The 130,378-nt window shown below is 40.3% G+C and overlaps 3 protein-coding genes, 2 non-coding genes and 2 pseudogenes across 13 annotated transcripts; 3 read left to right on the top strand and 4 right to left on the bottom strand.

Moving 5' to 3' along the window:
• Positions 1–14,563: 14,563 nt before the first annotated feature.
• On the top strand, positions 14,564–51,228 carry ZNF793 (zinc finger protein 793). 2 transcript variants are annotated; one of them, XM_068528604.1, is made up of 7 exons: positions 14,564–14,642; positions 15,967–16,108; positions 31,421–31,542; positions 36,249–36,294; positions 42,745–42,871; positions 43,392–43,487; positions 46,701–51,228. In XM_068528604.1, the coding sequence occupies exons 4-7, from the start codon at positions 36,280–36,282 to the stop codon at positions 47,681–47,683; spliced, it is 1,221 nt and encodes a 406-aa protein (XP_068384705.1). In that variant the 5' UTR covers positions 14,564–14,642; positions 15,967–16,108; positions 31,421–31,542; positions 36,249–36,279; the 3' UTR covers positions 47,684–51,228. The 2 variants fall into 2 exon arrangements, with proteins under 2 accessions (XP_068384705.1, XP_068384703.1); XM_068528602.1 differs by having other exon boundaries at positions 42,742–42,871.
• Positions 51,229–55,557: 4,329 nt separating this feature from the next.
• TRNAW-CCA (transfer RNA tryptophan (anticodon CCA)) lies at positions 55,558–55,630 on the top strand. The gene has a single exon. It is a non-coding gene; the product is annotated as a tRNA-Trp (tRNA).
• A 6,559-nt stretch (positions 55,631–62,189) lies between these two features.
• LOC137753344 (heterogeneous nuclear ribonucleoprotein U-like protein 1 pseudogene) lies at positions 62,190–64,826 on the bottom strand (annotated as a pseudogene).
• Positions 64,827–71,084: 6,258 nt separating this feature from the next.
• On the bottom strand, positions 71,085–89,334 carry ZNF829 (zinc finger protein 829). The gene is made up of 5 exons (XM_068528601.1): positions 88,962–89,334; positions 88,340–88,413; positions 83,150–83,276; positions 82,749–82,844; positions 71,085–72,951 (listed from the first exon to the last, which is right to left on the bottom strand). Exons 2-5 carry the CDS (start codon positions 88,370–88,372, stop codon positions 71,972–71,974), a joined length of 1,236 nt encoding a protein of 411 aa, XP_068384702.1. The 5' UTR covers positions 88,373–88,413; positions 88,962–89,334; the 3' UTR covers positions 71,085–71,971.
• On the bottom strand, positions 78,470–82,692 carry LOC137753533 (cytochrome b5 type B-like; annotated as a pseudogene).
• An 85-nt stretch (positions 89,335–89,419) lies between the features above and the next one.
• On the top strand, positions 89,420–129,584 carry ZNF568 (zinc finger protein 568). Of its 8 annotated transcripts, none has more exons than XM_068528517.1 (8): positions 89,454–89,535; positions 90,799–90,869; positions 94,608–94,669; positions 94,789–94,880; positions 96,401–96,459; positions 122,333–122,459; positions 123,067–123,162; positions 126,762–129,584. In XM_068528517.1, the coding sequence occupies exons 4-8, from the start codon at positions 94,805–94,807 to the stop codon at positions 128,345–128,347; spliced, it is 1,944 nt and encodes a 647-aa protein (XP_068384618.1). In that variant the 5' UTR covers positions 89,454–89,535; positions 90,799–90,869; positions 94,608–94,669; positions 94,789–94,804; the 3' UTR covers positions 128,348–129,584. The 8 variants fall into 8 exon arrangements, with proteins under 8 accessions (XP_068384619.1, XP_068384618.1, XP_068384613.1 ...); XM_068528512.1 differs by having other exon boundaries at positions 94,601–94,669; XM_068528518.1 differs by having other exon boundaries at positions 89,420–89,467; positions 94,601–94,880.
• LOC137753968 (small nucleolar RNA SNORA25) lies at positions 99,311–99,440 on the bottom strand. Its single transcript, XR_011071650.1, has one exon. It is a non-coding gene; the product is annotated as a small nucleolar RNA SNORA25 (small nucleolar RNA).
• Positions 129,585–130,378: the final 794 nt, after the last annotated feature.

Here is a 130,378-nt window from a genome sequence, read left to right as displayed (position 1 = left end):
CTGTGGCCTGTGTCTTCCAATGGTCCAGCGGATAGATGGAAGGATAAATGATGGATAAATGGAAAGATAGATGAATCGATGGATGTGCTGGGATGTCAGTAACCTGAGAAGGCCAGCACACCTTCCCTACTTCCCACCATATCTTCCTTCGGTCCTCTCTCTCCTCCCTACTGACAACGCACCTTGCCAGAGTTGAACCCGCCCTCCAACTGCGCAAAAGGGACCAAGCGCCGCTGGCTTCACAATGACAATCGCCACTGCAATGCGCAGCTCCGATAAGCTCCGGTGGAGTGACAGCGCCGTTGGACGGTTGGCAGGGCTAGTGTTCCGTGCTCTTTTAAAGGGCCCGTGGCCTGTGTCTGCCAGTTGTCCAGTGCATAGAAGGAGGGATAAATGGATGGATCGATGAATAGAAAGATGGATTGTTGGGCTCCCGAGAGTGGAGGAAAGCCCTGCTTTCCAAGGCTTTCCAGGCTTACCAAGTAGGATTAAAGGGGGCGGGAGAGGTTGGGGCTGGGGAAGAAGAATGGCAGGGAGGAGGGGCTTTCAACAGATGCCTGGAAGGCACTGCGAGAGGCAGGGACCCTGCCCCGTGTGGCGCCAAGACGTGGGCCTTTTCTGTCCATATCTAGGACAGATGCAGCTCTTGAGGGTCAGTGAATTTTCGGGCGACAAGGACCAACACTTCAAGCGGGGACTAGGGATCCTCATCGCTGTCTGCCGCAACAGATTTGATTCGCCCCCCACCCCCGCTCCTTCCATTTGACACCATAACCGCCCACTCCAGTCCGGATCTGGGTCCACAGAGCGTCTCACCACCAAGTCCAGCCACCACCCTACCTCCCACCACCTCCCCTCTGTCCTCTCCCTGCTACCCTCTGCAAATGAGTTGTTGAAACTCAAGGGTCTTCATCTCTGCCTGCCGATGAGATTGCATCTCCCCTTCTCTTTTCATTTGACTCCATTACCACCCACTTAGATCTAGATTTGGGTCCACAGAGCCTCTCGCCACAAGGTCCAGCCGCCACCGTGGCATCGGCGTCGTGGAAGATGACGGCACAGACTCAGAGATCTGAGATGTCGGTAACCTAAGGAGAGGAAGGCTGGCACACCCTCCCTACCTCCCACCACGTCCCCTCTGTCCTCTCCCCCTTACCCTCTGACAAACCAGCTTGCCAGTGTTGAAGCCCGTTCTCCCACTGCGTATGCGCGGGACATGAGCGTGGCTGGCTTCACATTGACAAGCAGTTGCTGTTGGACTGGTCCACTAGGCTCTGGGGGAGCGTGAGCGCCTTTTGGTTGTTGGCAGGTGCAGGGGAAGGTTGTGTCCGTGCTCTGTTAAGAGCCTGTGGCCTGTGACTTCTAGTGGTCCAGCGGATAGATGGAAGGATAAATGGATGGATGGATAAATGGAAAGATGGATGGATGAATAGATGGATGGATTGTTGAGACTCCCGGCCAGGCCAGGCTTACCAAGCAGGATGAAAGGGGGTGGGGGAGAGATGTTGAGGGGTGGGGGAGGAAGAACGGCTGGGAGGAGGGGCTTTCAACAGATTCCTGGAAGGTACTTGGAAAGGCAGGGACTCCTGCCCCGTGTGGCACAAGGGCATAGGCCTCCTCTGCCCATGTCTAGGGGAGGTACCGCTCTCGGGGTCAATAGATTTTTGGGCGACAGGGGCCATCACTTTGAGTGGGGACAAGGGGATTTCTTTTTTTTAAATTAATTAATTAATTATTTATTTATTATTTTTGGCTGTGTTGGGTCTGCGTTTCTGTGCGAGGGCTTTCTCTAGTTGTGGCGAGTGGGGGCCACTCTTCATCGCGGTGCGCGGGCCTCTCACTGTTGTGGCCTCTCTTGTTGTGGAGCACAGGCTACAGACGCGCAGGCTCAGTAGTTGTGGCTCACGGGCTTAGTTGCTCCGTGGCATGTGGGATCTTCCCAGACCAGGGGTCGAACCCGTGTCCCCTGCATTGGCAGGCAGATTCTCAACCACGGCGCCACCAGGGAAGCCCGGGGATCTTTTTTGGCCGTCCTCAGTACTAGATATCATGACAACGCCCCATCCCCACCCCTTCCACCCATCTGACAGCATTCCCACCAACCTGCATCTGGATTTGGGTCTACACAGCATCTGGCCACCAGGTGCAGCTGCCATTGTGGCGGTGGCGGTGCCAGCGCAGGCAGCGTCAAAGATGGCGACATAGATACAGAGATCTGGGATGTCGGTAACGTGGGAAGGAAGGCTGGCATACATTCCCTACCTCCCACCAACTCCCCTCCTTTCTCCTGTCTCCTCTCGCCTCAGACTACCCAGATTGCTAGAGTTGAAGACCGCCTTCCAACCGCTGGTGCCGGGGACAGAAACACAACAAGGCCGTTTGCTATGCGACAGGTTGGCTAGGCTCTGGGAGAGCGCCACCGTGGCGTCGTGGAACAGACTCAGAGATCTCGGCAGTTGGCAGGCCTCGGCGAAGGCTGTGTCTGGTGCTCTATGAAGGGCCTGTGGCCTATGTCTTCCAGTGGTCCAGGGCACGGATGGATGGATAAATGGAAAGGTGGATGGATCGATGGATGGATGAATAGATGGATGGATTGTTGGGCCTCCTGAGAGTGGAGGAAAGCCAGGTCAGGCTTATCAAGCAGGATTAAGAGTGGGGGACTGAAGTTGGGGGGCTGGGGAGGAAGAATGGTGGGGAGAAGGGGCTTTCAACAGATTCCTAGAAGGCACTGGGAGAGGCACGAGCCCCGCTCTCCATTTGGCGCTAGGGCATGGGCATCCTCTGCCCACGTCTAGTGGAGGGAACCACTCTAGGGGTCAACGGGTTTTCAGGTGACACGACCATAATTTTGAGCGAGGACTTGGGGATCTTTATCGCTGCCCGCCACACCAGATTTCATCCTCCCTCTCCCCAACCCCAATTGACTCCATTATCATTCATCTAGATCCGGAATTGGGTAGACTCTGTGTCTCACCACCAGGTCCAGCGGCTACGTCGGTGGCGGCGTTGTCAAAGATGGCAGCACATACTCAGAGATCCGGGATATTGGTAACCCAAGGAGAGAAAGGCTGGTACACCCTCCCTACCTCCTATCATTTCCCTTATGTCCTCTCCCTCTTACTCTCTGACAACCCGGCTTGCCAGGGTTGAAGCCCGCCCTCCCACTGCGCATGCGTGGGACACAACGGCAGCTAGCTTCGGAAAGACAGGCACGTTGTCATTGGAAGGGTAAGCTAGGCTGTCGGGAAGCCGGCGCACCGTTAGGCTGTTGGCAGGGGCAGGTGAAGGCTGTGGCCTGTGCTTTCTTAAGGGCCTGTGGCCTGTGCTTCTAGTGGTCCAGCGGATAGATGGAAGGATATGGATGGATAGAAAAATGGATGGATAAATGGAAAGTTGGATGGATGAATAGATTTGATGGATTGTTGGGGCCCCGGAGAGTGGAGGAAAGCCCGGCCAGGCTAGGCTTACCAAGCAGGATTAAAGGGGGTGGGAGAGAGAGGTTGGGGGAAGGGGCTGGGGAGGAAGAATGGCAGGGAGAAGGGGCTTTTAACAGATTCCTGGAAGGCACTGCGAAAGGCAGGACATAGGCCTCCTCTGCCCATGGGGATGTGCTGCCTTCGAGGTCGAAGGATTTTCGCCTTACAGGACCATCAAGCAGGACTTGGGGATCTTCATGAGCCCCTCCGCAACCAGATTTCATTGCGCCCCCTTCCCCCATTTCCACCCGCTGGAATACAGGTTTGGGTTCACGGTGGTGCAAAGCATGTCTGCGTCTTGCCACCAAGTCCAGCTGTCACTGTGGCAGCGCCGGTGGCTGCGCCCACGGTGGCAGCAGAAACCCAGAGATCTGGGATCTCGCGGACCTGAGGAGATCTCCCCCTATCCAACACCCCACCCCCGCCCGCCCCATCCCCCGCAAGAGTCCAGCTTTCCATTGTTGAAGACCGCCCTCGAACAGCGCAGGCACTGGCCAAGGAGCGCTGGTGGCTTCAGTGACCAAGATGGTTGCTAAAGATGGGTCCTCCAAGATCAGGGGGAGCGAGAGCTCCCTCTGGTGGTGGGCAGGTGCAGGCTGTGGCCCGTGCTCCATTTTAGGGCCTGTGGCCTCAGTCTTCCAGTGATCCAGTAGATGGATGGAATGAAGGATGAAGGATGATGGACAGATGGATGGATGGACTGTTGGGGCTACAGAGAATGGAGGAATGCGGTCTGGGCCAGTCTGACCAAGCAGGATCAGAAGCCTACCAGTGGAATCCCTTCCTCCCGCCATGCTTCAGAGAGTGCCTGGGGCTATCCTGGAAGAGGACTGCCTTGTAACCCCCGAGATGGGACTGCCTGTGTATTTCTGGGTGGCTTTGCTCCCTTATAGGTTTCAAAGCAGGGAGTCAGAAGGAATTCCCGTGCGGTCCAGTGGTTAGGACTCCTCGCTTTCACTGCCAAGGGCCTGGTTCAATCCCTGGTTGGGGAACTAAGATCCCAAAGCCAGGGCAGGGCGAAAAAAAAAAAAAAATCATGGAGCCAGAGCCAGAGCCTGAGGAGATGCCCCTGTGGGTGGATGAATGGGGCTTGCCCAATGGGCCTGGGACTCCCTGCAGTCCCTATTCTTCCTGATGACCTTGTGGCTGTATTGCTGTGTTTGGTTGTGACTGAATATGACTTCTTTTCCCTCGTTTTTGTCAGGTTTTCTTAAGGTGTGCCTGACTTTTTGATGGCTTTGGACTGGCAGTGTAGGAAGCCCCTCTCCATCCTGAAAGGCACCATTTCAAACACAAAAACACAAGAAGACCTTATCAGGAACTCATTTTCGACTTCCAGGAAAGGTGCCCAAAGAGGTCAAAGAAGGTGCTCGTGACTCTAATGCCCCCATACCTCCAGTCTTCTTCCCCCAGTGCTAAACTCTTACCTAATCATACTGCCATGATCCAGAAGAGGAAAGTCACTCTGGGACAATATAATTGACTCCTCTGTAGACTTTATGGTAAATTTATCACTTATCCACTTTCAGTTTAGCTGTTATTTTGGCCTACCAGCCCTTCATCTTCTTGCTTTGACTCTTTTTACTGGGAAGTCAGTCCTGGTGGGGGGGTGTGAGTGTTCCAGCCAAGGAACACTCCTTGGAAAGTGTCCCATCTGTCTCTCTGGCTTTTGTTTTTTGCCTTGTCCAGATATATGAAGGGAACAGTGTGCGGATGGAGGGTGCAGGAGACGGGAGAAGCAGTGTTTCCAGGAAGGTACTCTAAGAGGCATGGCTCTCCTTGGGTAGAGGTTTTGGAATTGCCCCTGTGGAACTAGGAAGTTGCTAGCCCACCAATGTGCCCAGCTCAGGAGATATCACTCTCCTTGACCAGGCCCTCTGTAGCCCAGCCCTCCTTGGTAGCCCCAGGTAAAGGTGGTAAGGTGGGATGCTTTTGCCATGTCTAGGAATGCACTCTAGAAGTCAGGGCCCCCTGGGGTTGAGACCCATATTGGGTCCCTTTTTGCTATGTCTGAGAGAGCCACTGGTCTCACAGTAAATGAATTTTCAGTTAACACCATCACTTTGGGACTCAGGGACCTTCATCTCCCTGTCCCCTCATCAGCCACATTCTCTCCTCACAAGGCTGAAGAGGTGGCAAATGGAAACTAGGATCCATTTGTGCTGTGGGATCCCTGTCTCAGGGCTTTGTTGACTGTGTCAGTGTGACTATCCCTGCAGGAGTCCACCAGAAACAAAACAACAGGGCTTCCCTGGTGGCGCAGTGGTTAAGAATCCACCTGCCAATGCAGGGGACACGGGTTCGAGTCCTGGTCTGGGAAGACCCCACATGCTGCGGAGCAACTAAGTCCGTGCACCACAACTACTGAGCCTGCGCTCTACAGCCCGCGAGCCACAACTACTGAGCCCACACACCACAACTACTGAAGCCCACATGCCTAGAGCCCATGCTCTGCAACAGGAGAGGCCACCACAGTGAGAAGCCCACACACCGCAGCAAACAGTAGCCCCCACTCGCTGCAACTAGAGAAAGCCTGCACACAGCAACGAATACCTAGGGCAGCCAAAAATAAATAAATAAAATAAATGTATTAAAAACAAAACAAAACAAACAACAAACCTAATAACACAATCCTAACAAGAAACTTCATTATCAACTCATTTTAGCCTTATAGAAAAGGTGCAATGACAGTTCAAGTAGAGTCCTTACAACATCTCACCACCCCTCTTACTCTAAAGGTAACCACATAACTAACCACTGTAGATATTTTGAGAACCAGAAATTCACAGAGGGACAATGTTATAAACTGAGCTACAGATCTTATTGGAAATTCTGCCATTTTTGCACTAACGTCTTTTTTAATTTTTGATCCAGGATCCACTTTGCATTCAGCTGCTATTTCTCCTTAGCCTTTTGCCATCTTCCACATTTCCTCAATCTCTCCTTATCTTTCATGACCTTTATGCATGTTTATTTTGTGTAAGTCGTAGAAAAAATAAAATGAAATTATAATAGAATTCTTTATTGTCATTTAAATCATTTTTTCTCACCAACATATATTTGTTTCTTCTGGGACATGCTATTGTCATATACGTCTCTGTTGGCATGCTGTCTTTGTACAGAATTACTTTTTGTTTCGATGCAAAATCCTATTTCAGGTTGCTTCACGTATCAATACAATGGGATGAAGCCATGAATTCATGGTTCTTCTTGGCCTTTTTATTCCTGTTGTCCAGTGACTTCATCTGCAATACGACCATTTTTCTTTCATTCTTAGATATATCCAATTGTGTTTAACTCTTTGCTTTTTCTTATTAGCACTTTATCTCATGGCTTCTACCATTTTTCATTAAGCCCATCCTAGGGAATTCCCTGGCAGTCCAGTGGTTAAGACTGGGTGCTTTCACTGCCGGGTTCAATACCTGGTAGGGGAACTAAGACGTGGCAAGGAAAAAAAAAAAGTCCAATGCAATGGACTTGGTGCAATGTTTGCTCCTTTGAAGGCCATTCTTATTTTTCTGGAAGCTTCTAAGATCTTGTTTTTTGCCTTCAGCAAATTTCCTTTTTACGATCCTAGTTAGGATTTTTTGTTGTTGTTAGTCCTCTTGGGGTTCTAAGTGCATCTTAAAATTGTGCCTTGGTGTCATCTGTCAATTTTGGAATCTCCAAAAGTCAGAACTTTCTCTGTCTTGTTACCTTCTAGTATCCCCATTTCACAAATGTGAGACTTTTACAAGGTACTGTATACCTTGTGCTTGTATTAGGTCTTAATTCTCTATCATTTTCTCCTCATACTCTATTCTGGAATTCATGTCATCTCTTCCACTTGGCTAACATTTTCTTCCCCCATGTCTATCTCTGTTCAACCTATCTGTTGAGTCCTTTCTTTCAGTTATTTGAATGTCATGAAAATCCCCATTTGGATAATTTTTCTTCTATAACAGCTTCCTTTGCCAAAACTCAAATCATCTATATCTTTTTATATACTAGGTGTAGTTATTTTTGTATCCAGGCTGTATGTTTTAAATTAGCTTTATTGTGGTATGACTTGCATAAAATAAAAAAAAAATAAGTGCACTCATTTTAAGTATGAAGTGTGATGATTTTGGACAAACATAACTGGAAGTGGGGTATGGCCATAATAAAAACCTAAAATGTGGGAGTGGGCAGCCTTTAAGGATCTTTCTTTTTCATTTTGTTAACATACTTAATAACTATGTCAATTTCATTACTATAACCATTTTAAAGATGCCGAAAGTATGGCACAGAAAATTTAAGACGATTCCCATGTGCTCAAATAGTTTGGTTTTTTAAAAATATTTATTTATTTATTTTGGCTGCGCCGGCTTTTAGTTGCGGCATGCGGGGTCTTCGTGCAGCACGTGGGATCTTTAGTTACAGCACGTGGGATCTTTATTTGCAGCACACAGACTTCTTAGTTGCGGCATGAACGCGGGATCTAGTTCCCTAACCAGGGATCGAACCCACGCCCCCTGCATTGGGAGCACAGAGTCTTACCCACTAGACCACGAGGGAAGTCCCTCAAATAGTTTCTTATTTACTGTTTCCTGGGCCCTTGGCCATATGGATGGAACCTGAGAGTGGCCTCTAGTTGCTGAGAGTGGCTCCTGGCTGACAGCCAGCAAGGAAACAGAGATCTCTGTCCTGCAAACATAAGGACTAAATTCTGTCTACAACAAGAATGAGTTTGGAAGTGGATTTTTCCTCAGACTCTTCAAAATGGGAACTTAGCCTGGCCACCGCCTTGAATTCAGCCTTTTGATACCCAGAACAGAGAACCAAGCATGCCATGCCAGACTTCTGACCTACAGAATTGTGAGCTAATATATGGATATGCTCTTGAGCTGTTAAGTTTGTGGTCTGTTATGCAGCAATAAAAAACGAATACAGCTTTTGGTGGTGGCTTGCCTTCCAGTTAATTAATTATGCCTTGGCTCCCATTTGATCAAAGAAATGCCATTTTTCATTGGTTTGGTCCAATCAGTTATCATCTAATTGTTCCCTAAGATAATTTTGTTTCAGAATCATGTAAGTAATTTCATTTTTAAAGTTTTTATTTTTTTATTTAAGTATAGTTGGTTTACAATGTATTAGTTTCAGGTGTACATCAAAGTAATTCAGTTTTTCATATATATATATATATATACACATACACATATATATATACACTCATACATATAGATAGATGTTCTTTTTCAGATTCCTTTCCCATATAGGTTATTACAAGATATTGAATATATTTCCCTGTGCTATACAGTAGATCCTTGTTGTTTATCTATTTTATATATAGTAGTGTATATCTGTTAACCCCAAACTTCTAATTTATCCCTCCCCCCCTTCCCCTTTGGTAACCATAAGATTGTTTTCTATGTCTGTGAGTTGTTTCTGTTTTATAAATACGTTTATTTGTATCATTTTTTAGATTCCCCATATAAGTGATATCATATGATATTTGTCTTTATCTGACTTACTTCATTTAGCATTGTAATAGGGGCAGGGCGGGCACACAGCCTAGAGTAGATGGAACTGCTTATACTGACTACTGTTTCTGCAGGGTCTCACTCATGTGGTTCTGTTCCCTTGCATGACTGATTATCTGTGACAGCTTGCTGGTCACTGTCCCTGAAAAAATTATGTGTGGAGGAATAGGCATAATATAGGTATGCCCTCCTTCAGAGTGTATTCTCATTTGCCCTGCAAGGTACTACCCGTCAAGACCACCTCAAACCAAGTTCATAGTGTGAAGTTCCTTAATTGACTGATTCAGGTTTTGAGTCCGTAATGTCCCATATCTGATAAACTTTACAAAGGAAAAAAAAAGAAAAAAGAAAAAAAAAGAAACTTACCCCAGGAAAAGCACGCCAGAATTGCCGAGAGTGGATCCCAATCATTAGAATTTTTAAAATCTGGGTGAATTTAAGATGTAACTAGAATTGACAGCCCCTGGACTTGAGAGATGGGCAGGGTAAAGGAACCAAGTCATAAAAGAGAAACATATTTAAAATTAAATATTATGTCTAAATGTGAGCTTTAGCTGTGGTCACTGGTACATGGCACTGACCATAAGCAAAAGACCAGAATCTACTGTTTTTTTCTTTTTATCTTTTAATATAGAAAAGAAAAGAAAAAAAAAAAAAAGCAAACATACACAAAAATAGAGAGAAAAGATTAATTAGTCACCATGTATTCATTACCCAGATCCAACAATTATCAACATTTCCCCAATTTTGTGTTAAGAAAAATTATCAAAAACTAGGAAATAAGGAAACTATACTGTGTCATCCTGTGTGCCTTTTCAAAGTCATGCTAGAGCATGGTCTAACAAACCCACCCAAAATCTAACAAATCATTTTAGAGAAAGGTTCCCTAAACTCAGCACTGTTCACATTTTGGGCCAGATAACTCTTTGTTGTGCAAGGTTGTCCTCTATATGGTGGAAAGCATCCCCGGCCTCTATCCACCACATGCCAGTAGCACCTCCCCTCCCCCTAAGTCATCTCCAGAGATTGCCTAATGTGCCCTGGGGATTAAAACTGCACCAGTTTGAGAACCCACTTCTCTAGCAGAATATAACTTTGTTTGATGGGCTTTTTACTACTAATGAGGATGCAGACTATATAGATAAATGTTAACTTGGAGACAATTGGTACATTTCATATATTTGTCTGTTATAGATGCAAACTGATTCTGTGAAGAAAAGATAACCTTAAAGGTTATGGTTTTACTGCCGTGTAGGACATTAAATAGTTTTGTATCTAACATTGCAGTCTTATTCCAAGATTCTTTATTCCACTGACTAAATACCTGTTTACTTTGAACCAAATTTCCAATCATGCTAGTTCCCTCATTAATAAGTTAAGCGAATCTCTGAATATCTGTAAGAACTCTAATTTTCAACTTTTTGAAAATTATACTTTGAGACTTGTATCGCCAGTTACCACCAGCACCATCATCCCTGGCTCCAGACAGGACAGGATGGGATGCAGCCTCAGCTCATGCCAGGCTACTCTCAAGATCCATCTTGATCCAGGGGACAGTCACATCCATCACATCCTATCTAGATCTGGAACAGTCTTCACTCATGCAAGGGCAAAGCCCTATTTCTACTCAGGCCAGGGCACAGTCCTTTCTGCTACAGAGCAGGGAAGAGCTATGCCTCCTTTTTAGGCCACATTTGTGGCCCAGTATCCCTTTAAATGATGACAGTGTAGAGGGTCACCACACCTGGTCCAACAGGCTGAGACCTATCAGCCGAGGGAATAAATAAGAGCTGATGGTCAGTGCAGGCTGGGTTAGCCCAGAGCCTTTAATTTGCCAAACCACAAACCCTTGGAGGCTCCTTTCTCTAATTCCTCTGCCTAGAGGGGGCACTGCCATAAGCCATAAGTGTTCATGATGGTCTTGCCAGGGTCTCATCTTTCCACAGACTATAGTAAAGTGCTGTCAGTTCTTCTTCCATGCCTCTCTCTTTTCCCTAGACTACACGATCACTCAATACCCTGAACACTCTTTTTCTTCAAAAATTTAAGGTACAATTTACATATAATAGATGCACAAATCGTAGTGTTTACTTTGATGAGTCTTGACAACTCTTGAAACCACCACCCAAAACAACATATAGAACATTTTCATCACCCCAGGAAATTCTCTTCAGAGAATTCAACAGTCACTAGAGTCAACTGCGTTCTGAGTTATAACTCAACAGATTTGTTTTGCCTGTTCTTGAGCTTCACATAAATTGAATCCTACAGTGTATACTCTTTTGTAAACACTCTTCTTTTACCCATTTTCTCTTTCCTTGTGTACTCCGCCCCCCACCAGACCTCAACATCTTGAGTATCCTTTATTTTTATTGGAGACCTCAGTCTTCTCTTTGTTCCCTAATTCAGTGCCTTAAATATACTGAAGTAAAAAATTTAACAATAATGGTAATGATCCTTTACCTTCGTATAAAATAGACATACCTGGCTCAGAGTCCTTCTTTTTTACTTACTAGCTGGGTGATTATGGGTTGGTCATCTCATCTCTATAGTGCATTTTCTTTAGGATGGTGATGATAACATTGTTCTCATAGTGTTTGTGGACGTCTTTAAGGTTGTTCCTTAAATATTTCTAGCTCTCCCCATTCCAAGCTTATGGTAAGATTGTATTTCTATCATGTGGTTGGGTGACTACTCAGTGAGCAGTGAGAGGAAATGATATGTGTCATTTCTGAAGCAGAGCATTTAATTCCCAGCATAAGACACTCCAAGGCTCTCTTTCCTTCTGCCTTTACAACTGGTGCTAGAATGAGGGTAGTCCTTGAAGTGAGAAGGCCAGCAACAGGCCAGGCATGTAACGGGGACTCTCTAAATGGTTATTTTTGTTAATTACTATAATCATTTCAAAGCACTGTCACATAAACCACTTGTATTAATTCAAGTGAAGCAAGACTCTTAAACTTCGCTAAATTTTAAATATCTAGCAGAGCCATGGGCCTTTAATTTCTCTATCATGCAGGAGAGGAGGAAATTGCTAATAATCCCCTCTGATTTGATAGAACAATCTCACAAGTTTAGGAACTTGTTTAAGGAATCCAGAGATGTCAATTATAGCATTTTTACCACAGCATCCAAGTTATTGATTGCTGCATAACAAGTTACTCCCAAACTCAGCAGCTAAAAACAAATATTTAATAGCTTACACATTATATGAAGGTCAAGGATCTGGGACCTGCTAGCTGGGTGGTTCTGAGTCCCTCATGTGGTTGCAGTCATCTCAAGGTTTAACTAGGGTACAGGATCTGCTTTCAAGATGACCCCTTGATACAAGAATGCATCAGTTCCTCCCTGGCTGTTGGCAGGAGATCTCAGTTCCTTGCTACATGGGCCTCTTCATAGGCTATCTCAGTGTCCTCAATGACATGGCAACTAACTTCTCCAGAGTAAGTTATTTGAGAGAAAGAGCAAGAGCACCTCCAAGACAGAAGCTGAGGTGTCATTTACAACTTAATCTCAGCAGTGACAAGCCATCACTTCTACTATATACTATTAGTCTCACAAATCTGCCTTGGTACAACGTGGAAGGGGACTACACAAGGGTGTGACTACCAGGAGGTAGGAATTGTTGGGAGTTATTTTAGAGGTCAGCTGTTACAACACTTGGTAAGACCACCAAATAGAATTTTTTAATTTTTTTAAAGCTATTTTCATAGGACAACGCAATCATTTCTAGAGATGTTCCAAAACAATGCCTGTGATGTGCAGAACACTGCTTTGGATGCATTAAAAACAGGACTCTGGTGAATGCTATCTCTACTCCACCACTTTGCCTGGGCACTCACCATGCCCATATGCTGATGGCTGGCTTCTTCCCAAGTACAGACTCTACTTCAGATCTGCCCACGAGGCAGGCTGAAAATGCTACAGCTTTAAGGTCCTTACAATAGCCCTCAACAATGAGGAACCAGAGATGACATATAACTATCTCAGCTTCATCAGCCCTTGAGTGGGACAGTTTGGAGGTGATTTCTACACAATCTCCCAGAGTTCCCCACAGGACTGAGCCCCCATTGCTCACAGGGGTACTCTGGCTCATGGATGCACTCTGTGTTGGTTTCCATTCCTCCCCTGTCTCACTTACCCATCGTCTACCTGTCAAATAAACTGCTTGCACTCACACCAGTGTTTCAGGTCGTCTTCTGGAGCATGAAAATAAAGGAAAACCTCACTCAAATGGAGTAGGGTGGCCTGAAAGGGGAGCTCTCAGGCAGTACCACTCCATGTCAATTACAGGAAGAACTGATCCCCAACAGAAGAATCAACAGGAAAGAATCATCAATCACAGGCCTCAACAAGAAGAGATGAACATTTCATCTCCTACAAGAAATCCACTACCTCAGCAACTCAGCCAATGAGAAACTCTCATCACTCTGCATTTTCACTTTTCTCCAAAGGACTTTTCTTCAAAACAACCCCTCCCAACTACCTCCTTTTTCTCGATAAAATAACAGTTCCTCTCCTTTGTTTGGTGGACTTGCCTATGATTTTTGCTGTAGCTTGCTCGTCCGGAATTGCAATTCTCTGCTATTCCAGAATAAACCCATTTTCTGGTATTTCATTTTTTTTTTTTAAGTTTCATTTTATTTATTCTATTTATGGCTGTGTTGGGTCTTCGTTTCTGTGCGAGGGCTTTCTCTAGTTGTGGCAAGCGGGGGCCACTCTTCATCGCGGTGCGCGGGCCTCTCACAATCGCGGCCTCCCTTGTTGCGGAGCACAGGCTCCAGACGCGCAGGCTCAGTAATTGTGGCTCACGGGCCCAGCTGCTCCGTGGCATGTGGGATCTTCCCAGACCAGGGCTCGAACCCGTGTGCCCTGCATTGGCAAGCGGATTCTCAACCACTGCGCCACCAGGGAAGCCCTGGTATTTCATTTTTAATATCAAAAAGCGTCAAGCCACCTAGATAAAGACTCGGCTTTCAACGTATTCTTTCAATAGCCGGCTAAGAACCTCCTACTTGCCCTCTCTTGCAGCTCCGCCCCCTCCGTAAAGTATCGCTGGGGCCTCAGCCTCCGCAAGAGAAGAGCCTCTCTTCTTCGCTATTCTCCAAATACTAGAGCTGGCCCAGAAAAAGTTTCACCTTGCTTTACAGACGTTCCTCCTGAGAGATGGCCGCGCCCATTTCACGTGAAAAGCGGTATAAACGGACGCGGCCATCTTACCTCACTGCCTGCGCCGCAGGAGACAAAGAAAGCTCAATTTCCAGGTCAGGTAGCCTCTATATTGGTCTCAAGAGGTTTGGGCTTCTGAGACGCTAAAAGCAGCAGTGACGTCTGTGTTTAGGGACCCCGGAACACTTGCTTCTCCCCGCCCTAAAATAGCCTAATCGTCTAACAAAGGGCCTAGTCATTTGCCGTACGGCACAGATTTAAACATGGCCGCCCCCGGCGAGAGGTTGTCAAGCAGGCGCGGCCATCATACCTACCGTTAAAATTCAGAAACCCAGAATCCTGCTCTCTGGAAGGTTGCCAGGTGGCGGCCGACAGCCTCAAAGATGCGACTGAGTCTGCGCACGGGCACTCCGGATGGGAAATGCTCATTCCGTGGAGAGGCGGCGTGGTGCGGCAGTTTCAGGTTACGGGCGCGGATGCGGGGAAAATGGGAAAGGTCAGTGTGAGAAACAGTCCAAATTCAGGACCTGTGTAGGAGGGCGACCAGACGGCTACGGTGGCCCACCTGGGTCACTCATGGGAACCCATAAGGCTCAGAGACTGAGGGTACTGAAGGGTTAAGTGATTGGGCGTCTGAGCCTCTTGGGGGAGAGAGTCTGTGGTGGCGGGTTTGTGTGAGTCGGTGTCAGTGTCTGTGAAGAAGATGGATTGGGAGTATATGGGAATCAATAAACGAGGATTCTTGATTGAGAGAGTGCGTGGGGGTCAGTTTATGGTAGTCTTCAAGGGTCTGAGGCCACGGGGGTTTCTTCGAAGACACTGATTTGAACGGCGTTAGGGCTCAGTGATCAGAAGCCTGAGGGGTCAGGGATTGGAGGTTCTAAGTTCTGTTTGGGTACCTGGAACTGGTGATTGTGGAAACTTCGAGGTTCAGTTCTGAGGGTGCTCAGTGAGGATCAGTGTTTGGAGAAATCTTTAGGCCATCAGTGATGAAGACTTCCTTTAGATCATCGATGGGGGTATCTGAGGGCATCAGTGACTGGACTTTTGTATATCAGGGAATGGGGAATAGAGGGATCAATGGGGGGTAGGTGTCAGTGATTGGGACTGTTAGTAATTGTGCGGGGAGGTAGGACAGTGGGAGTCAGCGATTGATCCCCAGTCTTTGGGATAGCATTGGAAATCAGTGTGGGTTCGCCATCAGGGATCTGTGTAATTCACTGTTTCACTGTTCGGCAATCAGAATGGATCAGTGAGTTTTGTAGTCACTGACTAAGTGGTCCTTGATGGTCAAATTTGGCATTCCGGGATATCTGTGACTACAAGGACCTCTGGGAGTTATAGATTGGAGACACCGCGTGTGTCTGTGATTAGGAGGCTTAATGGGGGGTTGGTGTTGAGGCTTGCAAAATGCAGACGTTGGGGATGGGAGAGTCAAGGATTTGAGGCTGCATCCCTGCACAGTGGGAACACACTTCACCCATGTGACATGCCCCAGCTGATGAGCAGCCAGTTCCCTTCAGTTCGTTAGGGCCAAAGCCCACCTCAAAACTCTTTTTGAAACCTCCCTCTCTGGGAATTGCCTGGCGGTCCAGTGGTTAGGACTGCGTGCTTTCACTACTGAGGGCCCAGGTTCAATCCCTGGTGGGGGAACTAAGATCCTGCAAGCCACGGGGAGCAACCAAAAAAAAAAGAAACCTTCGTCTCCCTTTTTTACCGTTCCCCACATTAATGAAAGTGCTTTGAAAGGATCAAGTGTTAGAATTCTCTAAAGTAACATCTTGTTAAAAATGCATATTTCTCCTAATATTTCCTTTAAGGTTCTTTCTGGAAAATGTAATGACATGTCCATCTGTGACAGCATCCGAAGAGTCAGCCTGGTTTCTGGAAATCTATTCTGATTCCATGGCAGCTAGGATGGATGTAACTTTGCCTATGGTTAGAAAACAAAGGGTTTACTGAGTAAGTATCTAAACTGATGTAAAAGATTTTGCTGAAGGAGCAAACCTTGAGAGCATTCGGAAAATACTTTTATCTAGGCTTAACTTAAAAATAATGTTCTCACCAAACACACACACACACACACAAAGAAAGAAAAAAAAGGTAATTATGTGAGGTGATGGAGATGTTAACTAACCCTGTCGTGGTAATCATTTTGCAATGCATACATGTATCACATCAGGGCATTGTACACCTTAAACTTACACAGTGTTATATGTCAATTATATCTCTATAAGGATGGGGGAAAAAAAGATGAATTATGGAAGGAAAAGAAACTGGATCTAGAAGTTACTGTGTTCTAAGAATTTTTTTGCTTCGTTCTGTGTTTTTTAGGCATGGCACGTTTGACCTCCTTGAATCTGTGCCGTATAAAATCCTGGTAGAACAATTCAATAAACGTAAAACCACAATAACAACCGCAAAAACAAAAGTTAAAGCTACTTTTAGAAACTGTTCTTCACTGAAATTAAAGTCAAACTAATGGTGATTAAGATGGACTGAGACAAAATTAAAAATGAAATGCAAATAAGATTTTGACCATTAGCTTAATAAAAGGGTGAAATGCTGAAACAGTATTTTAATTGTTTTTATAAATATTACATTCAATCCTTATGTAGTCTTTAGAAAAAACGCAATGAGTATATCACCTTAAGGAGCAAAGGAAGTTGAGAGGTAAGGCAGGTAACATCTTTCAGAAGCCATACATGTCAAGCTTCCATTTTTAGAGCAGACAGTTCCTGATTTCTACCTGCACAGAATCAAAGATACAGAACACATATGCATGGGTAAGGAGTTAGGGCATTTTCTTTTTCTTGTAGCTCTTTTCCTTCATCACCTACACTGTGCTCGATGCCAGGTTTGGGAGCAAATACTTTTTCTTTTTTAAGTTTTTGACATAAATCTTTTATTGAGATATAAAATGCATAGAAAAATATACATACAGCTCAATGAATTGTCACAAAGAGAACACCCCTGGGTGTTCAGATCAGAAGACAACGTTCTAGCACCCTGAAATTCTCATGATACCCCCTCCCAGTTACTACCCTGCCATGGGGAACCATTCTCCCAATTCTAACATTACAGATTAATTTTGTCTGTTCTTGAACTCTAATTAAATGGAATATCTATACCTGATGGGGTGGCAGTATGTGGCTCTATGTGATAAAATTTTTTAAGTTTGAATACAGATTGTTTCATTTTATTTATGCAAGAAACATTTTCCAGATAGTTTCCAGATCTGGACACAGATACACAGACAGTCAAGTATTCTTATGTTAAGGCTACAGCTCAGTGAATTTTTATATTGCAGAGAACTGTGTAAACACAACGTAGATCACGATATACATCATTTCTAGCATGCCGAAGCCTTCCTTATCAGTCAATACCCACTGCCGCCCCTGGGTCTAATTCAATGGATTAATTTTGCCTGTTTTTGAACTTGAATTAAATGGAATCATAGAAATAATCTGAAGCCAAAACATTCATACAATGTGGAAGTTTTGTCTGAAATTCTGAAACCAGACACACACCAGGACAAAATTCTGTTCTATAGCCCTGGCTTGGCCATTTGAGATTGCCTGTTTTCTGTTATTCCCTCTGGAATCCAAAATCATAAACATTTAAGTGAACCCTGCAGTTTGGGGTGAATTTGGAGTCAGGATCCTGTTAATGAAGTTAACAAGTTAAGGCTGGTTCTTCTTTGTAGGTAATTTGGAGGGGGACCTCAGAGACCCCTGGTCATAATCTCTTAGCCTTTGGAGACTGACCATTGGCTGTAGAGACTGAATAAGGCAGCTTGAAAAAGAGCCTGCAGGGAATTCCCTGGCTGTCCAGTGGATAGGACTCGGCACTTTCACTGCCGTGGCCCGGGTTTGATCCCTGGTCAGGAAACTAAGATACTGCAAGCAGCGGGGCATGGCCAAAAAACAAAAAAGCCTCCATGTGGTTGCCTGCCTCCATTTGACAGTAAGTTGTAGACATGATAGCCCTTTTTACCCCTAATGTGAATTTCCTGAGTACAAGAACATTTTCTTATATGACCACAATATAATTATCAAAAGCAGGAAAGTTAACATTGAAACACTATTATTATTTAAAAAAATTTTTTTCACATCTTTATTGGAGTATAAATGCTTTACAATGTTGTGTTAGTTTCTGCTGTACAACAGAGTGAATCAGGTATATGTATACATATATCCCCATATCCCCTCCCTCTCAAGCCTCCCTCCCACCCTCCCTATCCCACCCCTCTAGGTGGTCACAAAGCACTGAGCTGATCTCCCTGTGCTATGCGGCTGCTTCCCACTAGCCATCCATTTTATATTTGATTGTGTATATACATCAATGCTACTCTCTTACTTCATCCCAGCTTCCCCTTCCCCCTCCATGCCCTCAAGTCTGTTCTCTACGTCTGTGTCTTTATTCCTGCCCTGCCACTAGGTTCATCAGTCCTGCTTTTTAAAATTCCATATATATGCGTTAGCATACAGTATTTGTTTCTCTCTTTCTGACTTACTTCACTCTGTATGACAGATTCTAGGTCCATCCACCTCACTCCAAATAACTCAATTTCGTTCCTTTTTATGGCTGAGTAATACTCCATTGTATATATGTGCCACATCTTCTTTATCCAGTCATCTGTTGATGGACATGTAGGTTGCTCCCATGTCCTGGCTATTATAAATAGTGCTGCAGTGAACATTGTGGTACATGTCTCTTTTTGAATTATGGTTTTCTCGGGGCATATGCCCAGTAGTGGCATTGCTGGGTCATATGGTAGTTCTGTTTTTAGTTTTCTAAGGAACCTCCATACTGTCCTCCATAGTGGCTGTATCAATTTACATTCCCACCAACAATGCAAGAGGGTTCCCTTTTCTCCACACCCTCTCCAGCATTTATTGTTTGTAGAATTTTTGCTGATGGCCATTCTGATACCTCATTGTGGTTTTGATTTGCATTTCTCTAATGATTAGTGATATTGAACATCTTTTCATACATTTGTTGGCCATCTGTATGTCTTCTTTGGAGAAATGTCTATTTAGGTCTTAACGCCCATTTTTGGACTGGGTTGTTTGTTTTTGTGATATTGAGCTGCATGAGCTGCTTGTACATTTTGGAGATTAATCCTTTGTCAGTTGCTTCATTTGCAAATATTTTCTCCCTTTCTGAGGGTTGTCTTTTCTTCTTGTTTATGGTTTCCCTTGCTGTGCAAAAGCTTTTAAGTTTCATTAGGTCCCATTTGAAACAGTATTATTATTGAAACAGTATTATTATTGTTATCATAGTAGCATCAAGTGAAAAAAAAAATCAAAAACAAAACACACAACATAAGAGCTGTGAGCTGAGTTTTATTCAGTTCTCAGTTTTATTACTGAGAACTATAGCCCAGGAGACAACCTGTCAGCTCTGAGGAATTGCTACGAAGAGGTAGGGGAGAAGCCAGTATGTATATGATTTTTTTTGACAGGGAAGTACATGTAGTCAAGCATATAAAGATTATTGCTAGTCACAAAGAACAGACATCTCAAGTTAATGATTTTAGTGCTTTTCTGTGTATGGAAGAATTAGGGGTCATTGAAATTCTTCCTTAGATATGCATCTTAACTATCTAGGTGCCCTTCTAACCAAAGCACAGAGTGCCTCCTGTCTTTTCCATTCTCAATTTCCCTCAGGGCACACTGTCAGTAGGCACCCACAGTGGCTAATGACTTGATACTTGTAGAACTGGAATGGTGAGCAACATTTTTTGTTTACAGCTGTCTCATCCACAGACCTTATTTAGATTTCTTTAACTGTCCCAATAATGTCCTTTATAACAATTATGTTTTTCTGGTCCAGGAATCTAATCCAGGATTACATGTTGCATTTAGTTGTCATGTCTCTTTAGAGTCCTTTAATTTGGAATATTTTCTCAGTCACTTTTTGCCTCTTTTGACCTTGATGTTTTGAGGAGTACAAGCTAGTTATTTTTATAGGATGTCCTTCATTCGAGTTTTTCTGATTTTCCTTATGAAATATGTACATTTCTGATTGCTACTGGAGTTATGGTGTGTCCTCAATGTCACATATCAGGAGATGCATGATGTTGGTTTGTCATATTGCTGGTAATGTTAACTTTGATCATTTGGTTAAGGTTATCCACTGTAACCTTAATAGTGGGTTGTTCACTATAAAGTTATGTTAATAAGTATCTTATGGGGGCATTTTTTGAGACCATGTAAATAACCTCAAGCTTTCATTCACTAGTGTTAATATTATCCTTTAATGATTGTTGCCTGAGTCAATTACTACTGTTATGGTTGCCAAATGATGATTTTCTAATTGTATCATTCCCTTATATTGATTAGTTGGAGCTTTCCCTTATCACCCATGTATTTATCAGTATAAATATGATAGTGCGTCCTAGTTACATATAAAACAGGAGCTACACATTAGAAACTTACAAGCTGTTTACAGTGTTGCGTTAGATCATGAGCCAGAGCTCAAACCTTCTAAATCTCAAAGAAAACATCTTGGGAGATTGACTAGTTTACAGAGAAAGAGTTGTCAGATCATGTGACAAATAACCCACATAGACAGGAAACCTCTAGGGTCCCACTCTGGCCAGATAGATTTCTAAAGTGCTGTCACAATGAGGGATTTGGGAGCTAGAGAAGGAAAAGAAACGGACTGTCAGAAATGTAGTAGAACAGTCAAAACCTGATGAAATGATCCATACATATTGTAAAACCCAAGTCATGGTTTTATTGATTCTGTGACAGTGTATCATATTGTATTTTTAAAAAATCTTGGTGGAAAAGGTCAGATGAGATTATGTGGGATAGTTTCTTCAGTTGAGTTATACCAAACTGTGGGTAGTTTTCTGTGGTTTTATTTTCTGTCTTGATTAAATGTTTAATCAAAGAAGTTAGAAGATATATATGAAAAGTGGAAGGAATCAATAGATACAAACGGAGAAATTAATGAGTTAAAAAAGAAGAAAGGGAAAACTGATAAATCTGATTTTTTTAAAAATCAAAAATATAGATTAAACCACTAGCAAACCTTATCAAGTCAAGAGGAAATTAACAGATATACAAATACTGCAAAAAAGGAGAATAACCATATCATCAAGAAATATCTTTGTAAAACTTTACATTAATATATTTTCAAGGCTGATGCAAAGAATGATTTTCTAGGAATATATGGATATACGAAAATTCCATACAAAGAGAAGGAAAACTAAAAGCTGTGCAAATTTGAAATACTCAGAAAGGTACCTGTACACCACCTCCTGCCATTCCCTATTTCTCTTCTCAAAAAAGAAAGACAAGGCTTAGATAGTTCAGTTGGTGTTTGAGATTTGAAGTAGTTTCCAAATAACTTACAGTTCTTCAAATAGTTAAATTCTCCAAGGGAATTTATAAAGGAGGAGAATGCTACCACCTGTTTTTATAAAGTCATCATTGTTGCTGTCAACAAAAAATTAGTCAGTTGTTCTAAGAAAGAAACGGAAAACTTTATTCAAGCCAAATTTGAGGACTATAACCCGGGGGGAGCATCTCAGAAAGCTCTGAGAACTGTTCTACCTGTTAGAAGTCAAGGCACAGTTATATAAATGTTTTGAGACAGAGTTTTGTACAGTAAATGATATATTATTGACAGTTTACACAATCTAGATCTAAGCATCATCGTGGCCCCTTACAAGATCAAGAAGGAATGTTATCTTTTAAGGAGTTGTCTTGTTGATGCTAGGAGAACGTTGCTCTTTATGGTTGAGCAGGTGTTTCTGCCCATGGGGGAGGTTTGGTTGATGCATAATGCAGATGCACAATGCACAACAGCAGAGAGAGGAAGCCAGAGGTCAGAGAAAATTTTTTATGTTTGAATTTTTCCTTGACAGAAAATATGGATTTTATTTCACATTGCACTGATTGCAAAACTAGAAAAGGTGGGATTGCATAAGAAAACTATAGACCAACTTTGTGAATATATATGCAAAATCTTTTTTAAAAAATTAACAGTATATTCAAATAATAATGCATTCTGACTGAGAGGAAATTCATTCTAAAGATTTAAGGAAAGTTCAATTTTTTTTTTGAATTTTATTTTATTTTTTATACAGCAGGTTCTTATTAGTTATCTATTTTATACATATTAGTGTATACATGTCAATCCCAATCTGCCAATTCATCACACCACCACCACTCCCCACCCCCCCCCGCCACTTTCCCCCCTTGGTGTCCATACATTTGTTCTCTATATCTGTGTCTCTATTTCTGCCCTGCAAACCAGTTCATCTGTACCATTTTTCTAGGCTCCACATATATGCGTTAATATACAATATTTGTTTTTCTCTTTCTGACTTACTTCACTCTGTATAACAGTCTCTAGATCCATCCACGTCTCTACAAATGACCCAATTTTGTTCCTTTTTATGGCTGACTAATATTCCATTGTATATATGTATCACACATGAGCCAATTTCGTTCCTTTTTATGGCTGAGTAATATTCCATTGTATACATGTACCACATCTTTTTTATCCATTTGTCTGTCAGTGGGCATTTAGGTTGCTTCCATGACCTGGCTATTGTAAATAGTGCTGCAGTGAACATTGGGGTGCATGTGTCTTTTTGAATTATGGTTTTCTCTGGGTATATGCCCAGTAGTGGGATTGCTGGGTCATATGGTAATTCTGTTTTTAGTTTTTTAAGGAACCTCCATACTGTTCTCCATAGTGGCTGTATCAATTTATATTCCCACCAACAGTGCAAGAGGGTTCCCTTTTCTTCACACCCTCTCCAGCATTTGTTGTTTGTAGATTTTCTGATGATGCCCATTCTAACTGTGTGAGGTGATACCTCACTGTAGTTTTGATTTGCATTTCTCTAATAATTAGTGATGTTAAGCAGCTTTTCATGTGCTTCTTGCCCATCTGTATGTCTTCTTTGGAGAAATGTCTATTTAGGTCTTCTGCCCAGTTTTGGATTGGGTTGTTTGTTTTTTTAATATTGAGCTGCATGAGCTGTTTATGTATTTTGGAGATTAATCCTTTGTCTGTTGATTCGTTTGCAAATATTTTCTCCCATTCTAAGGGTTGTCTTTTCGTCTTGTTTGTAGTTTCCTTTGCTTTGCAAAAGCTTTGAAGTTTCATTAGGTCCCATTTGTTTATTTTTGTTTTTATTTCCATTACTCTAGGAGGTGGATCAAAAACGATCTTGCTGTGATTTATGTCAAAGAGTGTTCTTCCTATGTTTTCCTCTAAGAGTTTTATAGTGTCTGGTCTTACATTTAGGTCTCTACTCCATTTTGAGTTTATTTTTGTGTATGGTGTTAGGGAGTGTTCTAATTTCATTCTTTTACATGTAACTGTCCAGTTTTCCCAGCACCACTTATTGAAGAGGCTGTCTTTTCTCCATTGTATATCCTTGCCTCCTTCATCATAGATTAGTTGACCATAGGTGCGTGAGTTTATCTCTGGGCTTTCTATCCTGTTCCTTGATCTATATTTCTGTTTTTGTGCCAGTACTATATTGTCTTGATTACTGTAGCTTTGTAATATAGTCTGAAGCCAGGGAGTCTGATTCCTGCAGCTCCGTTTTTTTCCCTCAAAACTGCTTTGGCTAATCAGGGTCTTTTTTGTCTCCATACAAATTTTAAGATTTTTTGTTCTAGTTCTGCAAAAAATGCCACTGGTAATTTGATAGGGATTGCATTGAATCTGTAGAATGCCTTGGGTAGTATAGTCATTTTCACAATATTCATTCTTCCAATCCAAGAACATGGTATATCTCTCCATCTGTTTGTGTTAACTTTGATTTCTTTCATCAGTGTCTTATAGTTTTCTGAGTACAGGTCTTTTACCTCCTTAGGTAGGTTTATTTCTAGGTATTTTATTCTTTTAGTTGCAATGGTGAATGGGATTGTTTCCTTAATTTCTCTTTCCAATCTTTCGTTATTAGTGTATAGGAATGCAAGAGGTTTCTGTGCATTAATTTTTTTTTTTTTTTTTTAAACTTTGGGTTTATTTATTTATTTATTTATTTATTTATTTATTTTGGCTGTGTTGGGTCTTCGTTTCTGTGCGAGGGCTTTCTCTAGTTGCGGCAAGCGGGGGCCACTCTTCATCGCGGTGCACGGGCCTCTCACTATCGTGGCGTTTCTTGTTGCGGAGCACAGGCTCCAGACGTGCAGGCTCAGTAGTTGTGGCGCACGGGCTTAGTTGCTCCGCGGCATGTGGGATCTTCCCAGACCAGGGCTCGAACCCGTGTCCCCTGCATTGGCAGGCAGACTCTCAACCACTGCGCCATCAGGGAAGCCCTGTGCATTAATTTTGTATCCTGCAACTTTACCAAATTCATTGCTTAGCTCTAGTTGTTTTCTGGTGGCATCTTTAGGATTCTCTATTTATAGTATCATGTCATCTGCAAACAGTGACAGTTTTACTTCTTCTTTTCCAATTTGTATTCCTTTTATTTCTTTTTCTTCTCTGATTGCTGTGGCTAAAACTTCCAAAACTATGTTGAATAATAGCGGCAAGAGTGGACATCCTTGTCTTTTTCCTGATCTTAGAGGAAATGCTTTCAGTTTTTCACCATTGAGAATGATGTTTGCTGTGGGTTTGTCGTCTATGGCCTTTATTATGTTGAGGTAGGTTCCCTCTATCCCCACTTTCTGGAGAGTTTTTATCATAAATGGGTGTTGAATTTTGTCAAAAGCTTTTTCTGCATCTATTGAGGTGATCATATGGTTTTTATTCTTCAATTTGTTAATATGGTGTATCACATTGATTGATTTGCATATATTGAAGAATTCTTGCATTCCTGGCATAAATCCCACTTGATCATGGTGTATGATCCTTTTAATGTGTTGTTGGATTCTGTTTGCTAGTTTTTTGTTCAGGAGTTTTGCATCTATATTCATCAGTGATATTGGTGTGTCATTTTCTTTTTTTTGTAGTATCTTTGTCTGGTTTTGGTATCAGGGTGATGGTGGCCTCATAGAATGAGTTTGGGAGTGTTCCTTCCTCTGCAATTTTTTGGAAGAGTTTTGGAAGGATGGGTGTTAGCTCTTCTCTAAATGTTTGATAGAATTCACCTTTGAAGCCTGGACTTTTGGTCCTGGACTTTTGTTTGTTGGAAGATTTTTAATCACAGTTTCAATTTCAGTGCTTTTGATTGGTCTGTTTATATTTTCCATTTCTTCCTGATTCAGTCTTGGAAGGTTATACCTTTCTAAGAATTTGTCCATTTCTTCCAGCTTGTCCATTTTATTGGCATAGAGTTGCTTGTAGTAGTCTCTTAGGATGCTTTGTATTTCTGCAGTGTCTGTTGTAACTTCTCCTTTTTCATTTCTAATTTTATTGATTTCAGTCCTCTCCCTCTTTTTCTTGATGAGTCTGGCTAAAGGTTTATCAATTTTGTTTATCTTCTCAAAGAACCAGCTTTTAGTTTTATTGATCTTTGCCATTGTTTCCTTCATTTCTTTTTCATTTATTTCTGATCTGATATTTATGATTTCTTTCCTTCTGCTAACTTTGGGGTTTTTTGTTCATCTTTCTCTAATTGCTTAAAGTGTAAGGTTAGATTGTTTGTTTGAGATTTTTCTTGTTTCTTGAGGTAGCCTTGTATAGCTATAAACTTCCCTCTTAGAACTGCTTTTGCTGCATCCCATAGGTTTTGGGTCGTTGTGTTTTTCATTGTCATTTTTTTCTAGGTATTTTTTGATTTCCTCTTTGATTTCTTCAGTAATCTCTTAGTTATTTAGTAACGTATTGTTTAGCCTCCATGTGTTTGTGTTTTTTTATATTTTTTTTCCCTGTAATTGATTTCTAATCTCATAGCGTTGTGGTCAGAAAAGATGCTTGATATGATTTCAATTTTCTTAAATTTATTGAGGCTTGATTTGTGACCCAAGATGTGATCTATCCTGGAGAATGTTCCATATGCACTTGAGAAGAAAGTGTAATCTGCTGATTTTGGATGGAATGTCCTATAAATATCAATTAAATCTATCTGGTCTATTGTGTCATTTAAAGCTTGTGTTTCCTTATTCATGTTCTGTCTGGATGATCTGTCCATTGGTGTAAGTGAGGTGTTAAAGTCCCCCGCTATTATCGTGTTACTGTCAATATCCTCTTTTAGAGCTGTTAGCAGTTGCCTTATGTTTTGAGGTGCTCCTATGTTGGGTGCATATATATTTATAATTGTTATATCTTCTTCTTGGATTGACCCCTTGATCATTATGTAGTGTCCTTCCTTGTCTCTTGTAACATTCTTTATTTTAAAGTCTATTTTATCTGATATGAGTATTGCTACTCTAGCTTTCTTTTGATTTCCATTTGCATGGAATATCTTTTTCCATCCCCTCACTTTCAGTCAGTATGTGTCCCTAGGTCTGAAGTGGGTCTCTTGTACACAGCATAAGTATGGGTCTTGTTTTTGTATCCATTCAGCCAGTCTATATCTTTTGGTTGGAGCATTTAATCCATTTACATTTAAGGTAATTATCAATATGTATGTTCCTATTACCATTTTCTTAATTGTTTTGGGTTTGTTATTGTAGGTCTCTTCCTTCTCTTGTGTTTCCTGCCTACAGAAGTTCCTTTAGCATTTGCTGTAAACCTGGTTTGGTGGTGCTGAATTCTCTTAACTTTTGCTTGTCTGTAAAGGTTTTAATTTCTCCTTAAAATCTGAATGAGATCCTTGCCGGGTAGAGTAATCTTGGCTGTAGGTTCTTCCCTTTCATCACTTTAAATATATCGTGCCACTCCCTTCTGGCTTGTAGAGTTTCTGCTGAGAAATCAGCTGTTAACCTTATGGGAGTTCCATTGTATGTTATTTGTCGTTTTTCCCTTGTTGATTTCAATAATTTTTCTTTGTCTTAAAGTTTTGTCAACTTGATTACTATGTGTCTCGGCGTGTTTCTCCTTGGGTTTATCCTGCCTGGGACTCTGCACTTCCTGGACTTGGGTGGCTATTTCCTTTCCCATGTTAGGGAAGTTTTCGACTATAGTCTCTGCAAATATTTTCTCAGGTCCTTTCTCTTTCTCTTCTCCTTCTGGGACTCCTATAATGCGAATGTTGTTGCATTTAATGTCGTCCCAGAGGTCTCTTAGGCTGTCTTCATTTCTTTTCATTCTTTTTTCTTTATTCTGTTCCACTGCAGTGAATTCCACCATTCTGTCTTCCAGGTCACTTATCCGTTCTTCTGCCTCAGTTATTCTGCTATTCCTTCTAGTGTACTTTTCATTTCAGTTATTGTATTGTTCATCTCTGTTTGTTTGTTCTTTAAGTCTTCTAGGTCTTTGTTAAACACTTCTTGCATCTTCTCCATCTTTGCCTCCATTCTTTTTCCAAGGTCCTGTATCATCTTCACTATCATTATTCTGAACTCTTTTTCTGGAAGGTTGCCTATCTCCACTTCTTTTATGTTTTTTGGGGGGTTTTATCTTGTTCCTTCATCTGGTACATAGTCCTCTGCCTTTTCATTCTGTCTATCTTTCTTTGAATGTGGTTTTCCTTCCACAGGCTGCAGAATTGTAGTTCTTCTAGCTTCTGCTGTCTGCCCTCTGGTGGATGAGGCTATCTAAGAGGCTTGTGCAAGCTTCCTGATGGGAGGGACTGTTGGTGGGTAGAGCTGCATGTTGCTCTGGTGGGCAGAGCTCAGTAAAACTTTAATCCGCTTGTCTGCTGATGGGTGGGGCTGGGTTCCCTCCCTGTTGGTTGTTTGGCCTGAGGCCACCCAGCACTGGAGCCTACCTGGCTTTTTGGTGGGGCTAATGGCATACTCTGGGAGGGCTCACACCAAGGAGTACTTCCCAGAACTTCTGCTGCCAGTGTCCTTGTCCCCATAGTGAGCCACAGCCACCCCCTGCCTCTGCAGGAGACCCTCCAACACTAGCAGGTAGGTCTGGTTCAGTCTCCTATGGGGTCACTGCTCCTTCCCCTGGGTCCTGATGCGCATACTACTTTGTGTGTGCCCTCCACGAATGGAGTCTCTGTTTCTCCCAGTCCTGTCAAAGTCCTGCAGTCAAATCCCGCTAGCCTTCAAAGTCTAATTCTCTAGGAATTCCTCCTCCCATTTCCGTACCCCCAGGTTGGGAAGCCTGACGTGGGGCTCAGAACCTTCACTCCGGTGGGTGGACTTCTGTGGTATAAGTGTTCTCCAGTTTGTGAGTCACCCACCCAGCAGTTATGGGATTTGATTTTATTGTGATTACGCCCCTCCTACCGTCTCATTGCTGCTTCTCCTTTGTCTTTGGATGTGGGGTATCTTTTTTCGTGAGTTCCAGTGTCTTCCTGTTGATGACTGTTCAGCAGTTAGTTGTGATTCTGGTGCTCTCGCAAGAGGGAGTGAGTGCACGTCCTTCTACTCTGCCATCTTGAACCAATCTTCAAGGAAAGTTCAATGTTATTTAAAGAACTTATTAATGAATTTCACCATGTTAGTAAGTCAGAGAAGAAATACCCTACAGTCATCTCATAGATGATAAAAAATAAAAAAGCTTTTAATAAAGTTCAACATCTCTTCTGGATTTTCTAAAAAATAGTAAGACTATTTGAATACTTTCTCTTTTTTTGGTTCTCTGACCAGGGATCAAACCCATGCCCTCTGCAGTGGAAGTGCAGAGTCCTAACCACTGGACTGCCAGGGAATTCCCCAGTTGAATATTTTCTTAACATGATTAAGATCTTCTTTATCTCAAATTGAAAGTCAGTATCAGATTTCTTGGCAGAACACTAAGCATTCCCATTCAAGTTTGCAGCCTCTCCCAATTGTGTTTTCTTCTTTTTCTAGAGTGCTAGTGTTACCAAACCAAACTTGGGTCTGCTCGCCCACTGCACACCAAAGTCAATCTACTGACACTGGGTTGTGGTGAAGGAAAGTACAGCATTTACTGCAGGCACCAAGCAAGGAGAACAAGCAGCTCATGCTCAACAGACCCAAACTCCCTGATGGCTTTTAGGAAATGTTTTTTAAATGCAGCATTTGGGGTTAGGGCTGCAGCTCATGGGCTTTCTTCTGATTGGTTGGTGGTGAGGTAAGAGGGTGATGTTTCGGGAATCTTAATCATCAACCTTCTGTTCCAGCCAGTCTGGGGTCTAGGGGCTTGTGGTCAGCACTTAGTCACCATCCTGCACCTGGGTGAGGGGGGTCTTAGTTTCTGCTGAACAACTCAGAAGTATGCATCCAATTGGTATGTATATCCCTTGGGGAGTAACTAGGATTGCTTAACTGCTTTTCCTTTGTTTCTGCATTCTATCACTTCTCTAATTAGTTCCTGCTTGAGTCTGTCTTTGGAACTCAGGGAAGGCCTTGGAGACTAAAGCCTTTTTCTACAAATAGAAACAGGTAACGCAGAGGGCCTTTTGTACCAGGGAGGGCCCCGCAGGGTCCTGCTCAGTTTCAACCCCAACTTTTCTTTGATACTCCTCAATCTTGAGGGGAACAGGGGCGGGACAAGAAGGGAATAAAATTTTGGATAGAGAGGTTAATCGTAAACTCAGCAGGGGAACTTAGTTTTTGGGGGACTTGGTTTCACTAGTGGGTGCAGTTCATCAGGGAATGAGATAAGAGGTATAAAATACTGGAAGAAGAGAAGAGAAAACTAAGTTTTCGTGGATGATATAATTATATACACCGCCGCCCCCCCCCCCCAAGCTGAAGAGGATTAACTCTAAAACCATTACAGACATTAAGAAAGCTCAGTAAAGTGTCTGGTTTAAAATGAATATAGGAAAATAGATTGATGACTTTTCCATTTCAGTCAGTAATTCAGTGGGTGAAAATATGCCATTTAGAATAGCAACCAAAAACACAATTAACTACCTAGTGATAAATATAAAGAGAGTTAGAGTACCTTTATGCTGCAAAGTATAAAACTGTTTTGAGATGTAAGGGCAGTTTTGAATAAATGGAGAAGTCTTGATCTTGGATTGGAAGGCTCATTTTTCAAAATTGTCATCATTTTCTTATATGGACAAATTCAATGTAGTGTCAAGCAAACTCTAAGAAATGTTGGTTGTTTTTTTTTTAACTATTACAGAATAATTCTACATTTCGTACCAAAAATGAAACATTCGAGAATAGCCGGGATATTTCTGAAAAATAAGTAATGAGAGGCACCCTGCCAGGCAAAGCTTTCAAACATGTTATACAGCTTTGGGAGATAAAGACTGTGACCCAAGAGGAAGAGTAAGTTGAGGGAAGAGATACTGAGTTCACTTTTGTGAGTGGCGAGGAGAGATCCATGATCTATCTGGTTTTAAATTTGTGCCTGAGAGCATCCAGGTGTTGGTATCTATATAGTAACATATGGCTTTTGAGTTCAAATGTTAGGGTCTGGTGATAAGGATGTGCAAGTCACAGTCGTGTAGGGAAGGAGGAGATGGCATCCCTTCAGGTGACTGCCATGCTGCTGTTGGGGACTGACTGCATGGTGGTACCACTTACCAAGATTGGCTCTTTACCAAGAAATATAATGATTGGCTTCATCTTCCACCACACTATCTGGTGGAATTATCCAGATTTTCTTCCCACCCACCCACCCCCAAATAATCTGCTTTTTAATGAAAACAGAAAAATTTACCTTGTTGCTGAAGGAAATTGAAAAAGAAAATCTCCATAGTTTCACCATATGCACCCAATTACTGTTTCCTATCCTTTTTATTTTAGTCTGTGTGACATTGTGATTTATAATAAGAAATATGTATTTGGTCTCTTCAGTGTCATTTTTGGTACAGAACTCCTAAAACCCTTGGGATTTCCTAAGTGATAAGAGGGATAAAGGTGTCTTTTGTTATTTGGAACTCAGCCCCTTTCAATCACTTCTGGGTTTTGTTTTGTTTTTTTTTCTCAGTTCCCTGACCAGGGATTGAATCCGGGCCCTCAGCTGTGAAAGCCCGGAATCCTAACCACTAGGCCACCAGGGAACTCCCATGGGTTTTGTTAAAGGAGGTAACTTTTGGAAAGCCCCTAAGGATGGGCTTTTTTAAATTATCATTTATCATTCCTGTTTTCACAGATGAGGAAAATGAGGCCCAGTGAAGTGAATTGTCTGGACTAAATCCCTTCAGTCAGTTAAAGGAATCACTGGCTTCAGACTTCTGTCTGAGTAACTCTCAGGCTCAAGGTCTTTCCAGAAGTTCCCCCTGCCCCAAACCCGGAGCACAGCCATCATTCAGATATGTCTACTGCCCAGTCTTCTGCAGGCTTCTTCCTCTTAGGCCTCAGAGAGTATTTGGGGAGGGACCATTTGATGACTCTCACCATGGGGTCTGCTTATCTTCAGGTTTCCTGAGTGCCCTGTACACCTTTGGGTCCCACCACCTCGCTGGACAGCAGGGCTCTCCTTGGGGCCCACAGGACCTTGGACACGTCTACAGAAGGCCCTGTCAGCAACTGCAGCTGAGGGTGAGTTACTGTTTTTTTTTAAATATTTATTTATTTATTATTTGCCACGCCACAAGACATGCAGGAACTTAGTTCCCCGACCAGGGATCGAACCCTTGCCCCTTGCATTGGAAGTGTGGAGTCTTAACCACTGGAACCCCAGGGAAGTCCCAGAGGATGAGTTGAGAAATAGAGCTGTGAGAGCCTAGGATACCAGGTAAAAGACCCTCTGGTCCAGGAGAGGGGAATTTGGGACAAAAATCCCCTTCTGAAGGAGTCACCTAGGGTCCAGACCTCTTGCCAGAGCAAAGATTCCTACATAACAGGAAATAGCATCATCCCTGAGCCAGAAGTTTAGCAAGACTCAAACTGTTGTCTCTCCTTCCAGGGACCCTCCATGGCTACATGGTGGGAGAAGGGTTGGCGCTAAGATTCAGAGAGACAGACAGAAGTGAAGAGGGAGGCAGGGAAGGCCATGTTCTCTCATGTGATAGGCATGTTCTCTCAGGGGAAGGTGACATTGGTCCAGCCCAGTGCATTCTGCCATCTTGTAGTGTGGCATGTGGCCAACCCACTCCCTTATTTTTTCTGGCCCTGTCTGGACTCTTAGCTGCATAGCCACGGAGACCAGGCTGAGGCTGAGTAGCCAAGTCCAGGAAGGTGAGGGAGGGTGTGTACTCTCTTAGAGTCCAGGAAGGTGAGGGAGGGAGTGTAGTGGCCCAAAGCTGGATTAACTGCCCCAGGCCTTTCCTGCCAGCTCAATTCCTAATGGACAGTTCAGTTCTCTCAGAGAACCCCGTCCCCTTTTCGAACCCTCCTGTGACTTCCCTCATAATGAAACAAGGCAGTGGGAAAATGAATGAAATATGTAAACAATGAAATGCATATGTGTTACAGTTACAGATTAGAGTAAGAAACATCTGCCACCCAAATCGAGCCACTAATAATATTTTATTGTATTTCATAACAAAAGTTTTTCTACATATATATTTCTTAAATAATGGGATTGTGGTTTTTTTTGTTTTTTAAAACTTGAGATGTAACTTACATAGAAAATAGCGTGTAGCTTTATGAATTTTTCCATATATGCACCCTCATGTACCCACAGCCCAGATCATGATAGAGAATATTTCTAGCTCCTCAAAGGCTTCCCCACTTCTCCCAAGCAGTGTCTGCCCAAAGCCATCACTTAGGTCAGGGCTGCCTGTTTCTGAACTTCATATAAATGAAATTGAAACAAGTAGATCATACCTTGTTTTTTAACTGCTTTTTTGACTTACAGGTATAACTTGATTAATATATTATTTAAGCAAAGAAGTATCTGTATTTAACATTCAAGAAAATCACTTTTTATTTCTTCTGTAGAAGAGACAGGAATCTAAGTAGTTCATCTTAATACCATTGAGGCAAATTTGTTATATCTTGTGAACAGGATGTTCCTTAACAAAAGACATAAGGGAGCTTTCTGGGTGATGGAAATGTTCCATATCCTGATTGTGTGGTGATTACATGGGTGAATAATTTGTCAAAACTTATCGAACTGTACAGTTAGAATGGGTTCATTTATTATGTGTAAATTATACCTCAGTAAAGAAAAAACATTTTTTTAAGACACAGTAAGCTCATTGCTCAGTCTCTTCCGCTGCTGATTCGATAGTTAAATGCCACTTTCACACTAACCATGCTTTATGACTTATGCTTTATGACCTGTACAGTATTTCAGTGCATTTAATGGATATTTATTGTCCACTAAGAGAAAAGTAAAACATTAACTCACTTAGCACTGTAGTGTTAGGAATTTTTCCATATATGTACCCTCACGTACCCACCACCCAGATCATGATAGAGAATATTTCCTGCACTTCAGAATTATTCTCTTTTTCAAAAGATGATATGTCAGTAGGTTCATGAGAAAGAACTTCTGTAAAACAAAGCAAGGAAAATGTATTCATTTGGAAACAATTTTTTCCCTTAAAACTAGTGTCTTCTGCCAATCACTAAACTAATTGGAAGCTGTTCACTTTCCTTAAAAGGAGAAACTCATAAATTTATTCACATTCTTTCAGAGGTTCAGAAGGGCTTCTAGAATTTCCTCCTCTCAGAGAATCTTTATTTTTTCTTAGTAACAACTTGAACAGTTCTTCATCTACACTATTGGAATATATAAGTAAAGCAAACAACAATTTTTACCACCATTATTAAGATGTTGTATAAAATTCTTCCTAGCTTTTGAATAATTTAGTAGGTCTGGGCCTTGGGTGACCTTGAGGCCTCAGTCTTCATCCTGAGGTAGTCTGACCCAATGAACCCTCTGTATTGTTAACATTTGGCATGCCTAGGCTATTTTACCAAGAAAGTTTACCTCCACTTGTCCAATTAGGACAAGTATTATCTCAGTTCGAGGATGATAATATTATAGGGATTTCACCTTCAGTGCTAAGCTCACCATGCGGGCAAGCTTAATATTTAGGGACACTGAAGTCCTGTTATACTTATGTGACATTTGGAATAAGTCATTTTTAAATTCTCAGGCTTACTTGACACATAAAAGTATAAAATTAAATAAAGTCTGTTCTTCCAGCCGTGGCCATTTCTTCTCAGTCTCCTCTGGTTAATTTTCTTTGATCTCAGAATTGACCAACTGAAAGAATAGGGCAGTCACTGATTAGTGTTGGAGGGATTATTCATGATTATGTAAACAAACCTCAGGACAGTAATTTGCTAGACCTGTTTTTACAGGAGAGAAATCAGGATAGTCAAATGGTGTGAATGTCACTATACTCAGGAAAAGCTCTTCTCTGTCTTGTAGGAGAATTATAGTCTCTTCTTTTTGCAAAGGAGAGATATTAGTTGCTCTGTTTTAAAGGTTGTCCTCCTAGACTGTTTCTCAGTGGGCAAAGCCTGGATCTGGGGGGAGTCAGCTGTGGGGTTGACAAAGTTGGAGTTGTCAGCCATCAGGGCCACAACTCAAGAATGCCAATCAGGAGACAAACTCTTGTAGCCCCACAGTGGTGGGATGGTTTTCCTGCCCTCAAAGGCGTGAATCAGTTCTGGTGGATGTTAAGACTTATTTTGTCTGAGCCTTGCCTTTTGCTTTTTGCCTTTCTTTTCCTTTTCTCTTTTACTGAGGTATAAAATACATAGAGCGAAATGTACAAATCATAAATATACAACTTGATGAATTTTTAAAATACATATACACACTCATGTAACCACCACTTAGATCAACATTTCCATCACCTTAGAGCTGGGGTTGGCAAACTCTAGCCCACTAGCCAAATATGGCCTGCCATCTGCGTTTGTAATTAGTTTTATTGGAATACAGCCACACTCATTCGTTTACATATTATTGTCTACGGCTGCTTTCGTGCTACAACAGCAGAATTGAGTAGTTGTGGAAAACTCCATATGACCCCCAAAGCCTAAAATATTTACTGTCTGGTCCTTTAAATGAAAAGTTTGCTGACCTACCTTAGGAGGCTCCTTTCTGCCCCATCTCAGTGATTCATCCTCTTCCCCCATTCTGACTCTGTCTCCATATTATTCGTTTTACCCATTCTGGAACTTTCTAGAAATGGAATTATACAGTATATTCTCTCCTAAGTTTGACTTCTTTCATTTGGCATAATGTCTGTGAGATTTATCCATGTTGTTGCATGGATGTCAGCAGTTCATTCCTTTTTATTATTGAATAGTATTTCATTGTATGGATGCATCACAATTTATCTAGTTCTCCTGGGCAGTTTCTAGTTTTGACTCACTATGATCAAAGCTGCTATGAACATTCTTACATTAATACAAGTCTTAGTTGAACAATATGCATGTATTTCTCTAGTATTTCTCTAGTATATATCCAGGAATGGAACTACGTTCAGCTTTAGTAGATATGACCAAATGGTTTTCTAAAATGGTTGAACCAAATTACAGTCCCCTCAGTCATGTGTGAGAGCTCTTGTTGCTTCTGGATGTGGATTTTCAATCCCAGGCTGTAAATTATTGGCAAAGTATATTCAGACCTATTTGTAAGGTTTCTCACTACTGTAAGTGAAAAACTTAAAACATTCTTAACCAATGTTTGGTACAAATTTAGTTCCATATTTTGTAATATGGTAGATGTTTGCTCTCATCTGTTAAAAATTATTTTTTAGGGAATTCCCTGGGGTCCAGTGGTTAGGACTCAGCGCTTTCACTGCAGTGGCCCAGGTTCAATCCCTGGTCAGAGAACTAAGGTCCGGCAAGCTGTGCAATGTGGCCGAAAAAAAATTATTTTTTAATGACAATACTTAATAAACTGCTGGGTGAATAACAAGGTTTAGCCTTTCAGTAATTATTTGTACCATACTTTAAGTAACCATTAGTTTTATTAATGTTACACAGTTATTTTACTTTTCTTTGAGTTTTTTTGATAATATTTTTATTACAGATATAGAAGCCCCTTTTCCAGAATATACTTGGGGACAGTTATTTAAGTTTTAAGGATTTTGTTTTTTAATAACTTTCAATTCTTACTTGGTAGCAACTTTTGTTTCCTGATAAGTCTCTTCTGTGCATCCACATTCTGAATTGAATGGCAACACTTTTTTCTTCTACCCCAGTGATCTAAAGCATGGGTTTTTGTCCAAGATTTACAGGGAATTTGCAAGTTCTAAAACAAGCCCGGTCCCTCACAGCTCTGTTCTCTTTCCCCATCCTCCTCCCCACCCCTCCCCCCATCTCTATCTTCACAGGCCGCAGATCTTTTTCCAAGAACAACAGAAAATGATCGAGTACCAGGTAAGTGTGACATTAACGAGCCTACTTTTGGGACTTCCTTGGCGGCCCAGTGGTTAAGACTCTGTGCGTCCAATGCAGGGGGTGCGGGTTCGATCCCTGGTCGGGGAAGTAAGATCCCACATGCCGCACGGCGCGGCCAAAAAACAAACAAAATGAGCCTAGTTTCCCTTCTTGGGGAAACTATTCTAGAAAAAAATATATGCATTTCAACCACATATGCTTTGTCATAGGCTGGGTTCTCAGGAAAACAAACTTGGGGATGGAAATTTGCACACAGAAGGTTTACTAGGGAGGCTCTTGGAACACCTGTAAGTCAGTGAAGGAAGCAAGGTGGGCAGAGGGAGTTGTTGAACAGAGGCATCAGCTGATCTTATAAGATGCTCTGGAGCTGGGATGGTCCTCAGTGTTGTCCTGAATGGAGGCAAGGAGGCCTTTGTATTCTGAAATCAACCAGTCATTGGTTGTAGGCTGCCCCAGGGAGGGGACATAACCTTGGGTGGGGTCGCTCCCTTTGGCCAAGGGAAATTCTCTAAAGGTTTCACGCCGGCAACAGCCAGCCATCTCCTAGCAGCTGGGAGAAGTACCTTGGTACTGCAGGGAGATTTGGGTGGAATACCACAGCCTCTCTATACACATAGACACAATGGCCAGATACTTATTATACATACTACTCTACCCTTTTTTCCCAATTAAAATATCCTAGAGATTGTACCATATTAGTACTAAGAACCATGCTTTTTTTTTTTTTTAAATAACATACATAATGCTCAATCATATGCATGGAATACTTAACCCATCCCCCATATTATGGACATTTCGGTAATTTCCAAATTTGATATTTTAAGCAATGATGCAAGGAACATTCTTTGTTGGAATACAGATGTACAAGGAGAGAGTCCAGTGAGAGTCAACTGTGGACTTCCTGGTAGCCCAGCAAAAAGGCAAACACAGCCCATGACTTGCATTGGCCATAAGGGAGAAGCGTATTGTTATTTCCAAGAGAAAACTAGCTTTTCAGGGCACTTTTTTAAGAAGTGTCTTAGACATTGATGTTCCTGTGGGTTTGAACCTTCTCTGGGGCCTCTGGGGGTGGTTTCATCCACTCTTAGGTTGATGCTGGTGCGTCTGCAAGTGACTCCCACATCCATACCTAAGTTGAGGCCTCCTCTGAGAGCTTCAGACCCCTTTGCCCAACATCTGCACCTGGCTGCCCCAGAGCACTTCATATTTAATGTGTACAAAGTTGAACTCTTGATTTCTGTCTCCTCTTCCCTGTTTCTCATCTCAGGAGATGGTACCATCCCACGAGGCAAGCCAAGACCCTGAGATTTACCCTTGACTTCTGCCCGCCTTCCACCTCTCACACTCAGTCACCAAGTATTGCTGATTTTACAGCCTCAGTGTTTCTTCCATCTCCCTCTTCTTCATCCCTGTGTTCGGTGGAAATGACATGGCCTTTTAGGTGCAGGATTACGTCTTTTCTGCTTTGCTCTGTTCTATTCCCTCCTATTCTGTTTCATCCTGTCCTGTCCCACTCCACCCCATCCCATTCCAGTTAGCTCTTTTTGGGAAATACTGCCCAGAACCTGTCACTGAGCCAGGTCCTGTGCTCTGTGATGAAGCCTGACTGCTGCTCACCCACTACCACAGTATGTTGTTCTGGCATCAGAGAGGGAGTCTAGTTGGTACCTCCTTTGTGTGGGTCTTAGGGTCTCACATGCCAGCTTCCATGGCCTCCACCCTGGTTTTGGTCCTGCCTTCAGATGCATCTGCCTGGGCCACTACTCAAGTGCTACTGTTGCAGGAAAAAGAGTGGGGTGCGAGAGGGTGGTCACATCCCAGGTCTCAGGTGAGTCCCTGGGACGGCCGCCAAGTGTGGGTTCTTGGCTTCGTGCAGGAAAGAATTCAAGAGCAAGCCACAGTAAAGTGAAAGAAGGTTTATTCAGGGAGATACACACTCCACAGACAGAGTGTGGGCCATCTCAGAAGGCGAGAAGGGCCAGGGTATGTACGGGGGTTGTCAGTTTTTATAGGGGTGGGTAATCTCATAGGCTAGTAAGTGGGAGGATTATTCCAACTATTTTAGGGAAGGGGCAGAGATTACCAGGAATTGGGCCACCACCCACTTTTTGGCCTTGTATGGTCCACCTTGGAACTGTTATGGCACCTATGGGTGTGTCATTTAGCTTGCTGATGTATTACAATAAGCGTATACTGAGGTATACTGAGGCTCAAGGTCTAGTGGAAGTCAGTCGTCCACCATCTTGGACCTAGTTGGTTCTAACCAGTTTATGTCGTGTCCTCAATGGCTGTCATTCTTTTAAAGGTTGTGCCCTGCCCCCTTCCTGTCTCACCACCATAGGACCCAGCATTCTTCAAGGAGACCTACAGCCTCCTGAGAGTGGAGAGTGGCTGCTCTCAGCCCTTTCACCTCTGTGGGGCCCTATCAATGCTTCTTCCCTCTGGCCACTCCCAGAGGTAGTGGGCCAGTGCCACTGGCACTGTGTGGTGCACTAGGGCTCTCCACCCCACTGACACCCAGGCACAGGTCCTGGGTGCACCCCCCCCACCTTTTTTTCTGTCCTTTAGAATTGTTTTCCCTTTCTTAACAGATTTTTAAATATTGATTTACAATCTTTTTCTACTTAAAATAGGTACTTTTATATTGTGCTGTCATATGCCAGGCACAGTTTATAAAGGCTTTACACATGTTAACTCATTTAAACCTCATAATATAATAACTAAGAGACACACACTATTATTATCTCCATTTAACAGATGAGAAAACTGAGGCACAGAGAGGTTAAAGAGCTTTCCCAGGGTAGCTCATTTAGTGGCTGAGCCTGTATTTGAACTCGAGCAGTCCTGCCCCAAAGTTCATGCTTTTAACTGATCTGCTCCATTGCCTCTCACGTCTGTCAGTGACTGTAGAGCAGTGGACAGCAGTCCACAAAACCACCCTCACTTCTGACAGCAACTGTAAGTTTGGAGGTTCCCAAGACCACCCTCGGGTTTGATAATTCGCTAGGAAGACTCACAGAATGTTATATTCACAGTTAGGGTTCATTACAGCAGACGTATACAGATTAAAATCAGCCGAGAAAAGAGACACTTGGGGCAGAGTCCAGGAGAGTTCCACACACAGGACTTCCATGTGTCCTCTCCCAGTGAGTGTGGACAGTGCGAAATTCTCTCAGCAACCATGTGTGACACTACAGAGTATTACCAACCAGGGAAGCTCACCTAAGCCTTGGTGTCCAGAGTTTTCTGTGGGGGTTGGTCAAGTAGACATGACTGACTGCTGACTTCAGTTTCCAGCCCCTCTGGAGGTTGAGCTGATTGATGTCTGTGAGCCAAAGCTTCCCCCAGAAATCATGTTGTTAGACTATCTGGTGTGGCCCAAGGCCCCCAGGTAAACAGAGACACTCTTACCTAGGAGGATGTTACAGGGGTTTAGAGATTAACTTCTAGGAACTGAGGGCAAAGGTCAGACCTCTCCTTGGGCAAGGTTAAATTCTCTACTATACAGTCACTTGAAGATAATATCTTAGATACTAAAGAAAAAACTGTTTCCTGTACTCACAGGAGTAGAAGAAGTTTTTTCCCCACACCAAACAATTCTCCAATTCTATGCAGACCCTACAAGTTAGGGGGTCAGTCTTACAAGACTGCCCCCCACTTCAGATGCCTATTGGATATCCCAGGTGGTTACCTGAACTTCTGAGTAGCCAGCTATAAGTTGGGGGTTCCCATGACCCCCCTCCTCAGTTTTGATAATTTGCTATAACTCACAGAACTCAGGGAAGCACTTTACTTACTATTACAGGTTTATTATAAAGGATATTATAGAGGATACAAATGAACAACCAGATAAAGAGGTATGTAGGGCAAGGTACAGAGGGGTCCTGAACACAGGAGCTTCTGTCCCCATGGAGTTTGAGGTGCACACCCCCTGGCTGAGTTCACGAACCTGGAAGCTCTCCCGGGTTTTTATGGAGATTCCATTATTTAGGCATAATTGATTAAATTATTGGCCTTTGGTGATTAGCTCAATCTCAAATCCCTCTCCCCTCCCCAGAGATTGGGGGGTGTATGGCTATAGGTTCCAACCATCTAATACCTGGTTGGTTCCTCTGGCAACCAGCCCCCATCCTCAAAGAGTTACATCATTAGTATAAACTCTGAGATGATTGACACGGGCTTGTTACTACTAATAAAAGACACTCCTATTATTACTTCTGTCGCTCTGGAAGTTACAAAGGTTTAAGAAGCTCTGTGCCAGGAATCAGGCAAGAAGATCAAATATATATATATTTCTTTTTTTTTTAATTTATTTATTATTTTTGGCTAAGTTGGGTCTTCATTGCTGCGCACGGGCCTTTCTCTAGTTGCGGCAAGCGAGGGCTACTCTTCGTTGCAGTGCGCGGACTACTCTTCGTTGCGGTGCGCGGACTTCTCATTGCGGTGGCTTCTCTTGTGGAGCACGGGCTCTAGAGTGCGGGGGCTTCAGTAGATGCGGCACGTAGGCTCAGTAGTTGTGGCTCATGGGCTCTAGAGCATAGGTGCAGTAGTTGTGGCGCACAGGCTTAGTTGCTCCGCGGCATGTGGAATCTTCCCGGACCAGGGCTCAAACCTGTGTCCCCTGCATTGGCAGGCAGATTCTTAACTACTGCGTCACCAGGGAAGCCCTATATTTCTTAATATATCACAATATCACAGATGCCTTCTTAGGTTAGTACCTGTGGGTCTTTCAGCAGCTATCTGGTTCCGGAGCACTGGGCTCTTTGGAGAATTTGTTCTCTGCCCTAAACCAGAGGACTGACTGCCCGGACAGTGTAATCTGAGGCTTGCCAGGCTGTGGAGCCTCCTTTCCAAACTTCCTCCTCTGGGTCTCCAGCTGGACTCTTCTGCCATTGGCCTCTTGTGTTCTAGTGTCCCTTGGGGCTCTGGCCTGAGTACTCTGCTCATCCTGTCTCCTTGCTGAGAGAGACCACACTGTGTGACAACTTTAGCTACCACTTCTGTGCTGATGGTTCACACAGCTTTAGCTCCGTTCCTGTTCTTGCTCCTGACATGACTCATGTCCATCCTGCTGCCTGCCGAGTGTCTCCCCCTTTGTGTCCCCCAACACACCACGTCCTCTTTGCTTTTGCAGTTTTTCTCAGCTGCAATTGAGATTGGTGACCAGTGTCACCCAGCTGCCTTTGAGATACCACAAAGGTAAGGGTGTTACCCTTACACCTTCTTCACACCCCACGACCAGTTAAGGTACAGGTTCTGCTCTTCTTTACATTGGTCCTTCTCTGTCTCACTGTTTCCATCCTACTTGTGAGCATCATCTTCCACCTAGATTAGTACAGAGTCTTTCCTTTCTTCTCCCTCCAGGTCACCCACCACATTTCTCTTTCCATCCATTCACTTTCAAACTATCTGCGAGTTCTTTATCTCTTGTAGGCAGTATTACTTTTTTTCTCCAGTCTAACAATCTCTGCCTTTTTGGAGTGTTTAATCATGTATTAAATAACCTTATAATTTAATATAGTTTAATATAATTATTGGTAGGATTGGATCTATATCTTTTTAGCATTTAGTTTTCTATTTGTCCCATCTGCTTTTGCTTTATTTCTTTTCTCTTGTGTGTGTGTTTTTGTGCGGATTAACTGAATATTTTTTAGAATTTTATTTACTTCAATACACCTCTTTGCACTGAGTTTAGTGATTACTCTAGGAAACAATGTACATCCTTAACTTTTCACAGTCTGCTTAGAGTTACCATTGTACAGCTTGACACAGAATGCAAGAAACTCACCACATGCCTTCTAGAATGTGCTTTCTACACACCCCACTCCCTTGATAGATTTCTCATTGTCTTAAAGTCCATCATTTCATCACTCACAGGCCTCTGTACTCTCTCCTGTAACTGAGTGACTTGCCATCCTTAAAATCACTGTTTGGCCCCCGTGCCTTTGTTCACGCTGCTCCCTCTGCAAGGAAGGCAGTATTTCCATCTCTGCAGAGAAGATTCAGCTGCACATATCCCTTAGCTCTGAAGCCTAACTAGACCCTGATAGTTTTAGTGGACCATTCACTTCTCTGCATGCCATAGCCCAGATCTCCTGCTATCACAGCTCTTACCCTTTCACCCTGAGGGCCTTACATATTGCTCTCCCTGCCAGGCTGTGAGCTCCTTGAGGTCAGGTGCCACCCATGACTGTGTCCCCAGCAACCAGGACTGGGTCAGACACAGTCTTCAGTCAATATGTGTTGACCCAAATATAAATGACAGTGGCTTCCAATCCCATCATATATAGTCCAAAGCCAGGAATATAAAAAGCATCCTAGATAAATGATCATAATAAGCTCTGACCTATGAACATTATAAAAAATCAGAACCATCCACCTCTGCCTACACTTTCCCCACATGACTCAATGTCATTTCATCTTCAGCAGAGACCTGTGTCATTCAAGGATGTGGTAGTGGGCTTCACTCAAGAGGAGTGGCACAGGCTGAATCCTGCTCAGAGGGCCCTATACCGGGATGTGATGCTGGAGACCTACAGCAACCTCCTCTCAGTGGGTAAGAACAGCTCTGCCACACAATCTAGATTATGCTTGAATGACCACCTTTCCTTTTTCAGTTGCTAAAAGTAACTGAAGTACCTAGAACCTCTGAAGTACCAAATACTTTCTATGTGCCAGATACTGTTTTAGCCACTTTTAAAATATTAACTCATGTAATCCTCATAAGAGCCTTATGAGGTAGGTACTGTTAGTACCACTATTTTACACATTTGGGAACTGAGGCAGAGAAGGTGAAGTAACTTGCCCAGTGTCACCCATGCAGTACATAGCAGAGCCAGAGCGGGATTTGAACCCCAGCAGTATGGCTGCACAGTATGTATTCCTAACCTTTATACTGTGTGCTTCAGTGAGCTTGGCTTGAGTTTCAGTGGTCCTGGATTACTAGTTCCTTTTGAGTTCTGGACAAAGTGTGTGTACAGTCTCCTCCCAAGTACAGTGTCTGTTGTGTAGCCTTTAATGCTGCCTGAGAAGACCAAGGAGCTCAGTCCAAGGCCTGGATCATTTCCCTGGAACAGGTTATGAAGGCACCAAACCATATGTGATCCTCAGGCTGGAGCAGGAAGAAGCACCATGGATTTGTGAGGCGTCATGCTCAGGCTGCCACTGTTGGGGTAAGTATGATAAATTCAGCAAAAGACGTACTAAGGGAGGCTGGCACCTTTGGGATTTTGTTCAGTGTCCAGCTTTTAAAAGCCTTAGAGCTTTGAAAGCCGCTGGACACATTTCTCTGAGAGCTTCAGCCTTCTTGGTGACCCTTCAGCCTCCATGCATCCCACCTCCCTGTGTGCTTGCTCCATCTCCTTTTCTCCAGAATCCTTGGTCTCTCTCTTGAGGTTATCAGTACACTTTCTCTTTCACATTCAGGCATTCTTACAAATAAGCTTCTGTGATTCTCTTGTTCTTGCTGATTCCTTCCTATTCTCTATTCTAACAGTTTTTGGGTAAAATGCCCCAGACCTGCCTGCCATACTCAGAGTCTCACTTCCTATCCTTTCTTTAATCCCTTATGTTATCCCTGAGTCCCTTAATTTCCTAAGTCACAGAGGAGGAAGCAGTGAATTCCAGGAAGTGAACAGGGACAGTTGGGTAGTGAAGGAGATGCCTGAGTTTGGCCTGTCTTAACCACTTCTATTTAATTTTCAGAATAACTGCCCCTCTCCCATCAGCTCTATAAAATATCTCAACAATAATCCCTGGTATCCTGAGTGTTGGTAACCTACTCTTTAGAATGCCTCTGGACTTCTGCTTCTCCAATAGAGTCATGAGTTTAGCAAGAAGAGTCAGTGCCATCTGTTTCTGGATCTCTTTATGCCATTTGTACTTGGTGTTATAATCACATAATTGAATTAAATATTATATAAACCCCAAAAACATTCAAGTCATTTCATGCTTCTCCCCAAAATAATGTCTTTGAGATTACAACCATCCAGCTTTCACTGGTTGTAGTAGTAGCAGCAATAGCATTAGCATTTCTGGCCAACACTCAGTGTGTGCTCACTTTGTGCCAGGTCTGTTCTCAGTCCTTTACATATATCAACTCATTCAACACTTACAATACCTGTGAGGTGTTTATTACCAGCCTTTATTCCCCCATTTACAAATGAGCAAACAATCACAGAAAGGTTAAGAAACTTGTCTAAGAACATATAACAAAGTAAGGGACCAAATGGGGATTTGAACCCAGGTGGTCAGGCTCTAGAACCAGCATTCTTTTTTTGTAATTTTTTGGCCATGCCGCGCGGTATGTGGGATCTTAGTTCCCTGACCAGGGATCGAACCCGCTCCCCCTGCAGTGGAAGTGCAGAGTCTTAACCACTGGACTGCCAGGGAAGTCCCTAGAACCAGTATTCTTAACCATCACACTCTGGTGCCCTCTGAGGTGTATTTTGCTTCATGAAACTGCTCATCAACCTTCCTGAAACCATTGTAACCTGGCTATCAGCTGCTTTTCTTTTCCCTCTTTCAAGAATTTTATATAATAACTGCCAAAAAAAAGTATCTAGTCAGCCCTCCTTTCTAAGTTCTCTGTATCCTCTATTTCCCTGCCTGCAGCCCAGCCTTTTCCTTCCAAGGGACTACTGCATTTTCTGTTTTCCAAACTTGATTCTCTTCTCAATGATGTAACTCCCTAAAGAAGTCGTCCGTTCTGAGACCATATGATGCTCACAACCGTCCTCTTTGCCATTTTGCCACCTTTTGTCCGCCTTGTACCACCTAGGCTCCCCTACCCCCCATTTTACCAGTCTGGATCATCTCCACAGTTATGTCCACTTATCCCTGTTTTTTGTCGAGCAAGAACTGAAGTCATCCTCTTTTCTACTTGCTACCTCCCCTCCACCCAACACGCACACAAGTGCACGCATATATATACCTCACCTTACTTCTCATTCCAGAGTTTTGCTACCATGAGCTCATTTTGAATCTTCTGTCTCTGTAACCCTAATTGTTCTATGCATATGTGCTAGTTTTGTTGGTTTTCCTTTGAGAAATGACTTTAAATCTTCCTGTCTACTTTTCATTTTCCACTGACGTCTCCTAAAGTTGGACCCAAATTACCTCATGCCTGAATGTCTTTAAGTTAGGGGTTCTTAATCATTTTTGTGCCATGGAGCTCTTAACCATTCTGGTGAAGGCTAATAGACCCCTTTTTTACATATTAAAAAAAAATAAAACCCATAAGATTACATGAGAAACAAATTACTAAAGTACAGTAATTACTGAAATAAAGTTAGAAAATACAGTATCAAAATATTAATGATGTTAATGATATTAGTGATAGTAGTAGATATACTTCCTTATTTATACATTAAATTATGAGATCTCCCATCAGGTCAAATGAATTGTCATGATCTCAAAGTAGAGATGATTGTAAACATATTTTGAGAAATCTGTAACAACTATAGTGTGACATGAAAATACCTTATTCACAAACTAGGACAGTTACAGGAGCTAATACTACTGTGTTTTGTTGTTCACATTCATAATCAAAGGAAATGCTCAACTGTAGTTAGAACAGATTTCTATATACCAAGTTAAGAGCTCCTGCTTTAAATTCTAGTTAGCTTCATTGATTCCTTCTTTTATCTAGTTCATCTTAGAGCCCTTGCCATTTATATTATTACTAACTAGCTCAACATAAGCTCTCTGACTGCTATAACAGTGCTTGTCAAACTCTTAATATGATAACGAAGCATCTGGGCAACTTGTTAAAATACAGATCCTGATTCTGTAGGTTTGGGGGTAGGGCCCAAGATTCTGCATATCTGCCTACATATCAGTTCCCAGATGAGGCTGATGCTGACCATTGAGAACCATGCATTGGGTAACAAGGTGCTTTATGACATTTAAACCCCTTTCCTCTGTAACAGGGATTGGCAAACTTTGGCCTGTAGGTCAGCCACCTAATTTTGTGCATAAAGGTTTATTGGAACACAGCTGCACCCTCCTTACATTTACATACTGGCTGTGTTCTCACCATACAATGGGAGAGTTAAGTAATTGTGACCGAGACCATATGGCCCACAAAGCCTAAACTAGTCACTGGTCCTTTAAGAACATGTTTGCCAACCACTGCTCTATAATATCTTCTCATCTTCAAAATTATTTCTCTCTATCATCTATGACATGTTCCATTACATTTGTGCCGGTTTCTGAATCTTCTATACTCGTATAATACTTTTCCCTGTATTGGTGCCTTTAGTTACGATTCATGCTCTCTATTCATATACTGTGCACCCTTTAAATTTTTAGGGCATTTCTCAAATAGTTTTATTCCAGGTCATAATAACAGATTCATAAGGAAAGATTTGCTGTACCTTCTCCAGAAAACATTTGGCAAGGTAACGTCCAGAAGAAGAGACAGCAAGACATGCTTTTGAGGCAAGGTACATTCATCAGCAAGAAAACGTTGCCCAAGGAAAGAAGCCATGAATGTAATAAGTTTGGGAAAATATCACATCTGAGCACTGATCTTTTTCCTTCAATTCAAAACCCTAATAACTGGGACTCTTGTGGAAAGAGTGTGAACCATAATTTAGACTTGAATGGTTTTAAGAGAAACTATTCAAAAAAGCAAGATGAGTGCTATGGATGTGGGAAATTATTACAACATACAAAGCATGATAGAAGACCTAATGGAGAAAAATTCTGGGAATGCAGTCACTGTGAGAAAGCTTTCAGCCATAACCCAGCACTTACGTATAAACCAGCAATAACCAATTCTCTTGTGTATAAACGGAAGAGGGTTCCACCTACAGAGAAACCCCATGTCTGTACTGAGTGTGGGAAAGCCTTCTGCTACAAGTCTGAATTCATTAGGCATCAAAGAAGTCACACTGGGGAGAAGCCATATGGATGCACTGACTGTGGAAAAGCCTTTTCACATAAGTCAACCCTCATTAAACACCAGAGAATACACACTGGGATAAGACCCTTTGAGTGTTTTTTTTGTGGGAAAGCCTTCACCCAGAAGTCACACCGCAGAGAACATCAGAGGACACATACAGGAGAGAGACCCTTTGTGTGCAATGAATGTGGGAAGTCATTTGGTGAGAAGTCATACCTCAATGTACATCGAAAAATACACACAGGAGAAAGACCCTATCGTTGCAGAGAATGTGGAAAATCCTTCAGTCAAAAGTCATGCCTCAATAAACATTGGAGAACTCATACCGGAGAAAAACCCTATGGATGCGACGAATGTGGCAAAGCTTTCTACCAGAAGCCAAACCTCAGCAGACATCAGAAAGTTCATGCTAGGAAGAATGCTTACAGGAATGAAAACCTAAAAATTGTAGGAAAGCCTTGAACAAGATATCCTGTTTCATTATATGTGGAGGAATTCATCCTTAGGAGAAATCTCATTGATCTAATGACCAAGTGTTTTATCATAAGGCAAGTCATGTTCCAATTGTGACAGAAAGTTTTATACTAAAGATTATAGAAAATATTTTATAAAACATAAACCTGTTCATTCTGGCTTATGAAAGTTTAAATGATAACAGAATACAAAATATATGTGAAGAAAATTAGAGGTATATTATGGTGTGTCCCACAGTGAGCCACATAATAAGCACTACTTATATTTTAGAATTATAAATGTGAATTTAATAAATTATGAATGTCAAGCACATATGTAGAATGCCATTCACCAAACTTTTTCACTCTAAATATCACCATTGTCTTTTGGTGTCTAACAATACAAAAAACAACAACAACAATAATAATAATAATATGGCCAGCTATTTTTTTAAAAAGCTTTAACATATTAAACCAGCACATTTTCTCCACCTTTTCTAGCACAACTGGCTTTTTAATCAGGAAGAAAGTAAAGTTGAACCAACAGCACAAACCATACGAAAAAAAAAACTGCAGGCAGACTTAAGATTTAAAATTTTAAAATAACAGTAAAATTCTTGAAATAAAATGAAAGGAGACTACATGTACAATCTAGGAATTGGGGGAGATTAACTTTACCAACCCAGGACACTCAAAAGCTGTTAAAAAATAAATATTTGACTACATAAAAAGTGCAATCAGACTTCCCTGGTGGTGTAGTGGTTGGGAGTCCTTCTGCCAGTGCAGGGGACACGGGTTCGAGCACTGGTCTGGGAAGATCCCACATGCTGCGGAGCAGCTAGGCCCGTGTGCCACGACTGCTGAGCCTGCGCTCTAGAGCCCGCGAGCCACAACTATTGAGCCCACGTGCCTAGAGCTTGTGCTCCACAACGAGGAGAAGCCACCGCAATGAGAAACCCACGAACCGCAATGGAGAGTAGCCACCGCTCGCCGCAACTAGAGAAAGCCCCTGCACAGCAATGAAGATCCGATGCAGCCAATAAATAAATAAATAAATATATTTTTTTAAAAAAAGTGCAATCTTTTGCACGGCAAAAGATGCCATCAACAGTCAATAAACAGTGATTTGGGGGAAAATATTTGCAGAGCCAATCAGAGAAAGAGTGGTCTTCGTATTGACAGGAAAGAAAATAACCCAATAGCAAAACATGGCAAAGAATGGACAGTTGAGAGAAGAGCAAATCCAAGTGGCTGATGGGCTTATCAAAAAAATGGTTAGGGCTTCCCTGGTGGCGCAGTGGTTAGGAATCCGCCTGCCAATGCAGGGGACACGGGTTCGTGCCCCGGTCCGGGAAGATCCCACATGCCGCGGAGCGGCTAGGCCCGTGAGCCACAACTACTGAGCCTGCGCATCTGGAGCCTGTGCTCCGCAACGGGAGAGGCCGCGACAGTGAGAGGCCCGCGCACCGCGATGAAGAGTGGCCTCCGCTAGCCGCAACTGGAGAAAGCCCTCGCACAGAAACGAAGACCCAACGCAGCCAAAAATAAATAAATAAATAAATAAATTTATTTTAAAAAAAAAAAAGGTTAGCCTCAGTAGTTGTTGGAGAATGCAGATTTAAGTTATAATGACAGTATGCAATCAAGCTGACGAAAAAGAGCAGGAGTGCTTTTTGCTCTCAGGACAAAGGGTGTTCTTAAGACACTGCTGGTAGAAACATGAATTGTTACAGCTCTTTTGAAAAGCAATCTGACATCTATTATAACTTAAAATACTTATGCCACTTTGGGGAATCTTCTCTTAGAAGTAAAACCCCAATACATAAGGGACACGTACATTTATTGTGAATTGTTCCTAGTGGCAAAAAACACTAGAATCAAAATAAATGCCCATCAGCAGGGAAACTTGAAGAGGGAAGGAACTATAGTATATCCATTCCATAGGATGTTTATATAGCCATTAAGGTGGACAAGTTAAAGCTATGCTAGTGGACTTGAATGGAATTCCACAATGTTTTCTTGAGAGAAAAAAGCAAGGGAGAAGTGTGTAAAATGACTCTGTTTTTGTAAATCAGTTACAAAATGCTTCTAGGTGCTTATGAGTGATAAACATGTATCATATATGTTTGTGTAAGATTTTATATGCATGGAGAAAAGTATAGAAGAGTATACATTGGGTTCGGGGAAGGTGGGTGATGCAGGTGGATAATGGGGTAGTCAGAGAAGGAAAATGAAAGCCCCAAAGAAAAATTATGTAAATAACTGAACCAAGTATGATATGTCAAATATGTGATTAAGAAATTTGAGGGGGAAGCTAGAACTCTACTAATTTGTGGAGATATTTGTGGTATATTGTTAAGTGAAAAGAGAAAATTTCAGAATAATGTATATGAATCTATTTTTTTAAATTAAAACACGTATATGTGTATTTATGCATGTATGTGTTTATATGAACAAAGAGAAAAGTGTGGAGGGATAGATATAAAGCAAGGTATTAACATTGGTTACCCTGGTGGGGAATGGAAATGTAAGTAGTTGTTTAATTTATATATCTTTGTATTGTTTTACTTGTTACAAACATATGTTACTTTTGTAATTTGAAAAACAAAATAAAGGGGGGAAGAGTGTTTTGAAATACATGAGGCCTTGCAAATGTTTTTATTTTCTGACAAGATGGCACTCTGGCCTGGTCTATTGCCTCTCCCCTAGCTCAGTCCTTGAGATATCACCAGAGTAAAAGAAAATATGTAGATCTAAAGAGCAAAAGGCAATACTTTGAGAACCCCTCAAGTAGAGATTTTTTTGATTTTATTTTGAAATAATTTTTGACTTATAAAAATGTTGCAAAACAGTTCCCAAATATTCTTCACACAGCTTCCCCTAATGTTAACATCTAATATAACCATAATACAATTATCAAAACCAGGAAATTAACATTGATATAATACTAGTAATTAAACTATAGCCCTTCCTACTGATGTCTTCGTCTAGCCCAAGATCCAGTCCAGATCCCACATTGCATTTACCTGTTATTTCTCTTTAGTCTCCTCCAGACTATGATAGTTCCCCAGTCTTTTCTTGTGTTTCATGACTTAGACACTTTTGAACAATACTGGCCAGTTATTTTGTAGAATATCTCTCAATTTGGATTTGATTAACTGGGTTATGCATTAATATTACAAAAGTGATGCATCTTCAGTGCATCATATCAGAGGGTACATGATGGTGATAAATCTTATTGGTGATGTCAACCTTGATCATTTGGTCAAGGTGCTCAATGTCAGACTTCCCCACTCTAAATCTGCCATTTCTGCCTTTGTAGTTAATAAATATCTTGGGCAAGATACTTTGCAGAGAATTAAAAAAAAAAAAAAAAACATATTGGCCCCAGAGATTCTGTTTGATTAGTTCTGGCAGAGGGTTCAAGCATCCTCAGTAATTCTGATGGTCAGACAAGGGTGGAGCTGTGGTATGGATCACACACCTAATCATTAGCCCTGAAACAAAGCATCCTCCTCACAGAACAGATAGTAATGAGAAAAAATTATGACATTTGTTAACACTGGTCTCTAGCTTTGGTAACCTAAGTGTGTTAACCTTAACCTAAGCTTAAGCCAACCCACATTTGTTATCTCACAGTTTCTGTCAGTCCAGACACAGCTTAGCTGGGTCCTCTGGTTCAAGTCTCACAAGGCTATAGTCATGGTGTTGTCAAGAACAGTGGTTTCATCTGATCCTTAACAAGAGAAGGAGCTGCTTCCAAGATCACATGGTTGTTAGCAGAATTCAATTCCTTGTGAATTGTTGGACTGAGGGCCTCCATTTCATTCTGGCTGTGGGCCAGAGGCTACCCTCAGTACCTTGTCACATGGGCATCTCCAAAGTCCAGCTCACAACACAGCAGCTTGCTTCAAATAAGGAGTCTGCTACCAATACAGAAGTTACACTCTTATGTAATATTATCATGCAAGTGACATCCTGTCACGTTTGCTGTATTCTGTTGGTTAGATGCAAGTCACAGTTCCCAGCCACATTCAAGGGGGAGAAATTACACAAGGGGGATTTCTCTTTCCAGACTTCCAGGAGGTAGAAGTCATTGCAGGCCATCTTAGAACCTACTCACCTCACCAGGGAAATAGATTTGAAAAGTAGGAAGGAGTCAGGAAGGCGATTGTGCTGGAGCAGAGATCTGAGTGAGTCACAGATTCTGGATGTGCTTGTTGGGAGTTCTTGAACTCTAAATAGAAGTAATATATCCATTTACCCACAAGTGCATTCTGAGTGCTTACCATGAACCAGGCACTGTTCTTGGCATTGGGGATACATCAGCAAACAGAAAGGGAAACTGATAATTGTCAGTGAGCAAAAAGTAAATAGGGAAAGGGTATATAAAATAGTAGGAGTATCGGGACTTCCCTGGTGGCCGAGTGGTTAAGACTCCGCACTTCCACTGCAGGGGGTGCAGGTTTGATCCCTGGTCAGGGAACTAAGATTCCACACGCCATGCGGCGCAGCCAGAAAACCCAAAAACTAAATAACTAAATAAATTAATTAAATAGTAGGAGTGTTACAGAGCCCAAGCTCACTCTGCTCACTGTAGGACAGGCCAGTAAATCGGGAGACGAATTGTTCTGGCAAGGAATAACGACTTTAATTGGAAAGCTAGCAGACCAAGAAGATGGCAGACTAGAGTCTCAAAAAACCATCCTCCCTCAGTCCGAATTCGGTCTCCTTTTATACAGAGGAGGGGGAGGGGAGAGGCCCACTGTTGTGCTGACCAATGGCTGAGCGGGACTGCTATAGGTCGTGCCTGCGCCTCCCCTATTACAGGAGGGGAGTGAAATTTTAGATACAGTAGCCAAGAAAGGCCTCCAAAGTGACCTCTGCATAAAGACCTGAAAGAAATGAGGGACCTAATAATGCACCTGTCCCCCAAAAAAAACTATTCCAGGCAGAGGGAACAGCAAATGCAAAGACCCTAAAATAGGGAGTGTGCCTGGAATGTTGGAGACCAGCAAGGAAGGTGTACTATCTATTGCCGAAAAACAAACTACCCCAAAAATTTACTGACTTAAACCAACAATAAACACTGTCTCACATAGTGACTATGGGTCAGGTTGGAAGCGCCATTGGAGCTGCACTCCCCCTTACTGCGGCTTCTTTCCCCTTGCCCTGCCCTTTCCCAAATCTTTGTCCACCCAGGGCCTCTTTCCCAACCCCATCAAGCCAGAGCCCAAGTGCCTTTTGCACTTATTGGAAGGTACCCCCTTGCCATGGCCTCTTTGGTTTCCCTACCCAGAAGCAGAATGTAAGATGCCTGGCACCTCCTCCAAAATGGTGGCGCCCAGGATGCCCTACCTTAACGCTAATAAAAACTGGTTGCAGGGCACTGCTATTTTTCTTATGACCCACAACAGGTGATTAAGAGGAGACGCTGGCTGTTGTATTGCTGCAGAAGTGGCAGCGCCAGAGCTGGAGTCCCTGAAGAAAGGATGGGAGCAGGTCGGTATCAGTCGCCTATCCTACCTACAAGCAAAAACTGGGCCAGAAAAAGATTGGGGAATTGCCAGAAATATCCTTGATAATGGTTGCCCCCAGGGGGCCAATGGGCGCAGCTACCTGCTTCACCACCATAGACTCACCTGCAAAGACTGTACACAAATGTCTATAGCAGCTTTATTTGTTATAGCCCAAAACAGGAAATAATCCAGTGTCCATCAATAGATGAATGAATAAACAAAGTATGGTATACAGTGGAATGCTACTCAGCAATAAAAAGGAATAACTATTCATACATACAACAATATGGATGTCTCAAACTAATTATGCTGAGTGAAAGAAGCCAGATTTTTTTTTTTTTCCTCCGCAGGGCGCAACTTGCAGGATCTTAGTTCCCTGACCAGGGATCGAACCTGTGCCCCCGGCAGTGGAAGCGCTGAGTCTTAACCACTGGACGGCCAGGGAAGTCCCCAAAAGCGTACATTCTGTATGATTCCGTTTATATGAAACTCTATATAGAAAGCAGATCAGTGGTTGTTTGGGGGATGGAGTTTTGCCCGGTGTGGGAGGGAGAGTTACAAAGTAGCACAAGTAACCTTTTGGAGTGATGGGTATGATCAAATATTGGTTGTGATGGTTTTACGTGTGTAGGTATATGTTGAAACTTATTACACTGTACACTTTAAATATGTGCAGTTTATTGTATGTCAATAACATCTCAATAAGTAACTAACAGGGCAAGAAATAAATCTTTAAAACAATTTTTTGCAATGAAATAAACAATTGTTATTTTAATATTTTATTTTAATTGTTAATATCTATATATTGAATATTCGAAAGTATTCATGTATTTTACATACCTTAATTTGTGTAATAAACCTGATCTTCCAAAAAAGTCCTATCACACATGTGAAGCATTAATGTGAAAATCGTCCCCCTGAATTTATTTAAAAACCATGCCTGCTTTCAAACTCTAAGTATAATCTATTACTGGCATATTTTAATGGTCTGAGAGGCTTTTTCATCAGGAGCCATCCTGATGTGGGACTTCAGATGCACTGTTTTTTTCAGATATGTCTGGTAGGTCGGAAGGAGAGAGTTGGGGCAGGACCAGTTACATAATTTGTGGACCTAGGGCAAAATGAAAACGTGGGGCTTCTTGTTCAAAAATTACCACAAACTTCAAGACAGCAACAGCAGAGCGTTAAACCAAGTGTGGGACCTTCTGAGTGTGGGGCTGTCTGCAGCTATACAGGTTGCATGCCCATGAAGCCAGCCCTGGGTAGAGGGGAGTGTCCTGGGTAGTCTGTTAACACCTGAGTGAGTTGCCTTGCCATGGCAGTCACTGTGTGTGTTGATGCTTAAAATTCCCTGGGTCTCTTAGTGCAGGAGCAATGGAAGCGGAGGTCCTCCCTTGGAAGTCAGTAAAAATGCCCTACACAAGAGTCAGTTCCTCAGAAGTTACCCCAAGATCAGCCCGTTTGTAACCTTCTTCACGTTCTCTTCCCCTGTTACCCCTCTAACTTTGTATTATGAAAACTTTCAAATATACAGAAAAGTTGGAAGAATTGTCGAGTGAATACTCATATACCACCATTAACATTTTACCCTATTTGCTTTTTTATCTTTCCATCTATCCATTCATCAGTCCATCTCAATTTTTCATTCATTTCCAAGTAAGCTGAAGAAATCGGAATATTTTATAAGTGTACATTTGCTGAATTTAAACAAATGCATGCACTTGTATAACCCAAACCCTTCTGCAAAGCCCTTTTAATCTCAAGAAACTTTTACCTCCCAGTTCTTTATTCACTTTCTCTGTCCTTTCTCCTCAAAACCTTGTTTCCTCTTCTTTCTAATAGACTTTGCAAATCTGTTAAACCCAGAACCAGAAGTAACTCAACAGCTAATCCCCCTTTCTCCCTAGGAAGTGTTAATCACCTCTGAAACAGCAGATTTAGTGCTTTAGAGCTTGGTGAAGAGCCAGACAGTATTTTCAGCTTTGCAGGCCTGGCCCTACAGTCTGTCACAGCTACTCAACTCTGCCCTTGTAGTGTAAAACCAACCACAGACATTACATAAACAAATGAGCATGGCTGTGTTCTAATAACCTTATTTACAGACACTGAAATTTGTGTTTCACGTAATATTCACATATCACAAAATATTTATTCTTTTTGACTTTATCTTAACTACTTAAAATTATGAAATCTTGGACTTCTCTGGCCATGCAGTGGTTAAGACTCTGCATTTCCACTGCAGGTGGCACGGGTTCAGTCCCTGGTCAGGGAACTAAGATCCCACATGCCACCAGTGCGGCCAAAAAAGTAAATAAATAAAATAAAATTATGAAATCTATTTTTAGCCATACAAAACGAAGGGACTTCCCTGGTGGTCCAGTGGTTAAGACTCCATGCTCCCAATGCAGGGGGCCCAGGTTCGATCCCTGGTCAGGGAACTAGATCCTGCTTGCCACAACTAAAGATCCTGCATGCCACAACTAAAGATCCTGTGTGCCACAACTAAAGATCCTGTGTGCTGCAACTAAAGATCCCACGTGCCACAACTAATACCCGGCACAGCGAGATAAATAAATAATATTAAAACAAAACAAAACCAAGCAGCAGGCTGATTTAGTCTGTGGGCTGTAATTTATTAATTCCTGCTTTAGAACCTCACTGCTCCTAAAGTGTCCTCAGACTAGCCCTATGGCAGCTTATTTGAAAGAGATTCTCTGGTCCCACCCCAGACCTCCTGAATCAGAACCTGTATTTTCACTGATTCCTGGATGATTCTTGTTCACATGAAAGTTTGAGAAGCACTACCCCATAGCTTGGGTTTGGAGACCAGAATGCCAGAGGTTGAATTCATCCACTCTTACTGGATGAGTGACTGATGGTAAGTTACCATAATTGCAGGTTTAAAAATAGAATTCTACTTATTAGTAATTATGAGACAAATTAACAATTACTGATACAGATTGTGTAAAAAATTCTGAAGGAAAAAACACAATATGGGAAAATGAAAGAGTTGTGAAATGAATGTTATATCTGATTGTTCACTTTATATGTGGAATAAACTCTTAGAAGATATATACTGGCAAAAACTCCTAAATATTTATGTACTTTAAAAAAACAAACAAACCTGATCTTACTAACAATTTAAAATATTATAGTGGTACAATTTTTTTTTTAATGTGATATTGAATAGAGATAAAGTATAGTGAATACTGAGGTGTGCCACCCATCTCTCTCCCTTTCAGGGCCAAAGCACTCATCCCCCTAGCTGCTGGGATTGTTGGCTGCTGACAACTCACAGCTGAGTCCCTCTTCAGCAATTGCAAAGGTACAAACACCCAACCTCCTTGCCATTATTCGGGAAATCACTAAGAGACATCTTAGTTTTAAACCACACCTGAATATCCATTTGGTGTCAAGGAACCCAGGATCTGACACAAATCAACAGGATATAGAAAGGACATCAGCAAAAGCAATACTACTGCGGTAGTAAAGATGCTCTTGTCTGAAAGCTAAAGAAACCAACTCTGGCTACCTTCAGCAGAAAAGGCAATTAACCAGAATACTAGGGTAAGGAGTGGGTTGAAGAAAACCCTGGACAACCAAGAATTATCTAATAATCAGCTAGGGCTGTTTTGGGAATGCTTGAACCTTCTATATTGCGGCAGCTCCCAGGCTAGGCATGTCTCCCTTCCAGATTTCAGACTGCCAGGAGAGGGAAGGTGACTGGCTGAGCTTGGGGTGAGGGCAGCTCTGACAGGGTCGGGAGGTAGGGGAAAGGGGAGGTGATGGACAAGACGTAGTCAAGACTACTTATAGGGTGACCAACTGTCCTGGTTTTCCCAGGACTACCCCGGTTTTAGCACTGAAACACCTGCTTCCCGGGAAACTCCTCCTCAGGACATGCAAAGTCCCAGTTTTTACAATGGGTGCAAAGGTTGTGGGTAAAGTAGAAAACTGATATGGTGGCCCCCAAAATAGGAACTGCTGAAAGCAACAGATTTTAGTGTCAAATGGATACAGCAGAGATTTTCTGCCTTCCATACTGCCTCTGACTGCTGCTGTTGATAACCATGATTGGTAGTTCACAATAAGGAATCATTCATTGATGCATCACTCTGAGTAACGCAACTTAGGTGTGTTGTAATTAGGAGCCGTAACTGTCTTTGCCTGTGCCTGTGGATTAACTCGTGCTTTGTATCAAGTAGTGCTAGTTTTAACTTCTGACATTGTGAATACTGTGATAATGCTTTCTAAGATTTTAGATAATGAAAAGAATGGTTACAATACCAACACCAGCATAACCCAGACCAAAAAAAGGCTAAGTGAATGTGTTCTTTTAATGACAAATGGAAGGACACATGGATTAGGGAGATAAAAAACCAAACCAGAGAGTACTGAACAATATGGAGAAAGAATTTAGGATTGAGTATTCGGGAGAAAGGTATGTAAAAGTACACACGGTGACAATCTCACAAGTCTGGGACAAGACAGGTAAGTACTTTTAACTTCGTCAAGGTTTTTCAGCTCCCCCAAAGACACCAATAAAAATAGTGGTGGTGAACTGGCTTAGGTATACCAAACACACATCATCATCATTCCTTTGACTGCTCTGTGAAACCAGGTACAGTTCAAGTACAGTTAATTTTCCGAACTCAGAGCTTGCAGCTAAAACGTCCCCGTGGGCAAGCTAAAGGGGAAATTTTGACAAGATATGTTGGTCCCTTACAGTCTAAAGCCTATTTTGTCAGATCTTGCCAGCCATCATTATAAGCTTTCTACAGTTTATCAAGTGGTATGTGGAGTCATTGTAACAAAAAATTTCCCCCTAGTTCTTAGGTACTCGAAAAATGGAGTTTCAAATCATCTTCTTGATTTCTATGAAGATTTTAATGAAACCACACCCACACAAACATAAAACGAAAGGGTGTTGATATCTTGTTCAATTAATAACTAGATTTTTTCATCTATCTGCACATTTGGCAGACAATGTAGATGTAATTTTGGTGAATTCCATTCAGTCCCTAAACTTTTCACCAAAGAAAATTAAAAGATATTAGGGACTTCCTTGGCGGTCCAGTGATTAAGACTTCGCCTTCTAATGCAGGTGGTGTGGGTTCGATCCCTGGTCGGGGAGCTAAGATCCCACATGCCTCGTGGCCAAAAAACCAAAACGGAAAATAGAAGCAATATTGTAACAAATTCAATAAAGTCTTTAAAAATGGTCCACATCAAAAAAATCTTTATAAAAAAAGAAAATTAAAAGATTTTATCTGCAACACTGCAAAAAAAAGGGGATGTGATTTGCTTATCTGAATACTGAGGCTTTCACAATGAAAGGTTTTGGTTATTTCTTGATTTCTTCAAAACATGCAGAAGCACTTGGTAAGATTTTAAGCTTTAAAGAAATGGACGGAGATGGCCTCCTTAGACATATGCCTACCAGACTGCTATCAATGCTAGCCATAGAAAAGATGTTAAAATGTCTTACTGTACAATTATATTTTCCAAGTGTGGAACAAGCATGTCCTTCTCTAATTTGGAGAATGAGGATGAGAATGGAGAAAATGATTATAGTAAAACAAAAGTTATATGCTGTTTCTCCAGAACTGTTTGATGATCTGGTTAAATAGAACTTTCTCAATTTCTTGACTGAAGCTTAAACTGTTAACTTCAATTTCACAAGTTCAAATTACCTTTCTCATTTTCCCTGAGAGAGGTTAACTTACAGTTACATTCAAACATTGAAGTGCTTAAAAAGTGTGGACATTTTAGACATGGAAAGCCTCTGTTGAATTTATAGACCCAAGATCCAGCAAACAGCTGCTTTACTAACATAAGCCTGTTAGATACAAAGTGGATAGACATTTTTAGAGAGCTGGAAATGAATTCATCCAAATCTAAAAACCTGCTGTTGCTAGTAGGTAAAATCATTAAGTATCCCATGCTCATATGCTTTTGTTTAGAAGATATTTGGCTTGCTGTCATCAAATTGGGGTGACACCAGGAATTAGCATAACGTGGGCTTGATAGGAGCAGAGCTCCAAGTCAAAGTGAATTTTGTATGTAGTCAGTTTTACCACTACTGTTCATACAAGAAAAGAAGTATGTCTTGAAGGCCACAGGCAGTTCAGAGAAATATTATTGACAAAGGCAACAGAGTGAAAACATCCCACTATATCATGAGACAGAAATATTTCATTTTTAAAATTAAATATAGGTATTATCTTTTTCATTAGCCCTATTGCATTTATGTTCTCCTTTTAAAGTCTTAAACTTATATACTGTAGACTATAAATTAACATAGCCCACAGATTTTAAATATCCAATGGAGAGTTTTTAAAAAGTTAAACTGATGTATCAGAGGAAAAGAAACATAAAATACTGGGGTTTCTTCCTTGCATAAAGTATGTTTAATTTGTTCTACTATTAATTACTACTAATTATCACAATTAACTGATTCTATTGTTTTACTCAGACCATTGCATGATTTGCCTCTGCACCCCTCACCCTATCTCTCTCCATCCCTTTATACTGTCTTTTCATTAGAGCACTCACCTGTGTTTTAAAAGTTTAATGTTGTCTATTGCTCAACTAGAACATAAGCTATTGAGACCCATCTGTCCTGTTCACTGCTGTGTGCCCCACTTCTAGAAGTGTCCAGCACTCAGCAGGAACTCAGGCAGTATTTCCTGAATGAATTAAGTGACGTGATTTGCACAAGGCCACGTTCTGAGCCACAGGAGAAGCCAAGAGTTAACAAGCTCAAGCTCTAGTCCTTTTTCTTGGTATAAACAGGTGTCATGAATCATGCATTCATTTTGTACTCAGAGGAGGTAAGATTTAGTTGTAAAGGGTAGAGTAAAATGAGATATAGTTGGGATTTAAAAAGAGCTGCTTACAAGCTCTGGGATCCCAGGGCAGGCCTCAGTTTTATGGCATGTAAAATGGGGACAATAGACGCCTCCAGAATTGGAGCCCCAGGATGTAACATCGAAGCATCAACCCGTCTTATTTATTTATTTATTTATTTTTATTTTTTATTTTTTGGCTGCGTTGGGTCTTCGTTGCTGCACGTGGGCTTTCTCTAGTTGCCGCGAGCGGGGACTACTCTTCATTGCGGTGCATGGGCTTCTCATTGTGGTGGCTTCTCTTGTTGCAGAGCACAGGCTTTAGGCGCACGGGCCTCAGCAGTTGTGGCATGTGGGCTCAGTAGTTGTGGCTCGCGGGCTCCCGGGCTTAGTTGCTCTGTGGCATGTGGGATCTTCCTGGACCAGGGCTTGAACCAGTGTCCCCTGAATTGGCAGGTGGATTCTTAGCCACTGTGCCACCAAGGAAGCCCTCTTCTTTTCTAATATATATATTCAATGCTATAAATTTCCTTCTAAGATCTGCTTTCACTGTATCCCACAAATTTTGATAAGCTGTATTTTCAGTTTTATTTATTTTAAGATATTTTAATATTTCTGAGATTTCTTTGACTTGTGTGACATTTAAAAGTGTGTTGTTTAATCTCCAGGTATTTTGGGGTTTTTCAGCTATCTTTCTGTTGTTAATTTCTTGTTCAGTTCCACTGTGGTGCGAGAGCATACATTTTATGATTTCTGTTTTTTTAAGTTTGTTAAGGTATGTTTTAAGGCCACAGATGCTTGCTGTGTTTATCTTGGTGAGTGTTCCTTGTAAAATTGAGAAGAATGTGTATTCTACTGTTGTTGGAAGCAGTAGTCTATAGATATCGATTATATCCAGTTGATTGATGGGGCTAGAAGTCAACTGTGTCCTCACCGATTTTCCATTATTAAAAAAAGGGTGTTGAAGGAATCCAATTATAATAGTGGATTTATTTATTTCTCCTTGTAGTTCTAAAAGTTTTTGCCTCACATATTTGGATGGTCCATTGTTAGGTACATATAAAGATTACTACTGCTTTGTTACACCTGTATCATTATGTAATGGCCCTCTTTATCCCTGATAATTTTCCCTGATCTGAAGTCAGCTTCCTCTAAAATTAATATAGCTGCTCCAGCTTTCTTTTGATTAGTGTTAGCATGCTATACTTTTCTCTATTTTTTTTTTTTAAATCAGGGTTGAAACCTTGCTTCCTTCCTGCTAGGAGGTGCCATGTCATTTATTGAAACAAAACAAAACAGGGCAAACACATTTCTTAATAAGCACAGTTTGTTAAAGTCCTGTTAAAACATATGGGTCAAGGGGAAGTAAAAATAATCAGAGGATCACTGTAGGAAAAACCTTTAGGTCTGGCACCTGGGAGAGCTCTGGAGAGGAGGCAGTGAGAAACTTCATGTTCTGAAAGGAAGGAGCCCCCCAACTCCCTTCTTCCCTCTCACCCGATTAATCCCACCAGAAACTACCAAGACGCCCAGAATAAAAGGTTTCAAGTTCAATAGTCACACTCTCTCCAAATACAAAAGGCAGGTACAATTCAACTCAACACAGAAGCTTGTGTGCAAAGTTACGGGAAACTGAGACATTGTATAAAAAGTTAGGTTAAAGATGATTCTGTGGTTTTGTTTTGTGTGTGTTTTGTTTTGAGGGTGTGGCTCTTCCTCGGTCACCTGAACTCAGCAAAGAAATGGTTATCCTGATGAAATATCAACAGCCGACCCACAGTAAAAAGGGATAAATTCTAAAAATTAAAAAAAAAAGAAGCATAATTACCAAAAAAATATCTGTTGCTTCTTCCTCCCACTGCATTTTGCTTTTTTAAACTTGTGTGTGTGTTTAAGTTTTTGATTTTTTTTTTTTAAATCCTGAAAAGTAGACAGTAAAACAGCTCCTGGAAGAATTTACAACCAACTGCATGAGAATCTGGGAAGCTGAGGGGCTGGAGCAGGGCTGGGACCAGAGTACAGGAAGGGGCCCTCCCCACAGCCCTGTAGCCTCACTGTACGACCAGGGGAGGAGGGTCTTTAGTCAAAAAGGAGGAAGGGAGGAAGAGGAAGAGGAGGGGGGTGGGGGGACAAACAAAATAAAAGGTCATTGTTGCCTGTTTGAATCCAGAGGAAAATGCCCGGCCCTGTGTGGGGGAAGAGCCCCTTGGAAGGGAGGCAGCCCTGGGAGGACCCGTCCCCCAGCACCACGTGACCCAGTGGCGGTGGACAAGGGGGGCCAAGGTGGGCGCTGGTGGAGGAAGCCGGCAGGGGCCTCCAGGACACACTGGCTACTGTGTGCTTGTGCCCCCCTGTGTGTTCCCGGAGTAGCTCCCGTAGTCGTAGTTCCCATAGTACGGCAGCCACTGGCCCTGGTTCTGATAGTACTGGTTCCACTGCTGGGCATACTGTTGGTACTGGTTATAGCTGGGCTGAGGGTAGGTCTGTGCGGTGGGGGGGGGCGGAGGGGTGTAAGGGGCTGGGTTGTAGCCGCCGTAGCTGCCATAGTTGTAGGCAGGTGGTGGCGGAGGTGGAGGTGGTGGAGCTGTGTAGCCCTGGCTGTAACCTCCGTGGTTGTAGGGAGGTGGCTGGCTGTAACTCGGCTGTGGAGGGCTGTAGCTGTTGACAGGAGGGGTGCTGGTATTGGCGCTCGAGCCAGGGATGTTGCTGCTCTTCGTGTAGCTGCCGGCCCCCGGGGGGTTCCGAGCAGGGCTGTAGCTGGGTGGCGGTGGAGGCTGCTGCGGCGGCGGCTGCGGTGGCGGTGGCTGCTGTGGCGGCGGCTGTTGCTGGGGAGCCCGGTTGTAGCTGCCTCGGGTGTTGGAGTTGTTGTTATCCCGGCTGTCGCTACCCCAGCTGTTCTGGTTGTCGCCACCACCTCCACTGTGGTTGAAACCTCCTCGGTAGCTGCCTCCTCCACTGCCTCCTCCCTGATTCTGGAAGCCTCCTCTGTTTCCCCCGGGGGGACCTCGGTTGTCATAGCGCTGGAAACCGCCGCCACCCCCAAGGCCCCAGAAGCTGCCACCGCCTCGGTTGTCAAAGCGCTTTTCAGGGGATGGCCCAGCCTTGCGGCCTTCCTCATTGTATTGCCTCACCAGCTTGTCTGCTTCCTCTCACTGCAGCTCAATGAACAGCACCCCGTCCAGGAAGTCCCCAACATCTGGCAACGTGAAGTTGGCTTTCATTTCTAAGACCGTGTGATCTGGGACATCCTTCGCTTCTTCGTTGGTTTGCTTTATTGTTCGGTCTTTTAGGTCCTCATCAATGGGACAAATTACAATAGCTTTGTGCTGGAAGCCTTCAAATGGTCTCATTTTTCGTCTCTGGGCTGACCCATAAACATTTGTCTGATCTAGGATATAGTTGCGTTTCTTTCGGGCAGCGATCTGGATGAGGCGGTTGAGGCACTGGGTGGCCTGCTGGATCAGGAGGTCCCAGCAGCCAGCGTAGTTCCTCTGACTGCGTAGGCCCATCATCCGCATCTTATCCATGATGGCATTGGTACCCAGGATGTTGTACTTCTTGGAGGGGTTGGAGGCTGCATGTTTCATGGCCCATGTGGTCTCACCGGTGGCAGGCAGGCCCACCGTCATAAGAATCTCACACTCTGCCTTGCTCTTTGGTCCAACAGTGCCCTGGATTCGCTCACTCAGGGGAAGGTGCTGGATGAAGGTGTAGCCTGGGAGGGCAGAACAGTAGGGCTCTGCCCTCTGCCCGAAGTTGAACTCCACTGCACAATTCTTCACCAGGACATGAGGGTAGAGGGCCTGACCCCCTAAGGCTCCCTTCTGGATTCGGAAGGCAATGCCCATCCACTTCCCATTTTTGGTGAAGGAAAGTTCCACGTCATTTCCACATTCAAAGTCCGCAAAGCAGCCAATCACATCATTCTCTGCAAATTTGTCTCCGTAGTTTTCAAAGCAGCTATTGGTGGACTTCTTCCCAGTGCCTCCATAGCCATAGGAGAAAGGCTCTTCGCCTAGCTGAGTGCTGCAGGAGTCCAGAGACCAACCAATATGGACAACGTGTGGGTCGGGCTCTGTAGATGGAAGGTGCTTCACAGAGATTTCCTCATTGATCTTCATCTCAAAGCACACACGGCCCCTTCCGACCCCATAGCTGGCACGGGCTCCTGACCACAGGTATGCAAAACCTTCAGTTGTGAGTGGGTAGCCACTACTCCGGTCTCAGGCCACCTTGAAGTGGAGGTCGCAGTTATATGTGTCGATGGCAACAAGGTGTCGTCAAAGTCATCTTCATCCTCTTCAGCGGGAGGCTGAGGAGAGCGGCCCCTCTTATCCTCTCGGTGCTCGCAATACCCCCATCCCCGGTTTTCTTCATAAGGCCTCTTGCGACTCTGGAACTGCTGTCTGTCTGGTTTGAGTTGAGATGCTTCGGGCAGGAGGAAGCTGGTGGGTGCCTCTTGCTTCATCTCTCTCTTCACTTCTACTGGGCGATAGGTCCATTTCCAGCGTTCTCCTCTCGTAGCCTGACTCGTTCTCTTTCTTGATGACCTGCATCTCATAGAATTGGTTCTGCATGGTAATATTGTCCATGACATCTCCTCATTGTTGTGCCCCGGTCGCCCCGGTTCGTCATCGGCCTCAAGCTCCCGCTCGTCGATGGGCTCCTCGGCCTCCAGCGCCTCCTGCAGCCGCTCAGTAAGCTCAGCCTTGAGGCCACGAGTGTCCAGGCCACGGCGCTGCAGCTCCTCGTGAAGTTCGTTCACCTTCAGTCGGCGTACATCCATGGCCCGGGCCCCCAGGGCGGCCCCTGAGCCCGGCCCGGCCTCCCAGGGCCCAGTCCCCCTTAAACCTTTCCTGTCAGGAGGCAAAGGGGGAAAGGGGGGGCCCACTCCAATCTCTATTTTTTTTTAATTTATTTTTTATTTTTATTTTTGGCTGTGTTGGATCTTTGTTGCTGTGCGTGGGCTTTCTCTGGCTGTGGCGAGCGGGGGCTACTCTTTGTTGCGGTGCGCGGGCTTCTCATTGCAGTGGCTTCTCTTGTTGCGGAGCATGGGCTCTAGGCGCCTGGGCTTCAGTAGTTGTGGCATGCGGGCTCAGTAGTTGTGGCATGTGAGCTCTAGAGCACAGGCTCAGTAGTTGTGGCGCACGGGCTTAGTTGCTCCGTGGCATGTGGGATCTTCCCAGGCCAGGGCTCGAACCTGTGTCCCCTGCATTGGCAGGCGGATTCTTAACCACTGCGCCACCAGGGAAGCCCCACTTTCCTCTATTTTTGATTTTATCTTTGATATGTAAAGTGGTTATTGATATAATTGGATTAATACCTATCATATTTGTTACTGTTTTCTATTAATTGTCTCTGTTGTTTTGTTTGTTTTTGTTTAAACCTAGACTTCATGTGCTGGGTAAAAGGAACACTGGTAAGACCTTTAGTGATGTGGTGATAAGGTGTAGGGGGAGGGGTTATGTTCTATAGTCCTGTGATTAAGATTCAGTCTTGGTGAAACTGCCACTGGACTGTGAACTTTGCCAGTGTCTCTCAGTCTACCTCCCTCCCTCAGGTGGGACAGGATGACTAGAGTGGGCTGGAGCTGAGCATTTCTTTTCCCTCAGGTTGGTGAGACACTAATGAAACCTCAGTAGGTTATAGGCTCTGGTACAATAGTTTCTCTTTGTGGCATGCCTTATTAAGAACAGAATGCTTTGAGAATATTTCAAAATAGCGACTTTCCCCCTCTCTCTGCCAGAAACACAATGGGGAGTTTTCTCCAGTCCTCACTATGAGGACTTGATTGGGCTCCTGGAGGTAAAGCTCATAAAAATGCAGGGGCTTCTTAAAGACTCAGACCCCCTTGGAGCATTTAACTCTCAGATTTGTCCACACTGAGCCTCCTGCAATTTGTCCATTACAGTTTAGGTTTTCCATCTTCTGTACTGGTTCCCACAGACGTTTCTGCTAATGTGCCTATGCTCTGGTAAGTTGTGATTCTCTGTATCCACGTGTCTGTGGGCAGCAGTTTACCCTGTGACCTTAATTCTCTGATGGATCTACGCAAGAGTTGATTTTCAGTTCATTCTGCTTTTTACTTGTTGTTATAACGGATTGATGACTTCCAAGCTTGTTATGGACTAGAAACTGGAAGTCTTATCTCTAGTTGATTTTTTGTAGTGACACGTTTCAAGTCCCTCCTCATTTCCTTTTTTGTGTATTCTATAAATATTTTCTTTGTGGTTACCAGAGGAATTACATATAACATCCTAAAGTTACAACAATCCATTTTAAATTGATACCAACTTCAATTGCATACTAAAGCTCTATTCCTTTACAGTTGGCTCCTTCTCTTTATGTTATTGATATCACAAACTGAATCTTTATATATTGTGTATACTTTAACCTAGATTTACAATTATTTTTATGCATTTGTTTTTAAATCTTGTTTAAAAAAACCCCAAATTTTGCAAATCAAAATTACATTAATACTGTTTTTATATTTATCCATGTATTTACCTTTATCAGCGATCTTAATATTTTTGATGGCTTACAGTTGTGTCCGGCATCCTGTAGTGCCTGATATTAGGGAGATAGAAAATACTCCATCCCCAAATTCCTAGCTTACCTGTAATGATTTCTTTAATTTCATTCTTTGATTCATGATTTTAGCCAAAAAACAAAATAAAAACCCAAACAGTTCCCAAACATATACACTTCCCAAAAATGTTACCAGTAATTAGGAGCAAATAGGACTTCATGTTCAAATTAGTTTGGATCACACTTGGATAAACCAGTTAAGTGGGAGTTCTGTCTCTTTTTTTTAACTGCACAGTTAATATGCTGCTGTGCATTATAGGATGTGGGATTATAAGGCTATTGCTAAGACGCAGACATAGTATTTGGAGGTAACTCCTAAAGTCACTCATTATATCCACATTCATTTTATTATAGAATGTAACATACTGTTTTGTTTTTAACAAAATATTTTGCAAAGTGCGTGGCAATGGTGAGATGCATTAAACTATAGGTGACTGGTGTTTTCTGGATCGCTAAATATTTGGAATGTGGACAGAATGGTAGTGATGATAGCAGTGACATCACAGCAGATGGGGTAACAACACATTTTGAGATCAGGTTGCATGTATGTTGACATATGTAAAATGGTGAATATATGTTATAAGAATATATTAAAAATCCAATTCTAGGGACTTCTCTGGTGGTGTAGTGGTTAAGAATCCGCCTGCCAATGCAGGGGACACGGGTTCCATCCCTGGTCCAGGAAGATCCCACATGCCATGGAGCAACTAATCCCGTGTGCCACAACTACCGAGCCCTCGTGCCATAACTACTGAAGCCCATGTGCCTAGAGCCTGTGCTCTGCAACAAAGAGAAGCCACAGCAATGAGAAGCCCGCACACCTCAATGAGGAGTAGCCCCCGCTCGCCGCAACTAGAGAAAGCCCTCGCACAGCAATGAAGACCCAATGCAGACAAAAAGAAATAAATTTTAAAAAATCCAATTCTAATAATGCTTAGAAAAATAAAGCTCAAGGAAACATCGAAGATATTGGGGCTTGGTCAAACAAATTCTCAATCTTATGGAGTTTAGATATATAAACTCCAGATTTCCCATAGGAATTATCTTTTGTTGCATTTCAAGAATCCCTCACTATGGATCTATTTGTTTTCTGAGTTTGGATAGCACAGAATACTGTGTTAACCTAATCTATTTGACGTCTGTGTTTCAGAAAGTGACTCCAGGCATACCTCAGAGATATTGTGGGTTCGGTTACAGACCACCGCAGTAAAGCGAATATTGCAATAAATTTTTTGGTTTCCCAGTGCATATGAAAGTTATGTTTATACTATACTGAAGTCTATGTTTACCCTACACTGTGTAATCTATTAAGTGTGCAGTAGTGTCATGTCTAAACAATGTACATACCTTTAAAAAATACCTTATTGCTCAAAAATGCTAACCATCTTTGGAGCCATCAGTGAGTTATAGTAGTAACATCAAAGATCACTGATCACAGATCACCATAACAAATATAATAATGAAAAGGTTTGAAATATTGCGAGAATTACCAAAATGTGACAGACACAAAGTGAACAAATGCTGTTGGAAAAATTGTGTTGATAGACTTGCTCAATGCAGGGTTGCCACAAACATCCAATTTGTAAAAAACGCAATACCTGAGAAATGTAATAAAGCGAAGTGCAATAAAATGAGGTATGCCTGTATCTAGAGCAAGGATTGATGAACTTTTTCTGTAACAGGCCAGATGATAAATATTATAGGCTTTGCAAACCACTTAGTCTGTCACAGGTACTCAACTCTGTTTTAGTGTGAATGCAGCCAAAGACAATATGTAAGTGAATACATGTGGCTCTGTATTAAAAACTTTACTTATGAACAATGAAATGAATTTCATATAATTTTCCAATATATTATTTTTCTTTTCATTTTATTTCAACCACTTAAAAATGTACAAACCATTCTTAGCTTGCAGGCCATACAAAAACAGGCAATGATCTGAATTAGTTTACTGACCCCTGACTTAGAGTTTGATGGTAAGTTTTATCGAAAGTATTTGATTTCTGAGTTTAGGTAATGGATTCAGATTATGATGAATATCTGTATTCTTTTAATAGACTGCTAGAATAAATTTTCATGTTTGCAGACTTAGTACTATATGACACTCAAATTATTATATTTTTGACATCAGGATTATGTAAAACTCACAGAACAAGATGGCAAGCTTTTTCTCTCATTTGATTTGTAAATTCCTTGAATATTTGATAGATTTTGCCCATAAAATGATCTGGCTTGGTGATCTCTTTAAGTAGAGATTACATCAAAATATTATTTCTGCATTGTTTGGGTCTATTAAGGGTTTACATCTTTTGGAGTTAATTCTGTCATTACATTTTCCTACAAATATCACATATTTCACTTGATTTCCAGATATTAGTAAATACATTAATCTCTCTAAACATAATCATGTCCATATATAATTTATGTATTCATCTGTCTTCTATTTTTTCCATCAGAGTTACCAATGCTTGTATCTATATGTATTTTTTTCGGACAAAGAAATAATTTTACTTTTTCCTTGAAGTATTTTTGCCTTTTATTTTTACTGATACCTTTTATTCTATATTTGGATTTAGTTTGCTTTTATTTTTCTAGCATTTTGGCTTGTACATTTAGTTCACTTATTAATAATTTCTTTTTTCCTTTTGGCCGTGACATGCAACTTTTGGGATCTTAGTTCCCTGACCAAGGATTGAACCCCGGCCCTCAGCAGTGAGAGCGCAGACTCCTAACCACTGGACTGCCAGAGAATTCCCTGTTAATAATTTCTTCATGTTTTAATATCCACATGCCTGTTAGGCTATACATTTTAATCTAAATACAGATCTGGCTGCCTGTCAACCCTCAACGTTTTTCTACATAATGTGCTTATTTTCATATATTCATAATTCAGGGATTGATTTCCTTCTTAACTAATATTTGGAGGGGTGTTATCAATATTCAGATATTGTTGGCTATCATATTTTTTTCCCATTCTGGAAAAGAATGTGACCTACATGTGTTCTGCTTTGAGGGGGAAGTGATTATTAATATTTCATGTTTTGCTCTTTTTTGACAAATGTGTTTTCAACTACTATAAATAGGTTTTTTGATGGGTATGAAATTGTGCAGCATGAAATAGGTGTGAATGTAGGCTTATTCACCCATTCTTTGTCTTTTTCTTAGGATTTTAATTTTCTTTTTAAACTTCATGCTGAATAAGGAGTAAGTGTTGGTGAGATGCTTTTCTAAAAACATTATACCCACTGGTCTTTTTTCATTACAAATTCTTTGATATAAATTAAGGTGTGAACATGATGAAACATGGTAAAAGTCCTTTCCACAAATAATAACAGTGAAAATATTACTGCTAACGTTGGATAACTATCAGCTAGTTACTGTATACTGGTAAGAGTCCCAACCATTTTACACTTAACTCATTTATCCTTACAGCAATCCAAGACACACATCATCAGTATATATTTATACAAAAAAAATTATAAAGCAGCACTTTTTCTACAAGCATTTGCTTATTTGGTTGTGTGTGCATGCACGTAAAAAAGTTTTTTTAAAAGGTCTCAAAGGATAGGGCTTCCCTGGTGGCGCAGTGGTTAAGAATCCACCTGCCAATGCAGGGGACATGGGTTTGAGCCCTGCTCCAGGAAGATCCCACATGCCATGGAGCAACTAAGACCGTGCGCCACAACTACTGAGCCTGCGCTCTACGGCCTGTGAGCCACAACTACTGAGCCCACCTGCCACAACTACTGAAGCCCGTGCACCTGGAGCCCATGCTCCGCAATGAGAAGCCACTGCAATAAGAAGCCCACATACCGCAATGAAGAGTAGGCCCCGCTCACTGCAAACAGAGAAAAAGCCCGCATGCAGCAAAAAAGATCCAACACAGCCAAAAATAAAATAAATTTTTAAAAAATGTCTCAAAGGATAAAAACAAATTTGTAATAGTGATTATGAGGGAATTGGGAGTTATTGGCAATTTCTTATAGGAAGAAAATGTTCATCAGTTATTTCAGCACTGATATTTAATGTTTTTTTTAAGTTTCAAACAAAAAAGGTACTAAAGTTGCATTTAGAAGGCAACTTTTCTAACTGCAAAGTTTAAACAGGCACCAAAATGTTTATCGGTAGTTATTTAGCAAAATGATAGTCGACCACAGAAAAGATTATTATGATACCATTAAAAAGAATGATACATAAACATCTATACTTGCTGAAATAGTAGCATGATAAAAGCAGGTTATGGTACAGCATGCATGTCACGATTACACTAAATAAAGCCTGGAAGGATATGTTGCGATAATTTGAAGTAGTCATCTCTGTTTGGTAGGCTTACAAATAATCTTTATTTTTTTCTTGGTGTCCTTTTTTTTTTTTTTTACAATAAGAAAATATTAATTTTACAAAGGAAAAAAGAATACAGCTGCCTTCAAAAACAAAGTTATAATTCCACCATGAATTCAAAGATAGCCTATGTAACACAATTTACAGTGTAGTAATTCTGTAGGCCACAGATATAGAAAAGACGGCCCTAAAACGTAAGTTAATACAAGCTATATAACCAAAACAGAGAATAAATGGGAAGGAATTATGGAATAAGTAGTTTGGGGATAGAATCTTTTTTGGGGGAAAAGGGTGTTTAATTTAGACCTTGAATTCACATTTTAAAATACATTTGATTAACTTTATGTATAAAATTACAAATACATTAGAAAACAGTGTTAATAGAGTGTAATTGGTTGAAATATGCTGAGGTCCTAACACCTGGTATCTGTGAATGTGATCTTACATGGAAATAAGGTCTTTGCACATATAATCAAGTTAAGATGAGGTCCTTAGGGTGAGCCCCAATGCAATATGACCAGTGTCCATATGAGAGAAGAGACACAGAGAGAACACAGTGTGAAGATGGAGGCAGAGATTGGAGCAATGCGTCTACAAGCCAAGGTATGTCAAAAATTGCTGTTACAAGAAGCTAGGAGATAGGCATGGAACACATTCTTCCTCGGAGCCCCAGAAGGAACCAACCTTGCCAACAACTTTGATTGTGGGTTTCAAGGCTCAAAAACCGAGAGAATAAGTTTCTGTTGTTTTAAGCCACCTAGTTTTGTGGTACTTGGTACTTTGTTATAGTAGCCCTAGAAAACTACTACAGAGAGGAACTTTGATCATGCATTATCTGGGATTTTTTGTTTATTTTTTGCATTACCTGTTTTAAAAAATATTATTATAAAGGTTATCAAAAGGGCCTATCATTTATCTAATATGAATTCCTTCATGGTGGATGAGGTCACAGCGACTACCAAAGGCCTTTCCATACTCCTTACAGTCATAAGGGCCTTTCATTTATCCAATATGAATTCCTTCATGGCGGATGAGGTCAGAGCGACTACCAAAGGCCTTTCCACATTCCTTGCAGTCATAAGGTTTCTCACCAGTGTGAATTCTTTGATGTCGAGTAAGGTTTGAGCCTTTATTAAAAGCCTTTCCACATTCATTACATTCATATGGTTTTTCATCTGTATGTATTCTCTGATGTTGAATAAGTTCTGAGCTCTGAATAAAGGCCTTTCCACATTCTTTACATTCATAGAGTTTCTTGCCAGCATGAATTCTGTGATGGTTAGTAAGTGTTGAGGCACTACTAAAGGCCTTCTCACATTCCTTACACTTATAAGGTTTCTCACCAGTATGCATCCTGTGGTGTTGAATAAGCCTTGAATGTTGAGTAAAGGCTTTCCCACATTCCTTACATTCATAAGGTTTCTCACCGGTATGAATTCTCAGATGTGGAAAAAGTTGTGAACTCTTAGTAAAGGCTTTTCCACATACTTTACATTCATAGGGTTTTTCACCAGTGTGAATTCTCTGATGATCATTAAGGTTTGAGCAATAATTAAAGGCTTTTCCACATTCCTTACATTCATAGGGTTTCTCACCAGTGTGAATCCTCTGATGTTGAGAAAAATATGAACTACAACTAAAAGCCTTGCCGCATTCTTTACACTCATAGGGTTTTTCACCAGTGTGAATCCTCTGATGTCGAGCAACAAGTGAGCCACGACTAAAGGATTTCCCACACTCCTTACATTCATAGTTTTTTTCAGCAGAATGAATTCTCTGATGTTGAACAAAGTGTAAGTTTTGATTAAAGGCTTTTCCACATATTTTACATTCACAGGGCTTCTCTTCATTAATAGTTTTTTGATGTGGAATAAGAAACGTGGGCTGAATAAAAGTGGGTATGTCTTCATGGGTAAACGTCACTTGACTAAAATGTCTCTTCTTTAGAGAGAGTAACTTGGTCTCACACATGGATTCCAGATCTGGAAGAAAATAAAAAGGCATACGCTCATTTTTCCTATGCTGGGAAAGGTTAAACTTCTGAAAAAGAAATGCAAAGATTAAGCTGAAAATATTTGGGAAAGTAAATGCTTAGACAGTTCTCAAATATGGCTAGGCAATTTGTAAAATTGGTAAGAAAAGCACAGACATTAAGGAGAAGCAACAGAGGAAGTTGAAGAGGGTAATTAGGGAAACAGATGACCTCTATAATCCTGGTGTGGATCAGAATCACCTGCAACTTCAATGAATCCACACTATTCAGGGCCATCTTCCACATTATACAGTGATTCTAATCATATATACATTTATATAAGCATATACTCACACACAGAGCGTCATACTATATGTTTTGTTATTTGTGGATAACTGTCATACCTATAGGACTACTAAGGAATAAATGTGTTGAAATGTATAAATGGGGGTGGGGGAGGGTCAGCAACTCTAAGCAAAGGGTATGTTGTTGGCAAATTCACACTGGGGGACAGCCCTCAACAAGTCTAGGGTGCTGAATGAAACTGGTGAGAATGGCAGACACATAAATTTCTTCTGTGAATAGAGCCTCATATATGTTGGGGATTCACTGAAAATAGTTTACCTTGGAATTCTGTGATGCTGATGCTGGGAAAGAGAAATGGAGTCTTCAAGTCATGGCAGTTACTAAGAAGGGAGGAAGCTTGAGTGTTAGAAAGAAGAGAATAAGAATGAAACATTCTCTGTGAGAAAATAGGAACTCCATGTCAACATTTTCTGCCACTCTGCATATGTCTGCTAATTACCACGAAAGCACTGTAAGTATTGATTTGGGGCTTACAAATAAATCTTAGTAAGTGAATTCATAAATAATCTGTGAGTAATGAGGGTCAATTGTATTTTTAATAAAAGGGGGGCATAATTTCTGTTAAAAATGGCAGACAGTATATATAAGTTTACCAATTCTTGTTCATGAATCCACAGGAAAATTCTAGTAAAAGCTTAACAAGGGGAAAGGAAAACCCCACTAGGACAAAAGATACTGGAGAAGAAACAGTAGCAATAAAACTTGGAAACTGGAAAGCCAATGGATGAGTGATAAGTGAGTGCAGACTGGTGAATATCAAATTGAGCCAACAGTGGGTAAATTCCACAGTACTGATTCATGGTGCAAATCCCTACAAATGCACAAGAATTGGAGGCATCAGGCACTTCTAACAGTGGAGTGCAGAGAACAGTAAAAGCTGAAGGATGAGTTCAAAGACTGTATCTCCTCCCCATCCCACAGGACAGGATGATTATAGTTTTTCATTCTCACAGAAAACTAGAAATCTAGAAAAATGGAACCAGAGAAAATCTGGACTCAGGAACATCCAGCATAGCTGTGGGCATGGGTACTGAACTGAGGAGAAAGAATTAACAGAAAATATACATACTTGTGATACAGAAAATACATCTGGTCTTTGTTTCCAGTTCCTGGCACAGAGCTTCAAAAACCACTGGAACTTCAAAAACCACTAGACTGTCTTTTGTTATTCACAACAAGTGTCTTTTGATCATACCTGAATTATGATAAGGAGGTGATTCACAATGGACCCTTAGTTTCAAGGGATGGCACTGGTCACCACTTCCCACATAATGACACCCCCAGTAAAAAACTTGGCAAGGATTGGGGGAAGCTTCCTGGTTGGTGAACATATCTATGTACCAGAAGAGTACAATGTCAATAACACAAAGTGTGGGTAGTGAGAAGTAAAAGTGTTTTTGTATGTGACTGAAGTTAAATTGTTATCAGCTTAAAACATACTGTTATATTTTTGAAAGCCCAATGATAACCACAAAGAAGATACCTTATAGAGATTACAGAAAAGAAAAATAAAAAGGATTCAAAGCATATCAATACAAAAAATCAAAGAAACAAAAGGAAGGCAGCAAGAGCGGAAAAGCAGGACAAAAGAACTACAAAAAGAACAGAAAACAATGAACAAAATGGCAATAGTAAATCCTTCAATAATAACTTTAAATGTAAATGGATTAAACTCTCAAATCAAAAGAGACTGGCTGAATGGAGAAAACAACAATATCCAACTATATGATGTCCTCCAGAGACCCACTTTAGATTTAAGAACACAGATAATGGCTGAAACTGAGGGATGGAAAAAGATAATCCATGCAAATGGTAACCTAAAGAGAGCAAGGGTGGCTATACTTACATCAGATAAAATAGACTTTAAGCTAAAACAGATTTTAAGCTAAAGCTGTCACAAGAAACAAACAAGGATATTATACAATGATAAAATGGTCAATTCACCAAGAAGCTGTAACAATTATAAACATACCTGCACCCAATATCAGAGCACTTAAGTATATTAAGCAAACACTGTCAAAACTGAAGGGAGACATAGACAAAAATACAACAGCAGGACACTTCCATAGCCTACTTTCAATAATAGATAGAACAATCAGACAGTAAATCAAGAAAGAAAAGTGACTTGAACAATACCACAGGGCAAATGAACCTAAATGACATATATAGAATATTCCATTCAACAGCAGCAGAATATATTCTTATCAAGCATACATGGAACATTCCCTAGGATAGATCACACGTTAGTTCACAAAATAAGTCTTAAGAAATTTAAGATGGAAATCATATCAAGTATCTTTTCTGACTACAGTGGAACAAAACTAGAAATCAACAGCAAAAGGAAAACTGGAAAACTCACAAATATGTGGAAATTAAAAACACACTTTTGAACAACCAATGGCCCAAAGAATTAGAAAATATCTTCAGACAAACAAAAACACTTATGGGATGCAGAAAAAGCAGTATGAAGAGGGAATTTTATAGTTCCTACATTGAAAAAGAAGAATCGCAAATATACAACCTAACTTTACATTTCAAGGAACAAACTAAACCCAAAGTTAGCAGAAGGAAGGAAATAATAAAGATTAGGGCAGAGATAAATGAGATAGAGAATAGAAAAACAACAGAAAAGATCAATGGAACTAATAGTTGGTTTATTGAAAAGATAAATAAAATTGACAAACTTTTAGCTAGATTAAGAAAAGAGAGGAGACTCAAATAAAATCAGAAATAAAAGAGACATTATAACTGATGTCACAGAAATAAAAACTATCATAAGAGAATACTATGAACAATTATACACCAAGAAACTGGATAAACTGGAGGAAATGGAAAAATTCCTAGAAACATACAACCTACCAAGACTGAATCATGAAGAAACAGAAAGTCATGAAGAAACAGAAAGTCTAAATAGAAAGTCTATATAACTAGTAAGGAGACTGAATTAGTAATAAAAAGCCTAGGCTCTTCTTTGTTGGGAGGTTCACTAGTGAATTCTACCACACATTATGCCAATCCTTCTCAAACTCTTCCCAAAAAACTGAAGAGCAGGGAAGACTTCCAAACTCATTTTAGGAAGCCAGCATTACCCTCAGACCAAACCCAGACAAGGAAGTCATAAAAAAGAAAATTACAGGCCAATATCCCTAATGAATATAAATGCAAAAATTCTCAACAGCACACTAAAAGGATCATACATCATGACCAACTACGATTTATCCCTAGGATGCAAAGATGGTTCAACATACAAAAATCAATGTGATATACCACATTAACAAAATAAAGGATAAAAATCACACAATCATCTCAATAGATGAGAAGCATTTCATAAAATTCAACATCCTTTCATGACTAAAAACTCTCAACAAACTTAGAAGTAAAATTGTCCCTATTTGAAAATGACATAGAAAACCCTAAAGGCTCCACATAAAAACTGTCAGAATTAAACAAATTTAGTTTTCAGTTGCAGGATACAAAACTACAGTGTTTCTATACACTAACAATAAACAATCTGAAAGGAAATCAGGAAAACAATTCCATTTATAATAGCATCAAAAGGAATTAAATACTTAGGAATAAACTTAAATAGGGAGATGAAAGACTTGTACAGTGAAAACTATAAAACACTGAAGAAATTAAAGATGACACTAAATGGAAAGCGATCGCGTGCTTGTGGACTGGAAGACTTCATATTGTTAAAATGTAATCTACAGATTCAATGCAATCCCTATAAAAATCCCAATGGCATTTTTTACAGAAATATTAATAGAAAAAAAATTGGAAGAGCTAAAAATAATCTTTAGAAAGTGTAAGAAAGCTAAGCGGTATCACACTTTCTGATTTCAAAGTATATGACAAAGCTACAACTGTTAAAACAGTATGGTACTGGCATAAAGACAATCACATAAACCAATGAAACAGAATATGCTAAGCACGTTTTAAAGATTTATTTAACTCATTAATGAGAGGGCCAGAGGAATGATCAAGCTAGTTCCAATTATCTAGGAGAGACTGAGTTCATATGGTATCCTAAAGAAAGAATGCAGGAATAACATCACTAAGTTGGATACAAAAATGAGTTACTGTGTTATAGGATAATAAAACTATACCTTTCGGCTACCTTTTCCACCAGACGAATCATTCGCAACTTATCAATCTTTTTAAATTTAACATCTAATTTTAAAAGAACCTGGTCCCTAATGAGTAGTAAATAGTAAGTGAAACAAGGATACATTTCCCCAGATAATTAAATAATCCTCGAATGGACCTGATAGATGATACACTGGTATGACATTTGAAAGACATGAAGTATTTATCCTTTTGCATTATTTTCAATTTTAGATATATACCCCAAAGTGGGGCATATGTATACCTGTTTAAGTAGTACCAGATGGCTGTAGAGAAAGGCAACACCACTGTATACTTTCACCAAAAGTGCGTAAGAATTTCTTTGTCCCCACCCACAGTTGTCATTATCCAGCTTTCTACTTTTCTAGCCTAATAAGTGAAAAGTGATATTTCATTATTGCCTTCATTTGCATTTCTAATTATTAATAAGTATGAACATCTGGTAGGCTTATTAGCATTTTAGCTTTGTTAACCTTTATTGGTATTTTTATTGGGGTCACTAACTTCTTCCTCTTAATTAGCAAGTATCTTCTAGTCTACTCTGCATTAAATTTATCTATTGTGTCCTTCATTTAGCAGAAATCCTTAATTCTGATGTATTTCCAGTTCATGTTTTTGCTGTATGGTTTGTACTTTTGGAGTTTTATTTATTTATTTATTTTTAACAATATTTACTTAAAAAGGGAAAAAGAAAAGCTTCAAAACCAGAGTGTGATGCCCTGTTAAGCATGTCTAATATGCATTCAAAGTATTGGAAAGCAATTTTACCAAAGGGCAATGTCACTAGGACATGTGGACCGTAATTACAAAAGAAACTTTGAAACATAAAGGTGCCCATGGAAAAGAATAAAGAGAGGGAACAACGGCAAGGACACAGAACAATGAGCAGGTGCTTTGAGAGTAAGACTCTAAGAAATGACTTGGACATTGGCCCAGGGCTGAGGTGGATATCTGGCCAACAGTCTGGGTTCCGAAGGGGAAGAATACAATTAGCAGGATTCGAGAAGGCACTGCTGCAGCCTCCAAACAAGTCTCTAGTTCTCATTCCCAAGTGGATATGCTTTCCAGATTTCAACAAGGTCTCCTTGGGAGGATTAGCTCTCCGCTGTGTAGTAATGATACAGAATACCTAAGAGAACATGGTCTATGATGGGGAAGATCCAACACGACCAGCAGCTTTTGCATGTGTTGCTTTTTGGAGGGTCCTTGCTACCCTTTCCATGGTTTTTTGTTCGTTTTTAAAATATTTATTTATTTTGGCTGCACTGGGTCTTAGTTGCAGCACGTGGGATCTTTAGTTATGGTATGCACGAGGGCTTCTTAGTTGCAGCACACAGACTCTTAGTTGAGGCATCCATGTGGGATCTAGTTCCCCAACCAGAGATCGGACCCAGACCCCCTGCATTGGGAGCACAGAGTCTTACCCACTGGAGCACCAGGGAAGTCCCCCACTTCCAGGTTTAAGGTCATTCAGAGGCACATCACCAATATAGTACTGCTTGAGCACTTCTCTGGCCTCAGACGAGTGGCCTACATCTTCAAAGCTTTCAGTTGCATCTCCACGAGCTTGTTCCAGCAGAACCTCTTCTCCACCAGGATGCTCGTTAAGAAAGCAGGTGACATCACAGACTTGCCCATGGATCACCAGCCATATCTCCTTCAGGGAGTTGCACTTTGCCACCTCCTCCAATCAGTAAAAGGTAACTGAGGTCTCGACTCCCTTGCCCTTTCCCATTGCTGCTGCTTGCTTCCACAGTCGCCACTGGGCCTAAGGTAGCTCTTCTCCACCGCTATCCAGGTTTCCGCTGCCAACTTCCTTGAGGTAGACTTCGTGCTCCTACTTTTGGAGTTTAAGGTAAGTTATCTTTCTTTGTCTATTTTTCACAAAGATTTTCTCTTTAAAAAGTTTAAATATTTAAAAATTTCCTTTTTAAATAATAGTTTTACCTTTCATGTTATATATTTAATACTATTTAATTAATTATTAAAAAGTGGAAAAAGAATAAACAGAGACCATGTGTAAAAGTATGGGGTCAAGGAAGGATAGAGAAGGGAGTGAGTAAGCAAGTTGGTAGGGAGGAAAAGCAATAAGAGAGACACAGGGAAATAAAAACAAAAAAAGGAAAAATACTCCAGAGGCTAAGCAAACCTTGGATCTGAAAAATAAGGTGATATTAGATATTAAAAAATACAAGCCAAAGAAATAAAGACACTCGTACTGGCATTACACCATAACAAGACAATAGAGTGCGGAGAAAGACTCATATATGCGAATTTATTACCCAATAAAGATGGCACCAGAAATCAATGAAGAAAGCTCAATTCTTTTACAGATGATAGAGAGGAAAATGATTCAATTTATGGAGGAAAAAAATTCTGGATCCCTGCTTATAAAATATTTAAGGCTAGCTGAGACCTACTGAGGGCAAGGAAGGAGATTCACAAACTCCTGCCTAGGTCCTAGAGCTTTGTTGAATCCAGAATTCTCTCTCAATGGAGGCATGGTCTATTTCTATCACTATCTCGATAGGTTACATCTACTTCCAAGGATCCAACAATTAATTTCTACTTGAATCAATACCACTTCTGTACTTTTTGACTGTTCTATAACTTTCTTCTGAGCTTCCTATTTGTTCTTCTTGTTTGCTGAATTCTACTTTGTAGAAATAATTTACAGAAATGTTCTAGCTCCCACATTAAACAATGAATTTCTTAATAAGTCTACATATTTTTTAAACTATGTAGCACCTAGCAGACTACTTGCACAAATTAAAAAATCAAACTTTTTTAGAAGACTGTTCCAAAATGTTAATTCTCCAGAAACTGATGTATAAATTTATTTTAACCTTAATCAAAATGTCAGCAGTTATTTTTATGTGTGTGTGAATATTAATAAGCTGATTCTAAAATTTATAATGAGGACTTCCCTGGTGGTGCACTGGTTAAGAATCTGCCTGCCAATGCAGGGGACACGGGTTTGAGCCGTGGTCTGGGAAGATCCCACATGCCGCGGAGATACTAAGCCCGTGTGCCACAACTACTGAGCCTGCGCTCTAGAGCCCATAAGCCACAACTACTAAAGCCCGTGTGCCTGGAGTCCATGCTCTGCAACAAGAGAAGCCACCGCAATGAGGAGCCCGTGCACAGCAACGAAGATACAATGCAGCGAAAAATAAATAAATAAATTTATGAAAAATAATTATAATAAAATAAAATAAAATTTATATGAAAATTACCAAGAAGAAGAAGCAGGAGAACTTGCTCTGCCAGATAATAAACCTTATTATAGACTACAGTACTATTATAGTGTGGTATTGGGACAAAGGTAGACAAGCCAATGGAACAGAATAAAGTTCAGAGACAGACTCACAGATATGGCAACACATGATTTATGACAAAAGTAGCATTATAGAGAGAGGGAAAAAGTCTTTTCAGTATACACTGCCTGGTCAATTGGATATTTATGTGGAAAAATAATGAAATTTGACCCCTACTTCATACTATATACAAATATCAGCTCTAGGAAACTGGAGATCTAAATGTAAAAGGTAAAACAATAAAGCTACTAGAATATAACACAGGAAGCATCTTCATGACTTTGGGGTAGGCAATGAGTCCTACACAGAACACAAAAAGCAACAACTATAAAGGAAAAGATAGATAAGCTTGACTACTTAAAATTAATAAAATTAAAAGACAGCACTAAAAGAATAAGAAAGTAAGCTATAGAGTGGTAGATGATATTTACAAAGGCTCATATACAGAATATACAAAAAACTCCTTCAAATCACTAAGAAAAATGAAGACAACCTAATAAATAGAACCAAGAAACTTAAACGGGCAAGTCACAGAACACACACACACACACACCCCCCCCCCCCCACAGAATGTCTAAAATTAAAAGGTCTAGCAATATCAAGAACTGGCAAGGGCTTCCCTGGTGGTGCAGTGGTTAAGAATCCGCCTGCCAATGCAGGGAACACAGGTTTGAGCCCTGGTCCGGAAGGATCCCACATGCCATGGAGCAACTAAGCCCGTGGGTCACAACTACTGAGCCTGCTCTCTGGAGCCTGTGAGCCACAACTGCTGAGGACCGCACGCCTAGAGCCTGTGCTCCGCAACAAGAGAAGCCACTGCATTGAGAAGCCCGCGCACTGCAACAAGGAGTAGCCCCTGCTTGCTGCAACTAGAGAAAGCCCACACGCAGCAACGAAGACTCAACGCAGCCATAAATAAATAAATAAATTTATTTTAAAAAAAGAACTGGCAAGAATGCAGAGCAATAGCAACTTTCACACTGCTAGTGGAAGTATAAATTGGTATAACCACTTTGGAAAACTGGCATTATCTTTTAAAATTGAACCAACACATATCCTATTACCCAGTAATTCCACTCCTGGGTATACACCCAAAAGAAATGTGTACATATATGCACCAAAGGAATGTTCACATAGCTAAAAACTGGAAAACAACCCAACGGTCAATAGTAGAAAAGATATTTATTTATAATAATTAGCAATATATAATACATACTATAAAATATATTCATAGAATGGAATACAGCATAGCACTGAGAATGAACTAACATCAGCTATATGCAATAACATGGATGATGTGTCCCATAAACATAAAGTTGAGAAAAAACAAAGGCAAAAGAATAAATACTGTATGATTCCACTTATATTCAGCTCAGAAAAAGGCAAAATTATTTCATGGAGTTAGAAGTCAAGAGGAGGACAAAGAGGCTAGTGATTGGAAAAGGGCAGAAACAATTCTAAGGTGCTAGTAATTTTCTATTACTTGTCTGAAGTGGTGGTTACATGGATGCATTCACTTGTAATTCTTCACACTATACAATCACTCATGTAGTTTCCATATGTATGTTATATCTGAATTTTTTTAATGTAAAAAAAAATCAAATGTTTGATAAATGAAACAATGAACTACTATCCAGGACAACCTGGTTAATGAAGTTAACAAATACTTGGAAAGTAGATAAAATGAAAACCAGTATCGGAACACATACACACAACACACACACACTTCTTAGGGTGGGAATATCTACTGTTAATACAAGTCTAAATGCAGCAGATCCTATGAAGGAATGAAATCTAAAAGGTAGGTAGAATAACTCTTGGAAATGACAAAGGAAGGTACTTGCTACTTTGGACTAGGAACAAAGTATAAGAGAAAAAAAGCAAGATACCTTTTTTATGGAAGAGGGCTTGGGTTTTTGAGGGGAGTTTTCTGATAACATCTTATATAGGTAATACCTCCTCAGGTTCTGCTCCTGCTCTATCACCTCTCACTTACCTGAACAAAGGCCTCTCGTCAGCTCTCTGTCAACCATCCAGGGCTCTTTTCCTTGTTCCAATAAGGAGATCACAGCTGGCTTAGAACTGGAAAGTCCTGATCACAAGAAAAGACATGGGACATGGTTATGCTGTTGGTGTCCCAGAAGCCAGATCCAGTCCCTTGGTGATCAAGAAAGAGATGCCCCTATAGGGAAGGACCGGAGAAAGATGAAGATGAAGCTTCAGCCACAGCCCAGTGGAGCTGCCCATTTCCAACTCTTCCATTCCATTCCAACTCAACCATTCCTTGGGGAACAGAGTGCAGAGATTTAGCTGGTTACTTGAAATGAGTAATTCACAATGGAGAAAGGAGACATTCCCAAGGGCAGACTCTGAATTTCGGGGGAGAGTTATCCTTACCCACTGAAACCAGGTTGCTGAAATTCTCCAACATCACTTCTTTGTATAAATTCATCTGACCAGAGTCCAGGCACTCCCATTCCTCCTGAGAGAAGTTTACAGACACATCCCTGAACATCACTGACCCCTGAAACAACAAACATGCTTTCACAATGGAAAGAGAGAAGAAAAAGATGATAGTAGATGAGGTGGTAAAGGGCTCTACAGAAAAGGACAGGGATTATTAAGCAAACTGAAGGAGCTGGAATCGATTATATCAATATAAGTCAAGACATATCTCCTATATACAGAGGGGTATGTCTAGGAATGTGCAAACAGAGTGGACTTTTCCAATGAGATGAAATAGCAAGCATGCAGTTCAGTGCCTGGCCACAGTAAAGTCTGCATAAATGAGAATTCCTTCCCATGTTCCCTTTAAGCCCCAAGAGAGGGAAAAATGTGACGGACTTAAAAAAAAACCTTATGATATATTTTGGACTAAAATTTCAGAATATCAGGGAAAAACAGAACTTTCCAAAAGCTTCTGTGGATCACATAAAAATTTTCAGGAATCAGAATGGCAATGGATTTCTCAACAGCACCATTTAAAACAAGAAAATGAAGTGATTCCTTTAATATTACAAAAAACAACAAATTCTGGCCAGGAATTCCACACACAGCCAAAGCTAGTATGAAGATAATATACGAAGCAAGATTAAATACCAAAATTGGTTTGCAATAGTAAGTCATGCTTTTCCCCTAAAAGGGGACGGAGGGGTGGTAATCCACGAGATAAGCTAAATTCTTAGAAGAATTCCTTGATCGGAAATTATGGCTTTGAGTTTTGTTGTTCTATTTCCTGAAAATAACTTGGAGATGCTCCTGATTTGTCCACCTACTGCTTTGATTCCTTGGATACCACTCATTCTTTCACTTTAAGCAAAAACAAGTAATTGTTGCAGAGGTCTCTGTATTTTGCAGCTGCCCTCTTGTAAGATGCACTTTTCCCAAATAAAACAATTTTTAAAACCCATTAAAAAAAAGAAAGATTAAATACCAAGTTAGTGCGACGATTAAATCAAGACAATTCTAGGGACTTCCCTGGCGATCCAATGGTTAAGACTCCACACTTCCAATGCAGGGGGCGTGGGTTCGATCCCCGGTTGGGGAACTAAGATCCCACAAGTCATGTGGTGCAGCAAAAAAAAAAAAAAAAAAAAAAAAAAAAAAGACAATTGTAGAACCACAGAGAATGAATGTTAAATTATCTCCTGTCTAGCTTTTCTCAGGAAGCTACTGGCCTAAGTGTTCCATCAAAACTAGAGAGTAAATTAAGAAAATGAAAGGTATTATATTCTGAAACTAGAAAACTAACATGAGAATGGTGAACAAAGTCCAGTATAATTGTAAAAGGCAAGTCCCCGAACAATATCTAGACCTAGAGAGCAGACCTAGAGAGCAACACCTAGAACAGGAGGATAGAGGACTATAGTAAAGAAACTGACTACTGAGCAAAGAAAAGAGGAGTTCAGATTAAAGAAACAAAGCAGCTTAGTAGGTCCCCCTTTTCACACTGTAAGCTTCTAGCCTGAAGCAAGTCTGAGCTCAGAGAAAAGGCTTTAAATGAAATTTGCACATTATTACACTCAACTAGAGGTTGTAATTAGTAAAATGAGACTGATCTTGTGACTGAAAATAACCAAAGAATACCAAAGAGTGATCAAAACAATTATAGGGACTACACAAGCTTTTATTCAGGGCAACAAAAACATTAGCCATAGAATTGAGAGTGGAAATTATAGGGGGAAAAAATTCTTTTGCTTGCTCCCTATGGAGTCCTGCTTATTTCAAAGTGTTGGTTATAAGTTGATTTGATTTTCCAGGTACACAGTCATAGCATCTGCAGAAAGTAATAATCTTACACTCTCTTTTCTAATTTTTAACTTAATTTTTCCTCTTGTCTAAGTGCTTTGGTTAATACCTACAGAACAATGTTAAATAACATCGGTAATGCTGTATAACCTTGTCTTTTTCTGATTTTACCTGGAATGTTTCAGATATTTCCTGATTAAACATTAGGTTAGCTTCTAAGAACAAAATTCATTTTATTCCTTTTAAAATTTATTTTCCACTACAGTATACTACCTCCCTAGAGTTACTCCCATTAATATTGGGCAATAATCTTCATTACAGAGATGGCGAGTGTAATTAGAGGTTGATGGGGGAAGGGAACCAGATGCTCTGTTCGGGCTTTGGCACAGGAGAATGGATTAGAAAGACTCAGCCCTTTTCTGAAGAAATTCAGACAGAAAGGCCTTAAACTGAACAGACTTGGGGAGACTGATTCTCATCCTGACTTTCTTTGCCTCAGTACCAAACACACATTTTTAAAATTGAGAGTTCCAAATTTAGTTTCAGCTCCCAATTTATACCTTCAGAAAACACAATCCCTATTCTGAGTCCTCTACCTTGGTACACTCTAATTTTCAGATATGAGAATCATAAAGTGAACTGATAGCCTTATGATTTGGTGAGCTCCCCAAGATTAGAAGTGTTGAAACATAACTGAATAAAGATATTTTTTTCTACCAGTTAGAGGAAGAACCCAAAAACTCTAGCTACCTGCCATGCCCTCCACTCCTGTCCTGAAACAAGGTAAAGTTCTTTTGCCTAATATTGCTTTGATTTTAGCTACAAGTATTAACTCTAAAAACCAAAAAGAAAGTAATAGACCAAGAAAAAAGGAGAGAAATTATAACCTATGTATAATTAGAGCCTAAGAAGAAGAGAGAGAATGAGGCAGGGCAATCTTTGAAGATGGCTGAGGATATTCCTGAACACCTATCCACAAATTCAAAAACTCTTAACAAATTCCAAGCAGATAAATAAAAAGAAATGCACATTTAGGCACATCATACTTGAGTTACAGAAAGCCAAAAACAGAGAGAAAGCCTTAAAAACAGCCAGAGGAAGAAAAGTCAAATTACCTCAAATGAGGAGCTAGAATAATTAAAAATAGGTTAAGTAAATAAATGGGATTATCGTTTTAAATATAAATATAGAATATTTGCATAACCTTGGGACAGGGAAGGATTTCCTAAATAAGATACAAAAAGATACCACCAAGGGAAAAAAATTTGATAAAAAATTAGGGGGACTTCCCTGGTGGTGCAGTGGTTAAGAATCCGCCTGCCAATGCAGTAGACACGGGTTCGAGCCCTGGTCCAGGAAGATCCCACATGCTGCAGAGCAACTAAGCCCGCGCACCACAACTACCAAAGCCTGTGTGCCCTAGAGCCCGCGCTATTAACTACTGAAGCCCGCGCGCCTAGAGCCCGTGCTCTGCAAAAGAGAAGCCACGGCTCCCTGGGGGCGCGGTGGTTGAGAATCTGCCTGCCAATGCAGGGGACACAGGTTCGGGCCCTGGTCTGGGAAGATCCCACATGTCGCGGAGCGGCTGGGCCCGTGAGCCACGATTGCTGAGCCTGCGCGCCTGGAGCCTGTGCTCCGCAACAAGAGAGGCTGTGATAGTGAGAGGCCCGCGCACCGCGATGAGGAGTGGCCCCCGCTTGCCACAGCTAGAGGAAGCCACTGCACAGAAACGAAGACCCAACACAGCCATAAAAAATAAATTAATTAATTAAATAAATAAAATTTTTAAAAAAGAGCTATTATATGTAAATTAAAAAAAAAAAAAAAGAGAAGCCACGGCAATGAGAAGCCCGCGCACCGCAACAAAGACTCAACGCAACCAAAAATAAAAAAAATAAATTAAAAAATTCAAATTTTATTCATAAAACTACCTTAAGGGAAGTGATAAAACAATCCAAATAGTAGTAAAATATAATCAATAAAGGATCCATATCCAGATAATATAAAGAATTCCCATGAATCAATAAGAGATAATCCAGGGACTTCCCTGGTGGTGCAGTGGTTAAGAATCCGCCTGCCAATGCAGGGGACACAGGTTCCTGGTCCGGAAAGATCCCACATGCCACGGAGCAACTAAGCCCGTGTGCCACAATTACTGAGGCTTGAGCGCTACAGCCCGTGAGCCACAATTACTGAGCCCGCATGCCACAACTACTGAAGCCTGCCCACCTAGAGCCCGTGCTCTGCAACAAAGAGAAGCCACCGCAATGAGAAGCCCGTGCACCGCAACGAAAAGTAGCTCTCCGCAACTAGAGAAAGCCTGTGCACAGCAATGAAGACCCAACGGAGCCAAAAATAAATAAATAAATAAATAAATAAATAAATAAATAAATAAATAAATAATATATTAAAAAAAAGATAATCTAAGAGCAAAATAAAAGATTTCAACAGGTGTGTCACAAAAGAAGAAACCCTGATAACCAATAAACATATGAAGTGGTGTTCAATCTCATTATTAATCATGGAAATTGCAACTCAAACCTATGTGCATCTATGTATATGTGTTTGTACAAATAAATATTTTAAATAAGTGTTTAAAGATTTCATGTCTGACACAACTCATCTGACGAATAAACCATAACTCATTCACAAAAAATAGTGTATCTTTGAAAAATGGTATTTACAAAGATCATTTGACAACACAGGAGAATGATACTTTTTAGTGAAAATGTAGAATATAAAATGATAAATGAAGCATAACTTGATTTTGGAAAAATAATGAAAATACACCAAAATATTAACACTAGTTATTTGAGTGGTCTCATTTCATTTTTTCTTGGTAATCTGTGTTTTTAAAATCTCTAAAACATTATGCTTTTATTTTAAAGTCATAATAAATATTGCATTTAAAAAGAAGAAAACTTGGGACTTCCCTAGTGGTCCAGTGGTTGGGACTTCGCCTTCCAATGTAGGGGGTGCAGGTTTGACCCCTGGTGGGGGAGCTGGGATGCCACATGCCTTGCAGCCAAAAAACCAAAGCATAAAACAGAAGCAATATTGTAACAAATTCAATAAAGACTTTGAAAATGGTCCACATCAAAAAAAAAAAAATCTAAAAAAATTTAAAATATAAAAATAAAAAGAAGAAAACATGGCAAACAGAGTGGAGCCATTTTCCAAATAAGTAAACGTTAGGTATATGGGAGTTATTGTGCTTCAGTAGCAGGCTCAACTATCCTTTTCTCCAGTGGGAAAATTATAGGAACCTATAATCAAATGGCATCTTTATTAAGCATTAACTTTCAGAAGAACGAAAGAAAAGAGGAAACCCCAACATACCCTGAAAACTGCTTGTAGAAGTTCAGCATGCATTGTTTCCTTCTCTTCTGCGCCTCACCTGGAGAAGGATAGAACTTGGAAAGTAGAAAGTCATCGTAAGACACCAGGTTTTTCTTGTTGCTCAAACTGGTCAGGTCACAGGTCAGCCCCATCCCCATCCCCCAGCACATAAAGGGAATGAGATCAGAGGAATGGGGCGTCCCGTCCAATCCCAGTGTCTCAGGAGAAAGCTGAGGTTACTGCTGTTGAGGTCAATAATCTAACCAAACCTCACAGAGATTTCCTAAGGACAGAGTTCTGGAGTAACAATCGCACAGTTGACAGGAGCCTCATACCCATACACACAGTGCCACATACCTTAAGCAGTCGTTCTTAAAACAAGGGAACACGCACTCCACATCCGCACACAGAGCCAAACATGGTATCACAGATACAATCACAAATTCAACACGAAACACATACACTCGCACAGTCGCAGGTACCCCAGTGTCGCGGGGCCACAAGGACACACCACCATAGGGGGGCACAGTCACAATTCCACAATGACAGGCATCCTATATCTGCACACGGGTCGCATAACCTCCCCCTTCTCACGCCGCTCCGCCCGCACAGGCCCAAGTACCGAGCTCCATATCGGCCTCCGGTCTCCTCAACTTAGGCCTTTCGGGTCCCCGGGGGTCCGAAGCTGCAGAGCTGAACCAGTTCCCCCAGGTGCCCACGATCTCACCTCAAGGATCTAACGCTCCCGCCAGGCGTGATGAAAAGTTCGAGTTCCCGCGAGAAGAGCACGCGTCGCCAGGCCCTCTGGGAAATGTGGTCCACAGCGAGCCCCACGGCCGATTCCTCTCAGCGCCCTCGCTGGGTCCACCCGAAACGACTGCTCCTGCAACTCTCAGAGTTTAGCCAGGTCTCAGAGTTGCAGTTCGCGGTAACTCGGCACGCTCGGGCTCGGCCACCAGAGCAGACCTGGCTCACCAGCCTCCCTCACACAGGAAACTCCTGCTGCGTTCTGGCCGGAAGTTGAGCCGGGCCGCGAGGGCTTCTGGGAGGCGTTGTGTAGTGGAACTTCCGTTGGGAGGCGGGCGCGGAGGGTTGGTTCGGCGTTACCGGCGTCTGGCTCGGGCCATCGTGCGTGTCACCTTCACCCAGCCTCCCAGAAACTGCGCGTTAGATGTGCACTCGGGCGTTTCCGGCAGGTGACGCTACCGCGTCCCCGCAGCGGGACTTGAAGGAGGGCCTCAAGCAATCTGGGCTGAACCAGCGCGCGCCGCTGACGGGGCGGAGCCTTTAAGGAGGCCCAGAGTGTCTGGAGTAGTGGCAGTGCAGAGTGCTCGGGGTGGGAGTACGCTCCTGGAGCGTGGCTGGAGTTGTTGGAACAGGAAACTGGTGAAGAGTTAGTGTGTGTGTGATTATGATGGTTTGTGGGGTTGTGATCCTGTGTGTGTGATTGTGATGATGCGACAGTGATGGGGGTGTGGTTGTGTTGAGTGTGGTGGAGTAATTGTGATGGGATATTTGTGTCATGGTGATGTTTGTAATTGTGATTTATGATAACGTGTGTGGTGTTGTCTGTGATTGTCAGGTAGATGTGCAGAGTGTGGAGGTGTTTGCAATTGTGATATGTGTAGTGGTTCTTGTCTTACCTCATTTGACTTTTGTGTAGCCTTTGGCATAATTGGTAACCGCATGAAAAAATTTTCTGTATTTGGTTTCACGTGGTCTTTCCTCCCCATTGGCCACTCTTTCTTAGTCCCCTTTGCTGCCCTTTTTTGCCCCCAGCAGTTCTTGGCCCGGTTCTGTTGTGCTCCAGTTTCCCTTGGTGATCTTTTCCAGATTTATTATTTCATCTTCCTGTGTCTTCTTTTATTATATGTATTAGTTATTGTGATCATAATAATGCTGCCTAACAAACCACTCTTAAACTCAGTGGCATGAAACAGCAAGCATTTATTCTCTTGTTCACAGGTTTGCAGGTTCTGTGTTCAGCTTATCTAGGCTGGGCTTGCCTGGGTGGCTGGACTGCAGAATCGATTCAGACCTGCTCCACATGTATTCTTTCTGCAGCTCAGGCTAAAAGGACAGTGGTTACCAGGACATGTGCTTCTCCTGGTGGATCACCAGCATACAAGACAGATCATAAAAACACCCTTAAAAACCTCTGCTCCAAAGTATACTAATATTAGGTTAGCTAAAGCTATTCAGGTGCCTAAGTGTAACATTAATTACACCCAGTCAGAGGGCAAGGCAAAAAGTGTGAATGTGTAATCCTCTTAGCGGAGGGTGAAACATTGGGACCAAGATTCCAATCTACAACATTAAGAAACATGCCTCTTTATCCTGGTGAATGTCTTTTAGTCCATGTTCTCATTTGTCTGATAATATTGCTTCTCACGTTTTGTTATTGTATTTTCCAGGAATTTCATTTTACAACCCCTTCCCTTTATGTCTTTATACTTCAGGTCTGTCTCTTCTTAAGAGCATATTGCTGGGCTTTTCCCCTTTTTATCCTGTTTGACTGTTATTTTAATAGGTGAGTTTAATTCATTTACATTTATTGTGATTGCTGATAAAAATTTGTTTTATTTTCTATTATGCCTTCTTTTTTATTGTGCAGGTTTACCTTATCCCCATTTCTTTCTCCAATGCTTTGGTTTCTTATCCTTGAATTTTTTTTTAAATTAATTAATTAATTTATTTTTGGCTGCGTTGGGTCTTCGTTGCTGCGTGTGGGCTTTCTCTAGTTGTGGTGAGCGGGCTTCTCATTGCAGTGGCTTGTTGCAGAGAACGGGCTCTAGGGCATGTGGGCTTCAGTAGTTTTGGCTCATGGGCTCTAGAGCTCAGGCTCAGTAGTTGTGGTGCACGGGCTTAGTTGCTCCGCGACATGTGGGATCTTCCTGGACCAGGGCTCAAACCCATGTCCCCTGCATTGTCAGCCGTATTCTTAACCACTGTGCCACCAGCGAAGCCCTCTTATCCTTGAATTTTTAACATGCATGTTTAACAAAACCCAAACTTAAATAAGGTTTTAGAACACTTGAACTCCAAACTACCCACCCATTTCTATGTTATTCTTATCTGATATTTTGCTTTCTTCTAATTTTAATTACCCCAAATTAGTATTTATTCATTTGCTCAATATGTACAGCTGACCTTTGAACAACGTGGGGGTCCGATTCCCTCCCCACCCCTTGCAGTCAAAAATCTAAGTAGAACTTTACAGTTGGCCCTCTGTATCCTAGGTTCTGCAGCTGCAGATTCAACCAACCTCAGATCGTGTAGTAGTACTGTAGTATGTACTTACTGAAAAAAAAATCTGCGTGTAAGTGGACCCACACTGTTCAAACCCGTGTTGTTCAAGGGTACACTCTGTGTGTATTTTTTTTAATTGTGGTAAAATAGAGATAACATAACACATGACATAAAATTTGCTATCATAATATCTGTACCCCTATGTTCGTTGCAACGATATTCACAGTAGCCAAGATATGGAAACATCTATCCATTAACAGATGAATGGGTAGAGAAAATGTGGCGTATATGTACACTGGAATATTATTCAGCCTTAAGAAAGAAGGAAATCCTGACATTTGTGACAACATGGATGAACCTTTAGGACATTATGCTAAATGAAATAAGCCAGTTACAGGACAAATACTACATGATTCTTTTACATGAGGTATTGAAAATAATCAGACTCAAAGAAGCAGGGAGTAGAATGGTGGTTGCCAGGGGCTGGGAGAGAGGGAAATGGGGAATTGTTTTCCAATAGGTACAAAGTTTCTGTTATGTAAGATGAATAAGTTCTAGAGCCCTGTACAACATAGTACCTATATTAACAAAGTGGTACTATGCACTTTAAAATACGTTGAGAGTAGATCTCATGTTAGCTGTTCTTACTGGAAAAAAAAACACAAAACACAAGGAAGTGTTTGGAGGTGATGGATATGTTTAGTACCTTGGTTATGGTATTGGTATTAACAGATATATGAATATGTCCAAACTGATCAGGACATATACACGTAGATTTGTGCAGGGTTTTTTTGTATCAGATATACCTCAATAAAGGCAAAAAAAATACACAAAAATTTTACCATCTTACCAACCATTTTTAAGTGTTCAGTGGCATTACATCCATCATGGCTGTGCCACCATCACCATCTGTTTATCCATAGAACTCTTTTTATCTTGCAAAACAGAAACTGTACCCATTAAACAATAACTCCCCATTCCTTCAGTCCCCCAGTTCCAGGCAACCACCATTCTACTTTCTGTCCCTATGAATTTGATTTTACCTCATTATGTACTCTGTGTACCAGATTGTACAGTATTTGTCCTTTTGTGACTGGTTTATTTAACTTAGCATAATGTCCTCAAGGTTCATCCATGTTAAAGCATGTGTCAGAGTTTTCTTCCTTGTTAAGGCTGAATAATATTTCATTGATTGTATATACCACATTTTGTTTATCCATTTATCTGTCAGTGGACAGTTGGATTGTTTCTTTTGACTATTCCAAATAATGCTGCTACAAACATGGGTGTACAAATACCTGTTCAAGTCCTTGCTTTCAGTTCTTTTAGGTATATATCCACAAGTGGAATTTATGGATCATATAGTAATTCTATTCTTAATTTTTTGACTGCCATACTGTTTTCCCTAGTGGCTATACCAGTTTATCAACATATTTTTTGAGCACCTACTATCAGTGGCAAAAAGACAAAAATAAATCCCTGTTTTCATGTATTTTATATGAGGAGGTGGAAAGACAATATGCATGATAAATTATATAATTTGTTAGTGATAATTGCCATTCGAAAAAAATAGAAACTGTGTGAGGGACAGTAGGAGTATATCCCAAGCATAACACTTCTCAAAATTTATTATAATTGAATGTTTTCTGTTTTATTATTTCTTTTCTGTCATTCAGAGTAAGGATTAGTCTACTCTCTTGTGTATCATTTTTTTCACCATAGATGATAAATTAATGTCATGTGACAATGTCACTGTGACATGAGTACAATTCTCATTTCAAATGACGAGCATGGGAGTTCTATGTTACAACTCTCGTTTATCTCAATTGTCAAGATAGATAGGAAATGGAGTAGCTGGACTTTTAATGCACCTCTCTTTCACACCAAATCTGGGGTTGCTGAAAATCTGAATGTTTTTTGACTCAGCTTTATATCTGTCACTGCATCAGGCCTACACCTTTATGCTTACAAAAGATATTTGAGGAGCAGATATTATGTGAACATCACTATTGTATTCACTTTGTTTCTAGACTCTTAGTGTTTCTATTGGTTCAGCCTGAGTTGCTGAGTCTTTGAGTTTTCTTCCAGACTCTTGCTGTCTCAGCATTTCTGGTCAGTGACTCCAGGGACTGTGAATTACAAGCAAGGAAGCTAATTGTTTGGGACTGTATTAATTATCTATTACTGTGTAATAAGGTACCTCAAAATTTAGTGGCTTAAACAACAATAAACATATATTAACAATAAACATTATCTCAGTTTTTGGGGAGTGGAGAGTGACTTAGCTGGGTATTCTGGCTCAGATATTTCATTAAGTTGCAGTCAATTGCTGGCAGGGCTGCAGTCATCAGAAGGCTAATGGGGACTGGAGGATTTGCTTCCAAGATGGCTGGCAAATTGGTGTTGGCTGCTGGCACAAGCCTCTCCCTAAGGCTTGTTGAGTGTCTTCATGGCATGGTGGCTGGCTTCCTTCAAAGTGCGTGATTCAAAAATGTGCAAGACAGGCTTCCCTGATGGCGCAGTGGTTGAGAATCTGCCTGCCAATGCAGGGGACATGGGTTCGAGCCCTGGTCTGGGAGGATCCCACATGCCGCGGAGCAACTAGGCCCGTGAGCCACAATTACTGAGCCTGCGCGTCTGGAGCCTGTGCTCCGCAACGAGAGGCCGTGACAGTTAGAGGCCCGCGCACCGCGATGAAGAGTGGCCCACGCTTGCCACAACTAGAGAAAGCCCTCGCACAGAAACGAAGACCCAACACAGCCATAAATAAATTAAAAAAAAAAAATGTGCAAGACAGAAACCACGATGTCTTTTATGACCTAACCTTGGAAGTCACACACTGTCATTTCTGCAATATCCTATTGGTTATACAGGTCAACTCTATTCAGTGTGGGAGGGGTGTATGAAAGACATGAATACCAGAAGACAACGATCATTGGGGGCCACCTTGGAGGCTGGTTCCCATAGGGATCCAGTGAGAAGACATCAGGTAAATTGGATTTATATCATAAGCCCACAGGTCCTGGCTCCACAAAGATAAGACAGATCTGTGATGTGAGGATAAAGAACCGTGAAGAGCAGGTATCTATCGTGGAAGGAGACCTCCTGATCTGAGACCTTCCCTGGAAGCTGGGGAGTCCTGAGATAGAGTGGACCCTGAAATTGCTAGACCTGCACCCTATCTTAACCCCTCTGTTTAGGGTGGGAAAGGCCTGAATGACATCTCAACCTTCAGAGATCAGCAGTAGCTGTGTGACAACGGAGCGTTTGACCCAGATGATGGAAAGGACAGGTGAGGTGGCTCAGAGATGGGCAGAGTTTAGGAGAGAGTCTGTAAAAAGAGTTACGAAGTTCAGTACTCCTACCAAGAAAGTTCACAAGTTATTGACCGTGTTGACGTTTGTTTTTTATTTTATTCACTTGACAACTGTTTTTTAAAATAAAATTTTAATATAATTCCTATTTTTCTTAAATACATTTAGATTTTTTTAAAAGTACTGTTAAATATATAACTGTAAACAAAAGTTTCCTGTTCCATTCCTTCCCATACCCTGGTCCCACTACCCATAGGCAATTACTTGGAACATTTTTTTCTGGATATTCTGGTATTCAGCTCTGCTTTCCTGAATAACATCCTCATACTGCTAATGTTTGAATTCAGTTTTAGATATTTCCTATTGACTTTTGACAGTAGAAATAAGGATTTATCTCTGTTTTCTATCTAACCCCTTCCTCATCACCCTCACCCCACCCCGACTCCCACCCACTCTTCTCCTTGCCCTTCTTTCTAATATGGTGTTTTGTTCAAGGTTGGAGGTTGACCAAATGTCAGGATATGTATGCATTTTCTTTTGAGCTAGTCAGTTTTCCCAGCAAGAAGTCCTAGATTGTTTGAGGAGTATAAGCCAGGACTCCTGCTTTTGGGAGGCAAAGAAAAGAAAAAAGTTGAGGGGAGCACTTCATCTTTCAATCTGACAGCTTTTACTTAATTCCCTTATTTTCTCTACATTGCTTCAACCCCACCTTGTATGTAGTTCCCTGTTTTTCAGCCCCACCCCAAACTCCTGCCTGTAGAAGTACCTAATACCTCCATTCCTGAGCCTTTCAAGTGTTCTGCCATGGTTTCCCCACCCTCACTTAAGCTTCATCTTTCTCTAAGTTAGAAACCAGTCATTTGCTCTCTGTCTTTCAAAATTTTGTTGACATCTCTTATCCGCTAAAATCTTCTGTATTCTTTGTCCTTGTGAGATTGTTTCTTTTGTTTCTTTTGTTTTGGTTGTGTTTCAGAGAGCAGAAATAAATGCAAGTATTCAGTCTTCCATTTTTAACCTTAAGGCCCTGAATTTTTTAGGGTAAAAAATAAGTCAATTAAGTTATTTTAAAATGTCTTTAGAATTATAACTGCTTTTCATTCCATCATATGAATGTTCCACAGTGCCTGTAACCTGTCTCTGATTAAAGTTTTTTCCAAATTCTTTACAGTGCTTCATAAATAATTTAATCCTTAAATCTTTGTGGTATTTATTATTATGTACTTTAAAAATCTCCTATTAGGAATAAAATAGCAGGAAACTAGGGAAATAGATTCATTGGGCACCCTAGACTTAGCCCTCCAGAAATTCCCATAGAACCCTGTATGATTAAATTACAAGCCATCTATGTACATTTCAGTGTCTCTGTAGCCTGGTGGTGGTTAATATTTCTCAAAGGTCTGAGGATCATTATAGGTGATCTTATAGCTGGTGCTGAAGATTTCTCTAGTCCTTTATCTGGGGCTCTGAAGTAAACAGATTTTTATTTCTCTTTCCTCAGCTTGGTGTTCTCCAGATTCTGCCCTTTTCAAGGAAGAAGAGGATATGACCAGTTCTCTTGTACGTTGCTTTTTTTTTTATTATTAATTAATTTATTTTTGGCTGCGTTGGATCTTCGTTGCTGTGCGCGGGCTTTTTCTAGTTGCGGCGAGCGGGGGCTACTCTTCATTGCGGTGCACGGGCTTCTCATTGCAGTGGCTTCTCTTGTTGCCAAGCCCGGCCTCTAGGCGTGCGGGCTTCAGTAGTTGCAGCACACCGGCTCAGTAGTTGTGGCACATGGGCTTAGTTGCTCCGCAGCATGTGGGATCCTCCTGGACTAGGGCTCGAACCCATCTCCCCTGCATTGGCAGGCAGATTCTTAACCACTGCGCCACCATGGAAGTCCCCTCTTGTACGTTTTAAGCATTTATTTGTTTCCTGCATTATTTTACAATGCAGTTGCAATGGGTTACCTTAACCTACCAGTAAGTTGGAAAAAACTAAATCAAAAATCAAGGTGAGGAAAAATACAGCTAGAAGGTCAGAACCTGGGGAAATTTGACATATGGCTATGCAGAAACAGGTCCATACAGGATTATAAAACTTGAGTTCAAATTTGAGGAACTTCCATGGCAGTCCAGTGGTTAAGACTTTGCCTTCCAATGGAGGGGGTGAGGGTTCAATTCCCTGGTCAGGGAGCTGAGACCCCACATTTCTCACGGCCCAAAAAGCAAAACATAAAACAGAAGCAATATTGTAGCAAATTTAATAAAGACTTTAAAAATGGTCCACATACAAAAAATCTTTAAAAAAAATTTTTTGAATATGATCTGGAGAAGCAAAAGCAAACTGAGACATAAAGTTCATCCCATAATTTGCACTACTTATGAGGAAAAAGCTTATAATTCAGGAAAGAAGAAAGCTTTTCATTGGCACCTAGGTCAAAAAGAAATCCAAAATAATTCCATAATTCTTACGATTTTAAGCTCAGTTTATTAAAAGTCCTTCTTGGCCATAGATTAAAAACTAGAATTATCAGGAAGAGTAAATCGAGTACTTCTTTCAGATGATCCTCCATATATATTTCCTTCAGTTGAGACTTTTTAAGTTGAGCTAAAATATATACTAAAATTCTGTGGCAGAATTTTGATAGTTCTGGTATCTGTAACTCTCCACGTCTTTTTTTTATGGTCTCAAAAGATACAGTATTCTTCATCTTCTTACAAAATGACTCATTTTCCTCTGCTGTTGATTCTTTTTGTTTCCAACACTGGGATCCCTCATACTTCTGTATTTTAAATATTTTCCACTGCCTCTTTTTCCTCAGCTCATATCTTTTCCATCCTGAAACACATACACACTTCTATTGACCATATGATTCTGTGGCTTATCCAGTTATTTCTCCTTTTGGCAGAGTGGTTTTCTGGGCCTAGACAGACTTGGGTTCAAATCTTGGCTCAGTGACTTACTAAGTGCATGATTATGGGCAAGTTTCTTAATCTCTTTGGCCTTAGTTACATCATCTGTAAGTGGGGATAATAATAATACTTACCCCATAGGAATATTGGGAGGGTTAAATGCATAGTAAGTGCTCCATAAATGATAAACATTGTTAATAATTATTAGCTATATAAATCTTTCTACCTGAAAAGGTCTTTGAATGTGTTCGCTGTATTCATTGACCTACTTTTTTACTTTAACATATGAAACTGATAAGATAAAAGAGTAGATGCCTCATTTGTGTTCACAAAATTAATTCTTCTCTTCAATAAAACTACCATAAACACTGTAATAAGGCAAAACTGGAAACAGTTTTTGTAATACATATGCAGAAATATACTAGCAATTCTTAAAAACCAATAATTAAGAAAATAGAAAATTGGGTGAAGAACATGAGCAAGCAGTTGGAAAAAATGCAAGTGGCCAATAAATATTTTAAAATAAAAATGTCACAAAAAAAAAAGACTATTCAGATTTGTAGATACATTTTTTAGATGTATTTTGAATTAGTGGGTAATGACCATCTTTTATGAGAGGATTCCAAATAATTAGTTCACATGTGAATTTTCCTTATAAAGTAAAAAGCTGGAGATAAGGAGTTGTGATCTACAAATAGGACACTCTATTAGCTTTCAAAAACTTCATTCAGTTCCTTTCAGACACCAGAGCCAGACATCTTGGTCTGGACTATCAAACAGAAATGGACTGCCTATGTTTCTGGGCATTCATTCTAGAATATGGATGTAAATATATTCCGTGGCAGCTTTTATTTATATTTGAATAGACTACCCAGCAGCTAGAAAAATCTTCTACAGCAATAAGTATAATAGCTTTACTGAGTACCTATTATGTGCCAGGTATATTGTGCTATAAGCTTAACATAGCTTATTTCATGTAATCATTATCAGAAGTGTGTAAGGTAGATATTATTTTAATTTTTACAGAGAAAGGAAGTGAAGCACAGAGGTTAAGAAACTTACATAACTTCATGCATCTAGTGTGCAGTAAAGCCAGGATTCAAACCCATGCAACCTGACTCTAGGACCACACTCTTATGATACTGTACAAATGGAAATCCACTCATGAGTGAAGAAATGCAAATTTTGCCAATTGACTGTTCATATTATTTGTCCATTTTATGCCATTAGTCCTTTTTCTACTTGAAATTAAGGGATTTTAAGAATGCCTGCTTCAGCATTAGGATTTATGGAGATATCTTCTTCTAATTTGTCACTTATATGTTATCGTGTATCTTTTGTTGTATATAAACTTTAAATTTGGATAGTTTCATCTAGCATATGATAAGTTTGTGCATACAGTAAGAATTCAGTCAAAATTAATATGCAACATTAATTTTTATTGTTGTTGTTAAACTTGGGAAACATTTATTTTTACTTTCCCATATCAGCAATCATGGATATAAGTGGTTAAATCTTGTATCTCCTCAGGAAGACATAGCACTGTTGAGTGACTATTATTACATCCCATGGAGAACTTCAGTCTTTGGTCACAGCATTAAGAGCTCCTGGTTTTGGTCTCATAAGCCCTCTTTGAAATGACATATGCAACATTAATGTTTAATAGTCTTCTTTCATGAGTTGCCAATGTTGGTATTTTATAAGATATCTTTCCTAATATTATGTTACAGTTTCTTTTCAAAGCTTTGCTTTTCATATTTAGTCTTTGATCCAACTGGAATTCAATTTTGTAATTGGTCCAAGGTAGGAATTTACTGATAATTATATCAGTAAAATTATTTTTGCATGTAGGTGACCAGTGTTCCAATACCATTTGTTAAATAGATCTTTACTTTGTGATGCCACCTTTATAATATACATGCTTAATCGTTTCTAGGCTCTTTATTCTGTTTCTTTAATCTGTTTGTCTACATCTACACCAGTACTATGCTCTGTGTGTGTGTGTGTGTGTGTGTGTGTGTGTGTATGTGTTTACATTGTCTTAACTACTTTAACTTTATAATAACCCTGTTTGCTTGGCAGGGATTTCCCCACTTCCCACTACACAAATGTTCCAGTTTTAAAAAATTTCTCAGCTACTTTGGGACCGCTGTGCTTTCATTTGAATTTTAGAATCAGTTTATCTAGCTCTAAGGAAAAAACGCTGTTGGGATTTTAATTGGAATTGCAAAGAATTGTAGACTACAGACCTTCCTGACTTACATCCTGATAAACCCATCATAATTTGAAAATAGCATAAATTGAAAATACATTTAATACACCTATCCTACCAAACATCATAGCTTAGTTTAGCCTACCTTAAATATGCTGAGAACACTTACATTAGCCTTCAATCATCTAACACAAAGCCTATTTGATAATAAAGTGTTGAATATCTCATGTGATTTATTGACTACTGTACTGAAAATGAAAAACAGAATGGTTTAATGGGTATAGAATGGTTTTAAGGGTGTACTGGTTGTTTACCCATGTGATCACATGGCTGACTGGGAGCTATGGCTTGTTGCCGCTGCCCGGCATCACCAGAGAGTATCATACCACATAAAGCTAGCCTGAGAAAAGATCAAAACTTAAAATTCAAGGTATCTATGTTTTCTGTGTGTATCACTTTTGCACCATTGTAAAGTCGAAAATTCATAAGTTAAACTATCTTAGGTTGGGGACTGTGTAATTGGAGAAGAATCGAGTGAAACATTTTTTTCTGTCTATCAGAAAGATGTTTCAATTTAAGGAAATCCATTAATATAATTTATCATATTCAAAAAAATATATAATCAGCTCCATAGAGCTACTAATTTTTTTTAAATCAGAATTTGAGATTTTTTAAAGAGGATCTATTTATAAAATAGAAGTAAAAGGACACTTCCTTAACATGATATTTTAAAAAATTATTCTACACACATACTAAGCTAAAGGCCAGAACCATGTTTCCTGCGGGAAATGATACATATTCCTACTAAAGTCAGGAACATGACCAGATTACTCATGGTACCACATTTATTTACTATAATTCTATATGCATATAGAAAAGAAAAAAAAGATAAAAATTGGGAAGGTGCATACAAAATTATATCTAGGTGATACAATTATGTATGTGGGCAGTTGAAGAGGAAACGAGAATTCAATACAGTATGGAAACAAAATTAATATACAGAAATCAACAGCATTTCTATATACAAACTACTAACCAGTTCAAAAGTAAAATGGAAGGTGGGAATTCCCTGGCGGTCCAGTGGTTAGGACTCGGTGCTTTCACTGCCATGGCCCAGGTTCATTCCCTGGTCGGGGAACTAATATCCTGCAAACCTCACGGTGCAGCCAAAAAAAATTAAAATTAAAAAATAAATAAAATGGAAGAAAAATGTTAAGAGTAGAAACAAAATCCTAAAGGAAAAAAAAAAATATCCGATGTATATGGGAGAAAGAAACCTTTAAAGCATTACTGAGACCTAAAAGAGGATTTGAATAAATTTTTAATACATACTTTTTTTGGAAAAGATCATCATTATTAAATCAATATAAATTCTCTTTAATCTTGAGATTTATTGGAATCTCAAATATTCTAAATATTCTTTTTAAGGCAAGTCTATTCAAGCTGAGTGTAGAAGACATTTGAAAAATAAGTGTGTAAAATATCCAAGAAAAAATATGAAAAATGTTGTGTGTTATGCTCTAAGTTTTAAAAAGAAGAATATTCGTTTAATGTTTGTGTGACTTTAAGGAAAAAAAAAAACTTTTACAAAAAGTTGCCGGTCAGAAAGAAAAAAGTTGCCAGTCAGCATATATACCATAGAACTAACATGTAATTACCTTTATGCCTTCACTGTAAACTTTGTTATTTTTAAAAAAAGATTTATCATATTAAGTATCATAAAAATGAAGGAGAGGAAACTGCTGTGATACCAGCAGGACCTCTGGAAATGCTAAGGCTTCCTGCCAGGGCCCAGGAGATACTCATCTTTTTCTTGGTTCTGTCTGACAGGAGGAGGAATAAAATTTAATGACACGAACTGTGAATTTGTGTTTTTTAACAATCCTCTTTGTTCCTTGCTCCTAATATGGAATTCTTGACATATGTATGTAAAGAGAGTCAACATCTTAGGAAAATAGACTATTTGTTCTAAAGCACTGATTCATCATTTTATACAGTTAGAAATTAACCCATATTTACTTTTGTTACTTGTTTTATAATTTTTGGCAGGAGTACAATTTTTTTTTTTGGTATGAAATTTATGCTAATTTACTAGTTAGTGGGAAAGATGTTTTAATGCTAATTTACTAGCACTAGTAGAAAATATATTTTCTTTGTTGTTGTTCTTCCCTATTTTTTTTAGTGGTTCATATTCCATAGGGGTTATCTATTCCTGAAACATTTATTGAATGATTATTGGGTGCCAACCTCAGTTCTGAGTGCTTCACAGTTTTTGGTCTCATTTAGTCCTCATAACACCCCTTGGAGGAAAACGCCACTTTACAGATGAGGCTCAAATTTGGCTATTTGTCGATTTTAGTTTTAAAAAAAACTTTTTTTGTTTTTGGCTGCGCTGTGAGGCTTGTGGGATCTTAGTTCCCAACCAGGGATTGAACCCGAGCCATGGCAGTGAAAGCGCCGAGTCCTAACCACTGGACTGGCAGGGAATTCCCACACGATTAAATTTTGAAGCCAGGATTTGAACTCATGATGTCAGACTCTACAGCCTGTTAACCATGAAAAATATCTAAATCCAGCTCCATTTTGAGAGCCTAATACTTTGAAAAGTTTTCAATCAGGTATCTTTTCAGCTTTTCTGCTGCTTTTATGAGAACTTTATGCTCATGCAGGTTGACTATGTGGGCTTTGGGCTGCAGATCACCTGGCCCTGACTCAGGCTGTGGCATGGGCACATCTCCTCCACATGCGTTCATTCAGGTGAAAGAGCAGCAGCTTTCTGGGGCAGGGTCTTCACTTGCCAGATCACTGGAGTACATGAACCAAGTCAAGGATGTGTTTAAAAACAAAATTCAACTGATTACATTTTGAAGATCTTACTGGCTTTATTCAATGATTCATGAGTCAGGGAACATCCAATCTAGCAGATACATAGAACTCTGAGGAGCTGTACCAAATCAAAGACTTTTATAGGCAGAAGGGAGTGGGAATAAGGAAGTTATAGTAGCAAAAAGTGGATTGGTTCTGGCCAGGTTACTTTCCTTTAGGGGATGATAGGGTCTATCAGGCAGATTACCTCACTAATGCTGATCAGGTGATTCCTGCTTGACTAGTTTAAGGTTTTATTTCTAGGAGAGGCTGAAACTGTAGGTAAGTCTCAGTTTGGTGACATGAGGCTTAGCATAAGTGACTCCATTTTGGGCCTGTTGTCTTGTTTTTAACAGGTATAAGCGCATTTCAGGCCTCTACTCACATCATGTTCACTGACATTCCTTTAGCTCTAACAAATGGCTCATTCAGGGCCCACACTGGGGGATGGGACATTAGCTAGAGACACAAATGACTATTTGTGGAATAATAAGTTAATCAGTAACATTTTCTGATGGAATTATTTTTATTGGAATTTTTTTAAAACTTGAAATACATTGAAACAGTCTCACAACCTAAAAAAAACTTTGTTGACATATAAGTCACATACCATAAAATTGACACATTTAAAGTATATAATTCAATGACTTTTAGTATGAGTTGCCGTTACCACAATCAATGTTAGGACATTTCATCACCCTAAAAAGGAACTCTGTACCCATGAGCTATCACTTCCCATTTCCCCCCAAGTCTCCTTTGTACTTTCTGTTTCTATGGATTTGCCTATTCTGGACATTCGTATAAATGGAATCATATAATATATGGTCCTTTGTGACTGTCTTCTTTCACTCAGCATAATGTTTTCAAGGCTCATCCATTTTGTAGCTTGTATCAGTACTTTGTTTCTTTTTATTTCCAAATAGTATTCTCTTATATGAATATGACATTTTTTTATAAATGTATTTATTTATTTATATTTTATTTTTTTGGCTGTGTTGGGTCTTCATTGTGGCAAGTGGGGGCTACTCATCGTTGTGGTGCACGGGCTTCCCATTGCAGTGGCTTCTGTTGTTGCGGAGCATGGGCTCTAGGCATGTGGGCTTCAGTAACTGTGGCACAGGGGCTCAGTAGTTGTCGCTCATGGGCTCTAGAGCTCAGGCTCAGTAGTTGTGGTGCGTGGCTTAGTTGCTTCACAGCATGTGGGATCTTCCTGGACCAGGGCTCGAACCCATGTCCCCTGCATTGGCAGGCAGATTCTTAACCACTGCGCCACCAGGAAAGTCCTGAATATGACATATTTTATTTATCTTTTTATTAGTTAATGGACATTTGAATTATTTCCACTTTTTGGCTATTACGAATAATGTAGCTAAGAACATTTGTGTACAAGTTTTTATGTGGCATATATTTTTAGTTCTCTCATTATATGTAGTGGAATTGCTAGCTTATACAGTAACTCTACATTTAACTTTTTAAGGAACTGCCCCACTATTTTACACAACAGTTGTACCATCTTACGTTTCCACCAGCAGTGGATGAGGATTCTAGTCTCTCCACATCCTCATCAACACTTATTATTATCTGTCCTTTTGATTATAACCATCTAGTGGTTGTGAAGTGATATTTCATTGTGATTTTGATTTACGTGTACCTGGTAATTAGTGATGTTGAGCATCTTTTCATGTGCTTATTGGCCATTTGTATATCTTCTTTGAAGAAATGTTTATTTAGATCCTTTGCCCATTTTTTAATTGGTTTGTCTTTTTATTATGTAATTGTAAGAGATCTTCATATATATTCTAGATATGTTTCTTATCTGGTATATGATCTGTAAATATTTTCTCCCAGCCTATGGGTTGTCTTTTCACTTTCTTGATGATGTCCTTGAAAGCACAAGATTTTTACATTTTTCTGATGTCCATTTTTATTTAATTTTCTTTTGTTGCTTGTGCTTTTGGTGTCATATCTTAAAAAACCATTGCCTATCCACAGTTACAATTTACCCTTTTTTTTCATTCATTTTTTCCTTTCACATAGTCATAATATCTCAATTTTATTTCAACTCCAAGTTTGTTTTTTTTTTCCATTTGTGTTTTTGGGTTTTCTTTTATCCTGGTTCCTTGGCAATGTATATAGCTTTTAGATTAGATCTTCATTCTCCATCCTTCATGTTTGTATCATCTCTCAACATTTTCATCTCTGGTGTGTGGGGCTGGGTCCTGGGCCCCCTGGTGGACAGGGTCATGTCCAGGGGTGGCTGTGGGCTCAGAGAATCTTAAGGTAGCCTGCTTGCTGGTGGATGGGTCTGTGTCCCTGCCTGGCTAATTGGTGGGCCTTAGGAGTCACAGTACTTTTGCCTACAAACTTGTGGGCAGTGTGGAGCTGAGTCCCAAGGCTAATAAGCTACAGAGAAGATTCCAAAATGGCACTTGCCAGCACCAGTGTCCATGTGGTTGAACGAACTCCCCAAAGTGGCTGCTGCCAGTTTCTATGTCCCCAGGGTGAGCTCAGGTTGCATCCTGCCTCTCCAGAAGACTCTCCAAGGTCAGCAGCGGGGTCTGAACCAGGCTCCTTTCAAATTCCTGCTGCTTCCCTGAGTCCCAGAGCACGTGAGATTTTGTGTGCGCCCTCTAAGAGTGGAGTCTCTGTGTCCTACAATCCTCTGGGTCACCTGAAAGTAAACCCCACTGGCCTTCAAAGCCAAATGCTTTGGGGCTTGTCTTCCCCAGTGCAGGATCCTCAGGCTCTAGAGCCCGATGTGGGGCTCAGACCCCTTGCTCCTTGTGGAAAACCTCTGCAATTGTAATTATTCTCCCATTTGTGTGTTTCCCATCCAGGAGTATGGGTCTTGACTATACGTTGACTCTACCACTCCTACCCATCTTCTTGTGGTTCGTTCTCTTTATAGGTTTCAGTCTTTCTCATCAACAGTTGCTCTGTAAATAGCTGTAATTTTGGTGTGCCCATGAGAGGATGTGAGCTCAGGGTCTTTCTACTCTACCATCTTGAGCAGTATTTTATTCTTTCTGATGCTATTGTAAATGGGATTTGTTTTCCTTGATTTCATTTTTGGATGTTCACTGCAAATGTGTAGTTATACAATTGGGTTTTTACTATTGATCTTATATTCTGCAACCTTGCTGAAGTTGTTTATTAGTTCTAATAAAATTTTAGTGGATTTCTTATGTTTTCTGAAAATCATGTCATCTGAAAATAGAGATAGTTGTATTTTCTCCTTCCCAATCTGGATACCTTTTATTTTCTTGCCTAATTGCTCTGTTTAGAACCTTCACTGCAATGTTAATAGAAGTGGTAAGAATGTACATCCTTGTCTTGTTGCTGACCATAAGGGGAAAGCATCTAGTCTTTCACATTTAGTATGATGTTAGCTGTGGGGTGTTTGTAGATGTCTTATAACACGTTGAGGAAGTTCCTCTTTTTTGCTAGTTTGTTGAGTGTTTTTCTCATGAAAAGGTATTGAGTTTTGTCAAGTGCTTTTTCTGCATCTGTTGAGATGATCGTATGGATTTGTTCTTTATTCTATTGGCATCGAGTATTACATTAGTTTATTTTCAGATGTTAAATCAGTATTGCATTCCTGGGATAAATCCCACTTGGTGATGGCACATAATCCTTTATATATTTTTTTGTTTGTTTGTTTTTAAAGAGCAATTTCAGGTTCATGGCAAAGTTGAGAGGAAGGTACAGGAATTCCCCATATACCCTTTGCCCCCACACATGCATAGCCTCCCCCATTATCAGCATCCCCCATCAGAGTGGTAAATTGTTATAATTGATGGACCTATACTGACACATCATAATCACCCAAAGTCTAATAGTTTACATTCAGGCTCACTCTTGGTGTTGTATAATCTATGGATTTGGACAAATGTATATACATGTGTCTGTCATTATAGTATCATACAGAGTATTTTCACTGACCTAAAAATCCTCTCTGCTCTGTCTAGTCATTGCTCTCCTCTCCTCCAGCCCCTGGTATCCACTAATCTTATTACTGTCTCTCTAGTTTTGCCTTTTCCAGAATGTCATATAGTGGAATCATACTGTATATAGCCTTTTCAAGTCAGCTTCTTTCACTTAGTTATATGCATTTAAGGTTCCTCCATGTGTTTTCCTGGTTTGATAGCACATTTCTTTTTAGCATTGAGTAATATTCCTTTATCTGGATGTACCACAATTTATTTATCCATTCACCTACTAAGGGACGTCTTGATTGCTTCCAGGTGTTGGCAATTATGAATTATAGCTGTTATAAACATCTGTGTTCCCTTTTTATATATTGTTAGATTAAATTAGTTAGCATTTTGTTGAGGATTTTTACCTCTGTATTAATAAGAGATAGTGATCTGTAGTTCTCTTTTTCTTTTGTCTGCGTCTGGTATATCAGGGTAATACTGGCCTCATAGAAGGAGCGTTCACTCCTCTTCTATTTTGGGAGATTTTGTGAAGTATTGGTATTAACTGTTCTTTGGTGTTTGGTAGAATTTACCAGTGAAGCCATCTAGCCCTGAGCTTTTTTTTGTGGGTAGTTTTTTGATTACTAATTGAATCTCTTTACTTGATACAGGTTTATTCAGATTTTCTTTTTTTCTGTCCTTGAGCAGTTTCATTACTTTGTGTCTTTCTAGGAATTTGTCCATTTCATCTAAATCATCTAATTTGTTACCATACTGTTTTTCATAATATTCCACTATAATCCTTTTTAATCCTGTAAGGTTAGTAGTAATGTCTCCTCTTTCATTCCTGAGTTTAATGCTTTGAGCGTTCTCTCTTTTTCTTGGTCAGTCAACTTAAAGGTTTGTCAATTTTGTTGATCTTTTCAAGGAACCAATTTTTGGTCTTATTGATTCTTTCTATTATTTTTCTGTTCTCTATTTTATTGATTTCCTTTTTAAAATATTTATTTATTTATTTGGCTGTGTCAATTCTTAGTTGCGGCACATGGGCTCTTTGTTGCGGCGCGCAGGCTCCAGAGCACGTGGACTCTGTTGTTGTGGCACATGGGCTCTAGTTGAGGCATATGGGCTCTCTAGTTGTGGTGCGCAGGCTCAGTAGTTGTGGCGTGCAGGCTCATTTGCCCCGCAGCATGTGGGATCTTAGTTCCCTGACCAGGGATCGAACCCGTGTCCCCTGCATTGGAAGGTGGATTCTTAACCACTGGACCACCAGGGAAGTCCCCAGTTTTTGTTTTAAAGTCTGTTTTGTCTAATATTAGTATATTCACTCCAGCATTTTTATGGTTATTCTTTGCATGATATATCTTTTCCCGTCAATTTATTTCAACTTATTTTTATGTTTGAACCTAAAGTATGTCTCCTATAGACAGCATATAGTTTGATCTTGTTTTTCTATCCAGTCTGACAGTCTCTGCCTTTTTGATTGTTAAATCCATTTACCACTAATGTTGACACTAAATTATGTCTGTCATTTTCCTTTCTCTTCTCCATGGCTCATGTCTTTTTTTTTTTTACATTAAAAAAGGCACTCCTCATGTATTTTATTTAATTAATTTATTTATTTGTTAACATCTTTATTGGAGTATAATTGCTTTACAATGGTGTGTTAGTTTCTGCTGTATAACAAAGTGAATCAGCTATATGTATACATATATCCCCATATCCCCTCCCTCTTGCACCTCCCTCCCTCCCACCCTCCCTATCCCAGCCCTCTAGGTGGTCACAAAGCACTGAGCTGATCTCCCTGTGCTATGCCGCTGCTTCCCACTAGCTGTCTGTTTTACATTTGGTAGTGTGTATATGTCCATGCTACTCTTTCACTTCATCCCAGCTTACCCTTCCCCCTCCCCATGTCCTCAAGTCCATTCTCTACGTCTGAATCTTTATTCCTGTCCTGCCCCTAGGTTCATGAGAACCTTTTTTTTTTTTTTAGATTCCATATATGTGTTAGCATACAGTATTTGTTTTTCTCTTTCTGACTTACTTCACTCTGTATGACAGACTCTAGGTCCATCCACCTCACTACAAATAACTCAGTTTAGTTTCTTTTTATGGCTGAGTAATATTCCATTATATATATGTGCCACATCTTCTTTATCCATTCATCTGTTGATGGACATTTAGGTTGCTTCCATGTCCTGGCTATTGTAAATAGCAAAATTTTTTGTTCTAATTCTTTGAAGAATGCCACTGGTATTTTGATAGGGCTTGCATTGAATCTGTAGATTGTTTTGGGTAGTATAGTCTTTTCACAATATTGATTCTTCCAATCCAAGAACATGGTATATTTCTCCATCTGTTTATGTCATCTTTGATTTCTTTCATCAGTGTCTTATGGTTTTCTGAATACAAATCTTTCACCTCCTTAGGCAGGTTTATTCCTAGGTGTTTTATTCTTTTGTTGCAATCGTGAATGGGATTTTTCCTTAATTTCTCTTTCTGATTTTTCATTGTTGGTGTATAGGAATGCCAGAGATTTCTGTGCATTAATTTTGTATCCTGCATCCTTACCAAATTCATTCATTAGTTCTAGTAGTTTTCTGGTGGCATCTTTAGGATTTTCTATGTATAGTATCATGTCATCGGCAAACAGTGACAGTTTTACTTCTTCTTTTCCAATTTGTATTTCTTTCATTTCTTTTTCTTCTCTGATTGCTGTGGATAGGACTTCCAAAACTATGTTGAATAAGAGTGGCGAGAGTGGACATCCTTGTCTTGTTCCTGATCTTAGTGGAAATGCTTTCAGTTTTTCACCATTGAGTGTGATGCTTGCTGTGGGTTTGTCATATATGGCCTTTATTATGTTGAGGTAGGTTCCCTCTATGCCCACTCTCTGGAGAGTTTTTATCATAAATGGGTGTTGAATTTTGTCAAAAGCTTTTTCTGCATCTATTGAGATGATCATACGGTTTTTATTCCTTAATTTGTTAATGTGGTGTATCACATTGATTGATTTATGTATATTGAAGAATGCTTACATCCCTGGGATAAATCCCACTTGATCATGGCATATGGTCCTTTTAATGTGCTGTTGGATTCTGTTTGCTAGTATTTTGTTGAGGATTTTTGCCTCTATGTTCATCAGTGATATTGGTCTATAATTTTCTTTTTTTGTGATATTTTTTTCTGGTTTTGGTATCAGGGTGATGGTGGCTTTGTAGAATGAATTTGGGAGTGTTCCTCCCTCTGCAATATTTGGAAGAGTTTGAGAAGGGTAGGTGTTAGCCCTTCTCTAAATGTTTGATAGAATTTGCCTGTGAAGCCATCTGGTCCTGGACTTTTGTTTGTTGGAAGATTTTTAATTACAGTTTCAATTTCATTACTTGTGATAGGTCTGTTTATATTTTCTAATTCTTCCTGGTTCAGTCTTGCAAAATTGTACCTTTCCAAGAATTTGTCCATTTCTTCGTGGTTGTCCATTTTATTGGCATATGGTTGTTTGTAGTAGTCTCTTATAATCCTTTGTATTTCTGCAGTTTCAGTTGTGATTTCTCCTTTTTCATTTCCAATTTTATTGATTTGCGTCCTCTTCCTTTTTTTCTTGATGAGTCTGGCTAAGGGTTTATCAATTTTGTTTATCTTCTCAAAGAACCAGCTTTTAGTTTTATTGATCTTTGCTATTTTCTTCATTTCTATTTCATTTATTTCTGCTCTGATCGTTATGATTTCTTTCCTTCTACTGACTTTGGGTTTTGTTTGTTCTTCTTTCTCTAGTTATTTTAAGTGTAGGGTTAGATTGTTTATTTGAGATTTTTCTTGTTTCTTGAGGCAAGATTGTATTGCTATAAACTTCCCTCTTAGAACTGCTTTTGCTGTGTCCCATAGGTTTTGGGCTGCCATGTTTTCATTGTCATTTATTTCTATGTATTTTTTAATTTTTTCTTTGATTTCTTCAGTGATCTCTTGGTTATTTAGTAGTGCACTGTTTAGCCTCCATGTATTTGTGTTTTTTACAGTTTTTTTTTTCTGTAATTGATTTCCAGTCTCATAGTGTTGTGGTCAGAAAAGATGCTTGATACGATTTCAATTTTCTTAAATTTTCTGAGGCTTGATTTGTGACCCAAGATGTGATCTATCCTGGAAAATGTTCCATGTGCACTTGAGAAGAAAGTGTATCCTGCTACTTTTGGGTGGAATGTTCTATGAATATCGGTTAGATCTATCTGGTCGGTTGTGTCATTTAAAGCTTGTGTTTCCTTATTTATTTTCTGTTTGGATGATCTGTCCATTGGTGTAAGTGGGGTATTAAAGTCCCCTGCTATTATTGTGTTATTGTCAATTTCTCCTTTCAGAGTTGTTAGCATTTGCATTATGTATTGAGGTGCTCCTATGTTGGGTGCATAAACATTTATAATTGTTATATCTTCCTCTTGGATTGATCCTTTGATCATTATGTAGTGTCCCTCCTTATCTCTTGTAACAGTCTTTATTTTAAAGTCTATTTTATCTGATATGAGTATTGCTACTCCAGCTTTCTTTTGATGTCCATTTGCATGGAGTATCTTTTTCCATCCCTTCACTTTCAGTCTGTATGTATCCCTAGGTCTGAAGTGGGTCTCTTGTAGACAGCATATGTATGGGTCTTGTTTTTGTATCCATTCAGCCAGTCTGTGTCTTTTGGTTAGGTCATGTAGTCCGTTTACATTCAAGGTTGTTATCGATATGTATGTTCCTATTACCATTTTCTTAATTGTTTTGGGGTTTTTTTTGTCGCTCTTTTTCTTCTCTTGTGTTTCCCACTTAGAGAAGTTTCTTTAGCATTTGTTGTAAACCTGGTTTGGTGGTGCTGAATTCTCTTAGCTTTTGCTTGTCTGTAAAGCTTTTGATTTCTCTGTCAAATCTGAATGAGATCCTTGCTGGGTAGAGTAATCTTTGTTGTAGGTTTTTCTCTTTCATCACGTTAAGTATATCCTGCCATTCCCTTCTGGCCTGCAGAGTTTCCGCTGAAAAATCAGCTGATAACCTTATGGGGATTCCTTTGTATGTTATTTTTTGTTTTTCCCTTGCTGCTTTTAATATTTTTTCTTTGAATTTCATTTTTGTTAGTTTGATTAACATGTGTCTTGGTGTGTTTTTCCTAGGGTTTATCCCGTATGGGCCTCTCTGTGCTTCCTGGACTTGGGTGACTATTTCCTTTCCCATGTGAGGGAAGTTTTCAACTATAATCTCTTCAGATATTTTCTCAGACCCTTTCTTTTTCTCTTCTTCTTCTGGGACCCCTATAATTCGAATGTTCGTGTGTTTATTGTTGTCCCAGAGGTCTCTGAGATTGTCTTCAATTCTTTTCATTCTTCTTTCTTTATTCTGCTCCTCGGCAGTTATTTCCACCATTTTGTCTTCCAGCTCACTTATTCGTTCTTCTGCCTTAGTTATTCTGTTATTGATTCCTTCTAGTGTATTTTTCACTTCAGTTATTGTGTTGTTCATCTCTTTTTGTTCTTTAGTTCTTCTAGATCTTTGTTAAACATTTCTTGTATTTTCTCAATCCATGCCTCCATTCTATTTCCGAGATTCTGGATCATCTTTACTCTCATTACTCTGAATTCTTTTTCAGGTAGATGGCCTATTTCCTCTTCATTTATTTGGTCTTGCAGGTTTTTACCTTGCTCCTTCATCTGTGACATATTTTTTTGCTGTCTCTTTTTTTTTTTTCTTTTTTGTGAGTGGGATTGTGTTCCTGTCTTACTGGTTGTTTGGCCTGAGGCTTCCAACACTGGAGTTTGTAGGCTATTGGATAGAGCTGTGTCTTGTTGCTGAGATGAGGAACTCCATGAGACCTCACTGCGTTGAGTATTCCCTGGGGTCTGAGGTTCTCTGTTAGTCCAGTGGTTCGGACTCAGAGCTCCCACTGCAGGAGCTACAGCCTGACCCCATGCTCATGAACCAAGATCCTGCAAGCCACCTGGGGCGGCAAAAAAAAAAAAAAAAAACAATAACAAAGTAAAAAATAAAATTAGACTGGGAAACTAACAGATGTGTTAGGAAGAATATAAAATTTAAAATATAGATGTATCAACAACTGGAAGGTACATCTGTACCACAATAATAAAAAAGAGGAGGGAAAAGAAAAAAGAAAAAGGAGGGGGGGAAAGGACTTGGCTGTGGAGGGCAGGGCCTAAGCAAGGGCAAGGTTTGGGTGGTGGGCGGCACCACTGCTCAGGACCCACAGGCCTGGAAAAGGCCCTGGGGGCTGTGGGGGGTGAGGCTTAGGCTCAAGGAACAGAAGAGGCCCAGGCGTGTCCCCCACCCCTGGTCTCAGAGGGCAGTGGACCTCACCTGGGAGCCCAGGAGGCTTCCTGGGCTCGAGTGGGTGGGGCAAATGAACTCCTTCCTCTCCTGCTCCTCTGGTCTGGGAAGGCCCCTCCTGCCTGCCTCTCATGATCTCCCCGGCCTCCCTCCTATGCCCCCAAGGACCCATGCAGACTAGAGGGGGGTTTGGAGGGCAGGGGATCTGCCTGCAAACTCAGCAGGCTCCCCGTACCCGAGTGGGTAGGGCAGTCGCCCTTCTGCTCCTCTCCTGCTCCTCCCAGAGGGCCCCTCCTGCCTGCCTCTCTGGTTCTCCCCTTGGCCTCCTTCCTATGCCCCCAAGGACCCACGTGACCTGGAGGGGGCTTTGGAGGGCAGGGGATCCGCCTGGGAGCTCAGCAGGCTCCCCAGGCTGAGTGGGCGGGGCAATCTCCCTCTGCTCCTCTCCCGCTCTTCCCAGAGAGTCCCTCCCACCTTCCTCTCCTGATCTCCCCTGCTTCAGGGGTGCTGATCCTGTCTGGCCTTCACTTCTCCTCTCCCCCCTCAGTCCCCCTACGTCCTACCGGTTCACTTTGGTTCACTTTGGGGTCCCTCCCATCTCCTTGGGCGCCAGAGTCCCCCACCAGTGGCAGGCAGGCGCCCTAGTTGTGGGGGGATGCTAACTCCACGTCTTCCCACACTGCCATCTTCTATGTGTTCTTTTTAAATCCCAAGTGGATAATTGTATTTTTATTATTTTTCTAGCATATTTTATGTTTTTCTAAAGTGTAAAGTTAATTTGTTTCTACATTTACAAAGTCATACATAGCAAGTATTTGCTCCAAAGTTATTTTAATGATTCCCTCAGTCTTCACGTAAAATCTAAATGCTAGTTTTTGTAAGTGCATTTGACTAATTTGGTTAATACAATATTGGATAGTAACAGCAAAAGTATTTTATATTGGCTTTTGTTCACATAGTGATTAGTGAAACCATTACACCAGACGCCAGTTTTCTACATCTGGTTTTGTCTTCAGTCTTCCTCCCCACTGCTTCATCAGACTTCATTATGCTTCTTCAAGTCAGGGTGATGTTCCATTGTCATTGGCTTTTGATTTTTTTGTCATGATATTTATTCTACGGTTTCCCATCATTGGTGATTTCACATGCTTTCAACCTCAGCAAGAAAGTGAATTTTGAGTGCAAGAGTTCTTGTGTTTCCAATTGTCTATCTTGAATTGGTGAATATTTGTGGGATTCTGAGACTTCCTGCTGACTTGGAGAAGTATAATATGATGGATAAAAACATGGGCTCTGCAGCTACACTGCTTGGGCTGGAATTTCAGCTCTACCACATAGTAGCTTTATGACCCTAGGAAAGTTAACTCTTAGCACTGGTTTCCTTACCTTTCAAATGGATAATAACAGTACCTACTTCATAACCTTATTAGGGGAATTTTGGAAGTTAATATATCTAAAGAAATTCTAACAATGCTTGGCATATAAGTACTCAATGGATGACAGTGATGATGATATTGATGGTAGTAATGATCATAGAGATAGTTTCCGAGACACATTAATTGTGATTCAGCTTTTAGTAATTTCCATTTATATTTCCCATTTTTCTATCTTATTTATACTATTTCTTGAATATTCTCCCAAATATGGGATATATATTTCTTTTTTAGAGCCTTTGCAGGTAAAGATTTTTCCGTATTTGGATACTGAAGTTTTTAAATGGAGAGGAAGAGTTGGTTTTTGTGATCAAGTAACATTCTTTTCTAAAAATTTATCATTTGTTTTTTAGTTTCTGTCACACCACTCTCATAGTTTTGATTCTCATCCCACGACTGTAAATATAAGCAAGAAACAAAAACCTAAGACCCTTTCTTTAATGCTTAATGGTTGATTCTGACCTTGGCCCTTTACCTACCATGTATGTTCTTTTTTTTTTTTTGAATTTTATTTTTTAATACAGCAGGTTCTTATTAGTTATCTCTTTTATACATATTAATGTATATATGTCAATCCCAATCTCTCAATTAATCCCACCGCCACCAACACTACCCTGCCCCCGCTTTCCCCTCTTGGTGTCCATACATTTGTTCTCTACATCTGTGTCTCTATTCCTGCCTTGCAAACCGCTTCATCTGTACCATTTTTCCAGATTCCACATATAATCATTTATATACGATATTTGTTTTTCTGACTTACTTCACTCTGTATGACAGTCTCTAGGTCCATCCACGTCTCTACAAAACCCAATTTTGTTCCTTTTTATGGCTGAGTAATATTCCTTTGTATATATGTACCACATCTTCTTTATCCATTCGTCTGTTGATGGGCATTTAGGTTGCTTCCATGACCTGGCTATTGTAAATAGTGCTGCAGTGAACATTGGGGTGCATGTGTCTTTTTGAATTATGGTTTTCTCTGGGTATATGCCCAGTAGTGGGATTGCTGGCTCATATGTTAATTCTATTTTTAATTTTTTAAGGAACCTCCGTACTGTTCTCCATAGTGGCTGTATCAATTTACATTCCCACCAACAGTGCAAGAGGATTCCCTTTTCTCCACACCCTCTCCAGCATTTGTTGTTTGTAGATTTTCTGATGATGCCCATTCTAACCGGTGTGAGGTGATACCTCATTGTAGTTTTGATTTGCATTTCTGTAATAATTAGTGATGTTGAGCAGCTTTTCAGGTGCCTCTTGGCCATCTGTATGTCTTCTTTGGAGAAATGTCTATTTAGGTCTTCTGCCCATTTTTGGATTGGGTTGTTTGTTTTTTTAATATTGAGCTGCATGAGCTGTTTATATATTTTGGAGATTAGTCCTTTGTCCATTGATTCTTTTTTTTTTTAAAGACTGTGGTGTGGGATGGAGTTTTTTGTGTTTTTTTTTAAATTTATTTATTTATTTTTGGCTGTGTTGGGTCTTCATTTCTGTGCAAGGGCTTTCTCTAGTTGTGGCAAGCGGGGGCCACTCTTCATCGCAGTGCGCGGGCCTCTCACTATCGTGGCCTCTCTTGTTGCGGAGCACAGGCTCCAGATGCGCAGGCTCAGTAGTTGTGGCTCACGGGCCTAGTTGCTCCGCGGCATGTGGGATCTTCCCAGACCAGGGCTCGAACCCGTGTCCCCTGCATTAGCAGGCAGATTCTCAACCACTGCGCCACCAGGGAAGCCCTGTCCATTGATTCTTTTGCAAATATTTTCTCCCATTCTGAGGGTTGTCTTTTCGTCTTGTTTGTAGTTTCCTTTGCTGTGCAAAAGCTTTGAAGTTTCATTAGGTCCCATTTGTTTATTTTTGTTTTCATTTCCATTACTCTAGGAGGTAGGTCAAAAAAGATCTTACTGTGATTTATGTCAAAGCGTGTTCTTCCTATGTTTTCCTCTAAGAGTTTTATAGTGTCCGGTCTTACATTTAGGTCTTTAATCCATTTTGAGTTTATTTTTGTATATGGTTTTAGGGAGTGTTCTAATTTCATTCTTTTACATGTAACTGTCCAGTTTTCCCAGCACCACTTATTGAAGAGGCTGTCTTTTCTCCATTGTATATCCTTGCCTCCTTTGTCATAGATTAGTTGACCATAGGTGCATCAGTTTATCTCTGGGCTTTCTATCCTGTTCCATTGGTCTATATTTCTGTTTTTGTGCCAATACCATATTGTCTTGATTACTGTAGCTTTGTAGTATAGCCTGAAGTCAGGGAGTCTGATTCCTCTGGCTCCATTTTTTTCCCTCAAGATTGTTTTGGCTATTCAGGGTCTTTTGTGTCTCCATACAAATTTTAAGATTTTTTGTTCTAGTTCTGTAAAATGCCATTGGTAGTTTGATAGGTATTGTATTGAATCTGTAGATTGCTTTAGGTAGTATATTCATTTTCACAATATTGATTCTTCCAATCCAAGAACATGGTATATCTCTCCATCTGTTTGTGTCATCTTTGATTTCTTTCATCAGTGTCTTATGGTTTTCTGAGTACAGGTCTTTTACCTCCTTAGGTTGGCTTATTCCAGGTATTTTATTCTTTTTGTAGCAATGGTGAATGGGATTGTTTCCTAAATTTCTCTTTCTGATCTTTCGTTGTTAGTGTATATGAATGCAAGACATTTCTGTGCTTTAATTTTGTATGCTGCAACTTTACCAGATTCATTGATTAGCTCTAGTAGTTTTCTGGTGGCATCTTTAGGATTCTTTATGTATAGTATCATGTCACCTGTAAACAGTGACAGTTTTATTTCTTTTCCAATTTGTATTCCTTTTATTTCTTTTTCTTCTCTGATTGCCATGGCTAGGACTTCCAAAACTGTATTGAATTATAGTGGCAAGAGTGGACATCCTTGTCTTGTTCCTGATCTTAGAGGAAATGCTTTTAGTTTTTCACCATTGAGAATGATTTTTGCTGTGGGTTTGTCGTCTATGGCCTTTATTATGTTGAGGAAGGTTCCCTCTATGCCCACTTTCTGGACAGTTTTTATCATAAATGGGTGTTGAATTTTGTCAAAAGCTTTTTCTGCATCTATTGAAATGATCATATGGTTTTTATTCTTCAATTTGTTAATATGGTGTATCACATTGATTGATTTGCGTATATTGAAGAATCCTTGCATCCCTGGGATAAAACCCACTTGATCATGGTGTATTATCCTTTTAATGTGCTGTTGGATTCTGTTTGCTAGCATTTTGTTGAGGATTTTTGCATCTATTTTCTTCAGTTATATTGGTCTGTAATTTTCTTTTTTTGTAGTATCTTTGTCTGGTTTTGGTATCAGAGTGATGGTGGTCTTGTAGAATGAGTTTGGGGGTGTTCCTTCCTCTGCAATTGTTTGGAAGAGTTTGAGAAGGATGGGTGTTAGCTCTTCTCTGAATGTTTGATAGAATTCACCTGTGAAGCCATCTGATCCTGCACTTTCGTTTGTTGGGAGATTTTTAATCACAGTTTCAATTTCCTTCCTTGTGATCAGTCTGTTCATATTTTCTATTTCTTCCTGGTTCAGTCCTGGAAGGTTACACCTTTCTAAGAATTTGTCCATTGCTCATGTTGTCCATTTTATTGGCACAGAGTTGCTTGTCGTAGTCTCTTATGATGCTTTGTATTTCTGTGGTGTCCATTGTAACTTCTCCTTTTTCATTTCTAACTTTATTGATTTGAGTCTGCTCTTTCTTTTTCTTGATGAGTCTGGCTAAAAGTTACCAATTTTGTTTATCTTCTCAAAGAACCAGCTTTTCGTTTTATTGAGCTTTGCTATTGTTTTGTTTCTATTTCATTTATTTCTGCTCTGATCTTTATGATTTCTTTCCTTCGACTAACTTTGGGTTTTGTTTGTTCTTCTTTCTCTGGTTCCTTTAGGTGTAAGGTTAGATTGTTTATTTGAGATTTTTTTTGTTTCTTGAGGTAGGATTCTATTGCTATAAACTTCCCTCTTAGAACTACTTTCACTGCATTCTATAGGTTTTGGATCATCGTGTAGTCATTGTCATTTTGTCTCTAGGTATTTTTTGATTTCCTCTTTGATTTCTTCAGTGATTTCTTAGTTATTTAGTAACGTATTGTTTAGCTTTCATGTGTTTGTGTTTTTTCCTTTTTTCCTTGTAATTATTTTCTGATCTCATAGCATTGTGGTCGGAAAAGATGCTTGATATGATTTCAATTTTCTTAAATTTACCGAGGCTTGATTTGTGACCTAAGATGTGATGTATCCTGGAGAATGTTCCATATGCACTTGAGAAGAAAGTGTAATCTGCTGCTTTCGGATGGAATGTCCTATAAATATCAATTAAATCTATCTGGTCTATTGTGTCATTTAAAGCTTGTGTTTCCTTATTAATGTTCTGTCTGGATGATCTGTCCATTGGTGTAAGTGAGGTGTTAAAGTCTCCCACTATTATTGTGTCACTGTTGATTTCCTCTTTTATGGCTGTTAGCATTTGCCTTATGTATTTAGGTGCTCCTATGTTGGGTGCATATATGTTTATAATTGTTATATCTTCTTGGATTGCTCCCTTGATCATTATGTAATGTCCTTCCTTGTTTCTTGTAACATTCTTTATTTTAAGGTCTATTTTATCTGATATGAGTATTGCTACTCCAACTTTCTTTTGATTCCTATTTGCATGGAATATCCTTTTCCATCCCCTCACTTTCAGTCTGTATGTGTCCTTAGGTCTGAAGTGGGTCTCTTGTAGACAGCACATATATGGGTCTTGTTTTTGTATCCATTCAACGAGCCTGTGTCTTTTGGTTGGAGCATTTAATCCATTCACGTTTAAGGTAATTATTGATATGTATGTTCCTATTACCATTTTCTTAATTGTTATGAGTTTGTTTTTGTAGGTCCTTTTCTTCTCTTGTGATTCCCACTTATAGAAGTTCCTTTAGCATTTGTTGTAGAGCTGGTTTGGTGGTGCTGAATTCTCTTAGCTTTTGCTTGTCTGTAAAGCTTTTGATTTCTCCATCGAATCTGAATGAGATCCTTGCTGGGTAGAGTAATCTTGGTTGTAGATTCTTCCTTTTTATCACTTTAAGTATATCGTGTTACTGCCTTCTGGCTTGCAGAGTTTCTGCTGAAAAATCAGCTGTTAACCTTATGGGAGTTCCCTTGTATGTTATTTGTCATTTTTCCCTTGCTGCTTTCAATAAGTTTTCTTTGTCTTTAATTTTTGTCAACTTAGTTACTATTGTGTCTTGGTGTGTTTCTCCTTGGATTTATCCTGCCTGGGACTCTGCACTTCCTGGACTTGGGTGGCTATTTCCTTTCCCATGTTAGGGAAGTTTTCGACTATAATCTCTTCAAATATTTTCTTGGGTCCTTTCTCTCTCTCTTCTCCTTCTGGGACCCCTATAATGCGAATGTTGGTGCGTTTAATGTTGTCCCAGAGGTCTCTCAGGCTGTCTTCATTTCTTTTCATTCCTTTTTTTCTTTTTTCTTTTTTCTTTTTTTTTCCACATCTTTATTGGAGTATAAATGCTTTACAATGTTGTGTTAGTTTCTGCTGTATAACAAAGTGAATCAGCTATATGTATACATATATCCCCATATCCCCTCCCTCTTGAGCCTCCCTTCCACCCTCCCTATCCCATCCCTCTAGGTCATCACAAAGCACCGAGCTGATCTCCTTGTGCTATGCAGCTGCTTCCCACTAGCCATCCATTTTACATTTGGTAATGTATATATGTCAGTGCTACTCTCTCACTTCATCCCAGCTTTCCCTCCCTGCCGTGCTCTCAAGTCCATTCTCTACGTCTGTGTCTTTATTCCTGACCTGCCACTATGTTCATCAGTACCACTTTTTAAAATTCCGTATGTATGCCTTAGCATACAGTATTTGTTTTTCTCTTTCTGACTTAACTTCACTCTGTATGACAGATTCTAGGTCCATCCACCTCACTACAGATAACTCAGTTTTGTTCCTTTATATGGCTGAGTAATAATCCATTTCATTCTTTTTTCTTTATTCTGTTCTGCAGCAGTGAATTCCACCATTCTTTCTTCCAGTTCACTTATCCGTTCTTCTGCCTCAGTTATTCTGCTATTGATTCCTTCTAGTGTATTTTCTTTTCAGTTATTGTATTGTTCATCTCTGTTTATTTGTTCTTTAATTCTTCTAGGTCTTTGTTAAACATTTCTTGCATCTTCTCCATCTTTGCCTCCATTCTTTTTCTGAGGTCTTGGATCATCTTCATTATCATTATTCTGAATTCTTTTTATGGAAGATTGCCTATCTCCACTTCATTTAGTTGTTTTTCTGGTGTTTTATCTTGTTCCTTCGTCTGGTACATAGTCCTGTGCCTTTTCATTTTGTCTATCTTTCTGTGAATGTGGTTTTCGTTCCACAGGCTGCAGGATTGTAGTTCTTTTTGCTTCTGCTGTCTGCCCTCTGGTGGATGAGTCTGTATAAGAGGCTTGTGTAAGCTTCCTGATGGGAGAGACTGGTAGTGGGTAGAGCTGGTGTTGCTCTGGTGGGCAGAGCTCAGTAAAACTTTAATCCACTTGTCTGCTGATAGGTAGGGCTGAGTTCCCTCCCTGTTGGTTGTTTGGCCTGAGGTGACCCAGCACTGGAGGCTACATGTTCTTTGGTGGGCCTAAGGGCAGACTCCAGGAGGGCTCCTGCCAAGGAGTACTTCCCAGATCTTCTGCTGCCAGTGTCCTTGTCCCTACGGTGAGCCACAGCCACCCCCTGCCTCTGCAGGATACCCTCCAACACTAGCAGGTAGGTCTGGTTCTCCTATGGGGTCACTGATCCTTCCCCCTGGGTCCTGATGTGGACACTGGTTTGTGTGTGCTCTCCAGGAGTGGAGTCTCTGTTTCCCCCAGTCCTGTCTATGTCCTGCAATCAAATCCTGCCAGCCTTCAAAGTCTGCTTCTCTGGGAATTCGCCCTCCCGTTGCCAGACCCACAGGTTGGGAAGCATGACATGGGACTCAGAACCCTCACTCCAGTGGGTGGTATAATTGTTCTCCAGTTTGTGAGTCACCCACCCAGCGGTTATAGGATTTGATTTTATTGTGATTGTGCCCCTCCTACCGTCTCATTGCAGATTCTCCTTTGTCTTTGGATGTGGGGCATCTTTTTTGGTGTGTTCCAGTGTCTTCCTGTCGATGATTGTTCAGCAGTTGTGATTCTGGTGCTCTCGCAAGAGGGAGTGAGCACACGTCCTTCTACTCTGCCATCTTGAACCAATCTACCATATATGTTCTTTACAACCACTCATATCCTTCTGCCATGGATTCAGCTCCCAATTTTCGGTTGATGGCTAACAAATTCTCATCTCCTTTCTTCATACCTCCAACTGCATAGTGGACATTTCCATCTGGAAGTCCTATAGAAATATCAAATTTTGCATGTTCAAATTTTCATACCTCTCCTCCTTCCTCCAGCCTTATTTCTCTTCCTACCCCACTATTTCCATGTCCTCTTTCTTACTAGGTCACACAATTGCTTGGACAGGTTCTGAGCCAGTTACCTATGTATCATATCTATGTCATCTCTGTCACAGCCTAGTATAAATCAGTGACCACTATTTCCAGCTTCCTGAATAATAGATGATGAATTCATCAGTTTGCTGATGCAATAATTAACATACTTCTACAGGATATTTCTATTATGGTATATTTTCCCCTATAGTATAAATACAAAATTAAATAAATATGCAAACCTGATATATGGTATCTGATCCCTGGATACTAGCTAATTGGGTTCTTACATGTTTTGACCACAGTGTTTAGTTTTGATGACTTCAAATTGTCTTTTTACAGGAAACAGTAACATTTAAGGATGTGGCTGTGGACCTCACCCAGGAGGAATGGCAGCAAATGAAACCTGCTCAGAGGGACTTGTACCGTGATGTGATGCTGGAGAACTATAGCAACCTAGTCACAGTGGGTAAGGGTAGCTTTGCAATTTTACACAGAATTCTTTTCTTTTTTTTTTTAATTTTTAAAATTGTTTTTTGTTGTTTGTTTATTTATTTATTTATCTATTCATTTTTGGCTGTGTTGGGTCTTCGTTTCTGTGCGAGGGCTTTCTCCAGTCGCGGCAAGCGGGGGCCACTCCTCATCGCGGTGCGCGGGCCTCTCACCATCGCGGCCTCTCTCGTTGCGGAGCACGGGCTCCAGACGCACAGGCTCAGCAATTGTGGCTCACGGGCCCAGCCGCTCCGCGGCATGCGGGATCCTCCCAGACCAGGGCCCGAACCCGCGTCCCCTGCATTGGCAGGCGGACTCTCAACCACTGCGCCACCAGGGAAGCCCCTTTTCTATCTTCGAAATGTGTGAAGACTTCAACTTGCCAGATGTCTTTAACTAGCCTTCCCTTTCTTCATTTGATTGTATGTGCTTGTCTTTAGGGTAAAGGCTAATTACTTTGTCTCACTGTGGAAGTTCCTCCATCCTCATCTTTTATAGGCCCTCAAGTCCCCAGGACTCAACCCAAGATCTGGATGGTTGTCTCCAACATTAATACCCAAGTCCTTTGTTGTCTCTCATCATAGGCTGCCAAGTCACCAAACCAGATGTGATCTTCAGGTTGGAGCAGGAAGAAGAACCATGGGTGGTAGAAGAAGAAATGGTTGGGAGGCCCTGTCCAGGTGAATAAGTGAAAGTGCAGGTCTGAATGAGAAAGACACATGACAGTTGTTCAGGGGGTTGATAGCATTTCACATTTTCCAAGATTCGCTTAAGTCTTCTAGAGTGACAAAAGGTATGAATGCCTTGGATTATGGTGACACTTCCAAATACTGTATTGGAGCTATCTTCCTTTTTTCAAATTTTAGGTACCAAAACTTCCCTAGTTCATTTACAGCATTACTTTCAAGATTAGTGTCCCTCTCTATGATCCTTAAGCTCTCTCTTTCCTTTGTGTTCATAGAGTTTTTTCTTATGCATTCAATATTTTGTGGATGTACAGTATTTTAAAAACATATTTGTTTCAGAGTTAGATTCCTTTTCTTTCTATTTTGAAAAGCCTCAGATTTGTTTTGTAACAGTACTCACACTTTCCATTGTACTTCACAACTCTCACAATCCCACATAGGTTTAAAAGTTTCTGGCTTACAAATTGTTACCTCCTTCCTGCTTATTCACACCTTTCATTCCTTTAATTTTTTTGAAATATAATATATGCACACTTAGTTAAAAAATATAAACAGTCCAAAAGATAACATTGAAAAGTAAGTCTGTCTCTTACCCTTGACACTCAGTCCCTTTCTTTTCCCAGTTGAGTACACTTCTTTTTTCAGAGTTGTGCTGGCTATTCTTTTTTTTTTTTTAATTTTATTTACTTATTTTTGGCTGCGTTGGGTCTTCTTTGCTGCGCGTGGGCTTTCTCTAGTTGCGGCGAACAGGGGCTGCTCTTCATTGTGGTGCATGGGCTTCTCATTGCACTTGCTTCTCTTGTTGCAGAGCATGGGCTCTAGGCGCATGGGCTTCAGTGGTCGTGGCACAGAGTCTCAGTAGTTATGGCTTGTGGGCTCTAGAGCACAGGCTCAGTAGTTGTGGCACATGGGCTTAGTTGCTCTGCAGCATGTGGGATCTTCCCAGACCAGGGCTCAAACCGGTGTCCCCTGCATTGGCAGGCGGATTCTTAACCACTGCACCACCACAGAAGCCCTGTGCTGGCTATTCTTGATTGTTTATTTCACCATAAGTATTTTAGATTCAACTGTCTCTTTCCAGAGAAAAACCTGCTGGATTTTTTGTTGGGCATGTGTTAGAAGTATAAATTAACTTTCGGAGCACTGACATCTTTATAATGTCGAGGTTTTCTAGCCACGAACATGTTCTCTGTCTTTGTTCAGATCTATCTATTTTTGTGTCCTTCAGGAATGCTTTCCAAGGTTTCCTTTATACCTTTTGTAAATTTCTTACTAAGTTTATACCTAAGTAATAGACAAGAGAAAAAAATCAGTACTAGAAGAATTGGAAAGGACCCTATAAAACCATCTTTATTTATAGATTAGAAGATTATATCCCTTAAAACACAAGAGAATCAACTGCAACAAATAGAGAATCCAGTGATATGGTAGGGTATCAAATTAACAAATAAAAATCAATAGTTTTCATGTATACTTCAACAACCGAGTAGAAGATATAAGGAAAAGGAAACCACATTTATAGTCATAACAATATACATAAAATACTATTCTGGGCATGGGCTCATGGAGCTTATAATTTAGTGGGAACTGGAGTCCCTGAGGTTTTGCAAACAAGCAATTATCTTTTTTTTAAAACCTTTATATTTAGTTGAGAGTTGGCTGTGTATAAAATTCTTGAGCCATACTGTCTTTCCTAGAGGTTTTGTAGACAGTTCCCTGAAGACTTTAGATAGTCCTCTGCTGCCTCTTGGCTTTGAATTGTTGCTTGGAGAAATCTGAAGTCTGATTGTTTTCCCTCGTAGGTGACTTGATTTATTTGCCTGGATGCCCATAGGTTTGTTTTTCTTGAAAGCTTTAGAGCTTTATGAGGCTTATTGATCAGTCAGTATCAGTTTTTCCTGTAAGCTTGTATATTCATGTTTTTTCATTCTTGTAGTGTGGTATAGATCTGAATACTTGTTCCTTTTATAACTATCATTCCTCATCTTTGAATAAGGTTATTTCCTGCTGGACCCACTATTTACAGAAGGAGAGTGCTGGAGATTGTCTAGAAAAATACTCTTGAGCTAGAAGGAAGCCTCTGTTGCTCGTATTGGCTTCCTGTGTCACACAAGGTTTGGTGTTAAGAGTTGGTTTGCCCTTTACTTCTTCTGAATCAGAGATTATTAATTGCATGCTTCCTCTAGCATTCAGTATCTCTTCTGCCCTCCTATGCCAACATCCTGCTTATACAAGAATAATGGCTATTTGCATCTCCTTGTTTAGCTCTGCCTTCCCTACCATTTGACAGGGCCAGAAGAAGACCATTATGTTCCTGCCACCATGCAGTCTTAAAACATCTGGATTCCATTGTTGTAAAAAATGACTCATTCATTCTGTCCACAGGGTGTGCCTTCTGTTTTGGAGAACTCTGTTCACCATGCTTTCTGTCTTAAGATAAGAAAGAACAGCCAGTGTCTCGGTTTCTTCCCTACCTGGTTCAGTCTACCCTCTGGTCTTCCTTATACTCTGGAATTGGAGTTTAACTGTCTTTTAGTTTTATTGAGGATATATTTTCTTTTCTGTTTCTTCTTCATGTTTGCAGAGAGGAGAGGACACAGAGATGTTTAATTCCACCATATTGAAACAGGAATTCCTCTTCTATATTTGATCCTGTGGATCACCCTTCCTGGAAATGTCTTCTTTTCTCTAAAGAATTCTGATTTCTCCTCAGTTCCTGTTTATTTTTTCTTATTCCTTTATGAACTGTGTTTTACATGACTCCTTTTCTCCAGCCCTCACTGAGCATTATCCAAAATAGTTCTAAATTACATATAGACTCCTTTTTCCTTTATGTACCTTCATGATATAGATGTGTTCATGCCTTCAAATCAGTATATAACTACAGACTTTAAATTAATCCTCTGTTTTTCAGCCCCACTCTTATCCCTGCCTTTTAAGTACCTAAATCCTCCAATATTTGAGCTTTTCTAGTGTTCTGTTGTCAAATCACTTTGTTGTTGGACATTTGCATCTTCGTAGCACAAAACTTGAATTTCTTAGCTAAGCTATCAGTTGACGGTTTTCTTACCCTTTTGCCTTCCATTATTTTGTTGAAATGTCTTGTTTACCCTTCTTTTTACTCCTATTTCCTTTGTTCTTATGGGTTTGAATCTTTATTCTTTTACTGTCATTTCAATGGAATTTTAAGAAGTGGGAGAAATAAACATATACATTCGATCTGTTTTGTTTAACCACAAGTGTTAATTTTATCCTCTAGTCATTTGACTTGCTATCCAGTCATTTATGTGTTTGCCCTTTCATCTTAATTATTCTATTCATTTTACTGATATCTGCATTGTATAAGTATGTTTTGTAAATCAATCAAAGCAGCTTGGGCCTATTAATGGCAGTTTTCTCTCCATAATATTATCTATAGGCGTTAACTTCTCAAATCTTAGAAACTAGGGACATTTGCACTTTGGATTTCTTTCATATTGGGAGACTAGAGCCAATATCAAAGATCAACCCCACTTTGGCAAATTTCTGAAATGTTATCAATAATGCAGTAGGAGAAAAATTCAGAAGTTATAATTTTTGGTCCTCCATTTTAGAAGTTTGGGAAGATGGTGAACAGATCAAGGAGCAGCAGGAAACACTTGTGAGGAAAGTCACATCCATCTCCAAGAAAACTCTAATTAAGGAAAATGTCATTGAATGTAAAAAAGTTACAAAAGTATTTCCTCTGGGCTCAGACATTGTTACTTCAAGACAAAACTTCTATGAATATTATGACTCATTTGATAAGGGTTTTGAACATAATTTAGACTTACTTAGTTATGAGAAAGGCTGTATAAGAGAGAAAAATTATGAGTGTAATAAGTATGGGAAACCATTTTACCATTGCTCATCCCATGTTGTAACCCCCTTTAAGTGTAATCAGTGTGGACAAGACTTTAATCATAAATTTGACCTCATCAGACATGAGAGAATTCATGCTGGAGAGAAACCGTATGAATGTAAGGAATGTGGAAAAGCTTTCAGTAGGAAGGAAAATCTTATTACACATCAAAAAATTCATACTGGGGAAAAACCATATAAGTGTAATGAATGTGGAAAAGCTTTCATTCAAATGTCAAACCTTATTAGACACCAGAGAATTCATACCGGAGAAAAACCTTATGCATGTAAGGATTGTTGGAAGGCCTTCAGTCAGAAATCAAATCTCATTGAACATGAGAGAATTCATACTGGAGAAAAACCCTATGAATGTAAAGAATGTGGAAAAGCCTTCAGCCAGAAGCAAAATCTTATTGAGCATGAGAAAATTCATACTGGCGAGAAACCTTATGCATGTAATGAATGTGGTAGAGCTTTTTCTCGAATGTCATCTGTTAATCTACATATGAGAAGTCACACAGGGGAGAAACCTTATAAATGTAATAAATGTGGAAAAGCCTTCTCTCAATGCTCAGTATTTATTATACATATGAGAAGTCATACAGGTGAGAAACCCTATGTATGCAGTGAATGTGGGAAAGCCTTCTCTCAAAGTTCATCCCTTACTGTACATATGAGAAATCATACAGCTGAGAAACCCTATGAATGTAATGAATGTGGAAAAGCCTTCAGCCGGAAAGAAAATCTCATTACACATCAAAAAATTCATACTGGAGAGAAACCTTATGAATGTAATGAATGTGGGAAAGCTTTTATTCAGATGTCAAACCTCATCCGACACCAGAGAATTCATACTGGTGAAAAACCCTATGCGTGCGCAGTATGTGGGAAAGCCTTTAGTCAGAAATCAAATCTCACTGAACATGAGAAAATTCATACTGGAGAGAAACCCTATCATTGTAATCAATGTGGAAAAGCTTTCAGTCAGAGACAAAATCTCCTTGAACATGAAAAAATTCATACTGGAGAGAAACCGTTTAAATGTAATGAATGCGGTAAAGCCTTCTCTCGAATCTCATCCCTTACTCTTCACGTTAGAAGTCATACAGGGGAGAAACCGTATGAATGTAATAAATGTGGAAAAGCCTTCTCTCAATGCTCATTACTTATAATACATATGAGAATTCACACCGGTGAGAAACCCTTTGAATGTAATGAATGTGGGAAAGCATTCTCTCAAAGAGCATCCCTTTCTATACATAAGAGAGGTCATACAGGTGAGAAACGCCGAGTATACTAAAGGAATAAAGGCCTTCTCTTAAATTCAATCCATGCTTTACTTAACTGTAAAATAGCTTGGCATAGTCTCAAAAAATGAAAAAGATCTTTATGAAAAAATTGTAAAGCTTTATTGAAGGGCAAAAGACTTGAGTAAATGGAGGGAAATACCACGGATGTAGATGGAAAAACCCAATATCATAAAATGTCTTTTCTCCCCAAGTTAATCTATGGACCTAATATAGTTCCAAACATCTAACAAGAATTTTCTAGGATTTTTACCAAATGCTTCTAAAATCCATATGAAATAAAAGTCTATGGATTGCTGAGACAATATTGAATAAGAACAGAGAGGACACACCTTCTACCATATACTACATGTATTATGAAGTTATGGTCATATAATAGTGTGTGGCATTAGAACATTAATGGATAAATAAAAAGGTTTTACAGAATAGAATGCCTAGAAGTAAATGAATGAGTATATGCCAACTTGTTGTATATTAGACATGACATCGTGAATCAGTAGAAGAATGACGGCCTAGTCAATAAAAACAGTTGGAGTATTTGAATCTCTATATTGGGGAAAATAAAATTACATACAACCTTACAACATATAAAGAAAAAGAATTCCAAAGGATTTGAACACTGAAATGTGAAAAGCCAAACTCTGAACTTCTTGAAAGGAAATAACAGGATATTGTCTATGACTTTGAGGCAGGGAAATATTTTTTAAAAGGACCCTGCCATTCCACTTCTGGATATACATCCTAAAGAAATTCATAAATATGAATAAGAAATATATATATATATCTGAATTGAAAACAACATATATATTGAAGGGATAATGGATGAATAAAATATGATATATTCAAATAATGGAGTGGTATACAGCAGTTAAAAGCAATGAGCTTGATCTGTATTGTGTAACATGGTTGTTATCTAAAATAATGTTGAGTGAAAAAAAAATCAAGATCCAGATGAAACATACCATATAATAACATTCATGTAAATTGGAGTGAAATCATTCACAAAGAATAGAACTATGTTTTTATTATTGAAATATGTATGTAAAACTATTTTAAATGGATTAAAAAGGACACATACCAAATTATTGACAGTGTTGTCTCTGGCAGGAGATTAGGATTGAGGGTGTTGGTCAAAGGGGGCTTTTAGCTTTACTTGTAATTTTTATGCCTTAAAAAAAGATGGGTAGCATATAAAATAAATCTTAAAAGTTAGTGATACACAATGGTGATATGGATGTCTTATCTTAATAGTGTTTTTGTACTTATTTCTCAGGATTTATGGGCTAGGGGAAGCCTATACCCAGAGAAGAAAATGTTACAATGGATTCATGTGTCCTATCAGGTGCTGAACTATTTTGTCAAAAATATTTCCAGAAAAGTAGTAATTAAAAGTGATAGTTCTGTTTACTATATAATATGAAGTTAACATGTTTTATCAATCCCATGATGCTTTTTTCCCCCACATATTCACATTTTGAATTTAGAACTCAATTTTCAACCAAGTATATCTTAGATTCAAGGAAGTATATTATTATTTATTAAAAATTTGAAAATCAGAGGGCAGTGTGACAAATCAAATGTGATTTTATTTACTATTTTAGGGCATCATCAAGGTCTAATGATCCCTACTCTCTCAATGTGTCTTGCATTATTTGGCAACTGACTTGTTGGATTCATAGCTAATAAGTTAGTAAGTTAGTAATATGCTTAGAGTCATTGTGGAGAGAAAAAGATTTTCCTGAGAAATTAACTCTACAATATTAGTCTTGCACTGTAAGTTTCCATACAACCAGCATCGGCATTAATATCATTGTTAATTATTACAATATTTTGAAACAAGAAAGCCTTTTATAGGCCATTTTAAAATTTTAATTAATTAATTAATTTAATTATTTACTTGGCTGCGTCAGGTCTTAGTTGCGGCACACAGGATCTTCACTGAGGCATGTGGGATCTTTTGTTGCAGTGAGCGGGCTCCAGAGCACACGGGCTTTCTAGTTGTGGCACGTGGGCTCTCTGGTTGT

Source organism: Eschrichtius robustus, chromosome 19 (assembly GCF_028021215.1).
Source record: "Eschrichtius robustus isolate mEscRob2 chromosome 19, mEscRob2.pri, whole genome shotgun sequence".
Classification (NCBI taxonomy): Eukaryota; Metazoa; Chordata; class Mammalia; order Artiodactyla; family Eschrichtiidae; genus Eschrichtius; species Eschrichtius robustus.
This window is presented reverse-complemented; position numbering and strand designations above follow the sequence as displayed.

Excerpts from the sequence above, each read along its gene's own strand:
- ZNF793 (XM_068528602.1), top strand. Across the intron at positions 42,872-43,391 it reads CAGCAACCTCCTCTCAGTGG|GTTATGAAGGCACCAAACCA; the intron begins GTAAGAACAGCT and ends TCCCTGGAACAG. Across the intron at positions 43,488-46,700 it reads CTCAGGCTGCCACTGTTGGG|AAAACATTTGGCAAGGTAAC; the intron begins GTAAGTATGATA and ends TACCTTCTCCAG.
- ZNF829 (XM_068528601.1), bottom strand. The coding sequence starts at position 88,372 with ATGCATGCTGAACTTCTACAAGCAGTTTTCAGG. Across the intron at positions 83,277-88,339 it reads TTCTACAAGCAGTTTTCAGG|GGGTCAGTGATGTTCAGGGA; the intron begins GTATGTTGGGGT and ends TTGTTGTTTCAG. Across the intron at positions 82,845-83,149 it reads CAGCAACCTGGTTTCAGTGG|GACTTTCCAGTTCTAAGCCA; the intron begins GTAAGGATAACT and ends TCTTGTGATCAG.
- ZNF568 (XM_068528518.1), top strand. The coding sequence starts at position 94,805 with ATGACATCTCAACCTTCAGAGATCAGCAGTAGCTGTGTGACAACGGAG. Across the intron at positions 122,460-123,066 it reads TAGCAACCTAGTCACAGTGG|GCTGCCAAGTCACCAAACCA; the intron begins GTAAGGGTAGCT and ends CTCTCATCATAG. Across the intron at positions 123,163-126,761 it reads GGTTGGGAGGCCCTGTCCAG|AAGTTTGGGAAGATGGTGAA; the intron begins GTGAATAAGTGA and ends CCTCCATTTTAG.